At 42.3% G+C, this 144,179-nt stretch overlaps 1 protein-coding gene across 1 annotated transcript; it reads left to right on the top strand.

Moving 5' to 3' along the window:
• Nucleotides 1-36,465: 36,465 nt before the first annotated feature.
• On the top strand, nt 36,466-127,806 carry LOC126108643 (uncharacterized). The gene is made up of 5 exons (XM_049913952.1): nt 36,466-36,508; nt 50,984-51,153; nt 95,699-96,275; nt 111,545-111,694; nt 127,097-127,806. Exons 2-5 carry the CDS (start codon nt 51,066-51,068, stop codon nt 127,581-127,583), a joined length of 1,302 nt encoding a protein of 433 aa, XP_049769909.1. The 5' UTR covers nt 36,466-36,508; nt 50,984-51,065; the 3' UTR covers nt 127,584-127,806.
• Nucleotides 127,807-144,179: the final 16,373 nt, after the last annotated feature.

The raw sequence follows: 144,179 nt of genomic DNA, 5'->3' as shown, positions 1-144,179 counted from the left end.
ATAGTTGTAAGAAGATTTTAATTGTGTTTTAGAATATAAGTATGTTAGTATTAAGAAAGAAATTTGTGTGTAATGAAACTTGGAGGAAGTGGATTCAGAAAGTAGGTAATAGCTTACACAGGAAAGATTTTGCTTACAGACAATTAGAGCCATTTAAAATATTATATGCTCCTTAAGCAACGAACAATCTTCTTGTTGATAAGTGAGGATTAATTTCTTGAATCATTATACAAAGGATTAATTTCTTGAACCATTTTTTATGTGTAGTATGTAAGTGCAATTATTGATGCAATCTAATATAGTAAGGTAACTGTTGTAATTGTATTAGAATAAGGAACCCTGAGAGAGAGAGTCTTGACTAGCCAAACATGGACTTTGTAATATGCAACAATTATGTGATGTTTGCTGCCAGTAGTGATTTGAGAACGACACTGGAGCATAAGCTAATCAAAAAACAAGCCGGTTCCGTGGAAACTCCGCTTTGTATATAACAATGCTTCAATTGAAGCCTGTGTACTTGGTACACGCCCTTGAATATTCATTACGCGATACGCGAATTAAGTCAACCAATGTGGAACCTACACTGTAGTCATATAGGAAAAATCATTAAAAATAATGCTAGTGCTAAATGAAGTATTTATTGAGCAATATGCCCAAGTCAAGCTGTCATGCACATGGTAAAATCTGTTTGATAGATGGGTGATAACCAGGCAAGCTACACTGATAAGAAAATTAAAAAATTTTACAAAAGGGCTATATACGCCTAGTAACAATATGAAAAGTGTGTTGTGATAAGGTAAAAACAAATAGACGCCATGTAGATGAGAGTGAGTATACGAAGAACAGTTAAAAGGTACTAAAAAATAAACTGTGCGTATAAATAATGGAGGAAAGGACGCAATATTGTGTGTAGCAGGGACAGAAAATGACTGTTGTATCTGCACCAATATATACGTCGATAAGTCTAGTGTTGAGTGACAGACTGTCCTAGTGCAGTGCTCAACGAACAATAGACAGTATATAAAAACAGTAGTTATTGATCCGTTCGGAGTCGATTTAAACGAACATCGCTCGACGGGGACATTTAGTATGTGTGTTACGAAACATTTTCACGTGTTGAAAGACGCTCTGGCAGTGTACCAACCGTGGAGTGAGTGAAAATGTGTAGTACAATGTGCGTGTGACGAACCTTGAATACCAGTGTCACAATGCCACAAGAAACCTGTTATCACGCCAAACCATCCTGTGCATACCAGTGAAGCGACGGCTTACTGAACAATAAACGCTTTTAACCAGTTGCATCTTCTTCCACAGCTAGTAATCTGTGTTCTTAAAGATAGTACACTGTTGTGGAATGTTTGTTTCATGCGCTACGACGGGGAGCCATGCGGAGAAGCCGAGACGAGTGCCGTGTCGCCAGCCAGCCGGTCACGGTAAACCACTTCCACTCGCCGACATCGGCGAATGGTTCAGCGCGGTTCGTGACTGCTTGGGCACCACGTCAGCACGACGTCGCTGTTACTGAGAGCCGGTCGTCGAACCCAGCGGCCGTCGGCACGCGGCGTTCCAGACGACGCTACTCAACAATTGCTTCCCGCCGCCAGCTCCGTACAACATTGTTGTCATTCAAATGAACTATCAAATATGTGTTTAATGCACTAACATGAATAGGGTTTAGTGGACACTAAATGACGTGACAAACAGTTTTTTTTTTTGAGTTATTCAATACGGACTCAAAGTATTCATTGGTTCAGTGATATATAGATATAATATGTTTTCGTCATGTTAATGAAGTATACTCGCATGAATGCTAGACATTTTAAACTAATTGTCGCGAGCAAATGCAAGGACGATTCAGGATACTACTGTAAAAATGTGTAATAAGTGACTTTCATTACAATCCAAAACACAAATATTATATGGGTAACAAAGAGACTAAAAGTTTAACATGATTTCACAAATAGCCTTTGTTATATGTGAACATTGAAAGAATTTGAACTTTTTGTGATCAAACTGGGTATTAAAACAAACCAGGCGAGATGACCATGGCTCCGGCGCAGTTTTCCCAGGTTTTCTGATCGCACGTAGCCCGAATGGGGGAGCCAAATAAATGTAATGACCCTGGGACTAGGTTGATGGTCACCTCGCAAAGTGTAAGAACAGTATAAAAAGTGTAATTAAACCTACAGTGTAAAAGAACTAAGAAGTGTATGGTGAATGTTCCAACCAAGGTAACAGACAATAACCAAACAGACGTTAGTGGCAGCATATTGCCGAACATTTCCAACGTTAGTCAATTGCTGCCAGGGGGCATTGTAACGTCTAGAGAAACAAAAACAATATATTATGTAGTAATTAGAGAATTAGATGTATCATATTGTGTCATTGCATAAAATTATGTATTTTTTTTTATTATTTATTTTTGAAAACGTCTGCGTCGGCGAGTAATAAAACCGACATAGAAGATAAATGTTAAACAGAGATAAAAGAAATGAACTAGTATATAATACGTGATGTAGATTAATGTCTTTGTCTTCTTAATTTGGAAGTTGCGCGAGTAAGATCTCCTGTTGTTGTCGTAGAGAACGCGAATGTAGCACTCTTTTGTCGAAACTAAGCATTTGACGCCATTATGTCTGAATTCACAAAGGTCTGTAATCACTGAGATATTTAAAGGTTTTAATAGAGTTGTTTAAATGAAAACTTGTATCATTTATTGTTAAGCTTGCTTGCATATTATCCCATCCTGTTGAAACATTTTTCAGTTATATAAATATTATCTGTGGTGCTGAGCTGCGTGGAGAACGAAAAGCCGCTGCCGCGGCGTATTTAAACGACTTACGATATAGTCGAGCATACCGCAAGGAAGCGGTAAAATAATAGTAAAATAATATTATTTCTTTTAGCTCCCAGACTGGCATTGAAGATCAGCGGATTTTATGATGTGTTGCAGATTGACGCGGGCTGCTGATAGGATATAATTTACAGTGCAAATAATTTAATGTACCTTCAGAATCTGATAGGAATCTTGCTGTGCTCCGTTCTGATCTGGCAAACTTTAGAGTGACAACGTGTTTTTTAATGAGAGTCTCATGGTCTTGGGCTAGTCGTGGTGTGAAATAGCATTTTAACGAGAAATAAAATCCACTGCGAACTTGTGTTTTTGAACGATCATACGAACTGTAACATCCGTGTTCATAACAAAGTAATTTCAACTTTTACTCACTATGAAGTAGGGAAGATATATTGATTCCTAGCATGAGTTGCAGTTACTAAAAATCGTTCCTTAAATTGTAGGCCAGATCCAGAACAATCAATCTTCCATATATACATTTTATTCCGCTAATAGGTAATGATGATAATGAAAAGCAAAGCACAGCATTGATAAAAGTATTTCGCGTAACTCTTTCCGTAGATGTGTTGTTACAAAGAGAATAAATAAACCATAGAGCAACAATTTAACAATTCGAGAGAGAGAGAGAGAACTATTACGCGAAAAGCATCGACGCTAGTTACTTTCCACGTGCAGTCTATGTAACACGGACATGGGAACTGTTATACCAAAGAACATTGCTTATTTTGCATGCCGCCCTTTGCATGCCACACATCTGTGTAACATAAAGTTAGGTATTGTATTTTTTCCTTTTTTAATAAAACACAGTAATACCATTAGCTGTAATTGTTGTCTGGCGATACGAGAAAGCAGGTTTCTTAGACGACCAGGCAGGACTCAACTCTGTATGCTCGCTTCTGTACTTTTGTTAAATAGTTCAGTATATGTTATATAATCATTATCAAAAAATTTGAGTCTCTTGTCGCTTATATCCATGTAATCATCAGTTTCCAATCACGCTCATAATTCGTTTGTATGAAATTATACTTGTAGAAATTAAGATTTTCATAATTTTGCAGGAATTGTATATTTAGTAACATGAAAAGCTGAACATTCCAATACATGGAGAAAGTTCGAGAGACAATATGAAAAATCACTGTAATATACCACTTTTAAGTAATATGAATTTAATTTTTACGAAATGAATGGACTTAATACGAGGGCTACTCCACAAGAAATGCACACTATTTTTTTTTAAATCCATCTTTTATACTACATGTTTCAAAGTTTTACAGTGTGTAGATACATCCTTTGGGAACAATATTTTCATTTCTCCACATAATTTCCATCCCTCTCAACTGCCTTACGCCATCTTGGAACCAGCGCCTGTATACCCGCACGGTAAAATTCTGGACCAACCTGTTGCAGCCACTGTTTGGCAGCATGCACAAGGGAGTCATCATCTTCAAACCTTGTTCCACGAAGAGAGTCTTTGAGTTTCCCAAAAAAAATGATAATCACATGGGGCCAGGTCAAGACTGTAAAGCGGGTGTTTCAGTATTGTTCATCCGTGTTTTGTGATCGCTTCCATGGTTTTTTGACTGACACGTGGCCTTGCATTGTCGTGGAACAGCAAAACATCCTGCTTTTGCCGATGTGGTCGAACATGACTCAGTCGAGCTTGATGTTTCTTCAGTGTCGTCACATATACATCAGAATGTATGGTGGTTCCACTTGGCATGATGTGCACAAGCAAGAGTCCTTCGGAATCGATAAACACCGTAGCCGTAACTTTTTCAGCAGAAAGTGTCATTTTGATTTTTTTTTTCCTTGGGTGAATTTGCATGGTACCACTCCATTGATTTCCTCTTCGTCTCTGGTGAAAAATGATGGAGCCATGTTTCATCACCTGTCACAAGTCTTCCAAAAAATTCATCTCCACCATTCTCATACTGTTCCAAAAGTTCGCTGCATACGGTTTTCCTTGTTTCTTTGTGAGCCACTGTCAACATCCTGGGAAGCCACCTGGCACAAACCTTTTTTAACACCAACACTTTCAGTATTCTGCAAACACTTCCTTCCCCTATCCGAACGTAGCATGACAATTCGTTCACTGTGATTCGTCTGTCAGCAGTCACCAATTCGTTAACTCTCTGCACATTGTCTGGAGTGTGTGCAGTACGAGGCCTTCCGCTGTGAGGACAATTCTCAATAATGCCGTGCCCGCTTTCATCACGTAACCTGCTTGCTCACCGACTAACTGTACTGCGATCGACAGCAGCATCTCCATAGACCTTTTTCGACCTCTTGTGGATGTTTCCCACTGTCTCGTTTTCACAGCACAGGAATTCTATGACAGCACGTCACTTCTGACGAACGTCAAGTGTAGCAGCCATCTTGAAGACGTGCTGTGACGGTGCCACGCACTGGAACAGGTTGAACTAAGTTTGAAAACAAGCGGGAAGGATGTATCTACACACTGTAAAACATTCACACATGCAGAATGAAAACTGTATTTTTACAAAAATAGTGTGCATTTCTTTTGGAGTGACCTTTGTAGAATGAAAGAGGCGAGAATTGGTACCATTGTAATACTTATACAGGAGATGTGTTTTTTTTCACGATTTTCTCCTCGTTCAGAGCTTCTTTCCTTTCTAAGAAGAACGACGATCTAATCTCTCACCCACAGACGCAGGGTCTGTATCAAAACCATTCGCGAACTCCATTGGTGAGTGATTTACTTTCAGGAAAAAATTAAGGCGCTGATTTTCCGGGTCACGGATCGTGGACGCTGGGTCGCCAGTGATAAGGCGGGCTTTGGCTACGTTGAAGCGGCGTGTTTTGAAATACAGCATCGCGTGAAGTAATCGATGCATTTGAAAGGCAGTCTCAGCCAGCAGAAGTGCAACATAGCGAGCACAGCAGGAGGGTTTAACGACAGGTGATTGGCTTCCACGAGGCAGCTCTATTCGTCTGTGACTGATCTCCTTTCTTATTAAATTTTAGATGGTCTGTTTTCCTCAGCTGCGTGTAATATTATGTTGGTAATTTTCACATTACGGAACCAATTAAAACTGATTTTACCATGCCATTCTCAATTCGCTATTATTTTTTAAAACGCTCCGCCAGTGACAAGGTTTAGCAATGCTGCTACAGCTGTTTTGCTAATAGCCATTCGAATTTTCAGTAGCAAAGCACTGAGGATATGAGCATTCATTTGCTATGGCTATGTTTGCGAACGGGTTAACGCTCGTTTCACCACACTTTCCACAAACGTGACGTCATCTTGACGTCACATGCAATATCTACGACCGCATGATCGGCTATCGACTTTCGTTAGCTTTCGATACAGACCTCTGACAAGACTTAATGCGCACACACTGGATATTTACTAAACACGACGTTCTTGGAATGCTTTATTATATTTACTGCAATAATAAAATGTTACATAATGATTTATCGATGGTTAATGGCTTCATATAAGGGTGCTCTCTCAGTAGTGAGTTATTATCATCAATAATTTGCAAATTGAACATGAAACACGTTTGTTTTATAATTAGTAGTACGCCGTTTCAAGCCATCAGAGTACTGAAAATTTATTACAGAAATGTGATCATTATCGTTAAATGTCACTTAGTAACGCATCAACAATGCATAAGGGTTTGTTTGTCTTGTTGCCCAGGGTGATAATTAGACGAAATATTTGTCAGGATTTTTAACCAGTGGGTCCTTTAGGTGTGGCACTATGTGAACGCCGAGAAGTAAGTTTAAACAGTTTTATTGACAAAGGCTGATCATAAAACATGCATTCTACGTGCACCCATCATCACTGTGTCTGACATCATAATTATGGTCGTATCGAAAGGTTCCATGGTGAGCTAAGAAAAAGAGTCATATTTGCACGTGAGGCCACGCTGCGGATGGCGGCCATTGGCTTACTCTCTGCGTTGCACTGCGGCCGGATGCACGTCTACTGACCGAGCAGATTGTCAGCACCCCAGATAGGTCGGCTGGCGAGCGCGTGTTACGTACCGTATGGCTGCGTGCAACCGGTTGACCCATACTTCATTCTCCCCAGAGAAGAAGAGCAACCATAGCTGGCTCAAAACGACTTCCTGGGCGTTATGAATCTATTTCGCCATTTGCGGCATCAGAAGGCATTGCAACATGTATTTCATTTGCAGACACAGTTACGTTCGGTACTCAGAAGCGTGCCTTCAGGATGACAATTTAATACATGACAAATGCTGTTGACAAACGACAATTTAATAAAAGCAATAAAAACACACTACTGACAAGCAAGTATGCATTAACATTATTGAATGAATCGAAAGACTTGATTCTGTTTGCTGCTTCAATGAAGCTTAACTCATTATTGGAAGACATCAAATTTCCATGGATATCCTTAATTAAATCACTGCATTTGGAAAACCTTAATATGAAATGCTTTCCATATGTAAATATGTATGAATCATTGTAATAAACTGATAAATGGCAAATGCCCAGTTGCATGAAAAGTAGTAGGCAATATACTAGGCATATAAAATAGTTCACATGATAACTCACAATGTGTCGCATTCAAGATTAATCCACTGTTATTCAATTTGAGTGTAAAGAGTAGCTCAGTTGTATCATCAAGGGTGGAGTTAAATGAGACAATTACACCTTCCAAACATCATTTAAGAAATGGATGATAAAGATTCGTTAAAATTTAGGGCAATCATCTCTTGCTGATTGATTCATTAACACATCTTTCTCACAGCTATACACTCTACTATCTAAGAATACTGCTGATTCAGCGCAAATTAACTTATGACTACGTTTACACATATGCAAATCATTTTCATTTACTGACAAAATATCTTCGATCCATGCTGACCAGTAGATAATCATTCAGGGTTGTATCTACCTTTCTCTCAATTGATAGTAGAATCTGTAAAAATTGTTCTGGATGCCGTGGTACACTGTTCAAACAATCATTTCAACTACTTTCTAAGGCTGTTCTTAAGGGCATCAATTCTAGCATTTGTTAAACTATCAGTAATCCTTAACAAAAGTGTTTTTAAATCTAAGTGTGCAGTCACAGAATTTAATCCTTGGAATAGTTCTTGGATTTTTGCATTCATTTCATTAGGAATTACGTGGAAATGTGAGATAAATTGCTTTACAATCAGTTCAATGAAAACTGTGTAGTTAGTAATAGTTCTTTGCATATTCTTTAATATGGTAATTTCATGAGAGATGTTAGTTGAATTTGTACTGGACTGTTGTGCAATTGCTAATACTTTGCTTTTAGCTTCCAGTAGATCTCGACTAGTTAAAGTACCAATAATGGTACGAAGGATACTCCCTCCAAAATCAAACCAGGCACGTTTATATCTAATTAAAGTTTTGTATGGCAAAGGCTTTAAAGAACAGTAAAACTCTTGTTCATAATTAGTAAATGTAGACTCTACCTGCATTCTGGCTGTGACCCAGTTATTATACGAAGATGTACCCATTTCCAAAATTATATCATTACCCTTAACAGAATGAATTAGATCAATTTGATTCTTTACAGAACTAAACTGTTGCTGGATTTCACTCAGACTGTACTCGAGAACAAGTTTTGAATTACTTGTTGAAACTACCATGTTTGATAGTGCTTCAAACAAAACACCTGCGCTCTGTGGTACTATGACTACAGCATAAGTAGAATACGCTATCATAGGAAACATCAGAGTAAGGATTAACATAGTTAATTAAGTCTAAATACTAGAGTTAACAATGAACATAAATTAAATGAGTTTCTTGTGATAACCGGTGGAATAAAAGGTTTAGTTTCACTTGTGCACTCTTGTAATAGCTTCAGTACAAAATTTTCACAACATATTCACATAAGCACATGGCTGAAATAAACATATGCATTGCACTCTCACATCTACACACGTTTATGCAGATTGCAGAGGTGTCTGGAACAGGATCGCTTGGAACTAGGTGATGCCTCGGCCTCGAATTCTAGACAGTTACCTCACGATTCTCGTTTCCTGGGTTTAAGAAGAGCATATCTGCCTCTCTGTCGGTCCTCATCATCTTGGGATACTACAGGAAATCTACCCAGAAATTGCTTTACACGATTGACATGAACGACAATCGAACGAAAGGGCCGCTGGGCTTAAGAGTGACTAGCGACAACACCACCAAGATTGGATATGGTCCTTTCCTAAACTTCTTAACTTTTTTATTTTACTCTTCTTTAACACCGCATTGCTCAGATACACAAGATCTTCAACTCGATACTGTGGCACTGCTGCTTGGCGGTCGTTGTCTTGCTTGCTGAAGAAAAGATTGATGATTTCGCTGTTTCACTCCCCTCCATGCTTCTTTAGCTTGTGTGCTAGATCCCTTACATGTTCATTGCTGATTCTGGCAGTCTATCTCGCAAAGTCTAAGGGTGCATGCATTCTTCTTCCACAGACGATCTCACATGGACATGGGCCAGTTGAGATGTGCATTTTGCCATTGTAACAACTTATCAAGTAAGGTAAACCGACATCCCAGTTGTAGTGTTTGCTAATCACACAATGGCTAACCATTTTAATGATTGTTTTGTGGACTCACTCAACTCTTCCATTTCCTTTGGAGTGTGCTGGTGTAGTCCTTAACTCAGTTATTTGCATGAGCTTACAAATCTATTTATGTAATCCACTCATAAAACTCGTTCCTTGATCACTAGATTAACTTAATGGTGATCCAAACTTAAGAATCCATTTGCGTACAAAAACTGTAGCTATAGTCTCAGCGCTCTGATGAGGTATTGGTATGATGAGAAGGTATCTAGAGAAATAATCTAACATTGACAATAAGTATTTGTTTCCATCTTTAGTCATAGGAAACGGTCCTGTGACATCTAGTCCTACTCGTTCAAATGGTTCGCTTTTCTCTCGCACTTCTTGCAATGGTGCTCTAATTTTTCCTACATTATTCCGTCTGTTACCGGAATCACATTGTGAAACAAACTTTAAAAGTCAGCTTTTGCTACTCAACCACCAAAACATTTGATATATTTTAATGTTTGTTGCTTTTTTACCACAATGTCACAGTAATAAACAATCATATTGTTCTCTCGTGATTTGCTCTTTAATGCTTTCAGGAATATCTAGGTGGTTTCCTTGACTAGTGATTTTCTACAATAATCCATCTATTTCGACAAAATTCTTGAGCTGCCTTTAACTCTTCTTCTCGACTTATTGTAACACAAACATTGACTTTTCCACTCATTGCATCAGCATTCAAAGGTCGGCATATAACTTTAATTTGATACTCACTTAGTCTTAATGCTCATCTTGTTAATTTGGAACTTGGATCCTTTAAGCTCAATAACCATTTAAGTGCGGCATGATCTGCAATAACTGTAAATTCTCTTCCTGTTAAGAAACATCTGTTATGTGTTATACCAAAAAACAAAGCACAAGGCTCCTTCTCAGTAGTAGATAATTACATTCTGCTTTGTTGGATGTTCATGACCATCAGCTTCTTGAGACAAATTTGCACCTAGGGCAAAACTGAATGCATCAGTTATAAGAATATAAGGTTTACTGATATCTTGATAGGCTAACACTGGGGCTGTGGTTAGAACAGTTTTAAGTTCTTCCATTGCCTTTTTGCACTCCGATGACCAATTAAATGTGGCTCTTTTCTTCAGTAGCTGTGTCATTGGACGTGCTGTATTCGCATAACTGGCAATAAATTGTCTGTAGAAATTTGACAATCTCAAGAATGATTGTAGTTCTCTCAAATTCTGTGGTTCAGTAAAATTCTTTACATCTTCAATTAATTTTTCATCAGGTTGAACACTTTCACTGGTTGTAACATGACCAAGATAGTTAACTTTACTTTGTGCAAAATGACATTTATCTACTGATATAGACAGGTTTCCACTTCTTATAGGCTCAAAACAGCTTGTAGTCTCTCAGTACGCTGCTAATATTGTATATAAATGTAAATCAATGTACACATCATACGATAAATAAATAAGTACGCTGCTTCATGGTTCAAATGGCTCTGAGCACTATGGGACTTAACTTCTGAGGTCATCAGTCCCTTAGAACTTAGAACTACTTAAACCTAACTAACCTAAGGACATCACACACATCCATGCACGAGGGAGGATTCGAACCTGCGACCGTAGCAGTCACGCGGTTCCGGACTGAGCGCCTAGAACTCGCTTCTTCATGTTTTCGCCAAAAATTATTACATCATCACGGTAAACAAGTGCTTGTGTTGGGGTGAGCCCTTGTAAAATTGAATACATCAGGTGTTGAAATGTAGCTGGAGCATTACGAAGTCGAAATGTCATACGAAGATACTTGTATACTCTTATTGCTGTTACAAATGAAGTATTTGCGTGAATATCTGGATGCACTGTTAATTGGTGATAACCATTTGTCAAATCAAAGACTGAAATAATTGGACATCTGCCCAAGTAGTCCAAGCTTTCCATTAAATTTGGTAAGGGGTAAATGTCAGGCGTGGCACAGCTTTCAAAGATCGGTAATCAACACAAAAACGGAACTGTGGTTCTCCAGAAATTGATTTCTTGTTTACAATTACAACAGGCGAACCCCACAGTGGGTGATCTCGTGGATTTGTAATTCCAGCTTCTAATTGTTCTTTAACCATGTATTCTACCGACTCTCATTGACTGAATGGTATTCGGTAAGGTTTCTGTGTGATTGGGGCTGCATTCCCTGTATGAATACGATGCTGAACTAAATGAGTGACAGGTAAATTTGCACGTTCTCGGAATAAATCTGCATACTCCAACAAAACAGGCGCTAAAATATTCACTTTATCAGGTGTCAAATGTTCTATCTTATTCCAAATCTTGGGCTTCGGTTCATTATTAACTTTGCCTCCTTATTATAATTTTATGGTACTGCTACAAACATCTATGTTTATAACTGCAGCACTTGTTCCCTCATCTGGAATCTGTATTACGTCACTTTTCCTTACACTCGACACTTCAGCAACTTTTGTTCCTCGAGGAAAAACAACATCCTCATTGCTCATTTTCGTTATTGTAACCGGGACTTTTGCGACATCTCGTCTCACCATAGTACCGACACCTACACTTCTAGCAACACAACGATCTATTTTATCCAGTAACTCACTTTTCTCGGATCGCTCAATTAATTACTAGGTTCCTTCCTAGCATTGGGGTGGCTTACCTTCAACGTAGATTTGCTTTCCTGCTCCCTTGGGAATTAGCTGAGGCTGATCAATTTGAACATCGACTTGCACGTTGCATCGTTTGGGCGGTGCCTTACCAAAGCGTCAGTATAGCTGCTACTTTGAGTAAGATCTGAAGAACGATTTCCTAGATTCTAGTTGTTACCGCCTTGTCGGATCTTTCTTTCTGTGACCAATATCTCTGCCTCGTTAGCGGACAAAAAATCACCGTCGTAACGCGTTTCGTTATTTGAAACTACTTGCACCATTGTGTGTAATTATCTTTATCTTTATTTTCAGCTTCATCTTGGCCTTGACCTAGAATTAATTCTACGCCAACATCTCCATAGTTACGTAGTTTTCCTCTGTTTAACCCTCGCACTTTTAATAGCGGTGGTTTAAATTTATCCTTTTTATCTATGTCACACCACATTAATGAGGTCTGTGCTCCTGTGTCAATAAGTAGTTTGATGTTTCTCCCACGATATACAGCACCTATCACGAAGACATTTTCGGTCTGATTTTCGCTGGAACTAACAGGAATCACTGTCTCTAGCAGGGGGCCGACAGAGTGGTGGCCCCTACGTCCACATACTCGTTTAAAGATCTGGCCGATGGTCTGTTGTTCGCATTACGTTTCTTCTTTTTGCGACAATCTCTCGAAACATGATCCTGCATCCCGCAATGATAGCAGATTCGATTCTTTTTACAATCCTTACGCTTGTGACTCTGATGCTGGAACATTGTAATGTTGTGTTCAAAATTCTGCGTTCTTGTTTCTGCATCTCATTCGGTCGTCTTAGTGCTGCAACGAAACCCGAAACCAGCAGCTGATTCTACTGCTTCCTGAAACGTTTTACATCGTGCCAGTCTAACAGCTGTGCTTACTTCCTCTCTGTGCAACCCATGAACGAATGTGTCCATGGCTCTCTGGTCCACTTTGAACAATTGAATGCGATTTTCATTTTCATCTTCTACTAACTTGTACGTTTTAGCGTTGATGTTTCGAATTCTTTCGGCAAACTGCTCGATAGATTAGCCTCGTCCCATTCGCACACTGTAAAGCTGCTCTCTGTAAAATCTGATCGAGTTTTTACGTTTAAATTTCTGAATAACAATCGTTTTAAACTCATTGTAATCTTCTGTTTTCACGCAAGGAGGTTCTGCGCTAATGAAATCTTTGGCTTCTCCCTGAATTGTTAATTTGGCAACCACTAGCTCGTCGGAATCTGTCCATGATCCTAACAGGTCAGCCGGCACCTTCAAGTTTACGAAAAAACACCTTCACATCAACTTCGGGTTTCCCGCTAAAAACTGGTACTGATGGCAATAATCAAAAATTCTTTACTGTAGTTGTACTTGTACTGTATGAACTATTATTTGACAAGTCTCTCGGAATGTTACGCTCGCTTCTTTCTGCTTGTAACTGCCGAATCTCTTCTTGCAGTTCATTAACAACAGTTTGTTGATCGACGACGTTACTCTGACTGGATTGCGTCAGTTCGGCTAATTTAACGCCAATGAGTCACTCAAATATAAAATAAAAATCCATCACTGCCTTTCGTATTGTAGCCAAACTGGAGTAGACCAACTGAATTCCAGCGTTGGATGTCCCCGCATAGTCGGAAGATGTTCATGCTGCCACTGCTCGTAGTTCACGCTGTGCTGCACCTCTTCAGGACTGTAGATTTTCCATAATAATCCCGATTCTGACACCACTTCTATAAAGGGCTTGTTTGTGTTGTTGTTCCAGATGACAAGTAGACGAAATATTTGTCAAGGTTTGTGAGCAGTGGGTCCTTGAGTTGCTGCAATACGCGAACGCCGAGAAGTAAGTTTAAACAGTTTTATTAACAAAGGCTGATTATAAAACGCGCACTCTAGGCGCACCCATCATCACTGTGCCTGAAATCCTAATTACGGTCGTATCGAAAGGCTCCATGGTGAGCTAAGCAAAAGAGACATATTTACACCCGAGGCCACGACCGAGCAGATTGTCAGCATTCCGGATAGGTCGGCTGGCGAGCACGTGTTACGTAATGTACAGCTGCGGGCAACCCGTAGACCCTTACAGATGTATACATTCAAGAGAGAATATGAAGATCGGGGCACGAGACGAACTTCACATGATTAAGTGTTAGCATAATAGATAACGTTGGGGTTTGTCGAGTCGAAAGTTGTGGGTTTCCATCCCATCCCATGACACGCAAATAATTGTTTCATGTTATCGTTGCTAACACGTTCTGCGACCATCTTATCAATGTAATACAAGTACGTTGCGCAATAAACGATGTTATTTACATAGTGTCAGGTTTTTGAACGGAGGCTGGATTAAATAGCGATTTCCAAGTGCATGGTTAGGTCGGAAATTAAGAGGACAGCTTAAATTTCAGCGACTGAAGCAACTAACAATAAAATCCATATTCTTCCTTCTCGTAAATATTTGACTCTCTATTTTAGAATAAGTGCCGAGCTTCGAGTATTAGCCGAAGCTGGAATCTTTGTAGAAAGACTGCTTAAACTGCTGCTAGTGAATCTAGGTGCTATGACATTCATATCCTCCCTTGTCACCAAATCGATAGCCGTTCATGTAGCCGTTGCTATTGAGAGTAACGTCAAAATGACGTCACGATTGCGAGATTTACCCTTTCAAACATCCACATGCACCATCCTCAAATCTTGCCACCGATTATTCGTTTCAGAAAATAAAAGTTCATTTCTTCTAGTTTCAGTCAACTGTTACCTAACGCTCCATTTCAAAATTTCCACGACTAATGCCACCTAAAATTTATCAAACACCCATATGTGAAAATCCACACCTTCCTACAATTTCTTCAGTATTAGTAAGTGTTACCAACGATGAAACTATGCTCACAGGAAAAACCCACCAGGCTAGTCCATGTTCTCCTAATATTTTTCTTTCCTTTCCTCCAATTGAATTCCAGTCCTGCATGACAATTAAATTTTGGTCCCCATTAACCACTTGAATAATTTATCTCAACATACGCCGTCTAAGTCTCTTCACCAAGTGTTGAGACATCAGGCTTATGAAGTTGTTCTCTTTTGGTGAGTGTTACCTTATCCATAGTGATTAATTCGCTGTGCAGCTGGTAGCAGCTTACCCACATTCTAATTTTCTTATTTGTTATTGGATCTGTTCCTGAATTTCTTGTATTTCATATAGTGGTCGTAATCTTAGTTTGTTTCATATGTCCCATCCGAATCATTGTGCAAATGCACTTGTGGTTACAATGTATTAAAGTAATTTTAATGCGAACTATAGTCATCTCTTTCTGCGTTCTTTTATTGGGCTTTACCGATTAATCTTCCGGTATATGAAATTATATTCCGTTGCGTTTAAATATTTTGATGTTGTATGTGACCGTGCTTCAAATGTTTAAGCGCAACGAATCATAATTCCATTTACCAAAAGATTAATCCTTAGTGCCCAGTAAAATCACTGAAAAGAGAAAACCATGACTCGTAATGGAATTGATTTGCCATTGTTTTGTACGCGTATTGCTCAACGGAGTATCAGCTAACACAATGGTTTCAGCCTCCACTTGCACACTTCAAAGGTCCATGTCCAATGTTTTGCCACCTTTTTCACCTCTGATTTGGAGTAAAATTCCCTGCACATCGATATTAAACATTCCCCGACACTGCTTTGTATTCTCAGTGGAAAATCACCCCGTGTCAGCCACTATGTGTTGCCACATGACGGGTGTCGTCACCGTCTCCTGCTCTACTGAAGTCTCTAAGTGTCCAAAGCGCGTTCCGCCTGCAGCTCTGCTCCTGGCAGTACACGCTGTGCCGAGTCCCTCGCACTTGACGTCATTCAGTTTTCACCTGTTCGGCTGCCTAATCCTTCAAACTAAAATGTTTAAAGACAGTGCGACATTTTTACTGCTCATTTACAGAAGCCACTGATACAGTGTCATCTTCAGATTACAGTCATCAATGAACTGCCTGACACATCCAGTTCAAACTTCGTTACAACTACCACAAGAATCATGTTTACCATCTGAAAAATTCTACAGTATTTCAGAAAAATTAACCTCGCCTATTAAACGAACGCAGTAATTTTTCTACGAATGACTGTCGATGGCGTAAACTATGTATGACCCGTGCGTCGTTCGGCTTGTTCTTGGAGACTGGAGGATTTTGCTGCCCTGTACATTACGGGATTTCTGCTCTGCAGCCTGCCCACGGAATTAGATAGAGCTCACTCCTTAGCTCTAGGTTTTATCAGTATCTTGTTCCTGCTGCAGTATATTTTTATCCTAAATTCTTTTAATTGGAACACATGCTCGAGGCATAGGAGTAAGATACACCCCTACCTAACAAGGTTCGTCACATCTCAGGCGGCTGCTGCTATGGTAAATATTCTGCTGTCCACTAAAATGGAAACACCTCGAAGAACGGCAGTTACCAAAATATTACTTTTCGTCCGTATACAGTATGGCACGAAAAATAAATGATAAAATCTGTAGGTGATATGGACCGTCGAATTCCCAAGGTGGAATGTCTTGCCTGCATCTAGCATAGCTTTACTGTGCGTGGAACCACATTGTGGTGGTATATGTGAAGCGGCCAGACCAACATATGGCTTCTGACAAGCAGCGGAGAGCTTCTCAGCAGCTGCAGAGGCAACTGTCTGGACGATTGACTGGTCTTGTAACACCAGTCTGAATGACTGACTGGTGTGTCCTTGTAACATCAGCCAACATGGCCATGCTGTCTTGCTACTGCGAATGTCTCAAAACGAGAGGAAACTACAGCTGCTATTTTTTTCCAAGAAGATGTACCTCTGCTGCATCGTTAAATAGTGATGGTACAGTCTCAGACAAAACATTACGGACGTAAAATAATAGCCGAAACCGATCTCTAGGCTGCGACTACTCAAAAATGGCACGTAATCAGAAGAACGAAACTGGCATTCTACAGGTCGGAGTGTAAGGTGTTAGTGCCCTTAAGTAGGTAGATAGGTTAGAAAATTTAAAAAGAGAGGTGAATACGTTCAAGTTGGATGTAGTGTAGAAGTGAAAAGCGGTAACATGAAGATCAAGTGAGGTCAGTATGAGATTACCAGCAGTAAATGAAATAGAGCTAATCCAAGAACAGGTCTAATAATAAATGAGAAGATTTGAATGTGAGTAACCTACTACCAACAGCATAGCAAATGAATTATCGGGGACAAGGTATGTACGAATGAAACATACGCCTGCTAGCTCAGCAGTTGGTGGAGAGAGTGAGACAGTGTATGTTGAGATAAATTATTCAAGTGGTTAATGGCGACGAAAGCTTAGTTGCGATGCAGGAGTGGAATTCTATTAGAGGAAGAGAAAGAAAAACGGTAGGAGAACGTGGACTGGCCTGGTGGGTTTTTGCAGTGAGCATAATTTAATCGTTGGTAACATTTAGTAATACTGAAGAAATTCCGGGAAGGTGTGGATTTTCGCATATGGGTGTTTGATAAATTTTAAGTACCATTGGTCGTCGAGATTTCCAAATGGAGCATTAGGCAACGGTTGACAGAAACAAGAAGAAATGCACTTTGTGAGGCTATACACATTCCGCTTTTATTTTTTGAAAGGAATAATCGGTGGAAAGATTTGTGTGTGCTTCATGTGGATGTTTGAAAGGGTAAATCTCGTTTCATGAATTTCCCGCAAACGTGACCTCATTATGACGTCAGTCACAATATGGACGACCGCATGATCGGCTATCGATTTTGTGACAAGGGAGGATATGAATGTTATTGCACGTCGATTCACTCGCAGAAGTTTAAAGTTTGCTCTTAGGTTCCAGCCTAACCCCCTACTCGAACACGGCACTTATTCGGAAATAGAGGGTCAAATATTTACGAGAGAGAGGAATATGGGTGTTATGGTTACTTGTTTCACTCGCTGCAATTTAAGCTGTCCTCATAAGTTCCTGCATAGGCGCGCACTCGGAAATTTCTATTTATATATCCTCACACAAAATGTAAATAAGATCTTTTATTGCGCAAGTTACTTGTATTACATTGACAAGAGAGTCGCAGAATGTGCTACCAACGATAACATGACAAAATTATTTCCACAACATGGGATGGGAACCCACAATTTCCGACTCCAGAAACCCTGCCGTTATCTGTTACACTATCAGTTAACCTTGTGAAGTTTGTCTCATATTTTCTCCTGAATATATATCGTTGGTCCGTTCTTAAGTTGCATTATACGATAATGACAACGTGTTTGTAAAAAATTTTCAGTGCTCTGCGAGCTTAGAACGACATACTACAAATTATAAAACAAACGTGTTCCAAGCTTAATCTGGAAATTATTGACGATAATAAGTCACTTCTGAGAGAGCACTTTTATATGAAGACATTAACCATCGATAAATCATTATGTAACGTTTTATGATTGCAGTAATTATAATAAATCTATCCAAGAATGACGTGGCTTTGAAAATATTCAGTGCTTGGGCATTAACTCTTGTCAGTGGCCCGTATCGAAGGCTACCGAAAGTTGACAGCCGATGATGAGGTCGTCGATATTGCGTGTGACATCACGATGACTTCACGTTTGCGGAAAGTGTAGTGAAACGAGAGTTACCCTGTTTGGAAAGATAGCACGTAGTAAATGAGTGTTCATATTATCAGTCCTTTGCTTCTCAAAATTCTAATGGCACACAGCAAATCTGCCCTAAGCCCGGAACACAAGAATGGCAGCATCCATAAACCTCACCACTGACGAAGTGTTTTGAAAAATACAGGATGTTTCGAAAAGAATGTATGTATTACAAAGCATTATTTAGTCCAAACTATCGATCGCTGCGCCTTGGTTCATCTATTGGAGAAACGAATACATAGTCTTGTTCATATTAATAGCCAGTACATGTTTTCTTTGGTAAGCTTGATATGTTTAAAATGGCTACTCCACAGCTGAAATGATTTTGAGTTCTAGACTTTGCGAATTGCAGTTCCGTGATTACAGTGCAAAGACGTTTCAGGTTGAGGTAACAAATTGATCCAGATGGTATCGATGGTTTCTAGATACAGGATGTGTGTGTAAAGGAAAGAGTCCCGTCCACCCTAGTGTTCCTGAAGAAAATGTTGCACGAATTCAAACTGCTTTCAAACACGTCTCTCAAAATCAACTCGTCATGCCATTCGGGAGTTACAACTGCGTACAACAACAATTTGGCGTGTTTTGAGACGTCAGTTGGTTATGAAGCAGTACAAGTTACAGCTGTTACAAGCTCTGCGTCCTGTTGACTAACGCAAACGTGTGGCATTTTGTAACGAGATTCTCGACACTATTGACAATGATAACACTTTCGCACAACGCATCGTGTGCAGTGATTAAGCGACCTTCCATGTTAGTGGTCAGGTAAACAAAGAGAATGTTCGAAATCGCGGCCATAGAACGCGCATACAGCCACTGAACGAGATTCGCCCAAAGTCAATGTGTTTTGTGCGATATGCCGATCATCTGTTTACTGCCAGTTCTTCTGTGATGGAAACACGGTTAACGGTCAGTAGTGTGTCACTATGTTACAAAACTGGTTGTTTCTGAGACTGCAAGAAGACAACTTCACTTTTCAACAACACAGGGCACCCACTGGCTGGAGTCGCCAAGTACGTGAATATCTGAATGAAATTCTACCGAACCGTTGGATTGGACATCAAGGAGCTGGCGCGTTAGCATGTCCCAGCTAGGCTCCACAGTCACCGGGTCGGATTTGACACCCTCTGACTACTTCCTGTGGAGTTTCGTTAAAGACAACGTGTATGTACGACCACCCCAACAGAACATGGAAAAGTTGAAGAACCGGATCCGTACCGCTGTAACATCAGTGACGAAGGACATGCTAGCCCAAATATGGGAGGAATTTGAGTATCGATGTGCTACTGTTCGTGTCACTGATGGAGGACATATTGAACGTCTTTAATCTGAACTTGAGAGGTTTGTAAATATGAGTGTAAAGTTACATATTTGTATTTCGTAAAGTTTAATAAATATATGCAGTCGAAGTAAACATATTCTTTTTGAAATGAGAATGTCTTGGTAAAATTAGTTTTATTCGGTTCCGTAATGTGAAAATTGCCAACATAACATCACACGCCAATGAGAGAAACAGGCCATCTGAAATTAAAGAGAAAAGGAGATCAGTGCTGGACGCAGAGGGCCGCCTCGTGCAGGGCAGCCACCTGTCGCCAGACACACCTGCTGTGCTCGCGGGCTGCGACAGCCTTCCAGTTCCACCGCTTACGTCACGTGACACTGTATTTCAAAACACGCCGCTTCACTGCAGGCGAAGCCCGTCCTATCACTGGCGACCCAACGTCCCCGATCCGTGACCCGGAAAATCAGCATCTTTATTTTTTCCTCAGAGGAAGTCACTCACCAATGAAGTTAGCGAATTGCTTTGACTCAGACTCTGCATCTGCGGGTGAAAGATTTTCCTTCTTCTACGAAAAGCAAAGAATCCCTCAACAGGGAGAAAATCTTTAAGAAAATAACTTCTCCAGCATCTGTATTACAAGGCTAGCAATTCTCGCCGCTTTCATTTTATTAAGTCCATTCAATTTTTATTACTTAAATTTATATTACACAAATCTGTTATTTTATAGCGATTTTGAATATTTTCCCTGGAATTGTCTCCATGTTACAAAATACACACTTTTGTCCTGCAGACTTATGATGGGCTTAATTTCTACAAATATAATTTCATACAAACAAATTATAAGCTACAAGTTTAGCGTGATTGAAAACAACTCATTACACCAATATAAGTGACCACAAGTTCAATTTTTTTTAATAATCATTACTGTAAATCATCTCGTTACTTTCATTCCACCTGAACCTAAATCACATGGGCTCTACAGGAGAAAGCAAACAAACGACTGCCTCGAGCACGAGCCACGTCGTACAGTTCGGCATATCCTTTGGTGGAATCCTCACAAGGCAGTCAGTTGGTTTCACTTTTCAAGGACAGAATAGCAGCAGATGCGTGGGGCGAACAGCCCTGTACTTCTGCTCATGGATTTGAAATCAGGATTCAAGATACCAGTTTGCCTCGTTGCATGTACTTTCGCAGATATTTTCTCCCTCACTGAAAGCGCAACTGTGGCAGACTTGATCACACTGGCAAAAGTATAATAACAATTTGTGCGTTCCAAGATGTATTGAAAAGAAATGTGACAAGTGTGAACGAATGTGGGAGAGCGTGTTTCACGGCCAATGTGTGGACGAAGCAGCAACCAGACATTCTAGGCCTTATGCTGCCGTAAATCTAGAAGCAAAGCTTGCAAGAATCTATTGGTAATATCTGGACATAGTGATGGGACATATATCAGATTCTGTACTTGCGTTCTATTACTTGCGCAACTTTTAAATGCACATAATTTTGATCAATGTAAACAGTATTAATTGAAACTTGGACACAATCACTTTAAGGTTGATTTGGACGATTTTTCTGCACTTGCTTCTTTTTATCCTTTTTATCGTTCGCTGCTCAGCCGGTGGTTGCGCATATTTCCGGAGAAATGGTGGTGATTTCTTGGATTTTATCGTCAAATGGACTTCAGACAACTTTGCTCAGACGTGTTGTGCAGTGTCTGTCGTATCCCGATATATCGCGCCTCGTCGCACTTTCCAGTTCTGAGCACAAAACGAACACGTACTGATGGCTAAAACAACAGACACACGCTCCAAGTGAGAAGTGTGTGCTGTAATTTGATTTCATTATGCTGAGGGATTCAGCCTGATTTCATGCGGCCCATGAGAAACAGCCGTGACGTGTGATATCAAGGAGTGGCAGTCATGCGAGGTATTTGAAGCGGGATGTTCATGATGCAGGTAGTCAGGGAAAGAAGCGAATGTCAGCTGATGTTCTTGTTCACTGATTGGATAAGGCGATTCGAGAAAACTGACCGTAAGGGAGAGTTCGGAAGAAGCGAAGAGGAACACTGTCTTTAGGCAATGTTCCTTTTCATGAGAATGCTCATCAGCACACTACAGCTGCTATGAAGACGCTCGTGCAGAGTTTGAAATAGGAAGTCTTTGGTCTCCCACCGTAACAGCCTCGATTTGGCTTTTCCACTGACGGCAGTGTGGGGCTGTGTCGGATGCCTCCCTGAAGTCAAGGAAAACGTCACCAACCTGGCCACCGTTGTAAACACAGTCCTGGGCCTCACAGAAGAACACAGCGAGCTGAGTATTGCAGGATCTCTATACATGGAATCCATGTTGATTTTTATATAGCAGGTTTCTGTGAGCGTAATACATATTCCATAATTCTTGGTTGATGTCAACGATACAGGCGTATTATATTTACCTCGGTCTTATGATCCTTCTTCGAAAGGAAAATGCCCTACGCTTCTTTTCAGTCGCTAGCTACTCTTGGTTGCTCCATGCGACCTACGATAAACAGCTCGTCCTGGTTCCGGTTTCAGCGCTGTTCTTCAACTTCCTGCCATTGGAACTTTCAACAGCACGCCACTGACAGTATGAACACTCGTTTGCTCCGTGTTATCTTCGAAAGATAACATGAGGCAAGGGAACCTTCAGATAGTCATTTCTGATGTAACGAAAAAATTCGAATGTAAGGAAGGAGAAGAACATATCTAAATCCAGAACATGAAAAGATTAGGAACATCTTCCCCAAACCCTACCAACGACAACGCCGTTTCAAACAGGATAATGGCGTATGACCTGATAAAACTGGTTTATTCACTTGAATATGATCGATCTATCGTGAAAATTATCAACATAATGTTGCACGCAGTTTAAAACGGCGGGACGAGAAAGTTTCAGGCCTGTATCTAGGGGAGACCGCAATTCCACTGGGCGCCCAGCCATATTCTTGAAGAAAAAATTCATCCACCGCATGTTGTTTATCGATCATTCATATGATTTTGAAACACATACGAGTTGTTTCTTGAACATTTTTGAACAAATTCTGAGTTGATTTCTGAACGAATAATAAGTTTTTTCTAATGCATGCATACTTTACGTGATGTGTCTGCCAGGGACATCCCTTCGCGTGTAGAAATGAAAAAAGGGGATGGTGCTGTACGAGCTGAGCCGAATAAACCCGAACGGATGAATGCCGATCCCTGTTTGTTTACGTGGTTGATTGGGTGTGCGAATGATCAGCGTTGTTATTATTACCAGCGAAATTCATTAAGTCAGACTACCAGGTTGGAAAGATCACATATTATGTTCCGGGTGTATCCAAGAAAAGGAAATTTTGACAGAAAGTGTTTGTCAAATCGCTACATTACCAGTTGTTACTGCCCGGTTGGTAGCCGCATTAAGTTCTGTTCTCGGTGAAGTGCGGAAAACGCGCCATACGAACACGTAATGATGCCTAACTGGTGAATAAAAGCGGGATAACTGAACCTGCGCTGCTGGCAGGGTACTTAAATTAACCAGAGAATAAGTTTTGACAATGGGAGCAATAGTTGTGATGAAAAGATTGTGTCTTAGAACGAGGAAGGAGAAGAAACGGGGACACCACACAACTTATAAGGAAGAATTTGACGATTCCAAAACTGTATGAAAAATTCGGTACTACGACTTGTCGACCTCATGCTTGAGGAAGTGGAGCGTATGAACGAAATGTGAAACTATTTCTTAATATCAGACTTTTTGCCTGGAGTAGGCCATAATAGGCATTTTATATTAGTACTTCATGAGTTATCTTCTGCTGTGTTATTTATTTAAATGAAGTACACAGAAATGACCACTTATACAAAAACAGTGTCACTTATCTGGTGTGTGTTACTATTGCTGTAATATAAGGAAGGCCCATTTCCTTTTATTTAGCAGACTGTGGGGAAATAGACGTAATCAAATCGAGAAACCACACCGGTCTTGGGTAATATTTGTGTTAACACAGCTTTTTCAGTATCAGACAGCAATACTTTCATTTTTCATATAGGAAAACGTTTGACGGACCTTGATGTGGTAATGGATTGTTTCACAAATATGCAATCACGGACTGTAAGGCTGTAGCGAGATTAGTGACAATAAAAGTGACGGGACATTCGGATTGAAGATATTTGTACTGTCTTGATTTTCTCTTGTTTTTCTAGTTTTATGTTTCCTATATTTAAATTTGTGTCACATTAATCAGAAAGTTATTAACAAGTAGATTGTCTGCAGATGAATGCTCTCATTTACCGTCTTCTAAAGTCATCAGAGGACCAAAACGAATTGTAAAATGATTCAGATAAGATATCCGTATGGTACGAAAAGTGGCAGTTGACCCTGAGTAAACAAAAGAAAAGTGTGAAGTAACTCACATGAGTATTAAGAGAAATCGGTTAAATATCGGGGGTTATAAGTCACTCAAATCTGAAGGCTGTAAATTCAACTAAAAACCGAGGGATTACAATAACAAATAACCTAAATTGGAACGATGACGTAGATAATATTGTCGGTAGAGCAAACCAAAGACTGCGATTCATCGGCAGAACGCTTAGAAATGGTTCAAATGGCTCTAAGCACTATGGGACTTAACATCTGTGGTCATCAGTCCCCTAGATCGTAGAACTACTTAAACCTAACTAACCTAAGGACATCACACACATCCATTCCCGAGGCACACTACTCCTCTCAACCTCTCGCTTCAGACCTGCTAACAACTCGCTTCACATCTCACTTACTACTGACTTCCTATGAACGCTAAAGTGCGGTCTCTCCTGCCAACAATGCTTTCTGGTGCAGACAATCCCTGCTACCATTGCAAAAGGTATCAATGCGCGATCTTTCCCGCTCTTTTCTTAAAATGTATCCATACGCGGTTTCTCCCTCCCTTTTTAAAATTATATCAATAATACTTTGGTGCAGATATTCCCTGCTACCACAATTATTTCCAACATGACAAATATTAATTATTCCTACTTCATCCTATTAATAAAATATAAACATCTTTCATAAATTGTGATTTGGCAATACACAATAGAAATATACACGTCTTACAATGATTCAAAAATTGATTTTTTTTATTTTTTGCGTCGTATCGCAAACAGACGATGGGTTGGGGGGAGGATAGATGCCACTATCAAGTTTTTGCCCCAGTTGGGAAATATCGTCGACCTGGGGCTGGCAAACAAAAAGAAGAAACGAGTACAGTACAGGACGAATGAGCCGCTGCGTTCCTGCCGCGCTCGACACGCTGCGCCTCTGCGAACTGAAACAGCCTCTCCGGTCACGCATTATCGGTGTGACGTAGGAAGCCGTCGATTTAAGGAAGGCGAGTCGCCCCATATCTCTAGCGAACCACTGCCCCAGACCGCTAACAGTCGCTATCAAAATTTATTTATTTATTTTTTCGTGAGAAGTAATTACCCACCAGCACAGTTGAGCAACAAACAAACAGCGTAACTGCCGCCCAACGATTTGCTGACTGTTCTTCCGAGAACGGGTCTGTGGAGGAGGAAAAGGATGTAAAGAGGCCCTCTATTGCATATTTTATAATATGTTCAATACAAAGGTTCACGTAAAATTATTTCGCCGTTTTAATTATACAAGCTGTATCAGATAGATTAATCCGATTTCGTAAGTCTACATTTTTGATTACTGACCCTATGACTTACCTTAGAAGTTAGGTCAAGGACAGGCAAATCTAGATTTCTAGCATTTGTAGACTTAGAGAAAGCTTTTGACAGTGTTGCTGGAATTCTCTCCTTCAAATTTTGAAGGTGGCAGGGGCCAAATACTGGGAGCGAAAGGCTATTTTCAATTTTTACAGAAACCATATGGCAGTTATAAGAGTTAAGGGACATAAAAGGAAAGCTATAGTTTTGGAAGGGAGTGAGACAGGGCTGTAGCCTGTCCCTGATGTTATTCAATCTGTATATTGAGCAAGTAGTAAAGGAGAGAAAAGAAAAATTTGGAGTTGGAATTAAAATCCATGGAGCAGAGATAAAAACTTTGCGGTTTGCCAATGACATTGCAATCCTCTCAGAGACAGTAAAGGATATGGAAGAGTAGTTTAACGCAATGGACAGTGTCTTGAAAGGGGGAAAAGCATAACGACTATAATTGAATGTTGTCGAATTGAATCAGATGATGTTGAGGGAATTAGACTAGGAATGAGACACAAAGTACTAGATGTGTATTGCTTTTTGGGGAGTAAAATAACTCATGATGGTATAAGTCGGGAATATGTAAAATGTAGACTGCCTGTGGCAAGGAAAGCGTTTCTGAAGAAGAGAAATTTGTTAACATAGAGTACAGATTTAAGCGTCAGGAAGTCTTTTATGAAAGTGTTTGTGTGGAGTGGAGTCATATATGGTAGTGATGGCTCTGAGCACCATGGGACTCAACATCTGAGGTCATAAGTCCCCTAGAACTTAGAACTACTTAAACCTAAGTAACCTAAGGACATCACACATCCATGCCCGAGGCAGGATTCGAACCTGCGACCGTAGCGGTCACGGGTTTCCAAACTGAAGCGCCTAGAACCGCACGGCCACACCGGCCGGCTATGGTAGTGAAACATGGGCGATAATTAGTTTAGACAAGAAGAGAATAGAAGCTTTGGAAATGTGGTGCTACAGAAGAATGCTGAAGATTAGATGGGTAGATCACGTAACTAATGAGGAGGTACTGAACACAATTGGGAATTTGTGGCACAACTTGACTAGAAGAGATCGGTCGGTAGGACGTGTTCTGAGGCATCAAGGGATCACCAGTTTAGTGTTGGAGGGCAGCGTGGAGGGCAAAAACCATAGAGGATAACCAAGACATAAATACACTAAACAGGTTCATAAGGATGTATTTCGCAGTTGTTACTTGAAGAAGCTTGTGCAGTGTAGAGCAGAATGGAGGGTTGCATCCAACCAGTCTCTGAAGGCCACAACAAGAACAACATTTTTGAAACTAATATACATATACGAGGGTCGTTCAATGAGTAATGCCCCATGTCTCAGAACATATTTATTGTTTAGAGTCAGAGTTTGGTAACAATATACATCAACATGTCTTCTACATAGACTCCATCACGACCAATGCCCATGCGCCAGTGTTGTGGAAGAGCATGTATTCCCTGTAGGCGTAGCCATGTTTTCACTGCACCATTGACACTCTCGTCATCTTCAAAGTATCTTCCCCATAGAGAATCTTCAAGTGGCCCAAAGAGATGGAAGGCCGAGGATACCACGCCTAGAGTGTACTATGGATGATGCAATGGTGTCCAACCTATCTGAACATTTCTCGGCTGTACGACGGGGTAGCATCGTAATTTCTCCACAGTATTTCGGCAGACGTACACGCTGTCATCTTCATGTGGCTCCTGACGAATGCTGTGCTGTTACTCTCGGCGCCGAGATGAACAGCACAGCATTCATCAGGAACCACCCGAAGATGGCAGCGTGTACGTCTGCCGAAATATTGAGGAGAAATTACGACGCCACCCGGTCGGATACCCGAGAACTGTTCAAACTGGAAATACGCCGGGAAAACTTAAGATTGGATGTCCAACCTAATTCGGCCATGTGTTCCCGGGTTCTCTGCCTTTTGTGCTGGTGTGCATTGTTGCGTTGGTGCAAGGTTTCTCCTGGATTCTTGTCCTATCGAACACGTCTGAAACGGTTCTTGAGTTTATTCAGAGTCTTTACGTATGCCTCTGAGTTGATGGTTGACCCTCTAAGTATCACATCCCTGAGAATGACGCCATTACAATCGCAGAAGACTGTCACCATGACTTTTCTGGCAGAGGGCATTGCCCTGAATTTCTTCTTTTGTGGTGAACGAGGATGATGCCACTCCATGGACTGCCTTTTTGTATCTGGCGCAAAGTGGCGCACCCAGCCTTCGTCCGCAGTAACGATCCGTGACAGAATGGCCTCTCTGTGGGTCTCAAAACGCTCCAACAATTCAGATGAAGTGGCCTTTCTTTGAATCTTGTGGTCCGCTGTGAGCACTCGTGGAACCCATCGTGAGTGCCTCTTTCAATATCCCAGAGTCTCGATCACTGCAGACGCACTTCCAATGCTGACTGACAACTGTAGAGCCAATTGTCGAGTTGTGATGCGCCGGTCGGCACGAATAATGGCATCCTCACGATTCAGCTGTGGCAGGACGTCTCGAGCGTGGCTGACCATAGAGCTCTGTTTCTGCTTTTCCTGGGATTGTAACTTTATTTACCTATTGCCCATCAACTGCAGCATCGCCATACACTGCACACAAGCGTTTATGGATGTTCACAACGGTTTCTTTTTCTGCACACAATAATTCAATAAAAGCATGGCACTTGTAACGTGAATCGTATGTAGACACCATTTAGACGCTGTACTAAGGCTGTGACATCTTCTCAACTGCATTGGCACACAGAACAAAAATAAAATGTGGTGCAGCAACAAGGACGTTTGTTTATGTACATGAATGACTTTTTAAAAAAATGTGGGGCATCACTTATTGAACAACACTGGTACAATGAATATTCTTTTTTAATTAACGGGAAGCTCAGAAAGTCTTTTTTTCATACCTTTTCATAAGTGTTCATTTTACACCCTTTAGGTGAATGACATATGTCAATCTGGTATTCAAATTGTTCCACACTACAGCGAGCAAGTCATGAGTTTCAGCTTCCACAGCTGGTGTTATGCGATGTCTCAGCTCATTCATTGATGTTGATAACCGAGGCACATAGAGTCTTTTATAAACTCCCACAAGAAATATCACATACAATCAAGTTCGGTGACCATGTAGGGCCGTAATGTAGGGCTGAATCATACGGTCCATCGCGACCAATCCATAGTTCGGCGATTCCTTGATTTAAAAATCCCCGCACTTCAAGACGCCAGCGTGGCAGTGCCCATCCTGTTGGTAAATGAAGTCGTCTGAATGTGGGGCACGGAACAACCACATGAAGTTGTACAACATTACAGGAATTCTCCAAAATTTGATGTGTTTTGTGTAGTTTCACAGGAAAAGGTGTACAGTCCATTTTTCTTTGCCGAGAACACTGTTCACTCAAGCACATATCTCGATATGATTCAGAACTTCCTTTTCCCAGAGTTTGAGACTGTTGAGGATGAAGGGGAGGGATGTTAGAAGTCACTGTGGGAGTTTTTATTATTTCTTTTCATTGGTGGAAATCGGAGAGCCTATCAGAAGTAGATAACAGCCATGTCTGCAGGTATATAAGAAGCAATGTTTTCTGATTCAGCAGTAAGCAAAAATATCCTGAAGAAGGTGTGGCTTACAACAGGAAAGGAACCGTCGGTAGTTTTATATATATTGACAATGCGGTCGCAAACCGACAAAAATGTTGTTGAATGTGACCATGGCCGCGAAAACCTAAGTTTATAAATGTACCTGAGTACAGGCGTACGTGGAAGATGGAATTACGACTGCACTGAGTTTGTAATGGAGGTGGATTGAACACGTAGCTTGGTAAACAGATGGCGGATAAGCAAATTAATATAATGGGAAAAAAATCTTGAGGACACCATTACAGAAAGACTAGGAGAAGTAGGAGGAGGTTTGATAAGAGATACTATACTGGGATAGCAATTTCACAGATCTGTGCAAGTCCTAAACTCGAAACAATGAACGTAGCGTAGACCTACATTACTTCTGAATTATTGAGCCGCGTGGGACAGCCAGATATGACCAAATTATTCCATGTGGTGAGCAGGACAAGTGAGACAGACAAAATATCCTCAGACATCGGAAATAATGCAATAAATGCAATACTAAAAAAACAGGTGATGGTGTGAATACTATTGAACCATCAGCATGGCTGCAAGATATGACATGAATTATCTTCTGAAGAGAAGGCCACCTCGGGAAATATCAGTCTGGAGTCCTGAGAAATGCTGGAAAACGTAACTTCAGTAGAGGCAGCGAATCGATTTGAAAGTGCCGGCCGTTTTGTATTCAATGAGCACAACACGGTAGGTCGATGTCGGGACGTGATAAATTGGCAAAAAGATCCTATCGTTTTTGTACTTGCCTCTGTCCGTACGTTGTATGAATCTGGTTCATTTGTACATAGGTATCAAAGAGGAATGGTACGTTACACGCAGCCACGCTTTGCGGTGCAAGGACAGTGATCGTAACAAGATCCTAACTGACAGGGACCCAATAAGAGGGCCACACGTTGACAATGGCAGTCGGTTTCAAAGCCGACAGGGGTTGCTATTGTCAGTTAAGACTTCCGGCATAAGAAGTCAGCCTCATTCTGCCAACGGCCTTGTCAAAGAGGGCGGAGGAGCGGATAGAGGTTCAGGGCACTCTCTTGTCCTAGGGGTGGGAAATTGCCCCTAAAGGCGGAAGAATCAGCAATGATCAACGACATGAGGATGCAGAAGGCAATGGAAACCGCTGCATTAAAGACACGTAACCTGTATCCACAGGTCATGTGGCCTGTAATTGAAGAAGTGTCATGATGATCTCTCCATTCGCAAAAGATTCCGGAATAGTCCCCCATTCGGATCTCCGGGAGGGGACTGCCAAGGGGGAGGTTACCATGAGAAAAAGATTGAATAATCAACGAAAGGATAACGTTCTACGAGACGGGGCGTGGAATGTCAGAAGCTTGAACGTGGTAGGGAAACTAGAAAATCTGAAAAGGGAAATGCAAAGGCTCAATCTAGATATAGTAGGGTTCAGTGAAGTGAAGAGGAAGAAAGACAAGGATTTCTGGTCAGATGAGTATCGGGTAATATCAACAGCAGCAGCAAATGGTATAACAGGTGTAGGATTCGTTATGAATAGGAAGGTAGGGCAGAGGGAGTGTTACTGTGAACAGTCCAGTGACCGGGTTGTTCTAATCAGAATCGACAGCAGACCAACACCGACAACGATAGTTCAGGTATACATGCCGACGTCGCAAGCTGAAGATGAACACATAGAGAAAGTGTATGAGGATATTGAAAGGGTAATGCAGTATGTAAAGGGGGACGAAAATCTAATAGTCATGGGCAACTGGAATGCAGTTGTAGGGGAAGGAGTAGAAGAAAAGGTTACAGGAGAATATGGGCTTGGGACAAGGAATGAAAGAGGAGAAAGACTAATTGAGCTCTGTAACAAGTTTCAGCTAGTAATAGCGAATACCCTGTTCAAGAATTACAAGAGGAGGAGGTATACTTGGAAAAGGCCGGGAGATACAGGAAGATTTAAATTAGATTACATCATGGTCAGACAGAGATTCCGAAATCAGATACTGGATTGTAAGGCGTACCCAGGAGCAGATGTAGACTCAGATCACAATATCGTAGTGATGAAGAGTACGCTGAAGTTCAAGACATTAGTCAGTAAGAATCAATACGCAAAGAAGTGGGATACGGAAGTACTAAGGAATGACGAGATACGGTTGAAGTTCTCTAACGCTATAGATACAGCAGTAAGGAATAGCGCAGTAGGCAGTACAGTTGAAGAGGAATGGACATTTCTAAAAAGGGCCATCACAGAAGTTGGGAAGGAAAACATAGGTACAAAGAATGTAGCTGCGAAGAAACCATGGGTAACAGAAGAAATACTTCAGTTGATTGATGAAAGGAGGAAGTACAAACATGTTCCGGGAAAATCTGGAATACAGAAATACAAGTCGCTGAGGAATGAAATAAATAGGAAGTGCAGGGAAGCTAAGACGAAATGGCTGCAGGAAAAATGTGAAGACATCGAAAACGATATGATTGTCGGAAGGACAGACTCAGCATACAGGAAAGTCAAAACAACCTTTGGTGACATTAAAAGCAACGTTGGTAACATTAAGAGTGCAACGGGAATTCCACTGTTAAATGCAGAGGAGAGAGCACATAGGTGGAAAGAATACATTGAAAGCCTCTATTTGGGTGAAGATTTGTCTGATGTGATAGAAGAAGAAACAGGAGTCGATTTAGAAGAGATAGGGGATCCAGTATTAGAATCGGAATTTAAAAGAGCTTTGGAGGACTTACGGTCAAATAAGGCAGAAGGGATAGATAACATTGCATCAGAATTTCTAAAATCATTGGGGGAAGTGGCAACAAAACGACTATTCACGTTGGTGTGTAGAATATATGAGTCTGGCGATATACCATCTGACTTTCGAAAAAGCATCATCCACACAATTCCGAAGACGGCAAGAGCTGACAAGTGCGAGAATTATCGCACAATCAGCTTAACAGCTGATGCATCGAAGCTGCTTACAAGAATAATATACAGAAGAATGGAAAAGAAAATAGAGAACGCGCTAGGTGACGATCAGTTTGGCTTTAGGAAAAGTAAAGGGACGAGAGAGGCAATTCTGACGTTACGGCTAATAATGGAAGCAAGGCTAAAGAAAAATCAAGACACTTTCATAGGATTTGTCGACCTGGAAAAAGCTGTTCGAGATTCTGAAAAAAGTAGGGGTAACCTATAGGGAGAGACGGGTCATATACAATATGTACAACAACCAAGAGGGAATAATAAGAGTGGACGATCAAGAACGAAGTGCTCGTATTAAGAAGGGAGTAAGACAAGGCTGTAGCCTTTCGCCCCTACTCTTCAATCTGTACATCGAGGAAGCAATGACGTAAATAAAAGAAAGGTTCAGGAGTGGAATTAAAATACAAGGTGAAAGGATATCAATGATACGATTCGCTGATGACATTGCTATCCTGAGTGAAAGTGAAGAAGAATTAAATGATCTACTGAACGGAATGAACAGTCTAATGAGTACACAGTATGGTTTGAGAGTAAATCGGAGAAAGACGAAGGTAATGAGAAGTAGTAGAAATGAAAACAGCGTGAAACTTAACATCAGGATGGATGGTCAGGAAGTCGATGAAGTTAAGGAATTCTGCTACCTAGGCAGTAAAATAACCAATGACGGACGGAGCAAGGAGGACATCAAAAGCAGACTCGCTATGGCAAAAAAGGCATTTCTGGCCAAGAGAAGTCTACTAATATCAAATACCGGCCTTAATTTGAGGATGTATGTCTGGAGTACAGCATTGTATGGTAGTGAAACAAGGACTGTGGGAAAACCGGAACAGAAGAGAATCGAAGCATTTGAGATGTGGTGCTATTGACGAATGTTGAAAATTAGGTGGACCGATAAGGCAAGGAATGAGGAGGTCCTACGCAGAATCGGAGAGGAAAGGAATATGTGGAAAACACTGATAAGGAGAAGGGACAGGATGATAGGACATCTGCTAAGACATGAGGGAATGACTTCCATGGTATTAGAGGGAGCTGTAGAGGGCAAAAACTGTAGAGTAAGACAGAGATTGGAATACGTCAAGCAAATAATTGAGGACGTAGGTTGCAAGTGCTACTCTGAGATGAAGAGGTTAGCACAGGAAAGGAATTCGTGGCGGGCCGCATCAAACCAGTCAGTAGACTGATGACCAAAAAAAAAAAAACGTACCATTATCAAAAAGTTTCCCAGAGAACGTAGAGAAGGGGACTGCACAGAGAGCACACTTGGAATCTGACCCTTCACAGTGAAGACGTTTCCCCCAGCAGCACTCACGACTGGACTCCTCCTGTGGGCCAGCGACCACAGCGATCGGGCAGCAGCTGCCTGGGGCCGTGCAGTGTGCTCAGGCGTCTCGCCGTTTGGCCTCTTGTCAAACGATGCGTAATGTCCATCCAGTCAACCGACGGCGCAACGTGTGGAGGATGCAGAAGAGAGGGCAACACTGCGTTGGAATAAACACCGTGGTTTTTGTTCACATTAAAAAGCATTACTGGGTCCACGATATACACACATAAAAAAAATTGTGTCACCTCAGTTCCGAGAGTTCCGCAACGTGTACCGAAAATTGGAATATAGATCAACATACACATCATTTCTGCCCTTTTTATTGCTCGTTAAAACCACATATTGCGTGAGACCTTCAGGAGGTGGTGGTCAAGATTGCTGCACACACCAGTACTACTAATACCCAGTAGCACATCCTCTTGCGTTGATGCATGCCTGTATCCGTCTTGGCATACTATCCACAAGATCAAGGCACTGTTAGTCCAGATTGCTTCACTCCTCAACAGAGATTCGGCGTAGATCCCTCAGAGTAGTTAGTAGGTCATGTCGTCTATAAACAGTCCTTTTCAATCCATCCCAGGCATGTTCGATAGGGTTCAGGTCTGGAGAACGTGCTGACCACTCCAATCGAGAGAAGTCGTTATCCTGAAGGAAGTCATTTAGAAGATGTGCAGGATGGGTGCGCGAATTATCATCCATGAAGACGAATGCCTCGCCCGTATGTAGCCGATATGGTTGTGCTATCGGTCGGAGGATGGCATTCACGTATTGTACAGCCATTACGGCTCCTTCCATGAACACCAGCGGCGTACGTCAGCCGCACATAATGCCACCCCAAAGCAGTAGTGACCCTCCACCTTGCTGCACTCACTGGACAGTATATCTATCGCGTTCATTCTGACGGGGTTGCCTCCAAACGCATCTCTTACAGTTGTCTGGTTAATGGCATGTACGACACTCATCGGGGAAGAGAACGTGATGCCAGTCCAGAGCGGTCCATTCAGTTAGATGTTGGGCCCATCTGAAACGCGCTGCATGGCGTCGTTGTTACAAAGATGGACCTCGCCAAGGACATCAGGAGTCAAGGTGTCCATCATGCAGCCTAACGCGACGTCCTGTGGCTGCACGAAAAGCATATTCAACATGGTGGCGCTACTGTCAGGGTACCTCCGAGCCAAATTCCGAAAATAGCGGTAATCCACTGCAGTAGCAGGCCTTCGGCGGCCTGAGTGAGGCATGTCATCGACAGTTCCTATCTCTCTCTCTGTGTCTCCTCCCTGTCCGAACAACATCGCTTTGGTTCACTCCAAGATGTCTGGACACTTCTCTTGTTGAGATCCCTTGCTGGTACAAAGTATCAATCCACATGCGATCGTACCCTGGTATTGACCGTCTAGGCATGGTTTAACTACAGACAAAACGAGCTGTATACCTCCCTCCTGGAGGAATGACTGGAACTGATCGGCTGTCGGACGCCTCCATCTAAAATGGTTCAAATGGCTCTGAGCACTATGGTCATCAGTCCCCTAAAACTTAGAACCACTTAAACCTAACTATCCTAAGGACATCACGCAACACCCAGTCATCACGACGCCTCCATCTATTAGGCGCTGGTCATTCATGGTTGTTTACGTCTTTGGGCGGGTTTAGTGACAGCTCTGAACAGTCAAAGTGACTGTGTCTGTGATACAATATCCACAGTCAACGTCTGTTTTCAGGAGTTCTGGCAATCGGGCTAATGCGAAATTGTTTTTGATGTGTGGAGTAGGATGTAGAATCCCAAAGCACCACACAACAATCTCTAGCGTGAAATGCATCCTCCACAGACAGCAGACAGAACGCCCTCCTAATTGCGCCGTTTGAGCATTCAACACTAATAGCTGTGATGTTTTGAGTTAATATTTCATACCATTCCTAGATACCATTTCTTCGGGTTAATGGGGAAACCACATTAAGATGTTGTTTGACAGATATTTTGGGATTTGGTTTTGGGTGCAAGGAATTAATTACAATATAATCAAATTTTGACAATTTTCATTCATGTTTCGAATAGTTTCTGTGAATTTTTCGAATGATTTCAGCCAAAAATAACAGAGTTGTGCTGTGATGTCCACTGAAGGTTGTGAGTAGTGAATTTTGTGTAGCATAGCCATTCCAATTTTCATATGAAATCCAAAATGTTTTGATTTTACATTAATAAGTTATTTTCTAAGAATATGAACCTCAACGCAGGTGAAAATAATGAAAATTAAAATGTTTGCAGGGGTTGGAACAATTTACTTCGATTTTCACTATTTTTTCTCTAATTATGCAAAGAAAAATACCCTTCAAATATGATATCATCTCACGAATTGTTTCATATAATTTATGGTCGTAGTGTTGACGGCAAGTGCGAGGCGCCTCCTGAGAGGGAACAATTTTCTGTCCGGCTTGCGTATCTCGGAGAAGGAGACAAAGGCAACGGAAATGAACACCTCCTGCTGGCAAAGTACGTCGCAGTGAGAATGGAGCGGACTGAGCCTGGGAATGAGCAGCATCTGATGTGGCGCACAGGGCTTTTTACTAGTAAGCGATTCCAGGTTCCCTGTTCCGCGATCGCTTATCTCAGTCTGCAATTTCAGTGTTAATGCAGTGAAGGAGCGACCGTATTTCCGGTGAAACATTTTAGAAAGACAGAGTGCATCATCTTCCATTACGGTGCCAGTGTGGCCACTGGGCGACACGATACGTGACTCGAATTCACTCACTGGGTTTGCGTGAGAGCAAGATTTCTTAGTGCTTCGGCTAAGATCAGATGGCAGAAATACTTCGAACGTCAGACCTATGCAAGAGTTATCGTTGTCGGTGCGGAGGGGGGTGGGGGTAGGAGTGGGGGAGGGAGGGGGTCTCGAGGAAAACTGCGGACAGAGTGGGTGGGGGGCGGCAGCCCAGTCCACCACAGGAGGCGAGTCTCGCTGCCGACCACCACTGCACTGGCTGCCGCGCCGCCCGACGTGTCTGGTGAGTCTCCACGTACTCCCTCCATCAACGTACGGTAGGTATGTACTGTGCGTGTAACCTCCCTCAATTTGGCTGTCTCCTGTTCTCAGTGTTGTCCACACTGAAAAGTGCCGGCCATGAAAATGGGGAAAACTAAAGTGAGACCGAGATGTTTCTCTCTTTTCTAAATTACTTTCCGCGACCTGTAGCGCGACAGTTCTTATTAAGAACTCCCGTATTCGCTAACGTTAGCTTTGAAAGATACTTACTATTGCTTCTTACAGCACAATTTAGGTATTGGAGCTACTACCAGTGGTTCTTGGACGAAAGTTGCTTTTATGTAAACTTGTCGGATCCAAATGACAACTGAAGCAGGCGAGAGTTCCGGAATGAAACTCTCACTCTACAGCGCAGTGTGCGCTGATATGAAACTTCATGGGAGATCAAAACTGTCTGCTTAACCGAGAGTCGAACTCGGTACCTTTGCCTTTCGCGGGCAAGTAGGAAAGTAGGAGACGAGGTACTGACGGAAGTGAAGCTGTAAGGAGGGGTCGCGAGTCGTGTTTAGGTAGCTCAGTCGGTACAGCACTTGAAAGTCAAAGGTCCGAGTTCGAGTCTCGGTCCAGCACACAGTTTTAATCTGCAAGGACGTTCCAGAAGTAAACCTATTGCTGCTTTCTTGGATTTGTTACCACTTTGCATAAGTAACCAGCCTTGCTATGGCAGAGATTGACATGATAGTACGTCGATCACACATGTTAACCAGGTTTTTGTTTTCTCCACACATTCCCCACCCACAAAATTAGTAGAAATTGGCCCTTAGCTCTGGTACTGGGTACGATCTTGGTAACAGCAGTTATAGCTGCATGGTATGCTACTTAGCGACTACGATAGATCGACCATTATCGGTAGAAGGCAAGGAAGGACTGAAAACTGTACCTCTGAATGTTGATAAACTGAGGAACGAATGCTGTAATATGCCCACATGAGTGTGTTGCACTATGTCCAGAACATTCCTGATCACCCTACCATGCATGTGTTGAACAGGTATGTAAGAATACCTAGCATTTGTGTGTTGTTGTTGCAGTAATGACGTTAGTAGTAGTAGTAGTAGTAGTAGTAGTAGTAGTAGTAGTAATAGTAATAGTCTTTAATTAGTAGATCACTTTTTATAGGCATACTGGACACGTCTTGATATTACAATTTAGGAACGATAAATTACTGTAAGTCACATAAAGAGACATTTGCAGGCTTGTAGGTCTAGAATGGCAAGAGTGCGACAAATAGTTAGCTGTGGCCTTATAGTAGGAATAAACCTAGCATTTACTGGATATCATTTACGGATACCACGAAAATCTAAATTAGATGAGTAGGTGAAGAGTAGAGCATCCACCCTCCCGAATACAAGTCCAGTCTGTTTATGACAGTGTTACCTCATTCGGTTTATCTCTTGCGTACAATACTTCAAGTGGCAGGTAGCTAGGTTGGAGGGGTAAGGTGCTGGTGCCCAAATGAAACAGTCCATTACACAATACGAATTCATCAAACAAACTCGATAACTTGAAAGTTACAGAGGTCCGTGATTAATGAATTTTACATGTTGTATGAGCCACAGCCTATGAAACGTTAACAAAATTTAACTGTATTTTTACTCTAAGGCCGTCTAGCAACACTACTCACACTTCACAGATCAACAACAGTGGTTGCTTCGAACTTAACACCGAGTGACGCATTTAATTAAATTCAAACAGAATGAAATAATAGGTCAAAAAATGAAAGAATCAATAAGTGAAATTGAATGTATATCAGGCTTGTAGTCATATAAATTCTTAGTACACTATCCAATGGCAAAAGGTTTACTAGTTACATAGACAACAAAACCAAAATATCTTCATGAACAATATGGAGACGCTCTGTATAAGCAAAATCTGAAATAAGAGCTGCTTATACTCATTAGGTTTTCCAACACAATTGTTCAAGGAATCTGACATGATTTAAAATTTACAGTCCTCGCTCTGAGAGACAGTTTGAAGTTACAAATCAGTACCGAAAATCATGATAAGCCACTCAGTTCAAACCGGCGATCTATTGGCTCAATCTGTTATTTAACCCATCAAACGGGCACGCTAAAAGGCGCCTAGTCTCTACAGTAATTAATCTTGCACCCAGAACACAACGAAACAGTGTGCTAATGTAGGGATTAAGATAGTGGACCAATAATTACACCTGTTGTCACACGCGCCAGCACTGTGTGGAACAAATTTTTACGCTCTCTCGGATTCAGGAACTTAGGTGACCAAACATCCGCCCCAAGGTAATGGTCTAACTCGGTCCTTTTAAAACAACTTCGTCGTAACTGAAACGTGTTGTTGTTGTGGTCTTCAGTCCAGAGACTGGTTTGATGCAGCTCTCCATGCTACTCTATCCCGTGCTAGGTTCTTTATCTCCAAGTATCTATTGCATCTAACATCCTCCGAAACTGCTTAGTATATTCATCTCTTGGTCTCCCTCTAAGATTTTTACCCTCCACGCTGCACTCCAGTACTAAATTCATAATCCCTTGATGCCTCTGAAGATGTCCTACCATCGATCCCTTCTGCTAGTCTAGTTATGCCACAAATTCCTCTTCTCCCCAATTGTATTCAGTACTTCCTCATTAGTTACATGATGTACGCATCTAATCTTCAGCATTCTTCTGTAGGACCGCATTTAGAAAGCTTCTATTCTCTCTTTGTGTAAACTATTTATCGTCCATGTTTCGCTTCCATACATGGCTACACTTCATACAAATACTTTCAGAAAAGTCTTCCTGACACTTAAATTTATACTTGATGTTAACAGATTTCTCTTCTTCACAAAGGCTTTCCTTGCCATAGCCAGTCTACATTTTATATCCTCTCTACTTCGACCATCATCAGTTATTTTGCTCCTGAAATAGCAAAACTCCTTTACTACTTGAAGTGTCTCATTTCCTACTATAATTCCATCAGCATCACGTCATTTAATTCAACTACATTCCATTATCCTCGTTTTGCTTTTATTGATGTTCATCCTATATCATCCTTTGAGGACACTGTCCATTCAGTCCAACTGCTCTTGCAGGTCCTCTGCTGACTCACACAGAATTACAATGTTATCAGCAAACGTCAAAGTTTTTATTTCTTCCCCATGGTTTTTAATTCCTACTCCAAATTTATCTTTCGTTTTCTTTACTGCTTGCTCAATGGAACATTGGGGATAGGCTACAACCCTGTCTCACTTCTTTCCCAACCACTCCTTGCCTTTCATGCCCCTCAACTCTTATAACTGCTAACTGGTTTCTGCAAAAATTGTAAATAGGCTTTCGCTCCCAGTATTTGACAACTGCTACCATCTGAATTTGAAAGAGACTTCCATTCAACATTGTCAAACGCTTTCTCTAAGTCTACAAATGCTAGGAACGTAGGTTTGCCTTTCCTTAGTCTAAGATAAATCGTTGGGTCAGAATTGCCTCACGTGTTCCAGCATTTCTACGGAATCCTAACTGATTTTCCCCGAGGTCGACTTAACCAGTTTTTCCGTTCGTCTGTAAAGAGTTCGTGTCAGTATTTTGCAGCCGTGAAATATTAAACTGATAGTTCCGTTATTTTGACACGTGTCAATACCTGCTTTCTTTAGGATTGGAATGGAATTATTAAATTCCTTTTGAAGTCTGAGGGTTCTTCACGTGTCTCATACATCTTGCTCACCAGATGGTAGAGTTTTGTCAGGGCTGGCTCACCCAAGGCAGTCAGTAGTTCTAATGGCATGTTGTCTAGTCCAGGGGCCTTGATTCGGCGTAGGTTTTTCAGTGCTCTGTCAAGTTCTTCATGCAGTATCATATCTCCCATTTCATATTCATTCACGTCCTCTTCCATTTCCGTAATAATGCCCTCAAGTACATCGCCCTTGTGTAGACCCTCTACATAGTCTCGCCACCTCTCGACCTTGCCTTCTTTGCTTAGAATTGATTTCGATTTGAGTTCCTGATATTCATTCAGATTCACCTTTTCTCCAAAGGTCTCTTTAATTTTCCTGTAGGCGGTATCTATCTTACCCCTAGTAATGTATACCTCTAAATCCTCACATTTGTCCTGTATCCATCACTGCTTAGCCTTTTTTCACTTCCTGTTCTGGCGTTAGTAACTTGCTTATTCTGTATAAGAAATAGTAGTAAATAATAATAGTGATGCTGTCACTGTTAATTGGTAATATTTACTGGCAAAATAAAACCTAACACTAGATTGCGTACTTACAGCTATCCTGTGTGGCCGTTTCTCAGTACGACTTAATAAGAGAGAAGGATTATTAATTGATCACCGATGCGTCGGTTCTCGATTGTGTTCAGGAGACGTACTGATTGATTACGCCAAGGGGTTTTCTTAATTGACCTTTTCACCTGGATTGCCTTCACGCTGTCAGAATCTTCGATGAAAATACCTACGGGACCTATGTGAATATAAAAATAGAAATGAAAGCAAATTAGTCGAATTTCGTAAGAGAAAGATTAACAGATCGGAAGTTGAACACATTACTGGTCTCCCAAATACAATCGAGATACTGCGATAAAGAGCGAACCTGTACAAAGCAAATATACAATTTGAACATCATTTCTGGTTAGTGAAAGAAAAAAATAAGAAGAAAATTACTCCATCGTAAAATATTAATATATCTTGAACAAATTGGCCTTAAACTTCTAGACACTGACAAGTACAGAATAAGTACATGGGTTACAGCTGATATTTATTTTGTACATGGCGCAGTCCAATAATTGCTACTTTATAAGTCCGTTCCTTCTTCACCCGATTTACCGAGACGTTTCTTCGTTGTTTCACATAATTTCTACATAAAATAAAAATACAACTGGTAGCAATCCTATGCAGTACGTCTTAACATGTCAGCGACCAAATGTACCAGAGTAATGAAGTCTCTAGAATATTTCTTAACAAAAGACAGATTGTTCTTTCTTCTATTTCGCTGCTTCTTGTATCAAGCGCTGCGGCAGTAATTTTAAATATCTGCGCCCAGCGGGTCATAGTGTTTATTTAGAGTATTTAAACGCTGAACGCGCGTCTTGGTATAGGCGCACGTTACAAAAATATTTCGTCTCTTGACTCTCGCGCTGTGATGCTCAGCATCTTTATGACAAATACATCATTTGCAACGTATCTGAAATCCATTAATATTACATTGGTTTCCGAGAGAGGAGCGATGACTCAAAAAAAAAAAAAAAAAAAAAGTGGCTCAAATGCCTCTGAGCACTATGGAACTTAACTTCTGAGGTCACCAGTCCTCTAGAACTTAGAACTACTTAAACCTAACTAACCTAACGACATCACACACACTCATGCCCGGGGCAGGATTCGAACCTGCAACCGTAGTGGTGGCGCGGTTCCACACTGTAGCGCCTAGAACCGCTCGGCCACCCCGGGCCGGCGCGATGACTCCGTCAGGATCATCGCGACTCACGAGTAGTTGTAATATTATTGCTTTCATCAATCAAATTAGTATTACTTGCTAGAATTCTTTACAATAGATTTCATATATGACATTAGGCAAAGTGGTTGACATAAAGAATAACAGGTAAATATATTCGTACGACTGAAATTGATGGTAAATTGTTCATGGAGTAATTACATGACTGTTGAGCCGGACTCGTTCTAATGTATTATACAAGGATAACAGGTGTTCATTTCTCGGTAAGAGACAATGAAATTAGGCTAAAGATACACATACATAGATACATTATACGTGGCATAATAAATATTAAAAAATAACAAAGAAATAAATAATTTGACTTCGCAGGAAGTCTGGGAGCAGTGTGCACTCTTGGAAAACTATATTACAAAGAACTGACATTCTTGTTATACAGTGAAATTTACAGGGCCAGCCGGGGTGGCGGAGCGGTTCTAGGCGCAACAGTCTGAAACAGCGTGACCGCTACAGTGGCAGGTTCGAATCCTGCCTCGGGCATGGATGTGTGTGATGTCTTTAGGTTAGTTAGGTTTAAGTAGTTCTCAGTTCTAGGGGACTGATGACCTCAGAAGTTAAGTCCCATAGTGCTCAGAGCCATTTGAACCATTTATAGGAATATTTTTGTCGTGGTCTGGACGTAGATTTCTTGCGCTAAGCTCTTAGCACTTTACTGATTTATGGCTTTCATGACATGCAAAAAAAAAAAAAAAGAAATGTTTCACTGCGCTTTGGGTAAGTATGACTTGCACTGGGAGTGGTAGAACTTCAGGTATAAATGGCAGCACTACACTTGAGTGAGGGAAATTGATTGCACTTTCATAGTGGAGGAAACGTAGGGTATCAGTTTCACTGTGGAGGTTGAAGTGTTTGTCTGGATATGATGGTGCGTTGGAAATTTGTCGTGGATCAGGAACTGTAAGACTGGTTCTGCAACGTGTTGAGCCGTTTGGTGGCGGTCTCTATTTCACTTGATGCATGTTCGAGCTTCCAGTCTTGTTCTCGTACATGAAAAATACAGAGAAAATATGTATTAGAATGTCCTTATTTACTAATAAGTTAGTCTAAAAGAAAAGTTGATTAGGTAAGGATAACAATAATGTTTATGTACATAAGGTCTCATTCTCTTAGGAGTGCTTAGTTATCGTATTTATTTATCTTTCTGGTTTTATTTGGGTCGACAAGTTTTCGTCATTACTTGGCCTGGTCTATAAGTCCGGTAGCAATTGTCAAAGTCGAGTTTGAGACATTTCAGATTAGTGTCTTGGTGATTTTATAAGGTATATAAGTGCTTAACTCATGGTTTTATCAGATTTTATATTGTAAGTATTTCAAACACATTTGGAGTCCGCGATCGTTGTGCAAAGGAAACTGGATCGTTGAGCGCAGCGTACTCTGTGTCACAGGCTTGGCACAACGCTAGCAGCAGTGTTCCGAGAGAGGCAGAACGTTTGGTGCCTACTAGCCGTGTCGTGAGTTTTTTTACAGTTTTTCATCGACTCGGAATTACGGAAGCAGTCAGGTGCGGCCACTCCCGTAGCTGTGTCGAAGAATGTGCCTGTGGAAAGGCGTACAATACCGGTTGCGATAAGTACAACACTTGTTCACTTGCACAGTTCGGTTTTCTACATAGTGGTTTCGTGGTGCAAGTACTTATAACATTACTTCACACATGGAATTCTACACGTGTCCGTGGAGTTATCACCTTTTCAGTTCAGACGTTATTATTATTTCTTGTGTACATGTATTTGGTCGTCATGTGAAAGTCCACAGGCATAAGTTTTATACGTGTCCGTTTATTGCTTGTCTATAGTCGCTTCACACGCAGCAGCATATACGTGTCCATTAATTGATGACTGCATTATTACTACAAAGTGGAGTTGTAGTTGTTGTTGCTGTGGTCTTCAGTCCTGAGACTGTTTTGATGCAGTTCTCCATTCTACTCTGTCCTGTGCAAGATTCTTCATCTCCCAGTACCTACTGCAACCTACATACTTCTCAGTCTGCTTGGTGTATTCATCTCTTGGTCTCCCTCTACGATTTTTACCCTCCACGCTGCCCTCCAATACTAAATTGGTGATCCCTTGATACCTCAGAACATGTCCTACCAACCGATCCCTTCTTCTAGTCAAGTTGTGCCACAAACTTCTCTTCTCCCCAATCCTATTCAATACCTCCTCATTAGTTATGTTATCTACCTATCTAATCTTCAGCATTCTTCTGCAGCACCATGTTTCAAAAGCTTCTTCCTGTCCAAAATATTTATCGTCCATGTTTCACTTCCATACATGGCTACACTCCATACAAATACTTTCAGGAACGACTTCCTGACACTTAAATCTATACTCGGTGTTAACAAATTTCTCTTCTTTAGAAAGGCTTTCCTTGCCATTGCCTGTCTACATTTTATATCCTCTCTACTTCAGCCATCATCAGTTATTTTGCTCCCAAAATAGCAAAACTCCTTTACTACTTTAATTGTCTCATTTCCTACTATAATTCCCTCAGCATCCCCCGACTTCTGCTCTTCCAAGTCCTTTTCTGTCTCTGACAGAATTACAATGTCACCGGCGAACCTCAAAGTTTTTATTTCTTCTCCATGGATTTTAATTCCTACTCCGAATTTTTCTTTTGTTTCCTTTACTGCTTGCTCAATATACAGATTGAATAACATCGGGGAGAGGCTACAAACCTTTCTCACTCCCTTTCCAACCACTGCCTCCCTTTCATGTCCCTCGACTCATATAACTGCCGTCTGGTTTCTGTACGAATTGTAAATAGCCTTTTGCTCCCTGTATTTTACCCCTGCCACCTTCAGAATTTGAAAGAGAGTACTCCAGTCAACATTGTCAAAAGCTTTCACTAAGTCTACAAATCCTAGAAACGTAGGTTTGCCTTTCCTTAATCTAGCTTATAAGATAAGTCGTAGGGTCGGTATTGCCTCACGTGTTCCAATGTTTTTACGGAATCCAAACTCATCTTCCCCGAGGTCGGCTTCTACTAGTTTTTCCATTCGTCTGTAAAGAACTCGCGTTAGAATTTTGCAGCAGTGACTTATTAATATGATAGTTCGGTAATTTGCACATCTGTCAACACCTGCTTTCTCTGGGATTGGAATTATTACATTCTTCTTGAAGTCTGAGGGTATTTCATCTGTCTCATATATCTTGCTCACCAGATGGTAGAGTTTTGTCAGGACTGGCTCTCCCAAGGCTGTCAGTAGTTCTAAGGGAGTGTTGTCTACTCCTGGGGACTTGTTTCGACTCAGGTCTTTCGGTGCTCTGGCAAACTCTTCACGTAGAATCATATCTCCCATTTCATCTTCATCTACATCCTGTTCCATTTCCATAATATTGTCCTCAAGTACATTGCCCTTGTATAGACCGTCTATATACTCCTTCCACCTTTCTGCTTTCCCTTCTATCCTTAGAACTGGGTTTCCATCTGAGCTCTTGATATTCATACAAGGGGTTCTCTTTCCTCCAAAGGTCTCTTTACTTTTCCTGTAGGTAGTATCTATCTTACCCCCCCCCCCCCATCGAGAGATCAGCCTCTACATCCTTACAGTTGTCCTCTAGCCATGTCTGCTTAGCCATTTTGCACTTCCTGTCAATCTCATTTTCTGGACTTTTGTATTCCTTTTTGGCTGCTTCATTTATTGCATTTTTATATTTTCTCCTTTCATCAATTAAATTCAATATTTCTTCTGTTAGCCCAGGATTTTTACTATCCCTCTTCTTTTTACCTACTTGATCCTCTGCTGCCTTCACTACTTCATCCCTCAAAGCTACCCATTCTTCTTCTGCTGTATTTCTTTCCCCCATTCCTGTCAATTGTTGCCTTATGCTCTCCCTGAAACTCTGTACAACCTCTGGTTCTTTCAGTTTATCCAGGTCCCATCTCCTTAAAGTCCCACCTTTTTGCAGTTTCCTCAGTTTTAATGTACAGTTCGTGACTAATAGATTGTGGTCAGAGTCCACATCTGGCCCTGGAAATATCTTACAATTTGAAACCTGGTTCCTAAATCTCTGTCTTACGATTATATAATCTATCTGAAACCGATCAGTATCCCCAGGCTTCTTCCATGTATACAACCTTCTTTCATGATTCTTGAACCAAGTGTTAGCTATGATTAAGTTGTGCTCTGTGCAAAATTCTACCAGGCGGTTTCCTCTTTCATTTCTTACCCCCAATCCATAGTCACCTACTACCGAATTAACATTCGGTACACATATTATGTCTAAATATTATTTACAAAGGAAAAATAATCTCTATGACTACAAGGCCTGACGAAAGAAAGTGTCTCTTATTCATAGTTTGTGCTTCCAAAGTACTTAAGGTTTAGGGCATACACCTTGTTCGAAAACTTGTTACTCTTCTCTTTTTACAATAATTACCCTTTTCTCAAGTTCAGCTCTTATTTTTTCTCTGTTAATTACGTCGTTTGTTTGAAGACATAGTCACTATGGCTTCGCTTATGGGATGAACAGCTCATGTTCAAGTTTCCATTAGGGAAATTGGGAAGCTTAGTGTTCTCTTTCGTGCTGTTGCACATAACAAACCTCAATTGAATTCGCGGTTCGCGGAGAATATGCATATTCTGTCAACAACTAAAGTGTCTGTATGTATCAAGCTTGCTGTCAGTCTGTAAAATTCACTTCTCTACTAGATAAGGTAGGAAGATAAGGATACTGATTAGAGGAAAACACAATAGACTTTTATGGGGTGAAAAAATCTTAAGACAAACTTTTAATGACGTGTGAAGTGATGAGCGTAACATAAATTGTGCCTCATCACGCTAGTTTTCCATGATAAGTAGTTAGCGTAATTAAATCGATACAGTAGTCTCAGTTTCGTCCGATCCAGCTCTCTAAGCATTTCTCTATACATATCTAAAATTGCTTATACCATGCATTAGCAGTTAACAGTGTCTGTTAGCTATCTTCTGTTCTGGGTATCGTAAAATTGGGTCCCTCACAAAAATTTTTAAAAAAATATAAAAAAATACTTCTGGTACTAAATTATTTTACTTATAATTGATCTTTGCAAGTATTTCAGCTGCTCTCTGCCGTAAAATTCCAATGAGCGCATACGGTTTTCTCGGTACTGTAATAAGAGTAATTGAGTTGCACACTTCTTTCCTGCTACCTGGATCGTTATTGATTTATTTGACACATATATGCTAAGCTGCGGTCTGTATCAACTGCTTTTCACAGGTGGTCTCATAAAAATTGTTATCAAACACTCCTTATGCATAATAAAACTTTTCCCTCCTAAGAGTAAGCGACCTTAATCAACATTTATTTACGAGATGTCATTCTGGTCCGAATGATCATTTTAATTTATTTCACTCAAGAGGAGAGAGCTTTGGTATACTTAAAACTAGTGGTATCAGGTGGCACTTAGCACGTCCCTCCTATATTATTTGTTTTTCAGCTCTTTGGCTGTGGCTGCTCATGGCTCAATTAACTTAAAACTTACATCTAAGGCAAATCTTGCTCTCCTATAATAAATCTATTTTATAACTTCTCTTGTGGAGGGAGGTGGACAGGGTGTTAGTCCTGTGCAATATTCTTGTGTACACTTGTATATATATATATATATATATATATATATATATATATATATATATATATATATATATATATATATATAAAGTCTGCGTGATGAAACAATCCTTTTATTCATCAAGACACAGGGTCAGCTAATAGATAGCAACCAATGTGCGGCTTTCTTAGTATAATAAATGGTCCTTCATACAAGTACTGGAACTTGCGATTCTTATGATAAGTTAAAAATGGTTTGTAGTTGGTCTTTAAAAGCACTCGTTCATTTACATGATACGATAAGACTTTGGTAATGTTTTTGTCATGTGCCTTTTTTCTTAGGTTGGCATGAGTGATTGAAGATATGAGAGCTTGTCTTAACTTGTCGTCTAATGTTACTTCAGGGTGTTGTAATTTTGTTCCGCAGCTTCCCTGTGGAGGCATAAAGAAGCTGCTACTAGTTTTCCGACTTAGGTGGAGTTGAAATGTCAGTGAATTTTACTTGAGTAGTAGGCTCAAAAGTTGCGTTCGTATACCATACGAAATGTGCATCACTTAATTGCTTGTCATTTGACATTGCGTTTGATGCTTGGTTCGCCTGCATGTAAAAAATTGTCAGGTTTCCTCGGTTATTGTGACTGGCGGTGTTAAGAAAAGCATGCGACGGATTGTCCTGATTATTGTTCCTGAACTGTTGGTTGAGTTGGTGAGAAAGTGTCGCATTTTGAGGCTGCAAAGAATTCTTTTGATTTGAGAGAGTGAAGTGACTTGGCTGACTATACTGTTGTGGCCCGATATTATTGTTCCATTTATTTCCCTTGTGACGCTTTCCATTACATTTCCGGTAGTTCGGATGCTTGCAATTACAGTTGTGATTTATTGGTGAGTTACTGTATTGTCGCTGTGTGTTTTCATAAATCAGGTTGTATCTATTCTGATGTGGAAATTTGCTACACGGTTTTCCATTGCGGCGGTTGAAATTATTGTGACTGCTGTAACGCTGAGCGTTTGCTTGTCCCCTGTTATGCTGGTACGACATTCCGTTGACACAGTTTGCTACGTGCTGTTGCGAAGCGTGTGGTCCATTATTGTAATTATTCCGCGCAGTCGCACGCACGTCCTCATAGATCATATCCAAGTTGTCAATTTAAATGGAATTTTGCCTCGTCACTAAGCTCTAAGTGTGGAAGAGAACTGTCATCCTCCATGTTTCCAGGAACGAAATTACAGAACTCCACACATTGTCGTTCGTTACCATCACGAAAAGCTTGCCGTAGCAGAATTTTGTACGGTTTCGTATGTAAACGTCTACGCAACTAACGCCAGGACGGACATGGGGGACACGTTGAGCTGTCGAGCTGTGCGACCAGCGGATCGCTGCGGACTCCTCGTGGAACTGTGGCGGATGCGCTCGACATCTTCGTCAGACACTCGGGGACGGCCCGGCGATTTGCCTCTACACACACAACCTGTTTCTTGGAATTGTTCATCCCACTGTCTAACGATCTGTGCTATAGGATGTTCCACACGAAAATCGCGCTGAACGGTTATTACTGACCCGCAAAGCGCTTTCTGGTTTCCCGACACCATTTTTACTGGAACTGAAACGGGCGCACACTGCTGCTACCAGCTGAAACCGTGTAAAACTCGAGAGATTGCTCTTTGCAGAAGTAAGTTGTTCATACACAAATGTCAAATAACATAACAGTCACGATAGTTTTGACATCGGATGACACATTTTCTTAGAGCACAGTTCCCGCCAGCACCAGACTCGGAAGCACACGCTGGCGTGTCCCTAGCCGCCTGAGGATCGTTTAGCTGGCTAACGCCACTGCTGTAGGCGAGACACAGCCCCGTCCTCCTCTCCCTCTGCATACCAGATCACCACGTACAGACATACACTATGGCTTCATTTGAAAAAGCGAAGTTGATCCCCGTCTCCTGCAATTAATATGAGTATTAGAACGGACTATACGTCGCTCATACAGCAGTTTCTCGCAATTAATAGGGTGCAAACATTATAACGATCTCTTAAATTGTGTCGACAGTATTTGCCTTAAACAGTGCAGCTGATGAGCCAGTATACATGGTGGTACCTGAACATACTCAAATATTTTAATATGTTATCCTACAAGTAAAACTAAAGAAAAAGTTCATATAAACATCGGTCCGCAAATGTTTAGTTACCAAGTTACGGCTAATAAAGGATTTTGCCTGAAATTTAGCAACTTCACTAGTACGAAGCCATCGCAAAACTGTACGAGGTTAAGGTAAAGCATGATTTCCATTCACTTCGTCGTCATTGATATGATGAATCTAATAAAATATTTTCCCAGCACGTCTAACTGACGAGACATACTTACAATTCCTTCAAGAACAAAACCCCGCTTGCTCGAAGATGTTCCACTTGTTACGCGATTGCAAATGTGTTTTCAACAGGATGGCGCGCCTCCATTTTCGCCAACCCGTCACTACACATTTAAATGAACATTTTCGCCATAAATGGATTGGTCGAGATGCTACACGTCTGTGGCCACTCAGATCACCCGATTTAACACCAATGCATTTTTTTGTATGCAGATGGCTGAAAGACATAGTTTATGAGGACAAAGTCAATACACGTGAGGCATTACTTGCTCGCGTTGTGAATGCAATAGGCAAAATTAAGAACAACTCTGTGGAACTGAAACGAGCAACAAAATCAGTTCATACATGTGTAGCTAAATTCATTGAACCCGGTGGACACGTTTTTGAACATTTATTGTGAATGTATTGTGAAACTGTATGCCCACTGTACAACTTCCTTAACACTGAGCTTTGTTTTATCCGCTGCAACATGAATTCACGTGTGATGTGGTATTAATAAAAGCAGATTATCTGACAAATTCATACAGTTTCAGTTAAAGTTATTAGCATCTTAATTTCAAAATAAAATTCTCTACAACTTCTGCTGAAAACTTTGTGCAGTCGCCTCGAATTTAAGAAACAAATTGGGCCAAGTAATAAATTAAAAATTTTACGAAATTACTTCTTTGCTTCACTGGATATTCTGAAAAACTACTGCAGATACGCGCCTGGAGCATCTCTTATTAGTTTCACCAGATGAATAACAACAAAATAAATGGAAATCGTGCTTTACTGTAACCTCCTACAGTTTTGCGATGGCTTCATATTAACGAAGTTGGTAAATTTCAGGCAAAATCTCTCACTAGCCGTAACTCCGTAGATGAACATTTGCGGACCTGTGTTCACACGAACTTTTTTCTTTAGTTTTACTTGTAGAACAACAAATTAAAACATTTGCATACCTTCGTGAATCACTCTGTATATTCGGAACAACGGAGTGGCATCCATCTTGTGAAATGGTGTAATTAATATTAATTTACGTTTCTTTATTTACTATACAGGTAGCTGCAAAAAAAAGTGCGTTTTGTGATTACACTTTTTCGTAACATTTCAGGTTGTTCAGCAGACTGCAAGTTCGGTGAAGTTGTTTTGAGGGAAAAGTTTTTTACTTGGCGCGACACCTGCGACCTTCCGTGATGTTCCGCAGAAACGCTTGTTGGTTCATCCGCATTTTTGTGGCGGTGGTCATATGTAGTGGCTACAGTCGCCCAGATTCCGTTACAGGTAAAAATTATTTTTTTTCGATTCCTATGAGGATGGGTATGATAATGGACAGCAATTTTTTGGGAAGAAATGAAGTAAATGTTTAAGTTTTGCACTGAGATCTTTACGAATTTATTTTCCGGAATCGTATACAGAAGTCAGCGGACATAGTGTAACAGCCGACAACTCAGGTAAGTGTTTCATCCGTTACTCATGGTCCAAGTGGTCCTTTTGGTGCTAGTTTATTTAATCACGGTAGCCTTATTTCTGGTTTGAGACGTCCTCGCAGGGGCCGTGGGGAGGCGAGCGTGTGCGAGCTTCCCTCCAGCTGCCTGCGCCACCTGTTCCCTGCTTGTCTTATTCACACACACTAAAATAGTAGCCTACTTGAATATATCGAGGTTCTATTTTTAGAACAGCGAGAGAAGATATAAAATAAATATGCATCAATTGTTCAGAAATCTCTCTTGTCCAAGGGTCACACAAACTTGTATTCAGTACAGTTCGTTGCTCCTGCATGATAGGCAATACGTACGTGAGACGTTATTGCTACGCAAGTAACATAACTGGCAGAGATGGGCGTGACCCACCCGTGGTACACACAGGCGTGAACTTGTTGGGGTAACTGCTTTGGGTCACAGGGCCGTCATAGGAATACTGCGAGGGAACTGCGCAACATCGTTGGGTATCAGTGTATCATTGCCTTTGGTACTGTAGAAAGCTCCAGTTGGAATGCCATTTGGTCATCATGATGTGTATACAGGGTGTCTTTTACCACCGTGTACAAACTCTAGGGATTGATCGATGACAGCATGCGGAACAAGAAAGGTCTAACGAACTTACGTCCGGAAATGAATGATTTCCACGCTAGAGACCATTTATTCAATCATACACTGTTACGAAGACTGCAGTCTAATAGTCGCTGTACCACGCAGCGACGGTTACACTATGTACTGAAAATGCTTTCCATGTGCCTCAGTCCATGCGTGTACACGCGCCGTAGCGTGCTCTGCCTCCCACGCTCACACCGGCCAGGCTGCATACGAACAGCGTCGAAGGCGGGATGAATACGCTGCTCCAGTGTCTCCACATCTGGAATTGGCTACACGTGCACGACACTTCTTGAGCTCGCCCCGTAACCAGAAATCGCACGGGCTGAGATGCGGTGAACGAGCAGGCCATGCAACTGGACCAGCATCTCCAATCCATCAACCAGGGAAGACACCATTGAGATGCGTCTGGACGTTAACGGCAGAGTGTGGCAGCCACATGACCATTAGAATCATCAATAGCACTTCTTCCAGAAAGACGCCCGCAAGAAGTGCCGATAGTTCAGGCCTATTAGGCTATGTTGGAGGAAGACTGGTCCCAAAATACGGCCGCCAATTATCCCGGTCCACACATACTGGCTGCACCGATGCTGATGATTCGCTGTCACCATACCATGGGTGTTCTGCGTACCACCCCACCGATGCCTGTTATGAGAGTTGAAGATACCACTCCACTTAAAGGTGCCGTCATCTGTGAACAGGATGGATAACACAGATCCCGGAATCGTGGTTGCCTGGTGAACAAATCAGTGACAGAGCTGTTGCCTATGTGGAAAGTCTGTCGCTAGTACGCCCTGCACATACTGTAAGTGATAACGGTAGTAACAGTCGTCATGGAGAATGTCCCACACGGTCGTCTGGCTTACCCTGTGCAGGCCGGTCCACTGCCTGCTACTGAGATGGCGGTCGCCTTCCACACTGCTGACTACATTTTCTTCCAACTGTAGTGTCTGATCATTTCGGGTAAGTCCTTCACGACTTCCTGCATCCTAGCTCATGATGTGCGGTAAACAGTACCACCCTCTATGAGGATATCATGCATACTGTAACTGTAGCTGCATGGTATTACACTACAGCTTCTGTAACAAAGTATGATTGAATAAATGGTCTCTGGCATACGGATCATGTTTTTCTGGGCACCATCAGACATTTTTTGTTCCTTATCCTCTCACTGATCAATCACTAGAGTTTGTATATGGTTGAAAAAATCATCTTGTATATTCCATAGACCCTTACAGTGATAAAGGTTTACTTAGCTGTGTTATGTTCCACACCATAACTATTTTTTTTAGAGACATACTGATGTTCATCTTGGACACGCAAGTTTAAAATGTAACAACCGACTTCCTCTATTTCCTTCGTGTCCAAGTAAAATCAGATATGACAGATAAATTCTCCTCTAAGAGTCACGTCCTAAAACTTCACATCAATTTTAAACATTTTTCCTGTTAACTGTATTTAAATCCTGCTTGAGTTGTAATATATTCCGTTTTCGTACGCTATGTACCATCAGATACGTATTTTGTGCTGTAGCATCACCTGCGATCAACATTTATCCTCCATAAAAATATTCGGGGTAGCAGCCTCATTCAAAGAAACATTTATCCAATCTTTAATTGTGTATCAAAGTGAATAGACGTAATTTTTTTAGAATTTTCATAAGCTACCAGTGATGTGTAGTACGTGTGTCACATAAAATCAGTGTTTCTGTAGCGCTTGTTGTAAGTAACATGTATCCCATTGTCTGTATTTACTGTAAACTAACGATAATTCTCATTTGGTTTTCGACTACAACCTCTAAAAATTTCACGAGATTAGTAGCTTTTATAGAAGATGCTACTGCACTATAAAGGAAACATCGATTTGCGAACGGACTGCTTCAGATCTTAACGGTAACTAGCTGTACTTGGAGCTTAACTGGCCCAGAACATAAGAAAGGATCTGCAGGCTTACTTCAATGATACTTGTTTACTGTTCTGAAAAACATTACACCAGCCACACTGCAGCCCTACTGTGAGCACCGTCCCCGAACGTGGGAAGAGTTAGCTGAGGTTCATAAGTTAAGATCAGTCGCCTGGAAGCTGCTGTATATGGGTGTTTCTGGAGAGTTACCAGCAGTAATGTATCAGATATGCCACAGATACCTGAGTCACTACAATCTCCTGCTGTCGCTTCTACACGGAGGACATGATCTGTCCCCGCTGATCCACTTGGCTGTCATCAGCTTGTTAAGGAAGTACATGATCTATCACCGCTCAGTCACTTGGCTGTCAGCAGCTGCTACAGATAGTACATGATCTGTCACTGCTTATCCACTTGGCTGTCAGCAGTTTCTCCAGAAAGTACATGATCTGTCACCGCCCATCCACTTGGCTGTGAGTGGTCTGCCATTGGTAGGACTAGGCTGCATGGACAGTGGAGCAGGGACCAGGGAGGACTCAGCACGCTCTACCTATCACCCTAACCAACAAATAGGAGGTACAGACTTCCACTGAAATAGAAACTGAGTCAGTGTGACTAAACTTCAACTTTTGAGTAATATAGTATGTGCAGTGTCAAGAAGAGGCAAACACGAAAGGATAGCATCTCTTAACAGTATGAAGTTCAAATGTACGGCAAGTGAATGTATCCGTTAGGGAAATGCCAGAAACGATGTGAGGGAAGACTAAGTGGACTCACTGTCTATGGCTGGAAGCCTTATTCAGCCTGCTGAAGAGGCCATTCCCTCAACTGCTGAGGGAACGTGGTGCAACCGGCAGCTGACCACGCTCTTCGGGCACACTTGGATCATTCAACTGTCAGAGAAGGTTGATAATGGTGGTCTCACTCATCTAACTTCAGTGAGACAATTTGCTGCAGTGCAAAACTAGTCGTGCCCCCCACGTTCTGAATCGAATGTAACTACTGACTCAGAGTTCGAAGGTTCTGTGACAAAGCAGCCTGAAATGTCTTGGACTTGCATCAATGGGTTGAGTACTCTATGGACACCCTAAATGGGTCAGGTGTTTGGTACACATCAGTGACTGCTGCTCAGGTAGCTGTTTGGGTGCGGAGTGGACACAACGGTTTTCAGATTAGACTACTCTTCATCCAGTCCAGATAACGATAGGGACCTGAAAGTGTCAGTAATAGTTCCAAAGAAGAGTCACATACTGGCGAGAGAATTACAATTCAAGTGATCAACTTCTGAATCACCGATAACAACGTGCAAGGGTTTGAAGCAGGCCCAGTAGAGCTCACATAATACCTGGTACAGAAGGCTGGTGGAAACGCGGAACTGACAGCAGTGATATACTGATAATAATTTCCGCGTGTATCGAAAATATACATGGAGATAGTAGGCCATTTGTCCCAGGTCACAAACAAATTGTACCAACCAAAACAGAAACATAAACTGCGTGTGAGGCTGTCTGGGAAAGTCTCAGTATCATCGGTGGGCCTTAATTTGGAATCAGCTCCCTCTGTCCACTTCTAGATCTACTCCAGATGCAACAAAATATTATAGAGAAAGCCGAAGCACTGTTACATAAGTTTCCAAGTCACAGTCTAATTGTTGAAGTAGATGTTAATTGTGCAAGAATCGACTGAGAAAATGACAGTTCAGTAAGAGGTGGGGGAGACAAGACGTCTGGTGAAACACCTCTAAATGAGTTGTCTGAGAATTACCTAAAACAGACTGTTTGGGAGCCCACTAGTGACATTGCATCTGATAGTTTCAAAATGACCATAACTCTTTGAGAAAGCTCACACAGAAACTAGTATCAATGACCATGAAGCAACAATGATTTACAACGTACAAATGGCAACTAAAACAAGTAGCAGAATACATATATGTTCAGCAAACCAGATATAGAAGCAGTTGTGACCTATTTGAATACAAAACTCGAAATATTTACCTCTGGAGAAAAACATGTAGAAAAATAGTGGTTCGAGTTTATAAGAACAGTCAGCTGTGCATTTTGTACATATGTAGAGCAGTTCATGATAAGAGGGACACTCCACAGTCTGCAGTCATTTTAAAGAAACATCTAAAGAAAAAGAGACAACTGGTCAATAAATGCTAGGCAAAACGTGGGGCTACATGTAGGAAGATGTAAATGAGATGTATTTGGCTGATGAAAGAGAATTTCGTCTAAGCTACTAAGATTACCAAGTCGCAGATAGGCTCAACAAAAGGACTCATAATTAAAGCTTTCGGTCATTAAGGCTGCAGTCAACAATAGACAACAAGCACACACACACACACACACACACACACACACACACACACATACTGGCGGAAACGAAACTCACACACACGACTGTACTCTCAGGGAATTGAAACCACACTGCGAGCAGCAGCACCACTGCATGATGGGAGTGGCGACAGGGTGGGGGTTGAAGAGGAGGTTGGGGTGGGGAGGGGTAGGGGTAGTATGTGTGGGCGGCGGACAGTGAAGTGCTGCATGTTAGATGGTGGGAATGGGAATGGTGGGGAGGGGGAGGGAAGTAGCAGAAAAGGAGGGAAATAGGAAGACTGTCTTTGGTGGTGGAATGACAGTTATGTTGTGATGGAATGGGAATAGGGTAGGAGCTGGATGGGTGAGGACAGTGACTGACAAAGGTTTCCACAACCCGCCTGGCGTCCTCCTTTGTTAGTCACTGTCCTCACGCATCCAGTAAGGTGCCCTGTTCCCATCCCAGCACTACACAGCCGTCATTCCACGACCACCCCCAGTCCTTTTATTTCTCTGCGTTTCTGCTACTTCCCCTCCCTCCCTAACCTCTCCGCTGCCCTCTGTCTAACCTGTAGCACTTCACTGTCCACCACCCCACCATACCGTCGCTCCCCTGCCTGCCACAGCGTCCTCCTCTCCCCACACCCAGTCGCCACTCCCATCATGCACTCGTGCTGCTGCTCACAATGTGGTTTCAGTTGCCTGAGACTTCAGTCATGTGTGTCAGTTGCGTGTGTGTGTGTGTGTGTGTGTGTGTGTGTGTGTGTGTGTGTGTGTGTGCATGTCTACTGTTGAAAAAGGCGTCATTGACCAAAAGCTTTAACTCTGAGACTTTTTTGTTGTGCCTATCTGCAACTCAGCATTTCGTCTCAGTGGTGAGTTGCAACTTTCCTTTTCGTAATATTGTCACATTCCATCCTGGATTTTTCATAATTTCCCTCCTACTAAGACTACTGTAACAGAATAGGAAGGATCTCTCACAAAACCAAGGAAATGCCAGTATTGTGTAAAGCTGGTACCAAATTTAGTGTTCAGACACTCGCAGACCAGGTAATGACAGCAATTAAGAATAGCAAAGCAAAATCAGAAACTCTGAATTAGTATCCCGAAATGTTTCTTTAGAGGTGGTATTGTGGGGTATTGCTCTAATTTGTGACGATGACAGATATAGATGTACCATTAGTGTCATTAGTGTTGAGAAACAGCTGAGATTTAACAAGGCTCCAAGCCCGATGGAATCTCTATCAGACCCTACACCGAATTTGCGTCTCATTTAGCCTCTCTCTTAACCAAAATCTATTGTAAATCTCCAGTACAAATAACAGTGCCCCGTAGTTGGAAGACGTTCGAGGAGACACCCATCTAGTAGAAGAGTAGCAGGAGTCATTCACAAAACTACCGTGCAATATCCTTGCCATCCATTTCTTCTAGGATTCTTCAACATATTCTCAGCTCAAACGTAATGAGGTTCCTTGAATAGAAGGACCTCATTGTCAATCAGTATGGATTTAGAAAACGGTCACATGTCACATTTCCTTCATGACATCCTTAAAGCTGTAATCAAGGCAGTAAGGTAAATGCAGTAATTTCCATTTTCGATAAAATCATTTGACTCACTGCCATAACCACACTTATTACCAAAAGTAAGATTATATGGGGTATGATGCGAAATTTGTGACTTAACTGAGGATTTATTTGTTAGGGAGGACTCAGCGTGTTGCTTTAATGCAGAGAAATTAGTGTGTACAATGTAAGTGTATTGCTACTCGAATTTGATGTAATTCTAAAATTAATATTCTGTAAAAGAATTGAAACGTTAGAGCTTCAGTTGAACCACTGGTTCATGAAAGTGGGACGTAGGTGTGAAATCGTCTGAAACTTGAAAGAAAGGCTCCTTTGCACGTACAGTAAATTGGTGGCTAGCACGCAAAGTGTTCACACCTTGTGAACTGAACGACGCAAGAAGAGTGGCAAAATTATTTTATGTAGCCTCGGGTGTCGCAAAATGTAGGCTCATTTTTCAAGGTATTTACTGGTTAGCACTGAAATACCGTACCAAGAAGAGAATATACAGCAAGAGCCATGGATATTTTTGGCACATTTTTTGAATAGCCACATGAGATCGACACTGCAAAGTGTTTATGATGTCATGTATACGTAGTTAATAGTGTATCTCATATCGTGTTATGACTAAAATGTGCAGCCTTCATCCGAGTCTACTGATGGACTAGTGTCAGGGTCCTCATGCTAACAGCTGAAGCTAGTTTAAGTTTCATGTAACAATTACAGCACTAGTGATGCGCAGGTGCAAGTTTTCTAATATTTGTGTGCTATAATAAGCAAGTGTCTCCCACTATTGAAACTATATTACATCCAGGCACCACATATCCCATTTGTGATAAATAGTATAAAGAAGCAAATGCTATTTGAAAACTGAAATAATAGTAAGGTTGTTGTTATTATGGTCTTCAGTACAAAGACTGATTTCACGCAGCTCTCCACGATACTCTATGCTGTGCGGGCCTCTTCGTCTCCAAGTAACTGCTGCAACCTACATCCTTCTCAACCTGTTTACTGTATTCATTACTTGGTCTCCCTGTATGACTCTAACCCCTCCCCCACCCGCCCCCTTACTGCGCTTCCCTCCAGTACTAAATTCGTGATGTCCAGATGTCTCAGTGTGTCCTATCAACAGATCCCTTCTTCTAACTAGGTTGTGCCACCAGTTTCTTTTCTCTCCAGTTCTATTCGTACTTCCTCATTGGTTATGTGTTGTGGAACAGTGAGGCTTCGTGCGAGCGATGTTCAGTAGGAGAAGTAAAGTTTGCTAAGAAAGTCCCGGACGTCACTCGCACTGAAAATGTACCTAACGGCCAGTCTGAAACTGAGTTTGAGGAATATTACAATGGTGGAATATAAGTAGTACGTCAACGTCGCCCTCGACTGTTCTGTCCGCGCAATGACACGTCGGACACGGTTGGCTCTGTAAAAAGAAAACTTGACACATAGAAAGTAAATGATTAAGCAAACACAAATTTAGGGTAATTGACACTATAATTACGAACTTGGACTTAACGTACATATAACATGTTAACACTTACGTGAATAACAATGACAGAAATTGAGTGGTTTGAAAAGTTTACAAATCACGTAGAAATGTCCATTCATTAACCACTCTGCGTTTTTCACACATGCTAGTCCAACACCCAACAAAATGACAGTATTTAGCTGTAGGGTTTAACAAATGACAATTCTAATAACGACCCCTATGTAACGGTGCGTCCGTATTATACAGGAGATAAAAAGAGACTGATATCGTCCGGCAATGGACGATGGGTGCGCGCTTGTTTTGTTTTTTTGTATTCAACTGTTTTCAGAGTCTGTCTTTGATATCGATGTTTTTAGATGCGCGCTGAATTTGTCTATAGTTTCTTAGGCGCGTCAGTGGTGCTGGATTCATTGCTCCTTGTATATCGTCAAAATACAACATTACAATGCGTAGTTATATATTATACATTGGCAAATAAATGGCTCTTGGCCTCTTTCACTACTCAAATCAGTGTTTTGTGTGACGAGATGTGGCAGTGTGAAAATACATCTCATCGCCTCCCGTGTGGAGAATGTACGTAATTCCAGTGATGTTGTAGTTGCACACAGTACATGCATTCATCTAAATTGTCAAAATCACACTCTTAAATTAATTAACATAACATATATATCATAATATCCACAATATTTATCAAATAAGTCCATAGAAGTGTTTATGCTTTGAACTTAAAGTCCATTGTTTTGGCACTATTATGCTTCAGTTCATTGTGGTCAGTGCCAAGGTTATTTGTGTGCCTCTGTCTATGCACAGGCGGTGACCTTCACTCTGGAAAAGTAACTGTACAACACTTTGATCTAGCTTCCATATTATTTGATAAAATCAGTCCTGCTGAAAACAGAGAAACATATAATCTAACATCAAAATCAAAGGTAGATTGCTTATACACTAATTATTGTCTGTACATTTGTACGATGTTTTAGTTAGTTCAGGGGTTTTGTCTCTTTTATAGGTTTTTTTTGTGTGAATTGCGCCGTATTTACCTATCGCTTAAATTTACACTAATAAATTTGCATGTTGCACACGAACACAAAACACTTTGACGTTCAACGCCGTGGGTTGACGATGGTAGTTTGTGGTCTTGTCTCACCGCATCTTGACATGGTTATGTAGTGGTTAATACAAAAGAAGAAAAAGAAGAGAAGAAAAGAAAAGAAAAGGTTTAAAATCGAAAAATCGTGTATGCCTTGCGGGAAACGGAACAGGGCATCGGCTACGACGATTGATTTTCCTTTAATGTAAATACACTCCTGGAAATTGAAATAAGAACACCGTGAATTCATTGTCCCAGGAAGGGGAAACTTTATTGACACATTCCTGGGGTCAGATACATCACATGATCACACTGACAGAACCACAGGCACATAGACACAGGCAACAGAGCATGCACAATGTCGGCACTAGTACAGTGTATATCCACCTTTCGAAGCAATGCAGGCTGCTATTCTCCCATGGAGACGATCGTAGAGATGCTGGATGTAGTCCTGTGGAACGGCTTGCCATGCCATTTCCACCTGGCGCCTCAGTTGGACCAGCGTTCGTGCTGGACGTGCAGACCGCGTGAGACGACGCTTCATCCAGTCCCAAACATGCTCAATGGGGGACAGATCCGGAGATCTTGCTGGCCAGGGTAGTTGACTTACACCTTCTAGAGCACGTTGGGTGGCACGGGATACATGCAGACGTGCATTGTCCTGTTGGAACAGCAAGTTCCCTTGCCGGTCTAGGAATGGTAGAACGATGGGTTCGATGACGGTTTGGATGTACCGTGCACTATTCAGTGTCCCCTCGACGATCACCAGTGGTGTACGGCCAGTGTAGGAGATCGCTCCCCACACCATGATGCCGGGTGTTGGCCCTGTGTGCCTCGGTCGTATGCAGTCCTGATTGTGGCGCTCACCTGCACGGCGCCAAACACGCATACGACCATCATTGGCACCAAGGCAGAAGCGACTCTCATCGCTGAAGACGACACGTCTCCATTCGTCCCTCCATTCACGCCTGTCGCGACACCACTGGAGGCGGGCTGCACGATGTTGGGGCGTGAGCGGAAGACGGCCTAACGGTGTGCGGGACCGTAGCCCAGCTTCATGGAGACGGTTGCGAATGGTCCTCGCCGATACCCCAGGAGCAACAGTGTCCCTAATTTGCTGGGAAGTGGCGGTGCGGTCCCCTACGGCACTGCGTAGGATCCTACGGTCTTGGCGTGCATCCGTGCGTCGCTGCGGTCCGGTCCCAGGTCGACACGCACGTGCACCTTCCGCCGACCACTGGCGACAACATCGATGTACTGTGGAGACCTCACGCCCCACGTGTTGAGCAATTCGGCGGTACGTCCACCCGGCCTCCCGCATGCCCACTATACGCCCTCGCTCAAAGTCCGTCAACTGCACATACGGTTCACGTCCACGCTGTCGCGGCATGCTACCAGTGTTAAAGACTGCGATGGAGCTCCGTATGCCACGGCAAACTGGCTGACACTGACGGCGGCGGTGCACAAATGCTGCGCAGCTAGCGCCATTCGACGGCCAACACCGCGGTTCCTGGTGTGTCCGCTGTGCCGTGCGTGTGATCATTGCTTGTACAGCCCTCTCGCAGTGTCCGGAGCAAGTATGGTGGGTCTGACACACCGGTGTCAATGTGTTCTTTTTTCCATTTCCAGGAGTGTAATTTCGAAGCTATATTCTTGGAGTGAAAGGCACCACCGGGTGAGTCGTGAATGAAGCAATTTGCATGATAGCGAGAAAGAAAGGGCTTGACGGTCTGTGTATATGCGAGTATGTTTACCCCAAAGAAAGTAGCGAAACTTACGGAATGGCCAAGTAATGGCAAGAGCCTCCCGCTTCGTCACAGAGTACGACCTCTCGCACTCCGTGAGCGTGCGGCTCGCAAAACTTATCGGTTTGACGATTGTCTGGCGTTACCAGGCAATCTGTCCTGTCACGGTCGCCAGTTGTAGTGGTTAACGCAAAAGAAGAAAAAGAAGAGAAGAAAAGAAAATGTTGAAAATGTGGGAAGAAATGGTGAATGAAAAGGGGGTTTTAAAGTCGTAAATGACCGTGAAAAAGGGAAAGAAATAATGCAAATCGGACTTCGTATTAGAGAAAAAGCTATCGGACTTCGTGTTTCGGAAAAGCTATTGTTGGGTTGGTCCATGTGGCGTTTTTGAGCAAGCGTTCAACCAATTTTCACTACAAAAATTATTGCAAAGGAACAGAGAATAACAAAATGTAACTGACAGGGGGAAATGGCGTAGATAAGAGTTCATCCTTTACCATGTTAACATGTCTTCTTTCGTGCGGCTTCCAGGTCTTCAAAAATCTCCTACTTTATTTCTGCGTGAAAAGTCTGCCCCGAAATCTTGCAATCGTCCAGGAATCACTAATTTACGCCAATTAAAATCATCTTGATACTGAATGCAATTTAATTTACTTTGCTACTTCCATCCTCCGAATTTCATAACTGCCTCAATATGTCTACACATTAAAATCAGATCAAGACTAGCTAATAAGTTTTTTACGTCTGCATTAAGCTTCTGCGCTCGAGAGACAATAGACGGATAGAAAACAAAAAAAGAGTTACAATTTTAGTATTTTCTCTGCCGGCGAGCGCTCATACCGCTGCGACGGTATAATTTATGTCTGAGGGAACGAGTGTAGCGCGGAGAAATTCAAAGTCCCGCTACAGTTACGTGGGCAAGACAGGGACATTAAGAAGCTGGAGTCTCATTATGTTAAATGTTCATCCATGTGGATAAATGTCCGTGACTTCTGTTCCTTTTGGTGCCTATTTTCTACCACGAAACAATAAAAAAATTGTGCTTTAGGTAATGCTTAACACTAAGTTTACACCGCTAATAGGGCAAGGGGTAGGGATGTGAACATCAGATTTACAAACTTAGCGTCAGTACTCGCTCACTTCATTTATACATTGTTCAGTAATATCTTATTTCCGCTCCGAAATCACTATACCAGCCGACCGTTGTGGCAGAGCGGTTCTAGGCGCTTCAGAGCGAAGCAGCCCGAATTCTGCCTCCGGCATGGATGAGGTTAGTTAGGTTTAAATGGTTCTAAGTCTAGGGGACTGATAACCCCATATGTTAAGTCCCATAATACTGAGAGCCATTTTTTTGACTTTACCACTGTCACGAAATAAATCTCGGGTGCATCAGCGCATCTGATGATGGCAACGTGGTCGATTGCCGAAATATTGTGTCCTATGCACACTCATACGAGGCTGTTCACCAGAGATTTGTTTCGTCATAAAATACGAGTGCAGAAATTGTAGAACCATATACCACTGTTCGTGTTTAGTGTACACTTGGTACTTGACATAAGTCTTTATTTCGGATGCATTTATTGTTATATAGGTCTCTATATTCGGGGAAATGTCCGTGTACATATTTTGAATTGCCACTGTTAAAGTCAATGAACAAGCATTCTCAGAGGGGTATATCTTTAAATGTGGAAACTTTCATTTTGAATAGGCGTGGTCGCATTATCCCGTCTTCCTGCGCTCTGTAGTATTCGCTTCGCGCGGTGATCCGCAAATACACTCCTGGAAATTGAAATAAGAACACCGTGAATTCATTGTCCCAGGAAGGTGAAACTTTATTGAGACATTCCTGGGGTCAGATACATCACATGATCACACTGACAGAACCACAGGCACATAGACACAGGCAACAGAGCATGCACAATGTCGGCACTAGTACAGTGTATATCCACCTTTAGCAGCAATGCAGGCTGCTATTCTCCCATGGAGACGATCGTAGAGATGCTGGATGTAGTCCTGTGGAACGGCTTGCCATGCCATTTCCACCTGGCGCCTCAGTTGGACCAGCGTTCGTGCTGGACGTGCAGACCACGTGAGACGACGCTTCATCCAGTCCCAAACATGCTCAATGGGGGACGGATCCGGAGATCTTGCTGGCCAGGGTAGTTGACTTACACCTTCTAGAGCACGTTGGGTGGCACGGGATACATGCGGACGTGCTTTGTCCTGTTGGAACAGCAAGTTCCCTTGCCGGTCTAGGAATGGTAGAACGATGGGTTCGATGACGGTTTGGATGTACCGTGCACTATTCAGTGTCCCCTCGACGATCACCAGTGGTGTACGTCCAGTGTAGGAGATCGCTCCCCACACCGTGATTCCGGGTGTTGGCCCTGTGTACCTCGGTCGTATGCAGTCCTGATTGTGGCGCTCACCTGCACGGCGCCAAACACGCATACGACCATCATTGGCACCAAGGCAGAAGCGACTCTCATCGCTGAAGACGACACGTCTCCATTCGTCCCTCCATTCACGCCTGTCGCGACACCACTGGAGGCGGGCTGCACGATGTTGCGGCGTGAGCGCAAGACGGCCTAACGGTGTGCGGGACCGTAGCCCAGCTTCATGGAGACGGTTGCGAATGGTCCTCGCCGATACCCCAGGAGCAACAGTGTCCCTAATTTGCTGGGAAGTGGCGGTGCGGTCCCCTACGGCACTGCGTAGGATCCTACGGTCTTGGCGTGCATCCGTGCGTCGCTGCGGTCCGGTCCCAGGTCGACGGGCACGTTCACCTTCCGCCGACCACTGGCGACAACATCGATGTACTGTGGAGACCTCACGCCCCACGTGTTGAGCAATTCGGCGGTACGTCCACCCGGCCTCCCGCATGCCCACTATACGCCCTCGCTCAAAGTCCGTCAACTGCACATACGGTTCACGTCCACGCTGTCGCGGCATGCTACTCTTATCTTGTCACGCAAAAGTTGAACCGTAATTGCTGTCTCGTTGAGTGTCAGCTTGCATGTACCGTTATAGGCTGCCTCTGAGCACTATGGGACTTAACATCTATGTTCATCAGTCCCCTAGAACTTAGAACTACTTAAACCTAAATAACCTAAGGACAGCACACAACACCCAGTCATCACGAGGCAGAGAAAATCCCTGACCCCGCCGGGAATCGAACCCGGGTACCCGTGTACCGATATAAATACCAAGTACTGCTCTTGTCTTGCGGAGAAACTCCACACCGAGTATGCAAGGAATGGATAGATTTTTCACGACTAAGCACACACATGCAATTGTCACTGATTCTGTCCGGACTAGTTTACTCCTTGAATCATGGAACCGACAGCACTGGTAACTGTACAGCCTTGAACCGGTAAAGTGGGTACTTTGATTATGGCAGATACTTTTCTGAAAACACACAACGACATTGCATTCACGTTTGTACCTGTATTTACAATTGTTATGATTGGTAAATGAGCGATATATAGATCTGCGCAGAAGCTTGTACTCGGTCTTGCCATACGCCTTCTGTTGGTTTAGTCACCTTTTCTCCTATTAATTGTTCACGTATATCTGAGTTCTGCGTATGAGACTTATTAACTCCGACATGAAGTCGCCCCCTGCGCATTCAGCAGCCAACCCACGGAGGCCTGGACCAGCTGCTTCCGGTTTTCCGCTTCCCTTTGTGCTGAGCTGCTACCGTTTGATGTAGCGCTCGTGCTATTGTCTTCTGTTATCGTCACGGTAGAGCTTGAATACCATGCTACCGTTGGTACGAATCCCGGCTGGTTGCAAAAATTGTAGTTCGGCGGCGGCCTGACTTAGGTGTACAATATGGTCGGACTGGATGCTCCACGCGGCTTCTGATTTTGTTTAAACTGCTGCTGATATTTTGCATTCGTTGCTCGCTGTGGTGGTGCATTTTGTTGGTATTGCATGACTTGATTCTGCTGCTGAAAACCGTTCTGATTTCGCGACCCATTTTGGTAGCCTTCATTGTTTTGTTTCCCTGTAGTTGTTACGTTGGTAACCGTTGCCGTATCAACTTCGTTTATAGCCATTGCCATGGTTTTTCGGATTGTCATTATAAATGGGATCGTACATTACGGAGGGACATTCCCGTAAATTTGAAAAAACGTATCAATTATTATCTGAGAAATGCAGGTGATCAAAATATTGCTGCATCAACAAATTCATAAATTTCACTGTGATTTTAATAAACATTGAAACGTTTCACACACACAATGCTAAAAAAAACCTTATAAATTAACTCCTTACGCCTTAGTCAGTTCAGATTCCATATAAAGAGGAAAATTACCTGTCGGATCAAACTACAATTACAATGTTAACAGCAACTATTTGAATGAAGCACGATATTCAGGTCCTCCACTGGACAACGTCGTCCTAGCTGTCGCTGATCGTTAAATGCCCCAGCTGGAAAGATATGGAATACATTTGTATATAGCTTAAATTATTTATTTAGCCTGTATGTCGTCAGGAATTATGTAGACTACATCATAAATTACATTTGAAACTGTAGTGGAATTTGGATGTGCTCATAGCGGAATTAACTTATTTTTGGCTGGCAACATTGAACGGAATCAATCCAGTGTGTTCTGTAGCTTCCCCTTGGGAAGTCACAATTAGAGTGACAAAGTTTCGGGCGTAGTGTGTTAAGCCAGCTTAAACAGTGCGTGCGTGTGTTTAGTTGTTAAAAGAGTCGCGTTGAAAAAAAAAAACCAATGAAACGGACAAGACAGAAATCCCTTCTGTTTTTTTTTCTAAAAAAGAGACACAGAATTCTGATGCACTTGTTTCGAAAGATAGTGGAATGTCACCACGTGATGCGGAATCTCAGCATGAAGAAACGGGACCATCCAGGAAAACTGAGGAAGAAACAAAGAAGGGTGAGTCTCCTATTTACCATTATAAAAAGGGTTATATGATTTTGAGCCACAGTTTTGCAAAAATTAAGAATAACCTTCTAGTTTAACATTTCATTACAAGTGAACAAATGGACCTATCGCAAAATACGTTATACCAATTTTTTCTAGTTTAATTCTGCGTTAGGCTATTATATGAGAGAATTTGGTTATAATGTTTAATAACTATTTTCTACTTATATTTATAGTAACAATTGCCTGGACTATAGGCGTTTTCCCTAGGAACTACTCACTTCAAAACTCTTGAAACGTGTTAGTCTCATCCGAATGAAATTTCATGTGGTTACAGGCACATGTATTGGCAGAGTAAATCTCAACTTAAGGAATTATTCAATCACTTATTGAAAGTTACTTATAATTTTTCTAAAATAAGTTTTCCATGGACAATATAAACATAGAAAGCGTGTGATTGTTTTGGAGCTCTCTTTTTGTGGTACCTAATCTTGAAACTATGATCACTGAGACTGTATAGTGTGATATAACTTTATGAAGTTTAATAATCAATAATAGTTGCAACTTTGTCCATGTTGAAGTAGCTTTTTTGCCAGCAAAAATGGTGGACTGTTCATTGGCTGAAAAGTAAATGTGACAAACAGTGGCGAATAAAAAAATTTTGCAACCCTGGTGGTGCAACTAGATTCTGAAGAAGTTAGTAGCAAGATGTAAAAGGTTAAATATAATACTTTAAATTAAAGTAATTAATGTTTATTTTTAAATTAACTTACGACCTGAAGTGTCTCAATTTAAATACAAAGACTAATATAATAACATTATTGCTTAATATAAATGATTAATAACGATATTCAGAATATATAATTACCTCCAATGTTAGCTTAGAATTAGTTGCTTTTTCATAAATAAATACCTCAACAGCTACAGTACATATGTTTTATTTAAAGACGCTTGCATCAATTAATGTTTCTCTACAGTTATACCCGCATGTAATATAGATGCTAACGTATTTGTGGGTTTTTAAATTTCTACTTGATTGACTATTGGCGTTAACAGCAAAATCTTTTTATGTGGTGGGGCGAAGACAGGTTTAGCTTCTTAAATGATAGTAGTCTTACACCCCCCCCCCCTCCATGCAAAAGCTGTAGGTACGTTCCTGTCTCAGTACATTGTGAGGTGCATCAGGGGCGGGGAGCTCGCTACTTGAAATTTACTGAAAGTCCAATGTGACTCACAATTCCAGATAAGGGCTTCTTTTAGTCAGTGTATATTGAATTATTTTGTGGGTTTCAGGCACTTAATTCCCAGAATACAGCACAGTATCACTGAAGAAGAAATCTGTGAACTGTTATTAGACGAAAATTATTCAGATACAGAATCTTTAAGCGATTTTGAACCTTGCGATTAAGAGAACATAAGTGATGACGACATAAGTGACGATGAAAATACACAACAAGAAATTTGTTCTGATTCAAGTAATCCATCGTCTGGTGGTTTAGTAGAGAGAGTTAGTTGGCTCTCAAGTAGTTCATATTTTTGACGTAAAAATCGATTAAAGTGGTCTACTCATCCACCAGCTAGGTCCAGACTCAGAAGCCACACCATCATCACTCACTTGCCTCGTCTCATCGATACAGTTCGTCAAAAACGGAGCATGTCACCAATTCAGTCATGGCATTTGCTGATATCAGATGAAATAATCGCACATATTTGCACTCACACTAATCATAAAATAACAGAATATTCAGAAAAGTATTAAAATAATGCTACTTACACTAACCATGTGAGTATTACGGAAATGAAAGCATCCTTTGGTTTGTTACTATTATCAAGTGTATTGAAATCTGGCCATGAAGACATACAGAGTTTATGGGCAACTGATGTAACAAGCCAAGATATATTCAGAATAACGATGTCAGTAAAGAGATTTATGTTCCTGTTATCTGCTTTGAGAGTTCAATATGTGAACTTCTGGGAAGAAAGAAGAGCTAATGAACGCACTACTCTCACTCAGAAATATTTGGAGATTTCATTCTGAACTGTCAAATAAAAAAAAAATAATAGCTGCTCAGAATATTTGACAGTTGATGAACTGCTTCGCCCTTTTAGAGGGAAATGTTTTTTCAAGCTTTATATGAACTCGAAGTCTGCTAAATATGGCAGCAAGATTAAGTGCCTTTGCGACGCTAAAACACACTGTCTATACAATGCTTTTATATATACAGGCAAAGCAATTACTTATAAAACAAGCCAACTTTCCTTTCCAATACAGAATGTACTGCAGCTTGCAGAACCTTTATTTGCAACAAATAGAAATATAACTGCCGTCAATGGGTTTTCTCCTGTGGAGCTTGTTGACAAACTGATTGCAAATGGTTTGACCTTCATTGGAACGATGAACAAAATTAAAAGGGAAATACCACCAGAATTTTTATCCAATAAACAACGGGTAGTAGGATCTACGTTATTTGGTTTCATGAAGGATAAAACGTTGACATCTTATGTCCAGAAAAAGGATCGAAGCGCAGTGGTGATCTCATCAATGCACCATGACAATTCAGTCGAATAGTGGAAAACCTGAGATAATTGAATTTTACAAGAGAATGAAAGGTATTGTTGATACACGAGATCAGAAATTCGCCAATTATTCAGTCCTAGAAGAACATTGAATATTGCGATTGCAAGTGGATTCGTATTATGGAAGGCATGAAATAGTGTAAAGTGTATGAAAAGTAATCATTACATAAAAGAAATTGGACTAAATTTGATGAGGCCCTTTATCACAGAAAGAAAGATTATTCATGTTCAGTAGATTTGAGAGCAGGATAGATAATTTTCTAGGGGCAGCTGATGAGCCACAAAATGACCAATGACCAGAAAATTCACCTTGTAATCAATGTGGATCACGAAAAAGAGGAGAACGTTATTTATGTGGTCCTAAAACTGACAGCAAACAATCACAAAAATGCGACACTTGTTTTAAATTCATCTGTAAACGGCATGCAGGAAAAGCAATGTTGTGTACCAAGGGCTGTTCTTCGTTCAGGTACTGATATTGATAACATTTGGACACCTCCATGTTTCGTTTTCATTATTTTTGTTTATGACTGGTGGCATGTAGAGTCGTTATTTATGTTAAGCGGAGGTTATGAGAACCCCATAGTATATCTAGGTTTCTTGATGTAAGCAATCATGTAGCAATCCAAAGTAATATACTAAAATTTCTTGTAAAATATGAAACATAGGACTTAAAGTTAAACAAATAACACAATGTAAAATTTTTACTCAATAAAAGTTGATTTATGTTTGAAATAAAACTTATTTTAATACAATCATTATGCATTTACATATGAATTAGATCTTTTATGGGGATTGTGTTGAATTTTTATTCAAGGGTCCATCTGGACCAGCCATTATAGTTATGTTCGTTAAACTACCGCTTCGTTAAACTACCGCTTCCGAACATTCGATTCACGCCAAACCTCTACAATGAGGTGCTGGTTTTGATGTACGACATACGCTTATCAGTCCCTAACAAACTATTGAGAATGGCTGCCCTGAATCAAGCCTCAAACAACGTTTTCGTTCACAATAAGCAATGGGAAATACTCTATGACGTTGACTAATTGGGCACATCTGTTCAAACGAATCTTCTGGGATTGGTTCCAGAATAACATATAGGCTATAACATAACCATGCGTACAATTACAAGTGAATGCCGTTGATAGTATATCCTACATGCCCCAGGAGGCAAAATCAGAACGTTGTCCGTTTCATTTATTTAGAAAACATATGGTGGGAATAAAGTAGTACCCTTGCAGCTGCATCATCTGGAACTACAGCTACATGATGCATTTGCTGAACGTTATGCAACACAATTGTTCTATATTTGGAATGGAAGATTGACAACCAATAAATCAACACAAAGCATCACATTGGCAACGAACTTCCGTAAAGACGCAGTTAGTAATTCACTGACGCACATCTTTTCACAGGTGTGTATGAATATCTGTTCAGGGGATAGATTCTGTAAAACGGAGGAAAGGAAGGTATGTCGCTGTTCCTGGCATGTATGATCCATTTGCGAAGGTGGTTACAGAAAGCACCCTTGAGAATGTTTGATAAATATTGTTGGTTCTTAGAATTCTTGACAACTGCTCAATGACAGTCATTAAGGTACTGCCACAAATCTAGGGACCACCACCAAACAGGTGGTAGGCAGCGTGTCCGCTAATCCAAGCTCCTGATTGAGTCTTAGTCCACAGGAAACAGTTCATGCCTGGAAAGAGAAGCTTTGGGACTGTGTGAGATGAATGCCTACATCTGCTCGACCAAAGGCCAAACATCATTCACCTCGTCTTCACAGATATCGTTGTAGGCCACATGTGGTATGTAATGGCGATGCTGTGAGGTGTATCCTGCATAGAAGTGACTTTAATATCTGCTTTCCATTAACCATCGTGTATCAGGTGGATTGGACATCTGATGCAATAGTCAGGGCCTGCACTTCCCTCCATACAGCATTCCACGAGAAAAGGGGCTGTTTTTCCTCAATCACATTCAGCAGAAGCTGCAATTGCAGTGAGGCATACACTACCTTGGCCGTCGGTAGGCGTGGATGGAGAAGCGGGGTCCAGATGTTGTATTTATGAAAGAAATAGTTCCAGCAGGAAAAGGACGTTGGGACCTTTGTCAGCGGCGCTGGGGCAACGACAGAGACTAGTCAATAGGCTAATCAGACAAGTCGAAATACGTTGCCACATCTTGACATCCAAGAATTTAAAGAGGGCAGTTGTTTGATGTTGGAGATGACAAAATCTGAGGCCTCCTTTGCGCTTCACGAGTGCGGGGAACTCATAGCGGACCTTAAACAACATGCCAGCTCGGCTAACAGGTGTCTATCTATTGACGGCGGGATGTGAAAAGTTTGGGCCATGCGCAGGATTTGCGATGCAAGACAAACGTTTGCATACTGCGCCCTTTATACACTCCTGGAAATGGAAAAAAGAACACATTGACACCGGTGTGTCAGACCCACCATACTTGCTCCGGACACTGCGAGAGGGCTGTACAAGCAATGATCACACGCACGGCACAGCGGACACACCAGGAACCGCGATGTTGGCCGTCGAATGGCGCTAGCTGCACAGCATTTGTGCACCGCCGCCGTCAGTGTCAGCCAGTTTGCCGTGGCATACGGAGCTCCATCGCAGTCTTTAACACTGGTAGCATGCCGCGACAGCGTGGACGTGAACCGTATGTGCAGTTGACGGACTTTGAGCGAGGGCGTATAGTGGGCATGCGGGAGGCCGGGTGGACGTACCGCCGAATTGCTCAACACGTGGGGAATGAGGTCTCCACAGTACATCGATGTTGAGGCCAGTGGTCGGGGGAAGGTGCACGTGTTCGTCGACCTGGGACCGGACCGCAGCGACGCACGGATGCACGCCAAGACCGTAGGATCCTACGCAGTGCCGTAGGGGACCGCACCGCCTCTTCCCAGCAAATTAGGGACACTGTTGCTCCTGGGGTATCGGCGAGGACCATTCGCAACCGTCTCCATGAAGCTGGGCTACGGTCCCGCACACCGTTAGGCCGTCTTCCGCTCACGCCCCAACATCGTGCAGCCCGCCTCCAGTGGTGTCACGACAGGCGTGAATGGAGGGACGAATGGGGACGTGTCGTCTTCAGCGATGAGAGTCGCTTCTGCCTTGGTGCCAATGATGGTCGTATGCGTGTTTGGCGCCGTGCAGGTGAGCGCCACAATCAGGACTGCATACGACCGAGGCACACAGGGCCAACACCCGGCATCATGGTGTGGGGAGCGATCTCCTACACTGGCCGTACACCACTGGTGATCGTCGAGGGGACACTGAATAGTGCACGGTACATCCAAACCGTCATCGAACCCATCGTTCTACCATTCCTAGACCGGCAAGGGAACTTGCTGTTCCAACAGGACAATGCACGTCTGCATGTATCCCGTGCCACCCAACGTGCTCTAGAAGGTGTAAGTCAACTACCCTGGCCAGCAAGATCTCCGGATCTGTCCCCCATTGAGCATGTTTGGGACTGGATGAAGCGTCGTCTCACGCGGTCTGCACGTCCAGCACGAACGCTGGTCCAACTGAGGCGCCAGGTGGAAATGGCATGGCAAGCCGTTCCACAGGACTACATCCAGCATCTCTACGATCGTCTCCATGGGAGAATAGCAGCCTGCATTGCTGCGGAAGGTGGATATACACTGTACTAGTGCCGACATTGTGCATGCTCTGTTGCCTGTGTCTATGTGCCTGTGGTTCTGTCAGTGTGATCATGTGATGTATCTGACCCCAGGAATGTGTCAATAAAGTTTCCCCTTCCTGGGACAATGAATTCACGGTGTTCTTATTTCAATTTCCAGGAGTGTAGATGTGCAGGGTTCAGAGTCAATGGTAAAGGAGCTCTGCCTGGATCCAGCATAATAAGCGCCTATTATTAAGGGCGACAAATCGCTCCAAGTTGGCAGTAAAAATCAATGCCTAGACGTGTTATCACGTAACGGACCTGCAGCAGAGTAATGCATTCAGCAGACAGCCCACGTCCTATAGGCAACGCGCGAGATTTGCAAATGTTAATGACACTGACTGAAGCAATTCCCTAGTACTCCACCCACTTCAGTGCTGCTTGAGCGTCGTTTCTGTTGCGCAGGACAAGGACCAAGTCGCCCACAGACTCACTGAGGAGTTGATGGAGGCCGCAAAATAACAGTTCCAGGGCGAGAACGCACAGGACTTTGGAAAGAACATCTACCACACCAATCCTTACACCAGGATGGACAGCGTAAGTCGACCATCATATAGGATCCCAGATGTGAACCTCAGCTGTCTGGGAATTCCATATTTGGCTTCACTGCTGCCAGATAAGCGCGATGAACCCTTTCCAAGGCCTAGCTGAAATCAAGGGAAGCGAAGACTCCCATCAGACACAGTGTCTGCCTAAGCACAGTATGTTACAGTACTGACATAAGGCAGTGCAGATGTTGTGACAGCCTCCTAAAGACGCCTGATTGTGGGAGACTACAAAGCAGGTAACCCTTCTCAGGTGTGGTGTAAAAAGTCAAGTGAACATCTTCATGTCAGAATTCTGGAGCATCAGGGATCAATAGACACTGATGCTTCCACTCTTCAAGGAAGCAGAGAGGGTGCCGGATTTCCATATTGCCTCCATGAGCTGTCGGCATTCAGGCAAATGGAGAGATGCGTTCAGTTTCCAGGGGTATCGTGAGGTGAAAGTGCCTATCTACGCTGCATGGTCTGAAAAACCAATGGACCATATTTCAGCTGCTCATATTCCCGAAACAATTGGGCTTGAGAGAGAGATGACGTGTATATGGATGGGAATTGCTGGTATGGTGTGTGAAACCCATCCTGTCACCATGTACTTATTTCCGCGTGTCAATCGAAAGTTCGCCCCCGGTAGCTGAGTGGTCAGCGCGACAGAGTGTCAGTACTAAGGACCTGGGTTCGATTCCCAGCTGGGTCGGAGATTTTCTCCTCTCAGGGACTGGGTGCTGTGTTGTCCTCATCATCATCATTTCATCCCTATCGACCCGCAAGTTGAAAAAGTGGCGTCAAATCGAAAGACTTGCACCTGGCGAATGGTCTACCTGAGGGAGGCACTAGTCACACTACATTTACATTTTAATGAATCGTGGAGAGGGCTTCATATGGTGTGTATTTGGCAGATGGTGTAGATGTTTACAGTTCTGATGCCATGGAGAGTGAGCGCCATGCCGCTTCTGTCTAGGAGAAAAGTGAAATCTTTGGCAATCAAGCCTTCACAGAGAAGGACGTCATGCCACAGCCAATGGCAGATGCATGGAAATCATGAGTGGTGTATCTGAAAGAGCTGACGAAATACGTGACATAGATCTCCTGGAGGAGGGCTATGTCTGCACCTGCTGTGTTCTGTGAGCCTTGTAACATCGTCAATTTATGGCGCGCATTGATGTTACTGACATTGAGCATGGCCTGTATTATTCAGTCCCGATGCTCACCTGGAATGTTACGGGCACTCTGTCAGTGGCTGTGCATGGTATATCAGCTGGGCATCTGTAGCACTGTCAGTCACTGTGTTGTAGCTCTACACCATAGCACCATCTGGACACTCCATTCGGTAGCGCAAGGCAGTAGTGTGGTGTCATCCTCTACCTCATATTCCCAGAAGCTCATTACTATAGATGTTGTGTCACCTGCTGTGCATACAAGTGGAGTCGGTACCAAAAGAGTTATGCCACCTGTGATGCACGCAAAAAGGGTTGGCACGACTGTGTCACTATGACATTAAGCAATCATGAGACAAGGTGTTAGAGGAAATGGCGTCATCAGACATTTGGTCATAATCGGGCACCATTTGTTAAAGGTAGTCATCCAATGGTCACAGTCCCATTACTGGCGCTTCAATTGCAAACATGCTTTTCAGAGTTGTGGCAGCAATTTTCCATTGGCTCAATGACTGACAGAAGGAAGGCAGAAGTCGGTACAATACTAGCAGCCATTTCTGTGTTGTTGTCATCGGTGCTAGGCAGGAGAGTATCTCCTCCCGTTAACAGCTGCGGTTCCAGTGACGTGATAAGTGCCAGACCAGTCTCTGCGATGGCAGTCATCGTTTGTAATGGATCACGTGAGTAGTGCTGAAGATCTGCAGTTCGTGCAGTGACCACAGCATCGATGACAGGATGGACAGTGGACGTCGCAATGTGGGCAGCGTCGTTGAGCGGTGTCTCTCCAAGCCAGAGCCAGGGGTTGTTTTTGCGGAATGTCCTTCATAGTTGCAACAAGCACAGGTATGGGGCTGCATGTCATATGTGACGATGGCCCTGCATTCTCCTATAACCAGGTATATTTATTTATTTTACTTATGCATTTATTTTAGCTGGCAAGAAAGGGGCCTTCAGGCCCTCTCTCACACCTAACCCGGTGCACTCAGATTGAACCAATTTCAGTTTGTACAGAACATCATGGACATACCACGTGTTATACAGTATTAATGTTAAAGAAAAAATAGAGATTATAACAGTAGTTCAAGGATAATTATAACAATCAAAAAATTAATTATAACAATCAAGAATAATAATAATAGTAATGCCTATGTATATGAAAGTAAACATATTTTTCTTTTATGAATGTCAGTCCTATCCCTAGTTGGGAATTTTCTCGTTATTTTCTTGCAGCTTGGAGTTATTCACATCGAGCAAAGACATAAGACGATAGAATGGGGCGAAAGAGATATAGAAGAGGTAGCTAGGTTAGAGGAAGAGAAATAAAATGGTAAACTTCGAAGCTACGATGGAGAGGAGAAAGAAAGAGATGAGAGGGGCACAACAATGGTGGCTATACCGTCCCTAATATGTAAGTTTTGAGTTCCCTTCTGAATGTTGAATGGTTCTGGATAAGATGCAGATCACAGGGGAGCGCGTTCCATAGTCGTATGGCTGAGATGGAGCATCGCACAGAGAAAGATTTTGTGTTATGTAAGGATACAGCCAAAATGCTAGACGTATCCGATCTGGTATTGCGGTTGTGGAATGGCGATAGGTGTTTAATGTGAGTAGATAAGTATTGGGGGCACCAGTGTCTAAGAAATCGGTGAAGTAAGCACATCGTGCAGAGATCGCGTACCTTATGTGGGCGTCTCCAATCTAGCTGGGAGTATGAAGGACTGATATGATCATACAACCGTATATTGCATACTCACCTAACGCAAGCATTCATCACTAGCTCGAGGCATCTCGAATTTTCACTATTTGTGCCGTGTTGAACTACTTCACAGTAGTATAGATTAGGCGCGATTAGTGTTTGGACTAATTTTTGTTTAACGTGGGTTGGAAATATTTTTCTACATTTTTGGATTGCTTGTAGGGAGGAGAGCGATTCCCGGCAAGCTGAGACAGTTTGTTCTTCCCAGTTTAGGTGTTCATCCAAGATTGTTCCAAGGTCTTTTACTGATTTTTGATAGGGTAGCTGGGTAACATTGAGGAGTATTTGAGGAACTGTTTCGTGAAAGTACCAGCTGATTATCTTTTAATGAGATATAAGAATGACCTGGGATTTCTTGGGGTTTAGTTTCAGACCTCGATTCTGTGCCCATCGAGAAAATGACCAAATATCTGCGTTCGTACTCGCTACTGCCTCAGCAATGTTCTTGGGGCTTGCACTTGTGTACAGTTGGATGTCGTCGGCATATAGATGGTAGTTGCAGGAGTAAATCACGGAAGCAATATCATTAATGTACAGGGAGATGAGTAGTGGACCAAGGACGGAGCCTTGGGGAAGTCCAGAGCGCACGTTTTTCCATGATGACTCCTCCGACCCATTGACTTATGTTTTTGAGGTAGCTGTCGAACCAGTGCATTGCGCTGTTTGAGAAATGCAGCTGTTTCATTTTAATTAGTAATATATCAAAGTCAACAGTATCAAAAGCCTTGCTAAAGTCAAGCAGTGTTAGGATGGTAGCTTCACATCTGTCCATAGCATGCTTAATGTGATTAGTTACTTTGATTAATGCAGTTACTGTACTATGATGCTTTCGGAATAATGGCACATGCTTCACTAATTCAAATGTCGGTTGACGGACACTGTTGAGAACAGGATAGGTATCAAGGTTTTTCCATCTGTCGGCCTGGTGACTGTGTACATTGCCATATGGCTTGGAAGACGACATGACGATATGTGGTGGGACCTCAATTGGGAGCTCAGAGACCCTAATTGAATGGAGCCCCCTCCATGTCCGTCAGGGTCCTTAAACTTGACGTTTGGCACGTGGTGGATCTCAGTGTCGGTACACAATTCTTCGGTGCGCATATTGACACCTTCAACGTTACCAGTAATAGAAAAGTGAATTGGTAGTTACAACCTGTGGGTCAAGGCGAAGATCATCCCGTACAACTCATTTTCGAAAGGTCGTAGTCGTGCATATTCAACTTGAAATCTGATCCTGGTCGCCATCCGGCGTTCAGTGTGCACCAGGGCTCGCTCGTAACAGGGAGCAGTGCACGGAGCCGCGGTGAGGAGTAAACAGAGAAACCGCGCGCGCGCTCTCCACGACGGGCGGGACGCGAGCAGCCATCCGCGTGCCATGGCTATGCGAGCCGAACTATCACTCAGTCATGGAGGTGGACTATGAAACTGAATGACCTTTAAAAACAAATCAGACAGCATATTTCTATGATTCTTTTACGTGCAGTCTTTTTGGCACAATGGACTGTGCGTTTTCAGTTATACCTAGATATTTAGTTAGGAACGCAGCAAGTGGGAAGAACTAACAATAAATTATTCTCCTTCTCGCCAAAGCCATTATCTGCAATCTCATTTTCTATCTGACAAAATCTAGAAATAGGAAAACTCGCTCTTATTAAGTATTTCGCAGAAATTAATTCTTAACATGAGAAGGAAATATCTAGATACAGGCACTGTAGACTGAGGTGAACTATGCCTAGAAGTGGAATGGCTTCTCTCTTCTACCCGACGCAGTTGGCACAGTTCGGAACTGCAGCCTGAACTTAAGTAAGAGGACATGTGACGGGACATCCTCCTCTAGCAATACTTTTCCATAACAGTACTTGTCGATACCAGTATTAATTTCGGAATCTTGGACCAGTCAATATTATCTCAGCTACCTTTCTGAAAACTTTCATATAATTTCAGACGTAGCATGTAATGGCTCTGAGCACTATGGGACTTAACTTCTTAGGTCATCAGTCCCCTAGAACTTAGAACTACTTAAACCTAACTAACCTAAGGACATCACACACATCCATGCCCGAGGCGGGATTCGAACCTGCGACCGTAGCGGCCGCACGGTTCCAGACTGTAGCCCCTTTAACCTCTTGGCCACCACGGCCGGCGAAGCATGTAATATTTCGAACAAAAATTTATGAAATGGAATTACTTTATAAAATATTTTAGTTTAGATACCATAATCGATAACTACTACTTCTGAATGTATAGTTAAAATCATTTTTTTTACAAACATTTGAAATTACGAGTTATTGTCACCCTTAAAATTTCTGTAATTAATTACGCAATCCTGTACCGTTTTCTTTGTTGATTTCTGGATTAATTTATGAAACAATAATCGAAATTAATTATGTAAATAAATCTAGTAAGAATTCATTTGTTAACCAAAATTGTAAACCCTTTGGAATATTGCTATTCCCGCAGAGTGAGAGAGTCGTAAGCATGTCTGTGATCGGACGTATTTTTGTGCGAACAGTTTAATTTCGGCTCTGTTAATGCGAAATATCAAAATTCTGTATGGTATACTGCAATGTGAGAAAATATATTTGTGTAAAAAACTTGCTGCAACCACAATCTTCAAATGTATTTGGTTTAAACCAAGTGCGAGGAGCTGATGTGACATTTATATCTTCAAAGAATCAGACCTCCAGAAAAGAAGAACTGCAGAAAACTGAAAATGACAAGCTAATTAATCTAGAAAGTTAACAGTAATCTTCGCTCCTCTCAAATCAATACAGAAACTTTTGCCTTATGTTGACAACAGATGGAAGGAGGAAGGCGGAATGAGACTACAAACTGACAGAACGGTTTCAGTCTTCTAATCAGATGCAGTCCGCACATTCCACCATTAGGAGGTCAGAACGAAGGACATTTACTTCCTGGGAATCGGCTGTACTCACTCTCAAGGGAGGAGAAATTCGTTCACACGGATTCTAACTTCCAATATATAGGGGAAACCAGAAGTAAACGAACTACAGTTTACTTAGAGAAAGGCCCCTTCAAACGGTTCCTTTCTCAGAACAGTTCATTTCAAGTAGTTCGTTGGTGAACTACACATTCTTGAACATAGCTATTCATATGCACGTAAACCAAAAGTATCGGGCGAAGCGACAGTACATCTATACACTGGTACTGCAAGAAATCAGAATGAAGTTCTTAAAAATTCAACTAAATTCCTAAATTCACTTCATTTGTCAGGCCTTCCGCTGGAAATTTGCTTGGCTGTTATTCTTCTTCGAATCATAAAGCCGCCACGATTTTCCAATTGCATCACTTTTTTTGCAAAAAAAGATGATAATATTATTGAAACCACAATGTTAAATGCGGACATTTCAAGATAAGATATACTAATGCATCAAAATCCAATGATTGCAGCAGATATGCCATTCGAGTTGGAACGTTTGTTGTTTCCAGTTGCGGCTCACATTTTCAGAAACAGCGGCAAAGCACAGGAACTTTTGCTGCAAGTGTGATTACTAAATTAGGCTAATACATGCTTCCCACATGCCACATGTGTGGCCTGATGACGAAAAATATTTCACTACAGAGAACTTACATACAAACACTTCGTTTATTTGAATGACAATGCAACGCATGCACAGTACTCGGCACAATTTGAATATCGAACCTTAAGTAATTAACATGGCTGAAATAAAAGTAGTGCATTTGTCTGCTTATATCCAACACTAATTTCGAAAGGAAGACAATTGACTGTGAACAGTGCTTTTCAAGAAGTATGTATGCGTTCACGGGAAGACATACGGCAAGAAAATTCACTATTAAACCTGGTAAGTTATGTCTGGATATATGTACAAACATACATAACCACGGAAATATTTCCCGTGTTGTTACAAATGTAACAGGAAAAGTCATACAGGTAATACGCAAAGAACATGTATGTCTATGTATACAGTGAGATTTATGACGAGTCATCTACACTGTAGTGCCAAAGAAACTGGTATAGGCCTGTGTATTCAAATGCGGAGATATCTAAACAGGCAGAACATGGGGCTGCGGTCGGTAACGCCGGTATAAGACAACAAGTGTCTGGGGTAGTTGTTAGATCGGTTATGCTGCTACAATGGCAGGTTATCAAGACGTAAGTGGGTTTCAACGTGGTGTTATAGTCGGCGCAGTTGTGATGGGACACAGCATCTCCGAGGCAGCGATGAAGTGGAGAATTTCCTGCACAACCATTTCGTTCAACGTAACACACGTGCAACCCTTCCGCAAATTGCTGTAGATTTTAATTCTGGGCCATCAACAAGAGTCAGGCTGCAAACCAGTCAAGAAAAAATCATTGATAACGGATTTCGGAGCCGAAGGCCTACTCGCGTACCCTTGACGACAGCATGACAAACGTTTTCGTGCCTCGCCTCGGCTGTAGATGATTCTAAACGTATTGCCTCGTTGGGCGAGTCTAGTTTCAAACTGTATCGAGTGGATGGAGGTATGGAGACAACCTCCGGAATCCATGGACCCTGTATGTCAGCATGAGATTGTTCAACTTGGTCGATGCGCTGTAATGGTGTGGCGCGTGTGCTGTCGGAGTGATATGGCACCCCTAATACGTCTGGACACGGCTCTGACAGGTGACACGTACATAAGTTTCCTGTCTGGTCACCTGCATCCATTCGTGTCCATTGTACATTCCGACGGATTTTGGCAATTCCAGAACGATACTACGACACCCCACACGTCCAGAACTGCTACAGACTGGCTCCAGTAACACTCTTCTGAGTTTAGACACTTCCACTGGTCACCATACTCCCCAGACATGAACATTGTTGAGCATAAGTGAGATTCCTTGTAACGTGCTGCTCAGAAGAAATCTCCACCCCTTCGTACTCCTACGGATTTAGGGACAGCCGGACAGCCCTGCAGGATTCATAGTGTCAGTTCCCTCGGCACTACTTCAGACATGAGACGAGTCCATGCCACGTCGTGTTGCGGCACTTCTGCGTGCTCGCGGGGCCCGACACGAAATTTCTTTGGTTCTTCAGTGTGTTGTAATGTTGATGCATTAATTTGTTCTGAAAGCGGTGCTGATATTCAAGACAATAAAAGCGGGTTAAAAGCTGTGAGCTATATGGGGAAGTTAACCTTGCATTACTGAGCCACTGTCTCAACAGTTGTCCAGTCTAGCTTACCAAATTCCCAACCATACTAACATTAATTATAATATTTTAGTAGTCATCTTACGATAACCAGCGATATATATATAGAAAGACAATTTAAATAAAAAGAAATACATCAGTTTATATTTGAACATTTATTCTAACATTGATCATTGTTCCGTTAAAATTTTAGCATATTAAACTTGATTCATAACTAAACTGGTGCATTATTTAGGATTGTGTAAATGAGAGTTTGTAATCTTACGGAACACATCAAACATGGAGCCAAGATTGGGAGACTGCATACAACACTGCATTCATAAAATAACACCTGAAGAATAGCTGAGGGCTACTTTGATAATTACACTACATGCTTCACGTGGTCAGCTTGGTTTACACAAAGAGTGTAACTCCCCAATAATTTTGATAATTAAAATAAATTACCTCGAAACACAAATTACAAAAGAAAAACCTCGAACTGGTTACTATCGTCTAACTATTAACCTGATGGGTCAAACAATTTTATAAGCACGTGGTACTGGTCTCGCAAAGTACACCACACGTGGGTTGAACATAAAGAACAGTCGCTATATTGAAAAATATTGTCAAGACGAGACGTTATAATCTCACGCACATTCGCATTTCAGATTGATGATCTTAGAGTTACGGATCATCCATACGTGGTTCCACTTTACTCACAAAGTAGTGACAAAGCAACTACTGGAAGATAGTCTGAACTTCACACTCGAATTACACTGCATTGCAATTTAACACTACATTAGATATTTTGGATCTGAACCTGAAATAAAGGTGATTAAATTTTCAGTTAGGCTGAACTTAAAACATCCATTGTCCTACGGACTTAGCAGGGACGCGCTTAGCCGGAGATCTCACCACTTCAGACGCTCACCGTGGACAAACTGCACTGGGCCCCTACCAAGGGTACTTCTAGGTACAAAACGGAAGTGACCAAAGAGGCAGCTTCCTATACCAAAATGACAAGGGATGGACAGGACCACACTAAGAATAGAAACCTCTTTGCTTTTAGAAAGCGTAGCTACTTGTTCTGACATCGGCCCTACTGTTCTCTAGCAGACAGGCTTGTCGGCTACCATCAAGCATGCAACTAGAAATACATTTGCTCATTCATCCTTTCACACAGAAGGAAAGGGGGATGACAGTATCTTATCATATACAGTATACAAAAGAAAGCGGATATAGGTTCCGTATGAGACTGTGTGACATGAATTACATATGAACTGTGTTTGAAAGTGTAGTAGTGTGACAGATCGTTCTTGATTATGTGTAAAAGTAACACATTCCACTGCTCAGTCTGCTCCCAGATAGAGTCAGAAACACCACAGTAAATTTTGAAGTGGAATGTATGCTGTAAATGACAACAGATTTAAGAAACTAACATGAAAGGAGTCCAACAGAGACCTTTCAGCGTATAACATTCAAATGCTTAGTGTGTGTAGTTAGTTATACGTACAGATCGGACACCTTCCTGCATGTAGACATGCATGGTGTAGTGGGTATAAGTGCAAATATTTCTATTGGTGAGTGAGAACAGAGTACTAAATAATATTATATCAGTACTTGCGTCATTTGCAGACTAATAATTATGGCTGTTAGTGGTCGTACGTTTTAGATCGGTTATTATTTGCAAGTACATACGGAAAAAGCAAGAAATTGAAAATGTTCCTTTCTATGGGCACCAGATAAAGTATTGAAGGGTGGATGCGTAGAAGCAGAATGAAAGTCTAGTCACAGGCGTACTCAATTTATACGTACAATTACGACGGTGAAGGACACAAAATACACTCCTGGAAATGGAAAAAAGAACACATTGACACCAGTGTGTCAGACCCACCATACTTGCTCCGGACACTGCGAGAGGGCTGTACAAGCAATGATCACACACACGGCACAGCGGACACACCAGGAACCGCGGTGTTGGCCGTCGAATGGCGCTAGCTGCGCAGCATTTGTGCACCGCCGCCGTCAGTGTCAGCCAGTTTGCCGTGGCATACGGAGCTCCGTCGCAGTCTTTAACACTGGTAGCATGCCGCGACAGCGTGGACGTGAACCGTATGTGCAGTTGACGGACTTTGAGCGAGGGCGTATAGTGGGCATGCGGGAGGCCGGTTGGACGTACCGCCGAATTGCTCAACACGTAGGGCGTGAGGTCTCCACAGTACATCGATGTTGTCGCCAGTGGTCGGCGGAAGGTGCACGTGCCCGTCGACCTGGGACCGGACCGCAGCGACGCACGGATGCACGCCAAGACCGTAGGATCCTACGCAGTGCCGTAGGGGACCGCACCGCCACTTCCCAGCAAATTAGGGACACTGTTGCTCCTGGGGTATCGGCGAGGACCATTCGCAACCGTCTCCATGAAGCTGGGCTACGGTCCCGCACACCGTTAGGCCGTCTTCCGCTCACGCCCAAACATCGTGCAGCCCGCCTTCAGTGGTGTCGCGACAGGCGTGAATGGAGGGACGAATGGAGACGTGTCGTCTTCAGCGCTGAGAGTCGCTTCTGCCTTGGTGCCAATGCTGGTCGTATGCGTGTTTGGCGCCGTGCAGGTGAGCGCCACAATCAGGACTGCATACGACCGAGGCACACAGGGCCAACACCCGGCATCATGGTGTGGGGAGCGATCTCCTACACTGCCGTACACCACTGGTGATCGTCGAGGGGACACTGAATAGTGCACGGTACATCCAAACCGTCATCGAACCCATCGTTCTATCATTCCTAGACCGGCAAGAGAACTTGCTGTTCCAACAGGACAATGCACGTCTGCATGTATCCCGTGCCACCCAACGAGTTCTAGAAGGTGTAAGTCAAATACCCTGGACAGCAAGATCTCCGGATCTGTCCCCCATTGAGCATGTTTGGGACTGGATGAAGCGTCGTCTCACGCGGTCTGCACGTCCAGCACGAACGCTGGTCCAACTGAGGCGCCAGGTGGAAATGGCATGGCAAGCCGTTCCAGAGGACTACATCCAGCATCTCTACGATCGTCTCCATGGGAAAATAGCAGCCTGCATTGCTGCGAAAGGTGGATATACACTGTACTAGTGCCGACATTTTGCATGCTCTGTTGCCTGTGTCTATGTGCCTGTGGTTCTGTCAGTGTGATCATGTGATGTATCTGACCCCAGGAATGTGTCAATAAAGTTTCCCCTTCCTGGGACAATGAATTCACGGTGTTCTTATTTCAATTTCCAGGAGTGTATATAAAAGCTGAAAAAAGTATATGTGGTTGCTAAATACTTAAGTGCCTATACAATTTTAGTTAATCATATTAATCTTTAATTTGTGTCTCAGAAATCTTTAATTTTTGTGTCAGAAAAATCTGGTAACAAACAGATGTGAAATGCATACAGGAGAGACGTCTTTCGTTATTCTGAAGTGAGACCAGACATTATAGATAAATCCTAGTGAATTAACAAAATACACACAACAGTATAATGTTCACTGACGAAAGAAAGATACTGAAGCAATGTCCTGTTCTCTGTTGACCACACAGGGGCAGATACGAAAGTAAGAGAAGAATTGTGAAAACATCACCGAGTTTTTGAGCATCGAGGAACAGGGTGTGTAGTCTCCAGACGGACTTGCATTTAGAGCAAAACATCTTTTAAATCCTGATTCCTTGGCCACCAAGTTGTCTTGGCGTGCAATTCGACGACCACGGTGAGGTACAGCTCTCCTGTAGGCGTGGCGGCCACAGGGAGACATACGACAACAACATTTAATGAGTAAGCACTGAAAGTCGTGTGTGGATGTACGCACAAAGTGACATAACTACCGAAATGTTTGACAGAACACCAAATATAAACGTTTTCTGTGTGGTTACAAATGTGTGAAAGGGAAAGCCAACAGGCAATGCACGAAAGATATGTATATGTGTATGCAGTGATTCTGTATACCTGTTTCAAAATGGTTCAAATGGCTCTGAGCACTATGGGACTTGACATCTGTGGTCATCAGTCCCCTAGAACTTATAACTACTTAAACCTAACTAACCTAAAGACATCACACACATCCATGCCCGAGGCAGGATTCGAACCTGCGACTGTAGCTATACCAGTTTCAATACTGCCTATATGTGTAAGGCAAGTTCATGGTGTCAGCTGTTCTGAATCAGCAGCTTAAATGTCCAAACGCCGCTTTAGCGAGAGGTAGACGAGAGTGAATTTTTTGTCCAAGCAACCCCTTTCCATTGTCTTAAGACTTGGCGCACCGCTCACCTCCAGAGACAGGTGTTCCTCCTGCAGCAGTGCGACTCTGGGGCCAATCACTGGCACTGAGGACAGTTGACAGTGAAAATGGACAGTGACAGATCATACGTAAAGCACACCTGTGCCAAGACGCAATCAATAACTCCACTGTCCGATAACGGTGAACTCATTGATGACAGTGCCACCACAACAGAATTATTAAACACGTTTTCCGAAACTAATTCACCGAAGAAGACAAAGTAAATATTCCTGAATTCCAATTAAGAACAACTGCCAAGATGAGAAACATAGAAGTAGACATCCACGGTGTAGCAAGCAGGTTAAACCACTTAATAAAGGTGAGGCCTCCAGTCCAGATTGTGTCCCACTCTTGAGCCCTTCCGATTATGCTGATGCTATAGCTCCATGTTTAGGAATTATAAACAACCACCCGCCCACAGAAAGTTCTGTACCTAAAGACTGGAAAATTGCTCAAGTCACACCAGTACCAAAAAATGGAAGTAGGAGTAATCCGCTAAATTACAGACCCACGTCACTAACGTCGACTTGTAGTAAGGTTTTGGAACATATACTGTGTTCAAACATTATCAATTGCCTCGAAGGAAACGATTTATTGACACATAGTCATCACGGATGCAGAAAACACCGTTGTGGCGAAACACAACTACTCAAGAAGTATTGAGTGCTATCTACAGGGGATGTCCAATTGATTCCATGTCTTTAGATTTCCAGAAGACTTTCGACACCGTTCCTCACAAGCGTCTTCTAACCAAACTGCATGATTATGGAAAATAGCCTCAATTGTGCTGCTGCGTTCGTTGTTTCCTCTCAGTAAGATCACAGTCTGTAGTACTAAACGGAAAGTCATCGATTAAAAGAGAAGCAATATCCAGCGTTCCCCAAGGAAGTGTTATAGGCCACCTGTTGTTCCCGAGCCGGGTAGCCGCGCGGTTTGGGCCGCCTTGTCACGCTCCGCGCGGCTCCCTCGTCGGAGGTTCGAGTCCTTCCTCGGGCATTGGTCTGTGTGTCACCCTTAGCGTAAGTTAGTTTATGTTAGATTGAATAGCGAGTAAGCTTAGGGACGGATGACCTCAGCAGTTTGGTCCCATAAGACCTTACCACAAACTTCCAAATTTTTCCCTCCGTTTTTCCTGAAGAATATTAACGACATAGGAGACAATCTGAGTAGCTCTCTCAGATTGTTTGCAAATGATGCTCTCGTTTACCGTCTTGTTAAGTCATCAGATGACCAAAACGAACAGCAAAATGATTTAGATAACATATGTTTGCTGCGAAAAGTGGCAATTGACCCTAAATATAGCAAAGTGTGAAGTTATTCACATCTGTACTAAAAGAAATCCACTAAATTTCGATTACGCGATAAGTCACTCAAATCTGATGACTGTAAATTCAACTAAATACTTGGGGATTACAATTACAAATAACTTAAATTGGAAGGATCACATAGATAACGTTTTGGGTAGAGCAAACCAAAGACTGCATTTCACTGGCAGAACACTTAGAAGGTGCAACAGTTTTACTAAAGAGACTGCTTACACCAGGCTTGTCCGTCCTATTCTGGAGTATTGCTGTGTGATGTGCGATCCCCATTGGGAGGGACTGACGGACAACATAACAGTACTGCGCTTGTTTTTCATTCATCATTGACTCTTGCCTTCCAAAGCTGAAAAAAATGTATTTGTCTAAGGTGAAAGATGTAAGGGCAATACACTGGCGTATGTTTACGGTTATTTGGTTTATTAAGGAAAGGCATTCCTACGTTTCTATCATTTGTAGACTTACAGAAAGCTTGTGACAATATTGAGTGGAATACTCTATTTCAAATTCTGAAGGTGGTAGGGGTTAAATACAGCGAGTGAAAGGCTATTTACAATGTGTGCAGAAACCAGATGGCAGTTGAAACAGCCGAGGGGCATGAAAGGGAAACAGTGGTTAAGAATGGAGTGAGACAGGGTTTTAGCCTATCCCCAATGTCATTCAATCTATATATTGAGCAAGCAGTAAATAAAACAAAAGAAAAGTTCAGAATAGGAATTTAAATCCGAAGAAAATATAAAAGCTATGAGGTTTGCCGATGAATTTGGAATTCTCTCAGAGACAGCAAAGGATCTGGAAGAGCAGTCGAGTAGAACAGACAGAAGGCGGACAAAAGATGAACATCAACAAAAGTGAAACTACGACAATGGGATGTAGTCGAATTAAATCAGTTGTGGGTGAGGGAATTAGATTAGCAAACGAGACACTTAAAGTAGTTGATGAGTTTTGCTATTTGGGGAGAAAAATAACTGGTGATGGTGGAAGTAGAGAGGATGTAAAATGTAGACTGGAAATGACAAGGAAAGCTTTTCAAAAGAAGAGAAATTTGTTAACGTCACGTATAGATTTAAGTGTCAGGAAGTCGTTTCTGAAAGTATTTGTATGGAATGTAGCCGTGTATGGAAGTGAAACATGGACGATAAGTAGTTTGGACAAGAAGAGAATAGAAGCTTTCAAAATGTGGTGCTGCAGAAGAATGCTGAAGATTATATGGGTATAACACGTAACTAATGAGGAGGTACTGAATAGAATTAGGGAGAAGAGAAATTTACTGCACAAATTGACTAGAAGAAGGCATCTGTTGGTAGGACATGTTTAGGGGCATCAAGGACTCACCAGTTCAGTTCTGGAGAGCACCTTGGAGGGATACTAAGATATGAATACATTAAGCAGACTCAGAATGATGTAGATTGCAGTCGGTACTTTGAGATGTAGGAACTTACACAGGATAGAGCAGTATCAAACCAGTCTCTGATCTGAAGACCGTTACAACAACAACAACATGGCTACGATCGAAATCAGGAAGGAAACTTATTCATACAGGGTGACACTTCGAGACTGAAATTTTCACTCTGCGCTGATATGAAACTTCCTGGCAGATTAAAGCTGTGTGCCGGACTCAGACAATAACTTGGGACCTTTGCCTTTTGCGGGCAAGTGCTCCAGCTACCCAAGCAGGTCTCACGTCCCGTCTTCTGGGCTTCTGCTAGTACCTGGTCTCCTATCTTCCAAACTTCACATAAGCTCTTCTGCGAATCTTGCAGGACTAGCAGCCCTGGAAGAAAGGATATTGCGGAGACGTAACTTAGTCACAGCTTGGGGCATGTTTCCCGACAGAAATTTTCACTCTGCAGTGGTGTGTGGGCTGATAGGAAATTTCCTGGCAGGATTGCTAGTGAAATGTGGAAGGTAGGAGACGAGGTAATGGCAGAACTGAAGCCCATAGGACGGGACGTGAGTCGTGATTGGGTAGCTCAGTCGACAGAGCACTTACCCGCGATAGGCAAAGGTCCCGATTTCGAGTCTCTGTCCGGCACACAGTTTTAATCTACCAGTAAGTTTGAGGGTGCAATTATTGACCTAAATGAAATGAAATCCTCATAGATTCTGAACGGTTTGCTTTATGACGTTCAAACTGCATGCTTGGCCGCGGGGGATGGTGGTAATTAGGATGTGCATGCGCGTGCGCCGAGTTGTTGTCGGCCATGTGCACAAGAAAACGTCACGGTACAATGTACCTGAACATATACCACTTGTGGAGGCCTGCTACGCTAGCAATAGCAGCCCAAATGCGGCTCAAAGGAAGTGGTGCGACCGAGATCAAGCTGAAGACAACCAGTACGTGTGTCCTAAAAATAAAGAATATGATTCGAAAGGTTGAGATAACGGGTAGCTCTCTTGCTGACAGTGTTCGCAATGTCGGTCGTCCAAAAAGGATGAAAACGACTGAAAACATGAACATAACAAGTCTTGTGTTTCAAACCAGCCCCAGGAAATCTATAAGACGAGCTGCACAACAGCTGGGAATCAACTGGGAGGCACTGCGCCATGTAGTTGTTGAAGACCTGCATCTTTTCCCATACAAAATTCAAGCTTCTCAACCTTTAAGCCCGAGGGCCACGGAACAGCAGTCGTGTTTCGCCTACACTGTTGTCTGCAGAATTGACGAACAGGACTTTTATGTGAATATGGTTTCGTTTCGCGGCTAAGCCCACATCCACTTGGATGTGTTCGTCAATAAGCGAAATTGACGCATTTGGTGGACTGAGACTGCGCATTCGGTGATCGAGAATTCTCTTCACCCTCAACGGAGCACTGTGTGGTGTGCAGTCTCCAGACACGGAATAATCAGTGCAATATTCCTTTGGTGACTACCGTACGGTACGTAAAGGTTTTGGAAGATGATATCATCACGATTATCCAAAGTTACGATCATTTCGATAAAATGTGATTCATACAACATAGTGCTCGACCTCTTCGAAGCTGGGAAGTGTCTGATGTTCTGGAGGAGCATTCTGGGGACCACATTCTGGCTCTGGTGTACCCAGGAGGCACTGGCATGGGCCTCGATTGGCCTCCATATTCTCTGGATCTGAATACATCGACTTCTTTCGGTGAGGCTATATTAAGGTCAAGGTGTACAGCAATAGCCCCGAGACTATTGCTGAGCTGAAAACAGACATTCAGGAGGTCATCGACAGCATCTATGTTCCGACACTTCAGCGGGTCACGCAGAATGTCGCTATTCGTCTGCGCCACGTCATTGCCTATGACGGCAGTCACACCGAAGATGTCATAACCTTAATCCGAATATATGTAGTGACGTTTACATTCTGAATAAAATGTGTACACGCCGAACTCCGTAACTAATTTATGTTTTTTCTTTCTTCTTCATATACAGCCCGCCAGAAAAATGTAGACACACCATAAGGAACGAAATGTATTACTTATGTGTTTATTTTACATTTAATAATCGATCACAGATGTTGCACAACCTTTAGCTCAGCATATGGTTACTTCAAGTGTTAAAAAGTTCATAGTCGACGGCTATACACATAGCAGAACGACGAGCGGTCGTCGCAACTCTCTAAGCACTATAGGACTTAACATGTAGTGACCTTAGTCCCCTAGAACTTAGAACTACTTAAACCTAACTAACCTAAGGACATCACACACTTCCATGCCAGAGGCAGGATTCTAACGTGCGAACGTAGCAGCAGCCGGGTTCCGGACTGAAGCGCCTAGAACCGCTCGGCCACAGCGACCGGCTCGTCGCAACTACTCTCCTGGAAATGGAAAAAAGAACACATTGACACCGGTGTGTCAGACCCACCATACTTGCTCCGGATACTGCGAGAGGGCTGTACAAGCAATGATCACACGCACGGCACAGCGGACACACCAGGAACCGCGGTGTTGGCCGTCGAATGGCGCTAGCTGCGCAGCATTTGTGCACCGCCGCCGTCAGTGTCAGCCAGTTTGCCGTGGCATACGGAGCTCCATCGCAGTCTAAAGACACTGGTGGCATGCCGCGACAGCGTGGACGTGAACCGTATGTGCAGTTGACGGACTTTGAGCGAGGGCGTATAGTGGGCATGCGGGAGGCCGGGTGGACGTACCGCCGAATTGCTCAACACGTGGGGCGTGAGGTCTCCACAGTACATCGATGTTGTCGCCAGTGGTCGGCGGAAGGTGCACGTGCCCGTCGACCTGGGACCGGACCGCAGCGACGCACGGATGCACGCCAAGATCGTAGGATCCTACGCAGTGCCGTAGGGAACCGCACCGCCACTTCCCAGCAAATTCGGGACACTGTTGCTCCTGAGGTATCGGCGAGGACCATTCGCAACCGTCTCCCTGAAGCTGGGCTACGGTCCCGCACACCGTTAGGCCGTCTTCGGCTCACGCCCCAACATCGTGCAGCCCGCCTCCAGTGCTGTCGCGACAGGCGTGAATGGAGGGACGAATGGAGACGTGTCGTCTTCAGCGATGAGAGTCGCTTCTGCCTTGGTGCCAATGCTGGTCGTATGCGTGTTTGGCGCCGTGCAGGTGAGCGCCACAATCAGGACTGCATACGACCGAGGCACACAGGGCCAACACCCGGCATCATGGTGTGGGGAGCGATCTCCTACACTGGCCGTACACCACTGGTGATCGTCGAGGGGACACTGAATAGTGCACGGTACATCCAAACCGTCATCGAACCCATCGTTCTACCATTTCTAGAGCGGCAAGGGAACTTGCTGTTCCAACAGGACAATGCACGTCCTCATGTATCCCGTGCACCCAACGTGCTCTAGAAGGTGTAAGTCAACTACCCTGGCCAGCAGGATCTCCGGATCTGTCCCCCATTGAGCATGTTTGGGACTGGATGAAGCGTCGTCTCACGCGGTCTGCACGTCCAGCACGAACGCTGGTCCAACTGAGGCGCCAGGTGGAAATGGCATGGCAAGCCGTTCCAGAGGACTACATCCAGCATCTCTACGATCGTCTCCATGGGAGAATAGCAGCCTGCATTGCTGCGAAAGGTGGATATACACTGTACTAGTGCCGACATTGTGCATGCTCTGTTGCCTGTATCTATGTGCCTGTGGTTCTGTCAGTGTGATCATGTGATGTATCTGACCCCAGGAATGTGTCAATAAAGTTTCCCCTTCCTGGGACAATGAATTCACGGTGCTCATATTTCAATTTCCAGGAGTGTATGTCAGTCACTATTACAGTTGAGATCGCTGCACATGTCGCTGTAATCTCCTCCAGCGTGCGTGGCTTACGTCGATAGACGTTATCTTTCACAGTTCCCCACAAGTAAAAGTCTGTAGCTGTTAGATCTGGCGACCATGGAGGGAACTCAATGGGTTTTCTTCATCCAGTCCAATGCCACAGGCGCGGGACACGATGGGAATTAGAATGCCCATCGAACACGCCAGGTTGTTGTCGGCCACTTTCATTTGGATGGATGCTTTAGCAAGTGAAATTGGCACAGTTGGGGGACTGAGAGTCAGCATTTGGCGATCGGGATGTCACTTCACACTCAACGGGAGACTGTGTGGTGTGCAGTTTCCACTCATGGAATAATCGGTGCGGTATTCCTTTGGTAACTACCGAACGGTATGTGAAGGTTATTGAAGATGATTTCAATCCCGTTATCCAAATTCATCCTGGAGGAGCACTTTTGGAACTGCATTCTGGTTCTGATGCAGCCAGAGGCCACTAGCATGGGCCTAGATTGGATTCACTTTCAGATAAAACAGCTGTGCCATGCATACCTGCTCTATTCTCCTGTATACTATATGTAACACTACTCTCCCTTCCTAAGTACGTGTTTGTTGAATAGATGAAAGATAATTGTTTATAGTGCACTACCTTGCCAGGATCATTCATGAATATGTGTAGAACGTGTGTAGAATGCACTCCAATAGAAGTCCTCTCCTTTTTTATACAGCTTCCACATATCACTCTCTATGCATATTCCTACTCTCTTCTGTACCTCAAACTTTATTTGGCCATTTTACATCATGAAACATTTCCTGTATACCTACAAAAGCTATTTATTTACGATTTAAAATTAAGTTTAAAGATATTACTCCTTCTTGGATTATTCGGTTTTTGTCCGAATCCAAACTGACTTTCTGATAATCGTGTGTCAATTGTTCGAAGACAGAGGAAGCTTTTATTTGATGTGGCATTCACGACTAAGCTAAGACTTCGGTAATTTTTGATTTTTTAGACAAGAATAACTATCGTATAATGTTTCTCTAGAGTCTGAGTGCAATTTCCCCTGTTCCTATATGTTACACAAGGGAGTATTTAACAGATTTCTAATTTCAATTCTTCCAGATTCGACAAATTCAGCTGGAATGATGTCTTTCCCAGGGCTTTCTTGTTTCTCAGATTTTCAGAGCTAGCTGATATAAAATAGCTGCAATAACTAATAATAATTTAAAACGTCATTTAAAGGATCAACCTGATCGTCTAATGTAGTAACTGGATCTGTGACTATTTTCAGCGCTAATTACAGCTTGTAATGAAGAACTTACAACAACAAAGGTCAGTTATCAGTACCATCTGCTACAATTTGGTAGGGTGACATCAATTACGAAATGATGGAAAGAATGTGTGTTGAAAAGATGGCATATTCTCTATGACTGGCTTTGACATATCCCCCTAAAGTAATGGCTCCCAACCTTTCTGAGAGCATTATCCCAGAGTGCAAACAGAAACTGGCTAGAGCTCCACTTCCCCCTTCCCCTCCCAGCCACCCAAACACCCAAACACACACACCAAGTCATCATCCTTAGCGATTAACTAAACTCCACTAAGAAGAATATTTCCTTTGAAAACATTTATTTTGAAAGTGATGAAAGATAAATGATACTTAGCTTTTGTAGAAGTTTTATTAAACCTCAGACTAATGTAACTATACAATTGGTACTTCTTATTTGTAATGATGTAGCCTTTCTCATTGCGTCTAAGACTACTCAGAAATGGAAGTTAACTAACTGTCTGCAGTGAAGTTATGCACTTGTTACAAAAGTTGTTTCCTCTACACCACTTCTATCTCTATTGACATTTGCGTCACCCTCACCCTGCACCTTTACTTAAAATCAATCAAGTGAAAATTCGTGCACTCTACTTATTGTTTCTGAATCACTTGATTGCTGGACTCCTTACCTCTGCAGTTTCAGAAATCGATCGATTTTAACTTGCCAACGCTTTGTGTCTGACTAGGTGCCAGAAATAATAATAAAAATAAAGTACTGTACACATCTTACACTACAATAGTAGCCATTACATAGTAAGTGTTGAGTTTAAGTTTAATATTTTTTCATCTATTATTATGAAGTGAGTGATGACTAAATTTCTGGTCATTTCCTAGAAATTTTATGAGATATTGAAGCATATGTGATCTATACGTCTCGATTTCTCCATCATGGTACAAAGTGAAAACTATTGTGTGCAGCAAGAGGATTATGTGTGGAAGATGAAGTTCATACATTCGTTTCACAAGCTGTAGCATGCACCACATTGTGTCATTCATTACTTCTATTATTTGAAAATAAAAATTTATTGATGATAAATTATGTAATAGCTACAAACTGTTGCGAAATAGTCATTATAAACATGATCTTTTAGAAATAATTTAGTATTGTGAGCGAAACGCAATTAGTCACAGTTATTTGTACTCCTCATAAAATTTAATTTTATCCATTGGGGTGTTATGCCACTACCCTACAAAATGTTGGGTGTTGTCATATTGGAATATGTCAGAAGTTGCCATCTAGCTATGCCCGCCACCTCTATGTCACGTTTCTAGAAAGTCACAGCAGTTATTTGATCCCCTGTATCAGTTCCTGGAGAGAAACATGCTGATATATCAGTTAAGGGCAGAGGGATACCGAATTCAGGCATGAAATATCATTGTTTTCTTAAATAACTGCAGATATCGGAACTGGGTGTTGAACAATGTATGCTCTTAGTTTTGTGCTAGATATTCATTTTGATACTTTGAGCAGGTAATTGTAGAAAGAGGCCTCTATTCCTTCTGTGACATTTTGTACAAGCAAATAGGGAAGTTTTAAGAGGAGATATAATAGATTTTCAAAAGTATTATTTCCTTCATCTACACATTATAATCTATGTTGGGCGTAAATTTTATCCTGATAGTAGCTTTAGAAATGCCTTTAAATTGTGGCATTGATTGGACTGACAGCCACTCCCACTTTTTCAAATATTTGGGAAACTGTGTTCCAGAATCGCTGACAGTGGGACTCGTTCAGGAGGCTGAGGAGGCCACGGCCATGGATCTCGGAGCCCTGATGGACGCCGGAGACGACGCTGTGGTGACTCTGCTGGCTGGGGACACGCGGCTTGTGGCTCATAGGGCTGTCTTGGCCGCCAGGAGTCCCGTGTTTGCGGACATGTTCCGTCGCGTCACCTTAGAGGCTAGCAGCAGCCAGCTCGTACTCTCGGACACAGAGGGTCCTGTGCTGCGCCAGGTGCTGGCATACCTCTACACCCTGCAGGTGCCCCAGCTGCCCAGCATGGCCCCAAAGCTGCTGGTCGCCGCCGACGTATACGGCCTGTCGGTACTGAAAGCGCACTGTGAGCAACAGGTGGTCGCCCAGCTGTCTGTCGAGACTGCGGCAGCTGCAGCTGTTATCGCGATTAGGCATTCCGCCAACAGGCTGAAGCAGGCCGCCGTCGCCTTCATAAAGGCCCACTTGCTCCGTGTGATGGCGACGCAGGGCTGGGCTGAGACTGTAGTCAACGACCCACAAACAGTTGTGGAGTTGGCTCGCCTGATTGCAGAGACACCGACAGACACCAGGTAAGCGTGAGATGAGTCAAAATTCCACGTTACACAACGATAAATGTGTGTACTTCCAGGCCTACAATGTCCACCACAAAGTTTAATTAGATGTGCATGCCCAGTAAAATACACTACTACTGATATCCATTTTCTTGTATACACTCTGTGATCAAATGTATCCAGACGCCTGGATGAATTTGACTTACAAATTCAATGAAGCCCTCCATCGGTAATGCTGGAATTCAGTGTTGGTCCACCCTTAGCCTTGATCTCAGCTTCCACTCTCGCAACCATTCGTTCAATCAGGTGCTGGATGGTTTGTTGGGGAATGGCAGCTCATTCTACACGGAGTGCTGCACTGAAGAGAGGTATCGGTGTTGGTCGGTGAGACCTGGCACGAAGCTGGCGTTCCAATATATCCCAGATGTGTACTGTAGCGTTGAGGTCAGGACCCTGTGTGGGCCAGTCCTTCACAAAGACGTTACAGTCATGCAACCACTCGGCCACAGCCCATGCATTACGAACAGGTGCTCGATCATGTTGAAAGATGTAATCGCCATCCCCCAACTGCTCTTGAACAGTTGGAAACAAGAAGGCACTTAAAAAATGAATGTAGGTCTGTGGTGTGATAATGCCACGCGAAACAACAAGGGGTGCTAGCATCCTCCGTGACAAATACGACCATATCATAAAACCACCGTCTCTGAATTTTACTGTTCTCACTACACACGCTGGCAGAGAGCGTTCACAGGGCATTCGCCATACCCACACCCTGCCATCCGATTGTCACATTGTGTACCATGATTGGTCACTCCACACAACGTTTTTCCACTGCTCAATCGTGCAATGCTTACGCTTCTTACACCAGGCATTTACCTTCGTGATGTGTGGCTTAAGAGCAGCCGTTAGACCATGAAATCCTAGTTTTTTCACCTCCCACCTAACTGTCATTGTACTTGTAGTGGATACAGTGACGAATCACGGTACAAAATGTTGCCATCCGATGGCAGGGAGTAGGTGTGGCGAATCCTTGGAATACGTCATTTGCCAGTGTGTGTAGTGCCAACAGTAAAATTCGGAGGCGGTTATGATGAACAGCAATTCGTGGACGGAGATTGCATCTTTCAACCTGATCAAGCACCTGATCATAACGCACGGCCTGTGCCGGAGTGGTTACACAGCATAAACATCCCTGTAATGGACTGGCCTGCACAGAGTCCTGACCTGAATCCTACACATCATCTTGTGATGTTTTGGAACACCAACTTCGTGCCAGGCCTTGCCGACTGACAACGATACCTCTCCTCAGTGCACCACTCCCTGAAATATGGGCTGCCATTCCCCAAGAAGCCTCCCAGCACCTGATTCAACGTATGCCTGCATGAGTAGGAGCTGTCATCAAGGCTAATGGTCGGCTGATCCCATATTATATTCTAGCATTACCTATAGAGTGCGCCACGAACTTGTAATTCAATTTCAGCCAGGTGTCTGGATACTTTTGATCACATAGTGTACTTTAGAATGCTGCAGCACAGTTCAAGGTGGGCAGCAACGTATTTTAAATTCCCCATTCGTGATTTCCTCATTCTGTAAATCTTGAAATATTCGTGGTAGTGGAGTAGTCAGCCACATTAGTCGCTACACCCATATCAGTACAACAGTTTTTTGTGTTGTGCATTTCCCTTTTACGTTCTAGATATATATGTGGGATTCGCTGACAAGTTCTGTAACAAAATTCATTAACTCTAACGAAGTATTCGAGGGGTATTAGAAATAAGATTTTTGAAGTTTACTATGCTCTAAGGAAAATGTTGTCATTCTCAATCGGGGCATATATGGAACATCTCTCTTAAAGAAGGTGATATAAAAACACAATTCTTAAACACCACATGACCACCTCACAAGGAGGGCGACAGGGTTTCACAACAGCTCTGCCGCTTCAGGCAGTTCTGCATAATGCTCTGTCTTCCTTCACATTTCCTTCCCACTTCCAGTCTGTTGTTTCTCGTGATGTTGCCATACTTCAGTGCACTAGCTTGTGCAACACACGAAGGAAGGCGCTTTTTGTGTGAAAACTCCGTTCTTGGCTCTTAGAGAAGGGTCTGTCAAATATCTACTGACCAGTCTTTGCTTAATTTTCCCTGTGGCTTTAGTAAAGATTAGTCCTGAAGTGTTTTCTTCTGCCAGAGCTTAGGGGTTTGCTTATCTGACCTGTTCCAGTTATTGGTTCATTCCTAACCACGTCAAAATGAAAGAGATCTTTAGATCCTTCTATTCTTTGTTATCAACATATCATATTATAAATACTCACTACAATGCTAGTGACAAGGAATTATCATAAATTACTTTTATTGTTAGATATGTCTGAATATTTATGCACTACTTACTGAGCTGCTTCAAAAACTGGAATTCATATCCTTCAGATAATAATCCGTACACTCAGTGATTCATTTCTCATTGATTTTTATTGTTACAGAAGTGTATCCCATAATTATAAACGAAAATTAATGTTGAATGAAACTGCTTATCGCCACAGCTATGTTTTAAGATGCCTATTATTTACACATTATCTTTAAATATGTAATTCTATCTGAATTATTTAGAAGCAAATTTGGCAAACGCACTTCTTAACTTAAATAGGGTGCATGTCACAAAACCTAACCAGTATCTTCTTCATTGCGTCAAGCTATGTACACTATTGCCTTGCTTACCATGATAACCACTTCACACAAGTATCCATCCAAGTTACATGCATATACATGAAGCCTCTCTTTTTATGTCAATGGTAAATTCATTGCCCAGTTTCTTCATGAGAATTCACAAACGTTAACCAACACACACACACACATACACACACACACACACACACACACACACACACACACACACACACACACACAGAACAAAACTACAACTGGCTAAACTAGAAACTGCCACATCTTCAGTAGTTCTCATTTGATACACGGATCTCCCAACAGTTACTGCCATTAAACACCATTGCTACATGTAGCATGGTTTGCACGGCTCTTGAAATACTTGTCTTTTTCTATCACAACACTTGCTTCATAAGCACCACTTGTAAATTCCACGTTGTCCAAACACCATCCACAACTTTTTCACAGGTTATCACACTGCATACAAACTTCCATCAACTGGCATATGTAGCATAGTTCCTTTGTCTGTGCATTGCACTTATATTTAAATTATTAAGCACTAATCTAACACACACACACACACACACACACACACACACACACACACACTAATCACAGTCTGATAAATATCATTACACTGAACACAGTAACAAAACAAAATTCTTGATTTCAGTGAGTTACAACCTGTGATCAGCACTTAGGCATAAATATATATTATATACTTAATGTGTCTGCTTATTTTACTGATCATACTCATAGACTCGTTCAGCCTCCCAGGCAGGTACTATTCAATGTTCACCTGTTTCGTGTGGGTGCTCATTGGCCAATGTGAATCAAATAAATCTATTGGCCGAAGTTTCAATTCTGTGATAAAGGTTTTAACGGAAGTTAAATTTTTACTGCAGTAGCTTCGTAATATGACAAATATTGTGCTCCATTTTTCTCTGAATTTCCTTCCCCGGTCATTTCAGAAGTATCTGTCATCATATTAACCATATGTTTCCCCTACCGCCCAGTCTATAGCATATGACCTACAAACACCATCTGATGGACATAGTAGCAAATTTAGTACATTTAAAAGTTTTGCCAATCTAACTTCTGAGTGACTGTAGCTTGGTATGTTAGACTGCTAGTATGAGGAACTCAGGAGAAGCAGCGTGTAAACTGATAGTCTCACTAGTAAGTCATTTATCTTAATGGGTTAGTGGACCAACTGTTGCCTTTGGCTGTATTGGTCTCATTATCTGTAGATGGACAGCTGCCCAGTGGTCTCTGTCTCACGACATGTATCGGAACAGTCTACCTCTGCACTGTGGGCCAGCCACTGGACACAGCAGGACCAACCCCCAATATACAGCCACACAGTGAGCACAGCGGCTGTGGCCGGACCCTCACCACAGCTGTGCAGACCACAGGTCCCCACTCAACCCCCGTCTGTGGCATGTCGTGAGTTCTGTCACTACATAAGCATATCTTGAAACAAATTGGAGGAGGATGGCGTTAGCAAAGTGTTATGGCGAAAAAATAGAATTTTAGTTTCTAAAAAGCGGAGATGGCAATGGTTAACAGTAAACTTATTGTTTTAATCGATGTCAACATCTTTCTTTGTATTATGTTCATTCAGTGTGGTAGTATGGGGATTGTTTCCTAAGCTAAAATTCTTTTCCAAAGTTTCTGTATATATTAATGTAGTGGATGGAGTTTCTAGTTTCATTGTTGGTTATATATCTCCCAAATTAATCTGGAAGGGAATGGATGTGGAAGTAGGTTGCTGGTGCATTGCTATATGAGTATTATACATGAACATAAATTTATGGACTTTATCAGCTGCAAAAGAGAAAGGTAGAGTCTGGAGAAAGTGAAGCATGTAAGACTGGAAAGATAACCTCCACGTAAGACTATGAACATCGCTTAATGTAGAGTTTATGTTTAAATATACATTGCATTAACAAGAACTGAAATATTCGGAAGGGCTGACGAAACGAAATGATGCTTCGCATGTTGATGCAGTATGTGACATTATGTCAGTCATTGAAAAAATCGAGTCAAACTTACACAGAACTTAGTGGTATGAACCCATTTATAGTTTGGCATTGCAACCACACTTACCTGGACACATGCATTGGTTCTGTTGGGAAGTAAATCTTCATTTTATCCTCTCCTGAGGGAAAGTGGGCATTAACCGTTGCAACTCGTCCTTGATATCACAGTTACTAGCACTGCGATGGATTGACACCCGACATGTTAGATCTGGATGTCTTTCGGGACATGGGGATATTTCAACATCACGCAGACAATTTATGGAGATACATCCCATGTGTGGGTGAGCATTTTCCTGTTGATTGTTGATGTCACATTATTGTTGCATGAGAGGTAGCAAACAGGGACATGGGATGGCAGTGGCATACCATTGTGCCGGTAGTGTCCTCAGTCACTATGAGTCTTGAGCTGAGGTCATACCCAGTGGATCCACATACCATGACACCAGAAGTAACACTGCTGCATGTCTCCAGAAAACAGAAAGAATGCGACCTCTACCAAGGTCGCCGCCATAGTGCCTGACGATGCTCATCTGGGCCAGTAAAAAATGTGATTCATTGCTGTAATGCGAGTAGTCTATGCATTATATTGACAGAATCACTCCAATAGAAGTCTTTTCTGTGTTGGTAGTAATGACAGCTACACGTGACTGAATAATTCCATAGCCCATCTGCTAGTGGCCTCTGACACCAATGCAGGGACGAGGAAGACATGCTCATGGTCTTAGGGACTGTGAACAAAACAATACATTACTACGATTGGCTTGTTCAATAACAAAAGTGTTAAGGGAGTAGGCCACGAGTCTATCTAAGAGGATTAGAAAAATGAGTGAAATACAAGTGATACCCTTTGATTGGTTGCAATGCTGTCTCGAGGCAGTAAGATATTGCCGGTCATGATAGCGTCGCCAATCTGGCTCCAAACCTAGAGAGACCTTAGATACTTCTGTTAGTACAGGGTGGAGCAAATGAAAGTGGCCTGGGAGAATGAATACGATTGCACGTGAATGTATGCATATAGCCACACCCTGTGACATGCACGCCATGTGATCCACCACGTGATCGACATCAGTTCAGATTGTAGTGCGGGCTGTGCCAGTGTGAGTGGAGCAGAGCAAAGGGGGCGGTGGTGCTCACAGTGGAGCAGCAGGCGCTCGTTGTGAAAAGTTATGTGAGAACGAAGTCATGGAAACGGTATGGTCAGTTATTTTCTGCGAAATTTAGTGGTGTTAAAGTGTGAGCAACGAGTACCATGCAACGCTTAATCCAAAATTGTTGTCAAACAGGATCTGTTTTGAACCAGTAAAAACAAAAAATGCCTAAACTCCCCTGCACATCACAAAACATGGCTGCAGTGCGCCAGAAAATGTTTCAGTGACCTACCAAATCAATCCAACACCTGTCACAAGAGACCTGGATGTCACACTGATTACGCAGACCTGCATATTCAGGGTGGTCCATTGATTGACTGGGCCAAATATCTCACGAAATAAACGTCAAATGAAAAAAACTTGTCTAGCTTGAAGGGGGAAACCAGATGGCGCTATGGTTGGTCCGCTAGATGGCTCTGCCATAGGTCAAACGGATATCAACTGCGTGTTTTTTAAATAGGAACCCCCATTTTTTATTACATATTCCAGTAGCATGTAAAGCAATATGAACGTTTTAGTTAGGCCACTTTTTTCACTTTGTGATAGATAGCGCTGTATTGGTCACAGACATATGGCTCACAAATTTAGCTGAAGAGTTCGCAACAGGTAGTTCTTTTAAATTAAAATACGGAACGTAAGTACGTTTAAACATTTTATTGCGGTTGCTCCAATGCGATACATGTACCTTTGTGAACTTATAATTTCTGAAAACGCATGCTGTTACAGCATGATTACCTGTAAATACCACATTAATGCAATAAATGCTCAAAATGATGTCCGTCAACCTCAATGCATTTGACAATACGTGTAACGACATTCCTCTCAACAGCGAGTAGCTCGCCTCCCGTAATGTTTGCACATGCATTGACAATGCGCTGACGCATGTTGTTAGGCGTTGTCGGTGGATCACGATGGCAAATATCCATCAACTTTCCCCTCAGAAAGAAATCCGGGGACGTCACATCCGGTGAACGTGCGGGCCATGGGATAGTGCTTCGACGATCAATCCACCTGTCATGAAGTATGCTATTCAATACCGCTTCAACCGTACGCGAGCTATGTGCCAGACATCCATAATGTTGGAAGTACATCGCCATTCTGTAATGCAGTGAAACATCTTGTAGTATCATCACGTAATTACTCTTGTGCCCAGTGGCAGAACTGTACAAGACGTTCAAAGTCGTCGCCATGCAATTCCTGGTGGACAGAAATATGGAACGGGTGCAATAGATGTTGATGTAGCATTCTCAACACCGACGTTTTAGAGATTCCCGATTCTCGCGCAACTGGTCTGCTACTGATTTGCTGATTAGCCGCTACAGCAGCTAAAACACCTACTTGAGCATCATCATTTGTTGCAGGTCGTGGTTGACGTTTCACATGTGGCTGAACACTTTCCTTAAATAACGTAGGCTAACTATCCGGCGAACGTTCCAGACACTTTGATAATTTCGTCCAGGATACCGAGCAGCATTCATAGCACACGCCCATTTGGCATTTTGATCACAATAGCAGTATATCAACAAGATATTGACCATTTCCGCAATTCGTAAACGGTCCATTTTAAGATGGGTACTGCATGATGAAGCAAATACCGTCCGCACTGGCGGAATGTTACGTGATACCACGTACTTGTACGTTTGTGACTATTACACCGCCATCTATCACAAAACGAAAAAAGTGGTCCACCTAAAACATTGATATTTCTTTATGTACTACACTAATATGTAATAAAAGTGTGGATTACTATTTAAAAATACGCAGTTGACATCCGTTTGACCTGTGGCAGCGCCATCTAACGGGCCAACCGTAGCGCCATCTGGTTTCCCCTGTTCAAGCTAGACGAGTATCTCTCTTTGTAGTGTTTCATGATTATTTCGTGAGATATTTAGCCTGAACACTATCAATGGACCACCCTGTATATCCCTATCGCATGTCTGTTGGTCATGCATTAAAACCAGCAGATGTTCCTAAGCACCTCCACATTTGTGAATGTCCATTCACTGAGATAACAATGAATGGCTTGGACATGGATTTTCTCTTTATGTCTGATGGAGACTAATTTCAGCTGAGTTGTTACGTCAACTAACAGAATCACAGGTCCTGGGTAGCAGAGAGTCAGCAGAACTTCAACGAAACACCTTTGCACGATCATAAGGTTGGATTTTGGTGTGCAATGTCTGCACGCAGCATTACTGGTTTCACCTTCTTCAATCAGCTGCTAACTTTGATCCATCACATTGCCAACATTTTGGAGCTATTGGTGGTAGTATTAATGGAGGAGGGAAAGGTGTTCAGTTACTTCCTACAAGATGGAGCAACTGGTCATACAGCAAGCCGAACCTTTGATCACAGATACACAATTTCATGATTCACAGTTGTTAGCAGAGGTCTGCCTGGTTGGGGCCCTACCTGGCCATCTTTGTCACCTGATCTCTGTCACCTGCACGAGAGCCCTGAAGAGCAGAGACAATCACAACAACCCTCACAGTCATCAAGAACAGCAGCAGAACACTCCAGACGAGACTGCAGCAGTTCAAGCATCCACTCTTCGATCCACCTTCAGCAATCTACCGACCAGGGCCCAAAAGCATCAAGAGATGAATGGTGGTCATTTTCAACAGCTGATATAGTCATCTTAGTGCTGCATTTACCTTCCTCTGTTGTATTGCTTTGTACTATAGAACTCTAATCTCTGCCTGCTTTTATTTGACCCCACCTTCTAATAAATATCGTGTGTATGTGGGTCCACCTTAGACTACTGTACATGGAAAGAGCAAAGCTATACAAGGCAGTAAGCTAGTAACCTTTCTCTCAGAGTCAAATGGCTGGCTCTGAGCACTATGGGACTCAACTGCTGAGGTCATTAGTCCCCTAGAACTTAGAACTAGTTAAACCTAACTAACCTAAGGACATCACAAACATCCATGCCCGAGGCAGGATTCGAACCTGCGACCGTAGCGGTCTCGCGGTTCCAGACTGCAGCGCCAGAACCGCGCGGCCACTTCGGCCGGCTTCTCTCAGAGTCAATAAATATAATGTTATCTTTTGTAACAGCAGTATAAGTATTTGTATTTGTGTTAATATTAGTAACAAATGCCAGTAATAACATAGTAGTAACAGTAGTAGTTGTAGCTTCTAGACAAAATTCATGGTGATGTAGTATTAATAGAGGCTTTCAATAGTTGTAAGAGTTATATTGTTTATTACTGCAATTACAGTATCAGCTCTCATTGTAGTGTTAATAGCAATATGTAAAATGAAATAGTAAAATTAGGCAAGATGATTTGAAATAACGAATGCCACTATGTAGAGCACCACATCGATATCCATTTAAATGTTGGAGCATACTAGTAGACAGAGATAAGGACAGTGAAAATCTTATATTTTAGACATACCACATTATAATGTTCAAAATAAGAAAGAAATAAGAGAAAAACAAGCTTGACATATTTGAGGTACCTAGTAGTTTCCCGAGAGCATGGCAGAGGATGTCCTGAGGAGGTACTGTGTACCAAAACCGGTAACCAGTAGACTAAATGAAAACACTCATTAGCCAGAACATTATAATCACCTATGTAATACCTGATATGTCCACCTTTGCAATGGATAGCAGCAGTGACGCATCATGGTCTGGAAGGGAATTGGTGCCACACTCCCCACACAAGGCACCTAATTCCCAATAATTCCTCACCAGAGGAATGAGCTCTTACGCCACGTCGAGGCACATCCCAGATGTGTTCGTTCACATTCCCATCTGGTGAGTTGTGGGACCAGCACATTAATTGAAACTCGCCACTCTGTTCCTCGAAATACTCCATCACTTCCATTCGTTGTGATATGGTGCATTACCTTGTTGAAAAACGCCACTGCCATCGTGAAACATGATCCTCATGAAGAGGAGTATGTGGTCTAAAACAAGTGTATATTACTTTTTGGCCATCATGGTGCCTTGAAAAATCTCTACTGGACCTATGAATGTCAAGGTGAATTTCCCCAGAGCACAGTGGAACCAGCGCCAGGTTCTCTCTGTCCCACAGCATAGGTGCCCAGGAGATGCTAATGTGCCCATTTCAGCCATAGTTGCTGATGTCATGGTGTTGACATTGGCGAATGTATAGGTTGTCCGCTGCAGAGGCACACTGTTCGGAGTCTTGAGGGCACTGTGTGTTCAGACACACTTGTAGCCTGCACCATCTGTCGCGGTCTACCAGTCTGCCCGGCCTACAACATTCGAGACTGTAATGAGGGCTGGCCACCCAACCCCATGACGTCTGGACATAGTTTCACCTTAGTTTCGCCACATGTCGAAGGCACTCACCACAGCGCTCCTCGAACACTCAACAAATCGTGCATTCCGAAATGCTCGTGATGAGCGTTCAGGTCATCATAAAATTCCCTCCTTCAAACTGAGACGTATAGCATACCTTCCCCTTCTACAGATGGACAGCGCATTTGCTGATCCTACATCGACTGTGCATGCGTCTGACTAGCAGTCATTCCTCGTGAAGTGACTCTGCTATTGCCAGTACACGTTTAATCGATGATAGGCAGGTGATCATAATGTTCTGGCTAATGAGTCTGTCATTTATAAATTGCAATGATCGCTGTTCCACCCGAGAGGGTATTGAGAAAATGACATAAATAAATAAATAAAATAATAAATGAATCTCTGAACCAAAGTGCAGGATAACACATTGCTGATAAAAAACCGTTATTTGGTTTCAGATGGTAGGCATAGTTGTAAAGGGGTCACTGTGAGCCCAGTATGAAATATGGCATTCTTCCCTTGTCTTGACCAGACGTGATAGACTGTAACCTTGACAACGATAATGCCTGCCCTCGTGGTCATGTGCAACTCAACACTGCTACATTGTAACATCTAAATGCCCCAAAATCTTATTGCTGCACAATTAGACCAGCCACGCAACTGCAGATCAAGAGTGGAGCAGCTTCCAAATCATGTCAGTTGCAGATAACGCATGCATAGAAAGTGTCTCTGTATCCTTCACAAGTATCACACAACATCTGACACTGTTCGTGGGCATTATTTAAACGTGCTGTGGTGTCCAGTCTACCTGTCATGGAGATTTGAAACCCTAATCAGTTACACTGCAGCTGATGGCGTGTTTGTGTAAGAAGCCAGAACGACATCTCACCGCTTTTTAGGTATGCTTCAATTTATCTGTCACGCATCACATTATTAATTCTGAAACTGTTACTTGTAACAGTAAACTTGTTTTAATCGGTCTCTTCACTCTTCTTTGGATTCACAGACTGAATAGTGTTTAGCTTTGAATTTGAATGTGACACCTTTTATTTGACAGATAAGAGAGACATCTGCCACTACCGACCTGTTTCACTGCTTCTGTCATTTACCTAAATTTTTGAGAAGGTGATGTATTGTAGAAGATTATCACACCTTGGCAACCATAATATTGTCACCAAATCACAGTTTGCCTTTCAGAAGGGGTGCTCTACTGATAATGCCATTTAAATGTTCACACACCAGATAGTACAAGCATTAAATAACAAAACAGCACTGGTGGGAGTTTTCTGTGACCTATCCAAGGCATTTGATGGTGAAAATAATAATATACTGCTAGATAAATTTTATAGGGTAGATGGTGTAGTCAACCAATACATCTTATCACATGTAACCAAAAGGTTGCAAAAAGCTGTATTTAGTAGTAACTCAACCAACAGAATTCAGGGACATAATTATGACAGGGTGGAAATCACATATGGGGTTTCCCAAGGTTCAATCTTAGGTCTACTACTGTTTCTCATATATGTTAATAATCTACCATCTAATGTACAGCAAGCAGAATTAGTTCTTTTTGTAGATGACAACAGTATTGTTATCACTCTCAGTATTAATACAAAACTGGAAGAAATGGTAAACAAAATTCTCAAAAGAATCATTGTTTGGTTTTCTGCAAATTGTCTTACCCTGAATTTCACAAAGACACATTATATACAGCTCTGCACCTCTGGGGGTACTGCATCAGTGATAAGTGTAACACATGGTGGTGAAATAATACATAAGGTGTAAACTTTTAAAATTCTTAGGTGTCCATATTGATGAGAATTTTAATTGGAAAAACATAAATTTGGGAACTCGTAAAAAATTTAGTTTCGCTGCATTTGCACTTAGAATCATAGCAAATTTTGAAAAGAGATAAATCAGTAAGTTGACATATTTTGCTTCTTTTCATTCAGCAATGTCATATGGAATAATGTTCTGGGGTACTTCATCTTTAAAAAAGAAGGTCTTCATTGCCCAAAAACGAGTTGTAACAATAATATATTGCGCTCACGCGCGATCGTCTTGAAGCCATCTGATTAAGGAGTTGGGCCTACTGACTACCGCTTCACAGTATATTTATTCCCTCATGAAGCTTGTTGTAAACAATCTACTACAGTGCAAAAGGAACCATGAGGTTCATGATTACAATAATAGAAGAAAAAATTACATTCCTTACTGAACATTAAGGTTTTCTTTAGGTTGCCATTAAGGTTTGAACAAAAACATTTGACTACTTACCCTGTGATATAAAATGCCTAACAGACAGTATGGTAAAATTTGGAAATAAATTGAAAAAGTTTCTGCTTGAGAACTCCTTGTACTCTGTAGAAGACTTTCTATGTATGTAGTGTGAAACAGGTATGGGTGGGAACTGATGACTCAATCTGTGTTTCTTGTTACCATTTTGGGGAAAAAGAATAGTAATTGTATGGTGATGTTTAGAGTACAAATAGACGTATAAATTAACTGGCAATTTGCATCTCAAATGACTCATTCGACCACATGACGATCTATCGTGCAATTTTATGCAAGGAACATGAAAGTAAGCAACAAGCGTTTCTTTCTACTCCCCATGAGTGGGCGATATTCACTTAAACATCTGAAAATTCGGTAACTGTCTTCTATCGTACCTCATTCGTTTCATATTATGCAACATTTATCAACGACATTATGCCTTGTAGACATACTGTATTTGGCTATTTTGTCACCTCCTTGTGAGGCATTAAAATACCAACATACAGAAAAAACTCGCAGAGCAGCTGTTACTCGGCAATGGCGCACGAGCACTCTGCCTAAGACTCGTGGAAGTCTAACAACTTGATGGAACTGTAAAGTGATAAGAATTAACCCCTACATGTTATATGTCTACTTCTAGTATTCATAGATCAACTATTTCATTTTACCATAAATACCTTACGCCTCAGTTGTCTTTGATAGCCAGTAGCGAGCGGCGAGACGGAAATGACGTCCCTTGTGACGGTAGTCTGCTTGGCAAAGGAGTAGTTCGGCGCTGTCGAGTTTCTCTCGCTGTACAGACCCCAGAGGTCGACCCCAGTTTTCGGCGCGGCATTCGCCTCACCCAGTGGTGACCCCCGATGCAGCCGCCAGGCTGTCTGCCGTTCACCCAGGGGGCGACGCGACTCCTGGGGCGGCTGACGAAGGCTGTCGTCGTCGTGGCCCCAGGGCGGAACTGGAGCCATTCCCCATGTGCTATCGCGTCACGAGAGCGTTGCGGTCCCTGTGTTGTTTTGGGGCCATCAATAATGTTCGGAAGCGACATCCCACAAACTAACAACCTTGCACAACATCATATCACTGGCATAATTCATCCCCTTCTTGATTTATATCCCATTTCTTCGTGTTCTGGGTTTATTTTCGCATCATTCTGACAGACAACAGCGACGAGAGAACCCAAAGAGATTTTTTTTTCTCCAATTTCTTCCCCCTATAGTCGGATTCCTGTCTCCTAAGCGGGTAGGAAGTCAAAAATTTTAAAAAAAATCGACTTTTCGAAAATATGTCTGTTTTGTAGAGTACATCTTTCTGAAAAGTTTGATGTATAAAACATATATATTTCAGTGATTATAAGCCACTCTATTTGGTCCTGCGTGTACCAAGATTAAGCGCTACACCCCTTACCACAGAAGTCTGCTGTCATACATACGTGTATTTCGCTGTGTAGAATTCGAATGTTTATATTAGCGCCAGAGATGGTCATACGTGTATTAAGGGACTATTGACATAGAAGAAATTTCTTGATGGCGGCACCCAAACCCCAATGAAAGCTTTAATGAATGTGCATGGAAAAGATTGCCAAAAACCAATTTTTGTGTGGAAGAGATGTACTTGCTGTTGGTGTTTATGATGCAGTTACATGTTTTAATGATAGTGTGTAAAACTGGATATGTATTTTAGAGAAAATGGGAATCAAGGGCAAAGTGAACTGCATCAAAGCTTTATATGCAATAAACAGAGAGCGTGTAGTGAAAGCACATGAATCACTTTTGGAAGTGATAAATTCGGAAATAGTGAATCATAGGAATGTGGAAAAGACGAAAACAGATTTATAAAATGGAAAAAAACCTATTTGTGGTGCTGGATAGTTCTAAAAGATGCCAAATGCAGCCAGAAACTTAAATGGCCATTTTCTGCAAAACACAAATTTCTGTTCTCAGATACATGTAACACCCAAAATAAATATGCCATTCCTTTTCCAACTTGGTATCCTTATTAAACACAACTCCATAATGCAAAACTCTAGAATTTTCCATCTGTATTAAAAACTGTGGTAAACAGAATGAGATTTTCACTCTGCAGCGCAGTGGTAAAGTTTGAGATAATTAACTATAAAATTTAGTTTTTTCTAAACATGAAGTTTAAAATGTAACAGGTCATTCATTTTCTTGAAAATTAAATAAATTCTATAATTTCATACACCCTTATGTATGGATTGTATGCTGTGCAAAATTCATCGAAGAATCTCTCTTACTTATGAAGAAAAGTGTACCTATAGAAAAGAATGCAGCCAATAGTAAGTGAAAAAGTTATAAAATTTCACATGTAAAAATAATTTATTTCGTTATGTTTTTGAACTTCCACTGCTATGATTGTGAATCCTGGTCATGCTGACAAAAATTCTATGAATTTATTTGTAAAAATATAGACAGTAGAATTTAGTGTCTTGTGGTGCCTCTTCTGCTCCAAGTCGGTCCGTTTGACGTCCAACCCCCTTAACATACGAGCTACAAACACCATCTCATGTCGGTAGTACCACATTAAGTGCATTTAAGGGTTACTGTCATTCAAATTTCTTTGTGATTTATGCTGTTGTCTATTGAAGTTATGTTGACCAATGGGTGTTGTAAGCATATTTGTTGAGCTTTGTACACATCTTATATTTATTTTGTACCAGATATTGTGTAATATGCTAGGCTACAGGTATGAGAAAATGAGGAGAAGGAAGATGTATGATTACCTGAATGCTGTCATTCGTCTTACGTGGGCCACTACTGTCGTTGGCAGTGTGCGTTCTATTATCTGTGTGTGGACAGTACCTCAGCTGTACAGTCTGTGGTAATCTGACCACTGGACTCGATGTGAAATCACTTTTGGAAGCAGTGTTCCTTCTGTGCAGCACGCCAAGCGCCGGAGAGAGCAGGACCGGCGCCTCCTCGCAGCCGCACAGTGGCCACAGCGACGACGGCCGGAGCCCAGCCACAGCTGCGCCCCCCACCTCTCCCCAGGCCACTCCACAGCCTGATGACGCCGCCGTCTCTCGCCTGCGGTGAGTTCAGTCACTTTACGTGTAGACTGACCACAATCACAGGGCGACATGTTGGGCAGTTAGCCAAGTGATAAAGTCAAGAAATCGAATGTCGCTATTTTACGTTTTTGACGAAGCAGAAGTTGTAGGTCTAGTATAAAGTTTTTCTTTTCATTAATTGTGACGTTCGACGAGGAAAGGATATAAGGGGATCTATACACCCTTCTACAGGTTTGTTGCATGACTCGTTTTCAGTTCCTAACACAGCTGACTTGTGCAAGATAACACTAAATATTTCCCCAAAAATAACGACTTTGCTGGTGTATTGGGAGCAGTTTCAGTTTTCAGCGAAATCTCTGCCTAGTAATCTCTCAGAAAGCCCTAAGATATTCTGGTAGTTCATTAAGCACACTAGTGGAAAGGAGCAGTCAATAACCTTCACTGTGTGATAACAATGGTGAAGTCACTGGTGACAGTGCCACTAAAGCAGAGTTATTATACATAGTTTTCCGAAACGTCTTGACCAAATAAGAAGAAATAAATATTCCTGAATTCCTATCAAGAATAACTTCAAAGTGAGACACATAGAAGCAGATATCCTCGGTGTAGCAAAGTAGCTTAAATCACTTAATAAAGGCAGGGCCTCCTATCCAAATTGTATATCTGTCAGATTCCTATCAGAATATGCTGTCACAAAAGTACCATATTTAGCAAGAACATACATCAGCTCGCTCACAGAAAGATCCGCACCTAAAGACTGGAAAATGGTTCTTGTCACACCAATACCCAAAAAGGGAAATACGAGTAATCCGCTGAATTACTGGTTCATATCACTAACGTCGATTTGCAGTATGGTTTTGGAACATATTCTGTGTCTGAACATTGTGAATTACCTCGAAGAAAATGATTTATTGACACATTATCATCAAGGGCTTGAAAAATATCGTTCGTGTGGAACATAACTAGGTCTTTATACTTGTGAAGTCATGAGTGCTATCGACAGGGGATGTCAAAATGATTCCATATTTTTTGATTTACATTTCCTCAAAAGCGTCTCCTAGCTAAACTGCGTGCCTATTGAATATTGCCTCATTTGCGCGACTGGATTCGTGATTTACTGTCAGAAAGACATCGAGTAAAACAGATGTAATATCCGGCGTTCCCCAGGGAATTCTCACAGGCCCTCTATCGTTCCTGGTCTATATTAGTGGCAATTGACCCTGAACAAAGCAAAGTATGAAGTTATTCACACGAGCACTAAAAGAAATCCACAAAATTTCGATTACGCGATAAGTGTCACGAACCTGACGGCTGTAAATTCAATTAAATACTTAGGGATTACAATTACAAATGACCTACACTGTACCGATCACGTAGATATTGTTGTGGGTAGAGCAAACGAAAGACTGCAAATCATTGGCAGAACACTTCAAAGGTGGAACAGGTCTGCTAAAGAGGCTGCTTACACCACTCTTGTCCATCCTATTTTGGAGTACTGCTGTGCGGTATGGGATCCGTATCAGGTGGGACTGACGGATGACATCGAAAAAGTTTAAAGAAGCGCAGCTCATTTTTTATTACCGCGAAGTAGTGGAGATAGTGCCACAGACATGATACGTGAATTGGATTGACAATCATTAAAACAAACTCAGATATTATCATTAAATTCAACTACCAGTTTCCTTCCTCCGATTGCGAAAACATTCTGTTGCACCCACCTAAATAGGGAGAAACGATCTTCACGATAAAATAAGAGATCTGGCACAAAAAAATTTAAGTATTCATTGTTCCCGCGCGCCGTTTAAGAGCGGAACGGTAGAGACACAGCTTGATGGTGGTTCATTGAACCCTCCGCCAGGCGCTTTATTGTGAATAGCAGAGTAATCTCGTAGACGTAGACGTACATGGTTTTCTATCTCATGAATTACCCATGTAGGGAAGAACCCTTCACTTTAATTTCCACGATTATTCTTCCAACGGCATAATGAGAAATTCTCTTACAGGGTGTGTTGTAACACCGTAGCTGGGGGAGTTAAATGAGCTGAGATCCGTGGCTTATCCTACTACGAGAGACGTATGTGACAACGTCTATTGGCAGTTTTTGGAAATCATTCATGGCAACATGGGCTTCTACGAAAGTGGAAGTCGGACCTGTCGGTGGCCAAGTGATAAAGGTTGCCATTTTGGATGAATAAAAATCAGGTCAATCCTATTGTGTGGGCATGATTGAGTGGAGATGGACACAGTAGCCGTATATCGACAGCTGTAAAATCTTCTGTAGCTCAGGGAGTTTTACAGGCGAAGTGACAGGAGTTTTTCTTTTTATTCATCGCAGACCAGTTTCAGCGTAAATTCGTCATAACTTCACTTTTCTTCTTTGAAATCATTGATCTATAGTGGTAGTCACCGATGTTTTACTGTCGCTTTGTGAAATAGAAACCCTATCTGATAGTGAACTGATATTGTTGCAAGACACAGTTCAGTTGATGCCTGAATTCAACAGGCCCAAAAGTGGCAATTCAGAGTATTCAATGTGCCTTTACAGTTAATCAGAGCAGAATCCAACAAGTTTTTGGGCAATAACGGAGTCTGTACCTATTCAAGAGAAAACATGGAACCCTACCAGGTATTTTAACAATGACAATGGGATCAGTAATGTTTCAGTCGACTTAAGAAAACTTATTCTCTCCCAGTGATTCAAGGATTTCCGGCTATAATTACCTATTATGGTTGGCCACAGACGTACGATGTCTGGCGATCCAAGTGGTCAAATCATTTACTCGAGTGGTCCACAAATTGAGAATACTTTTCCCAGTCTAAAAGCTTTATGCACACAGGCTGTCAAAAAAACTTCATCCACGGGTCTGATAATATAGAAAGCTACAGAGAATGTACGCTGAAATTTTATAAGATAGAGAGCCTGATAGGTATTTACCCAATTTGTCGTATACAAATAGCATCAGCCATTTGACATAAGAAGACAACCCACGCGAAGTAAGTGTAACAGGAAAGACTAAAGATAGAGAGCACAACGAGGAATACTTTGTAGATAAACCAGAAACTCATCAATGTAAGATGATGCAGCATAATCAAAAATAATTAATGTATTTGATCTCAGGTAAAGTCTGTAAATTATGTTACACGTGCTAGATATAAAATTAGCAGAATCTCAGTTGAAAAGGAGCTGAAAAAAATTAGAAAATAAATTATTGTTGTTGAATAAGAGACAAGACATGGAAAGGGAAAAATATTTCTGCATAAAGAGACTAATACAAAAAGAGGAGAAAGCTGGCTAAAAAGCGACAGAGAAACATCAGCATGAGGAAATAAACTATTAAGAGCAGGAAATGAAACATATTAAGACAATACTCGATAATGGAGTGAAAAGTTTGTTGAGAGTGAGTTAAGAACACCAGCCTGGAGAGCATGGTAGTAATGTGAATAACAATGTACAGGGCGAAAGAGAGCCAACGCTTCCTTTTTTCTTCGGCATCAGACGTCTGTGGTGACTAGTAAGAGGTCCTACATCAATATAGGCTTTGGAAGACTAAAAGCGAGAACAGCTTTAAACAAAAATAGTTTACAGTCATAAATATACGGATTTAAAGGAATCACAAAACCAAAAATTTGTTAATATAGAACCGTGAAACGTCGGGAATAGATTTGCCAGGGTTACATATTTAACTGATTAACATTGCAGGATCGCAAGTTAATGTAAGTGCGAGATAAGCCACTGGACACGTGAAATGCTGGAGCACTGCCAAAAGGTCGAATGCAGGCATACAAACATGTATGGATTGTGTTGCTCAAGTATCAGATATCAGTATTTAAAATGGAGTTCGATGCCTGATGCATCTGGTTGGTCAGTACAGGGACGGTTAATGCTGTTGGTGCATGATGCTGGAGTTACTGTATGATGATGTCCCATATCTGCTTGACTGGAAACAGACCTGATGATTGAGAATGCCAAGAGCCTTGTCAACACTCTATAGAACATGTTGGTTACAAGAGCGGTAAGTGTGCGAGCGTTATCCTGTTGAAGATCTACCCCTGGAATCCTGTTCGTTAATGGCGTTAATGGCAGCAGAACGGGTCGAATCACCAGATTGAAACAGACAAGGTTTGTGGGATAACCATGAGAATGTTCCTGCTGTCATACGAAATCGCACCACAGACCATAACTCCAGGTGTAGGTCCAGTGTGTTAACACACAGAAAGGCTGGTTGTAGGCCCCCAACTGGCCTAATCAAAACATGGCCATTACTGGCACCGAGGCTGGTGGTTTGGGATCAGTGAAACGCATGCTACAGGCCATCTGGTTCGGAGCTTACTTGGTGATAACTGCTGCTCAAACTGCTGCCAGAGTAATACGCCGAACAGGATGGTCTTCCCTCTCAGTAGTGCCACGTGGCCGTCTGGAACCCAGTCTTCTTGCGACCGGATATTCTTCTAATCACCGCTGCCAACAGGCATGTATAGTGGGTACATTACTGTGAAATATTTCTACATCACGAATGGAACAACCAGAATCTCGTAGCCCTAGTACAGACTTCGCTTAGTCTCTATGAGATGTTATTAACAGCGTCTTTGTCGTCTCAAAGGCATTTTTGCCCTACATCAACTCACTGCGTCAAAACTCAAAGGTAACTAACGCTCAAGCCCGTTACAGCGTGTTTTTAAAGCAAGCCTGATTGGATTCCTCGTAGTGATGCTACTATCGCCACTCTTGAGCAACTGCATTGAAATTTGAAAATACATAATATTCCAGATTTAGAAACACACCTACGAACTTTCGTTTATGTCGCACTGCTTGTTCTTGGTACTGTATTATTTCGAAAGTAAAAGACGTTGTTAACATTGTTACCAAAATCTCAAAAAGTTCTTGAACGACATACTTCATATTTTTATATGTTAGTCTTATAAACGTTGGGACAGTGTCTGCTTTCATATACCAATGGCTTAGGAGTGCGCCATTGACTAGTGGTCAAAATTTTCTGCGTCCCAGGTTCCAGCACAGGAACTGCTTAACCTCTGAACGAAAATTAACAGCAGTGTCAGCAAAGACGTCCAGCATAAGAAGTCGCCATTTTCCTGACAAAGGCCTTGTCAAATAGGGTGGAGTAACGACAGAGCTTCATGGCACTCCCTTTCCCTTGGGGTGGGAAACTGCCCTTAAAAGGGAGAAGAGTCAGTACTGATCAATGACGCGAGGAATCCAATAAATTAAAACCACATAACGTGTATCCATAGGACATACGTCGTTAACAGGGATACTGTCTTGATGCAATATGCATTGAGAAAAGATTCTGGACCAGTTACCCTTTTGGATCTCTGGGAGTGGACTACCAAGGTCGAAGTGACAATGGAAAAGAGACCGAATGATTTAGGAAGGGCTAACCTTCGGCGACTTGGAGCTTTGAATTCAGAAGTTTGATCGTAATTAGAAAGCTAGGGAGTCTAAAAACGGAAGTGCAAAGGCCCCAGTCTAGATACGGTGGGGGTCATTGAAGTGAAACAGAAGAAGGCTAAGGATTTGTCATAATACACATTGGGGTAAAATCAACAGCAGCAGAAAATGCTGTAATTGGAGTAGGATTCATTATGTATAGGAAGGAGGAGAGAGAATGGGCTACTGTGAACAGCTCTATGGCAGAGTTTTTCTCACCAGATTCGAAATCAAACGAACGCCAACAACGATAGGTCAGGTACACATGGTAACGACACAAGCAAAATGAGAAAAGAGAGGAAGTATGCAATTGAAATGCAGTTGCAGGGGAAAGAAAATAAGAAAGGGTCATGGGGTGTATGGGATTGGCATAGGGATGAGAGGGGTGAAAGTCTAATTGATTTCTGCATTGAAATTGAGATGGTAATAACAAATACTCTGTTCATCAATCATGTGAGGAAAAAATAAGCTTGGAAAAGACCCAGAGACACTGGAAGATTCCAGCTGGATTACATGATAGTGAGACAGAGATTCCGAAATCAGATATTGGAATGTACGGTGTACCCAGATATAAACATAGATTTAGTAATTATGAAAAGTAGAGTGAGGTTTAAGAGAGTCGACCAGAAGAATCAGTGTAGAAGGATGTAGCATATTGCAGTACTGAGAAATGAAACTTAAAGTTTACCAACGATACGGATATTGCGGTAAGGAATATGACAGTGGACTGTTCAGTTCAAGAGGAGAGGACATCTCTAGAACGTAAAACCACAGACGGTGGACAGACGAACACAGATAAAGGGAAGCCAACTTCAAAGAAACTTTAGGTAACAAAAAAAAAAAAAGTACAACTGACCGATGAAAGAAGAAAGTATAAAAGTGTTCAGCGAAAGACAGGAAGACAGCTACATTCACTGAGATGGCCAGAGTCGTGGGATACCTGCTGATATAATGTCAGACCTCCTTGTGCCCAACCTAGAGCACGAACGCGAGGTGGTGGGGACCCAAGAAGTTGTTGGAAGTCCCCTGTACAAATAATATGCCATGCTGCCCCTATAGCTACCCGCAACTGCTAAAGTGTTGTTGGTGCAGGATTTTGTGCACGAACTGACCTCTCGATTGTGTCCCATAAATGTTCCATGGGATTCATGTTGCGCGATCTGGGTGGTCAAATCATTTATTCGAGTGGTCCACAATGTTCGCCAAACGACTCATGAACAGTTCTCGCCCACTGACATGATATCGTTATTTGAGAACGTGAAGTCCACAAATGTCTGAAAATGGTCTCCAAGTAGCTAAAGATAACTGTCTGCATTCAATGATAGGCTCAGTTGGACCAGAGGACCCTGCCCATTCCGTGTAAACAAAACCCACGCCGTTATCGAGCCATCACCATTTAGCACAGCGCCTTGTTGGCAGTTCGGGTCTGTAGCTTCTTGCGGTCAACACCACACTCGAACACTATCATCAGCTCTCACTAACTCAATCCGAGATTTATCTGACCTGGTCACCATTTTCCAGTCGTCTAGGATTCAACCAATATGGTTATGAGACCAGGAGCTGCAGGTGATAGCCGGTCGGAGTGGCAGTGCGGTTCTAGGCGCTACAGTCTGGAACCGAGCGACCGCTACGGTCGCAGGTTCGAATCCTGCCTCGGGCATGTACGTGTGTGATGTCCTTAGGTTAGTTAGGTTTAATTAGTTCTGAGTTCTAGGCCACTGGTCACCTCAGAAGTTAAGTCGCATAGTGCTCAGAGCCCTTTTGCTGGTGATAACATACTGTTAGTAAATGCACTTGCACTGGTCGTCTTTTGCCGCAGCCCATTGACGCAAAATTTCGCCGCAATTCCGAACAGATACGTCGATAGTACATTCTGCATTTATTTCTGCGGTTGTTTCACGCAGTTTGGCTTCTGTCTTAGCACTGACCCATTTATGCAGGCGCCACTACTTTAAGTCGTTATGTGAAGGCCGTCAGCCACAGCACTGACCGTGGAGAAAGGTAATGCCTCAAATTTTGTATTCTCGGCACACTCTTGCCACTGTGGCTCTTGGAATATTGAATTCCTTAACGATTTCCGAAATGTAATGTCTCATGCTTCTAGCTCAAACTACAGTTCGGTGTGAAAAGTGTTAATTCTCGCTGTGTGTCGGAAACTTTTCACATGAATCACCTGATTACATATGATAGCTCCACCAATGCACTGCCCTTTTATATCTTGTGTACACATTACTACCGCCATCTGTGTATGTGCACATCACTTTTGCACAACTTGTCACCTCGATGTGAATCATTTAGGAATGACATATGTACGATGTTCTAGGTAGCCAAGGCTAAATAACTGTAGAAAACTTAAGACAACACTGTAAACAAACAGTCGTAGGAAGGACTGACACAGAATATAGAAAAGCGAAAACAATAATTACCATGGGAATTCCATTCCCAACGCCAGAAGAGAGAGCAAATAAATGGAAAGATTACATTGACAGCCTCTATGATGGAGGAACTTTTCTGATGACATGGTAGAGGAAGCAATCTGTGTTGGCGTGGAAGATATAGAAGATGTACTATTAGAGGCAATATTTAAAAGAGCTCTGGTCTATTTTATACCAAATAAAGCTAAAAGGATACATAAAATTTCATCATGACTACTGAGTTCATAGGGGAAAGTGGCACCCCAACGACTATCCAAGTTCGAGTGTAGAATCTATGAGACTGGCAATGTACTGTCACACTTTCAGAAAAAATATCATCCACATATTTCCAAAGGTAGCAAGGGCAGATAACTGTGGAAATAACAGCACAATCATCTTTGGAACTCATACATCCGAGCTGCTGATGAGAATGATGTAAATAAGAATGGAACAGAAAATTGAACAACTGTCAGATGACGGTCAGTTTGGCTTTAGGAGAGGTAAAGGCGCTAGAGAGGCAGTTCGTAAGTTGTACTTGATAATGGATCAAATCGGACGAAAAGTCAAAATACGGTCAAAAGTTTTTTACCTAGAAAAAGCGTTCGACAGTATAAAATTCTGCAGGAGCTTCGAAAGTCTTACTTAAATATAAGTAAGTTACAGGGAAAGACAGGTGGGTTACAACATGTACAAGAACCAAGATTGAAGAATAAGACTCGAAAATAAAGATAAAGTACTCAGATTAAAAGTGTGTAAGACAGGGTGCAGTCTTTTGCCCTTAGTATTAATCTATTCATCGAAGAAGCTATGATGGAAATGTAATATAGATTCAAGGATGGGATTCAAATTCACGGTGAAAGAATGCCAATGAAAATTTTGTTGATGACATTGCTGTCCTCAGAGAAAGTGCAGAATAATGGGATCTGTTGAATTGAATGGATAGTCTGATGAATAAGGAATAATGAGAAGCAGCAGATATCGGAATTTTTTACATTTAAATTGGTGGTCATGAAGTAGACAATATTAAGGAAATCTGTAAGCAAAATAACCCATGATATACATAACAAGAAGGACATAAAAAGCATACTAGCAAAGGCAAAATTGGTACAACTAGCCAACATAATTCTACTGCTATGAAACATAGGTCATAATTTGAGGAAGAAATTTATGAGAATCTATGTTTGGAGAACTACTTTGTAGGATACTGAATCGTAGACATTGGCAAAACACCGTGACTGAGGAGACTACGAGCGTCTGAGATGTGGTGCTAGAGAAAAGCGTTGAAAATTAGGTGGACTTGTTGGATATGGAATGAGGGGGGTACTCTGCAGAATCTGTGACATGGGGAAATACTGACAAGGCGAAGGAGATGTAGAGTGTAAAGACTGAAGAGTGTCTTTCTCTTCAGTCGGAAGACAGTTGGAATACGTCGAGGAGTTAATTGAGGATGTAGTGTGTAAGTGCTATTTGAGATGAAGGTTGGTGCAAGAAAGGAATTCGTGCCAGGCCGCATCAAACCAATTAGAAAACTACTGGTTAAAATAATCTCATTTGACAGATTAATAGAATATATTTGTACTTAATTGCCTTTAGTTCACAAAGAAAGTTTTACATATTATTCCCGAGGCTGCAACACACAGTTTGTAACATCAAAATGTAGGTGTTGCTGTCACATGCAAATAACATGGCCCATTTCTCAGTAGACATTCAGTTACATCGACAGTTTCTGGACACTCATTAGTGAACATTAATAAGGGATGTGTCAAAGTTTCATCTCTATGAAGGCTTTGACTCTGCTGAGGAAACTTTCAGTAATGCGTCTGAACTTCAGTGGAGAAATGAGAACCCATTCTTCCTCAACGTTGGACTCTTTAATCTGCAGCGAAGTAAGCTTCTAACTCATCCCAAAGCAGTTACATTGGATTCAGCTCTGAATTCAGGGCAGAATAGTACAGTCATGGAATGTTGTTGTCCACAAACTCTTGCGTAACAGATAATGATTTATTACAAGGAGCAATGTCTTCCTAATACAAACAATGTTACTGTATTGTATGCAGTACATAAAGCTGGAAAGCGTGATTTACATGCTATCGGATTTAGTGTTAAGCTCAATAGGGGAATGACAACATGACCATGGATATATCCCCATAATGTAACGCCATCTCCTCAGTCCTTCACTTCTGGCATTACACAAAATGGCAGGTAACAGTCATCAACCAAAAACAGAACCTTCCGTCGGTGATTCACATGTCCGGACCATTCGTTTCCACTCATCCATGGTCGAAATAATACTGGTACATTTGTTACTCAGGTGCCATCCAGTGTCTAGTGCACATTCGAAATTACTGAACCTCCCTGATGAACCCATTCTGCTATTTCTGGTTCTCTGCTGACAACACATGCGTCTCTGCCTCCTTTTATACTGGCGGATCGTCCTTTCATTACATTTGTTGGTCAGCCACACATTATATAAAGGTGTCTAGATAGTTTTGATCCGATTGTGTAGCTTGTCCCCAATGTTATTCAATCCGTACATTGAGCAAGCGGTAAAGGAAACAAAAGAAATATTTGCAGTAGGAATTAAAAGAAATAAAAAGATTGACGTTGTCTGATGACATTGTAATTTTGTCAGGGACAGAAAAGGACCTAGAAGAGCAGCTGAACAAAATGGGCAGTGTCTTGCAAGAAGGATATAAGATGAACATCAACAAAAGCAAAACGAGGATAATGGAATAGAGCCAAGTTAAATTAGTTCATGCTGAGGGAATTACATTACGAAATGAAACGCTTAAAGTAGTAAATGAATTTTGCTATTTGGACAGCAAAATAACTGATGATGTAGGAAACAGAGATGATATAAACTGTAGAATGGCAATCACGAGGAAAGAGTTTCTGAAGAAGAGAAATTTGGTAACGGCGAGTACAGATTTAAGTGTTAGGGGGTCGTTCCTGAAAGTGTTTGTATGCAGTGTAGCCATGAATGGAAGTGAAACTTAGACGATAAATAGTCTACACAAGAAGGGAATAGAAGCTTTCGAAATGTGGTACTACAGAACACTGCAGAGGATTAGGTGGGTAGATAATATAACTGATGTGAAAGTACCGAACAGAATTGGGGAGAAGAGGAATTTATGACACAACTTGACGCAGGGATCGGTTGCTAGGACATGTTCTGAGGAATCAATGGATAACAAATATAGTACTGGATTGCAGTGTGGAGGCTAAAAATCGTAGTCAGAGACCATGAAATGAATACACAGAACAGATTCAGAAGGATGTAGTTTGCAGTGGTTACTTGGAGACGAGAAATTTGCACACAGTAGAGTAGCATGGAGAGTTGCATCAGAGCTGTCTCTGGACTGAACACCGTAAGAACCTCAACAGTGTATATAAATGCTGTCAGGTCTTTAGTGTGTTCACGAAGCCAAGATCCAGATTGCCTAGATATTTGAATGGTACGAAAAGCGCATGAAATTCGATGTACACTGGTGTCCAAAATTAAAGCAACAAACGGAAATTTTGAGATGTTGCGTTTATTTTGCCATAAAAAAGTACAAACAGGTGATAGTGAAGTAGGAAAAATGTTAAGAACAAAGAACATAAACAACTACAGTATGCATAAAGATAGAAAAAAATGTTCTTCGTTTTTTCCAAGTTAACAGATTTGCACAAACAATCCGACAACTGGATAATGTGCTCAGCATAGGCTGTGACCACCTCTGGCTCATACAACCCTGACATCGACAAGGCAAGCTGTGAATGATGTCATCAATCTCTTGTGGAGGCAATAACACCATTACTCCTGCAGAGCTACTCGCAAGTCTTATGGAATTGTTGGTGGATGCTTGAGTGATGCAACCCATCTCACAACTACATATATTTCGTATGCATACTATAAACAATTTACAATAAATCCACACATTATACAATAAGTTTTCCTCTATAAAATGTACAATATTGCAATGCTAATTTATAAAATAAAATTCATGGAAACCTATATACAGTATAATAAAATTTTATACAGTCTTTGTTTCACATGTCATTGTACCAGAAGTCCACATATGCCCTCGCTACTTCGGTGCACGCCATCAGGTCTTGGGCTGTGCACGCTCTTGGGTGGTTTATTAACGGAAATCGTCTGGATGCTCCCACACGGACACAAAGCAATTTCACTAATTCCCCACTTGTGCAGATTTCTGTTACATCTGTCCATTCCTGAACGTAGCCTGTTCACAGTTTTCCATCTCTCCCACTCAAGTTCCGCATCTCATGGCAGCACTTCCTCAGAATCGTGTGCATATTCTTGTTGTTCCTGCCACAGTCTTTTTCTACAAGTTTTTGGTGGCCCTATGAGTGGTTGGCTTGAGTGGAGAAAATTACTTCTTGACGTAAGGCATTTAGGTAACATTTGGTACCCATGGTCCGGATGACGTTGATTTTGAACCTGTTTTGTTCGTTCAGTTGTGCTCTGTATTGAACGTCGGACATTTGGCAGAGCAATGCCTGACAAGGAATGTAGGTGTTCTACTCTTGTTGTCTTAAGACATCCAGTAATATGTCTAGACATCTGGTTCAGGACAGTTGTCCTGCTTGTTTGTGTGGCATCATTGCTCCCAAACAGGATTTGCAAACTCAGCAGCGGAGTAACAGAGTGCCATTGCGGTGGTGCGTATAACTTTTGAATTAGCTCGACATTTTGATGGTGTTAGCTTGCCAAGTAAGTTATTCTGTGATTGGATTTCTGCCTTGCTCTTCTCAATGTGCCTCTTGAATGACAGTGTCCTATCAAGAGTAACTCCCAAGTACACTGGGAGAGGACAGTGTTTTAATCTTGTGTCATTCCACCAAACATTCAGTTCTTGCTTCGTCTCTCTGTTGTTAAGATGGAATAGGCAAGTTTGGGTTCTTCTTAGATTGGGTTTCAACTGGTTTTCTTTGTAATAGTTGAGATTTTCCAGGTTGTCAGCTAGTATTTCCTCAATATTCTTGTAGTTTTATGCCTGAGCTGCTATTGCCCTATCATCAGCATAAATAAAAGATCTTGACCAGGGACTAATAGGCTGGTCATTTGTATAAATATTGAATAACCTGGGGGCAAGAACACTGCCCTGGAGAAGCCCATCTTTTTGTAGTCACCATCTGCTCTTGTTACCTTGGAAGTCAACAAAATACCTTCTGTTAAATAGAACTGATTTGAGTACAGAAGTGAATTGAGGGCTTTTTGTTGTTTTTTGCACTTTTGCAATGAGATTTCTGAGACTGATGGTATCATATGCTTCCATAAAATCTATAAACACCATTCCTGTAGTTCGTCTTTTCTCAAACCCATCTCCAGTATAGTGGGTTAGCCTGAGAGCTTGACTGGTACAAGATTTGCCAGGCCAAAATCCTGCTTGCTCTTTTATTAGGGTGCCCTCAATCAGCTCTTTGAATCTGTTTAGTATCAAACAGTTTGTATGTTGTGCACAACAGAGAGATTGGCCGATAACACTTAGGATCTTCTGGGTCCTTACTAGGCTTAAGAATTGCAGCTATTTTTGCCTGTATGCAGATTTCAGGAATTCATCCAGTTGCCCAAGAGCAGTTCATGAACTCCAACAGCCACAATTTAGAGCCGACACCAAGACGTATCATCTGTTCGTTTTTAATATCATCTAGGCCTGCGGCCTTCCCAGTCTTTAAACTTTTGACTGCTTCTTTCAGTTCTGATATTGTAAATGTATGATCGAGTGTATCATTATTTTCTTCATGGGAAGCTTCTAGTCTACCCGCATGCCGTTTCTTCAGACTGTGTTTCGCTTTACCGTTTTTCAGCTACTGGAAGGCTATTTGGTTTGCTGTACTGCCAACAAAGCCTGGTGTACCTGTAGGTATACCATCAAATTTTTGAGCAGTCTCCACACTTTTCGACTACTGTGAGTTATGTTAATGCTTTCTAGAGTGTGTTACCACTTCTATTTTCAATCATTGTTATTATGACTTCTTCTCCATTGTCCATGGGGAGAATGGGTTGGCGTCATAGAGACCACAATACGTTTCGTATTTCTCTTTCGTCTCTTCGCTGTAGCCTTCAATGTACGATTTTCTACATCCTCTCGTATACTCTGCTGTGCAGAGTGAAAACAAACTCACTGAAGTTTTCTGGTAGAGGTGTGTATCCGCGACATGCTTTATGGGATTGAAATTTGGAGGTCGAGCATACCATCCCAGGTGTGCAATATCTTCAATTTCCAAGAAACCTTCAATCAGCTGATCTGTATGAGGCGTACATTTATCGTCCATCAATACGAAGTGTAGGCCACAGCACCTCGCAACGACGGCATATGAGGTTCCAAGATCTCGTCACGATACCTTACAGGAGTTAAGCCTTGCCAATTCACCAATACAATGTCATGAAGAGGTGTTCAGGTAGTCCACGTAATCGCTGAGCACACCATTAAAGAACCTCCGCCGGCCGAAGTGGCCGTGCAGTTAAAGGCGCTGCAGTCTGGAACCGCAAGACCGCTACGGTCGCAGGTTCGAATCCTGCCTCGGTCATGGATGTTTGTGATGTCCTTAGGTTAGTTAGGTTTAACTAGTTCTAAGTTCTAGGGGACTAATGACCTCAGCAGTTTAGTCCCATGGTGCTCAGAGCCATTTGAACCATTTTTGGAACCTCACTGATATCAGTCCCTTTTGCACGATATTTGGGTCATGAAATCCTGTTCCACGATCCCTCCATATGAAAATCCGTCGAGAAACACTCTCCAGATCATTTTGGGACTCACGTGAGAAGATAACATTGGCACATTGTTCGGCCATTCGGTGGGATGTTGATGACTTCACTCTACACATTTATTTCTGTGAAGTCTCAGAGGTACATAAACAACGGACCCCTGACAATAAGTGGCACTCTGGTGAGATCTTCTGTATAACGATTGCCTAGATACAACACCAGTGCATCCTGCAGGGTGAGGTGCCAGTTGCCGTGCAGTAGTAAGGCAGTACCGTGATGCCCTTTTAAGCAAATAATGGTCCTCCCTTTCTCGTATCACACGTGGTCTGCCCTCGTCTTCGAGATACAGTTTCCATCTCTACAAACAGTCGCCACTTCTGATAAACAACAGTGCGATTCACATTAACCCATCGGGCCACATCAGGTTGTGACTGTCCTCCTCCCATTCTTCCAATGGCCCTCCACTGCAGAGAGCCTGATATGCGTCTTCTCTGTACTATACTGCACCATCTGTGACTGTGTCTACAGCGATTGCGAATGTGGAAGTACCCAGTAAACACTATCCCATTGCTAGCTGCACTGACATCGTCGTGGGCGTGGTTGTCCGTTGACTGGAATGCTAACTTCCGTGTAGAACCCGGTTGTGCAGACATCAGTTGACAGTTTGCATGATTACATCGCGAATTAGGACGGGAAATCGCTGTTAGCTGCTTTAATTTTGGACACCAGTGCATTGCGGTAACCTTCTCGACTTTTAGGGACTCATCACAGTTCTGCTCCTGCCATAGTGTTCCGTCCTCAGACGTGCGTGTTTGGAGATATTTGTAAGTATTCTCCTTTTGTTCCAGGTATCTTTCTGGAGAAGAGAAGGGCAAGGTTCTGGTTGCGGCAGCTAAGGAGGGGTCAGTGAGCAAGGTGCGAACGTTACTGGCAGTGGGGGCGGACGTGGAGGCGATGGACGAGAACCAGCAGAACGCACTGCACTGGGCAGCAGCCGGAGGACACGCGGAGGTGGTGAGGCGTCTGCTGGAGGAAGGAGCTGACGTCAACGCCAGGGACCGATGGCGGAACACGCCTCTGCATCAGGCTGCATGGAATGACAATGCGACTGTGGTGCGGCTGCTGGCGGCATTCTCTGCCGACTGCAACGCCAGGGATCACACTGGGAACACCCCACTGCATGATGCGGCACAGCGTGGCTACCCAGACGTGGCGACTGCGCTACTGGAGGCAGGGGCCGACAGGGAAGTCAGGAATGACAATGGGGACACACCGCTGGATCTAGCCGAGAGGAACAACCACCAGTGTCTCATAGATATCCTAGGATCAAGCTAAATATAGTGCAAACGACTCTGGAGTAAAATAAAAAAAGCCTTCTATGGGATCTTTGTTACTTATAAAATAAAGAATACAGAAAAGTTTATCCTCCAGTCTTGGTTTGCACCCTAATTTACATAGTACATACAACGACGCAAGTACCATAACACCAAGAGTGTTTATGGACTACCATAAGTTCAAAGAGGGACTCTCCTTTTGCTGAAAATTCAAAACAAACTGAATAATTCTCTATTACTAATGAACACCAGTTTTCTACAATATTTTGTTACTGAAAAATACTTTTTAGACGCATGTTTGGTGCTATGTGGAACGTATATAAAACTCTGATGAATTTCCTTGTATCTAGATTGCCGACACATAACCTCTGTACTTAAAATACATCTTTATTTGAGATCTTTCACTGAATTTACTTCTGTACCTAATGTGCTAACAGTCGAGCAACTTGTGTCTGCAGTTAAAAATTGGTATTATTACCAGTACTTACGACACATTAGTTCCGATTGCAGACTGAATTTTGTTGCACACTGTAAAGCCGTCGAATACCGGCGGCCTAGGAAACCTCTTTCTCGGATCACTAGACAATACTTCTAGCAAATCGTAATAAAGAGTTTTATTACGAAATGAATCAATGACATTACTTAACTCTGACAACAACAAAGAAGTGCTGCAAACAAAGGGCGACATGCAAGAAAGAAATCCCTTCAGTATACACAATTCCTAAGTCACTGGTGTTGATGTGACTAATCTCTGATGTAGAAGTGGCCGCGACAAGCTGGGAGTGTGCGCATGTTCTCTTCCCCTGAAGGCCGCAGCTGTCGCGTTGTCGTCCTAGACAGAGGTCGGTCAGCGTGATATTGGGTGACGTCTTCTTCGCAGCCCTGTCTGCTCTATCGTTCCCGACTGGTTGTCGGCGCTCGACTTTACGCCATAACATTCCTCCCCCCATAACGACGGACCGTCGTCGTATAAGGAGCGCGACAACGGGAGGGAAGGCAGGAGTGTGGAGGCAGCGGTGGACTGGAAACTGTGGCTGCAGCGGACGTCACGCTTCCAGTTGTAGCCCGCCATCTGGCCTGCGCTCAGGTGCAAACGTCCCCCGGAAAACGCACAGAAGGGCACGCACCCTACTCCTGAGACCCGTAACCAGATGCAGAAGCCGCAAGCTGCTGCGGCGTTTGCGGGTCCAGCTCCATGGGTAGGACGAGAGGAGGAGGCGACGCCTCCATCTCCACGGGGTCGTCCTGTGGTGTCGTGACGACACCCTTTGACAGCTGTTGTGGCCACACTGTCCTTGGGATCTATAAATCTGGGGGAAGAGGTACACAACGATCACTATGCACATTACAGTGGCGAATTTGATCCTGATGTCGGCGCTGCAATTCGTCTGGGCCTGGAATGAGATACACGCAAGCACCAAGTCGACGAACGATCTCGCCTCGCGTCCACCGTCTGCGTCCATACTTCGACGCCGGATATTGAGGATGGCGGAGCTGGTGGAGCAGTGTCCGCCAGCGATGGTCCATCTTGTGGATGCGAACGATAGGAGGTGAGAAACCGTTGCTATAAGCGTATACCACAAGCAACCAAAATGATCCCACAAAATCTATGTGCACACGTTGCCATGGTGATTGCGACTTAGGCCAAGAAGAGAATTTTTATGGTAGAGCGGACCGAATTTCCCCAAATGCGTGATGCTGTTCTATTTGGCTGTCCATACCCTCTCGAGTACAGTCTCGACTCGCTGTTTCGTAATTATCCTCCAGTGTCAGTCCACTATCATTTTGAACAAGAATCACCCCTCGCTTTATAGCGAGGCTATGCCGACGTGCAAAGTATTGGCGCGCTACGGAGTTCTTAATGCTATACTATGAGTGAGGCAAAATTGTGCGAATGTAGTTTAGCAGAATCTCCAAATCTGAATAAGCTTCCGTGGCCTGTGCAATTTTCCTGCTGTTCAGAGGCAAAGGTTGAAGCAATTCAGAATCCTGACCATCGATGTGACAACAAAATGCTGCAGAAGCGTCAACGTCTGTATCAAGGTCAATCGTAGGACATGAAAGTACGTCCGCATTGCCATGTTGATCTGTCATAAGATTTACAATCTCGTACTGATATTGAGACAACAAGAAAGCCCATCATTGCAATTTTTGGCCAGTAGGTAAAACGACTGCAAAGGCTTGTGATACGTAACTAAGTAGAATTTCATGCCATACAAATAGTGGTGCAATTTGGTGACACCATGCACAATAGCCGGTGCCCCTCTCTGTATTCGTGAATAATTACAATGAGCTTTGGAAAACACTTTTGATGCGAATGCAACAGGCCTGTCTTTATCACCAAATCTATGTGAAAGAACTGCACCGAGTCCATAAGAGGAAGCGTCAACTGGCAAAACAGTTGATTTGTCAGGATCAAAGTCAACTAAGCATCGATCACGGAGCAACGCATCTTAAAGTTCTCGAATAGTTACTTGGCACTTATCTGTTCAAACAAAGGGGACAATCTTGCGACGCAAGCGGTCGAATAGAGCACCAATTTCTGCAGCATTCGGTATTAACCGAGAATAATAGTTCATTTTCCCCAAAACTGACTGCAATTCTGTGACATTGCCAGGAACTGCTACTGAAGAGGATGTAAACCTTGACTGTTTATGACATGACCAACATACTGTAACTCATGTTTAAAAAATAATCACACTTGTCCAGTCTACACTTTAGTCCTGCATCAGGTAACACACAAAGCACGCAAATCTGCAGTGTGTTCTTCAGGTGTACGACCTGCTACAACAATATCGTCTAAATAGTTTGAACAGTTTGGTACTTGAGCAGTCAGCTGTTCCTAATAGCATTGGAAAACATCATGTATGGAAGCACTGCCATTAGGCAAACGCAAATAGTTAAACAAGCCCAAATGAGTATTCACTATACACGCTTTTCGAGATTCTTCATCGAGCATTATTTGAAGACGTGCATCACACAAATCAATTTTTGAATAGTAGCGACCAGCGCCTAATCTATCAAAGAGATCCTCTGAGCGAGGTAATGAGTAGGTATGAATCACAGTGCACTTGAAGTCGAAGCAGAGGCGAAAGCGACCTGAAAGTTTGGAAGAAAAACCAATGGGAAGAATAGCTCCGCTAGCTTGCAATTCTTTATTTTCAGCGGCTACTTCGTCCAGTAATGCAATAGGAAGAGTTCTAGCCTGGTACAATTTCGGTTGACCATAGAAATTCATAGTAGACCAATATGTGGAACAAAACTGTTAGCCTTGCCTAAACGTTCAAAACAGAGTTAAGGGAATTCTTTTAGCAAACTAGCTACACTGTCTTTAGCATTGAATGCATTGACTGCCAACACATTGTACTGAATTTGAAAGCCAAACAAATCAAATGAATCAAGGCCAAATAAGTTCTTACAATCGCATGATTGTAGCACACCGAAAGTTAAAGTTCACGAATGTGAGCGATACATGGCAGGCAAAGTACATTTTCTGAGAACGGGAATGTCTTGTCTGTTATAAGCCATCAGGTACATGCTAGGTTTATACAGGCGTGTGGATCCTAAAAGTTACGATTCAGCGATGTTACTGAGACACTTGTGTACAACTGAAATTTCACATGTTTTCCACTAATGTGGAAATGAACGATATGTTTTCCCACAAACTTTTTGTGCCCACTGAAGAAACTGCACTGAAGAAACTGTTCGCTTGCTAGTTATGCTGATGCCTCCAGCAGGCTTTGACTAGACTGCATTGATTACATGGGCCTTGTGACTACAATTTCGTTTATGTTTGTTCTGTTGCATACATACGGATTGTACATGACCTTTCTTTCCCAAGCATAACACTGTGCTTGTCTAGACAGGCAGTCTTGGCGTGTGTGAGTAGCACCAAGGGCATGACTTTACTCTGTTTGCCTGTGTAGAGAGCTGGTTAGGCTGCATAGAGAACTGTTAACATGGCGTGGCGCTCGCAAGTGTATGCCGCCTAATGTGCCTGTCGGGAGCAAGGGCTCAACCTGACAGATTGGCGGCTGCATACATTTGTCAGCCGACATGCCACCCGAATTGTGCTGATCTAGTATTTGCACTACTTGTTGAAATGATGGATCAGACAGTTTCAAAGTCTGTTCTCTAAGTGAGACATCAGTTACATTGCACACGATCGCATCACGTGACATAACATCTGAATATAAAGCACCACAAGCACTTTTGAATTAGCATTTCCTCGTCACACCATGCAAATCTGTTACCCACTCACAGTAAGCTTGTTCTGACCGTCTCTTGCGACGAAAGAATTGATATCTAGCTGCTACCACATTTACTTGTTGGTCTTAATTAGTGAATCTACAACCTTATCATAGGAAAGTTCACCCAGAGTTGCGATAGGGAATAATCTCTGAATGAGACAAAACACAGCACTTCCTACTGTTGATAAGATATAATGAAGTTCCACAGAACCTGGTATGTTGTGACCAATTATGTGGGCATCAAACTGTTGCAACCCATCTAGCCATTCGTCTTGTTGTTAATTAAACTGGCAAAAAGGCAGTATGGCACTCGGAGCTAGAGGTGTGGTATTTTGCGTTTCATTAGTGGCTTGAGCGGTGAGTAGCTGCTGTACTGTACTCAGTAGAATTGCGATTTGCTGACTCTGAAACTGAAACATCTGTCTCAGCTGCGTTTCATATATCGCTAGCAGCTGTGCCACTGGACCAAAGGGTGGGAGAAGTGGGTTGTTCGATTTGGAAGAGAGAACTGCAGTAAACAGGCAAGGCAGCGAATAAAAATAAGTACAGAAGCAAAGAAAATCTCCGCAACGCCCACCTGGAAACACTGATTAGCGAAAACAATATGAGAGAAACTATTAACCCTGTGGTGCGTGAATTTCACTGCAGTGGACAACTTATAATGGTCAATTTTCTGGAATTTTCAATCAGTCATGCGGTTGCAAATGCATGCAGGACACAACACCAGTACGGACTGCCGACTGCACTGAACAGCGTGCATTGGCAGCCTCAGGACTGACTGAAAATGCCGGAGAAGCGACCACTAACAGCAGTCCACTGTAGTGGACGCTATGCGCCACAGGGTTCAAGCAAGTAAACACACCCTTGCAAAGAAAAGCCAACGCAGAATTAAAGCGCCAGTAAAATAGAAAACGAAATCCGTGGTCGTCAGGGACTCAGTTCCTCTTAATACTCATCGCCAATACTGAATCATGCCTGGATGCCCAATATATTGTGCCTGGGGAACCTCCTTGTCAGATCGCTAGACAGCAATTCAAGCAAATAGTATTAAAGTGTTTTATTGCTGAATGAACCAATGGAAATACTTAACTTTGACAATAATACAGAAGTATTGCAAGGAAAGGGCGACACACAAACAAAAAAATCTCTTCAGTATATACAGTTCCTAAGTCGGTGGTCTTGAAGTGCCTAATCTTGACGCTGTGGCCGCGACCCGTCGGGACCTACCCTTATGTTCTCTTCGCCCAGATGCCGCTGCTGTCGCATTGTCGTCTTAGAGAGGTGTCAGTCAGCGTGCTATTTGCAGACGTCTTCTTCACAGCCCTCTCTGCTCTAACGTTCCCGACTGGCGAGCCGGCACTTGACTTTACACTGGAACTAATTGACACATGTATGTGTGTAACTCAGTGATTAATCTGTATAACTGCAGCGTGCCATCTGTAGCAATAATCAAACGAAGTTATGTGCTAATCATTTGAAAAGTTAGCAGTTTATCTTAAAGAAGAAAGAATTGTAGAATGACATATAATCACAAATACAGCACACAGCTGTGACACTCCACTTACAAGACTTATTACCATGTATCATGTAACATTGACCTGCACTATCACATTACAGAAAGTTACAGAAATGTTTCCCTTGTTCCCACACTTTGCTTCTGCCCATCTTCAGTGCATTTTCCTCTGTCAGGCATCACGTCTACAACGCGTCTGCAGGGGCCGCCCTGCTACCAGCTGCACAGCAGCCCTGGCCAGACAGCTGCCCCTGCCGACAGCGCCTCCATTGCCTCAGGCATCAGTCTGCCCAACTACTGCTTGCGGGAAGTGTTCAACTGAATGCGGAATTGGTAGAGGGAATTCTGTCAGAAAATTCAACATGTCAGATAGTGTGTGAATGCCACTCCACTCTCAAGGGGTAAAACCCGAAACCGCTCGTAATATTTAAAAAAAGGCTGCAAAGATAAAGAGGTATTTGTTTACCTTCTGCCAAATCAGACAGTAGAAGATTACAGTCAACAGACTCAGGTCTCAAACAGAGGACTGCCAGTGACTGCCAGGTAATATCTAACAATCTCCGATACAATGGCAATGTAAAATAATACCCTTTGAGACTATCGGAAACCACGTTATATTCAATAACATATGAACAACACATCATTTTGGTTTAGAGTAAAGAAAGATGAAGGAGTGACCAGATGCACTAATACACGTTTTGTATATATATTGTGCTGTTGGAATGTCACTAGGGCTGCTAATATAGATTTTTCTTGGTTTAATGTAATAATCGACTGAGTATCTCCAAACATCTGACGTCATCCATGCCAATCTGTACAAACCTTGAAAACACTGATCATACAAATTCGAACTTACAGTTTCCTCGCAAGTACAGTTGTCCAAGATAGGGGCGATTACATCATCCAGGATGGTGGCGAAGACGTCATCCAAGATGGCGGTTTTTGGCGTGAAGTTTGAATTTTGGCGCGAAAGTGCCAAGCCCCCCTCCCCCAGAAAAATGGAGGGAACTTCAAATTCCAAAATGGAGTTGTCGCCTTCCCACCTACGGGCACCTTGCGACAAAATAGCGCAATTGGGCCAGAGGCTAAGCAGAGTGTATGACCGGAAATCGTGTGACTGGAAGTGCAATCATCTCGGATTTGTAGAGTATAAAAGGATGCATGACATCCGCATCTAATCAGTCTTCTGTGGTAGTTGAAAGTGTCAACATGGATTCCTCCAAAGTGCTTAACATGCCTCAACTAAGGAGGACGAGACCAACTGACGAACGCTTTGGTTTATGGTTACTACCGGGCAACCTCGACAATCTGGTTTCTGACATTGGTAACATAAATTACACCGAAAATGGTACGCTCCTTAGCAAGAAGAACTTAAATGTGCTTACTCCTATTACAGAACCCTTTTGCGATAACATGTGGTACTTAAAATCTGTGATCAAGAGGACTGTCAGCAGCAGAAGGGACGATCTGTAACGTTAAAATAGGAGATGTGTGGCTCATTTAACTGTTATCTACGTAGTAAATTCTCCAAGTTCGTCACGGCAAGACAATGTGTGAAGGCGAAGCTACCATTTCTCCTACATGTAAGCGAGAGTGTGATAGCTAGAGGAATTTTTGACAAAATCGGCAAGGAAGCACTGGAGACGATTTAGAACAAATATAAAAATCTTGGGGCTATACCATATAAAGTGGAATTAGCGGACGTTAAATTGGATGTTCTAATGGAGGAGTTGCCCAGAATATTGTAGCAGCTACTTGTGGACGATTATTACCTTTTGGATTTAGACATAACGCTAGACTTTGCCGGAATTTTTAATGACATGGAGATGTGCGAGTACCTAATATCAACCCACGACTTCTGCATGGAAAGAGACAATCAGGGATGCAGCAATGTGATTGTGGACAACGATATAACAGCTGGAAGAGACTGTTCAACGTGGATGAGGTCCAATTGTAGGGTAAAAGTATATAACAAATTTATATGTCAAATCACAAGTCCAGGAGTAAATAAAGTTATAAGTGACCATCTTATAGATGTTACAGTGTCCAGACACACGACGTCAGGAAAATTTTACGTCTTCTTTGGCTAAGGAGCATGGCATTACCAGGCTGGAGGCCACAATATACAACTACAGGGTGGATCGTGTGTTCGACCCAGTGCTAAGTTGTTTAAATGTATTGGACACCAACAAGCAGTATTTATGATGTACTCCACTTTATTCTATGCCAATTGCATCCATGTGGTGTCAGCTAACTAATAATTTACAGAACAGCTGCTGTGTGATGTTTAACAACGTTCTACAATTTGTCTACTGGGGTAATAAGAACACCCGAAAATTGACGGGTGTGCAAGTAAGTCTGCCGGACCCTCAAGGCCGAGAAAAGCTTATAAATTATGCTCTGTCTGCATACAGTTTTAATTATCTACCTGTAAACTACGTGGAGATTTTTAACTTTGACTCCAACAAAGACAATATAAGACAACTGCTATAAAGCAAGAGTATAAGCTGCAATTGGAAAAGGAAGAAGCTATTGCCGATGTGCAGGCCACGTTTATGTATGGATTTAAACATTCTGTATGAAAAAATCTGACTGCGAAAGGGAATACAAAACATTGGCATTTATAGTAAACAGCCATAGAAACTGGTCACGTGTTGGAGTACTGGCCGAAATCGGTGGAATAGAGAACGTTTACTATATTAAGGGATACACGAAAAATGTGTTTATTAATCTCTATTCCCATTTGGATCAACTGAAAAAGAATGGTTATATTCCAAGTGTGGCGAGCTGGATGTTGTCCACCAAGCAACAGAACAGCCATTTTCCAAGTTTAAAACTGATGGAATAACTACAGTTAATGGCCACTCGTTTGCAAAAGTAGTAAACTTAAAGTTCTATACAGAAATCCCGCGAAAATGTGGAGCAGAAGAGTTGCCGACATACACACAGGAGGACGTGGAACGATTTAACAGCTGCGTCATGGAGGATATACGAGGAAAAATTAAAATCCTCGATGCTCTCGCCTAGAAGAACTGCAGGAAGGAACAGAGCTAGTAGTTAAATCCGTAAAACAAGTATTTCACAGGAAGAAAATTAGATATGTATTAGAATTCGAGAATACATCTTCTCTGTATTTGTCAAGTTAGTGGTTGGAGAAAGAAATAGATGATTCAGATGTGGATTCAAGCTATAAGTTAAAAATTAAATTGGACATTATTAAAGCTACACCTAACAAAAATAATGAAAGAGATCTTTTCTGTGTGTAAATGTATATGCAAAAGTTAATAAAAATTTTGTAAGAGGATATTTACGTGTCTTACTCGCTAACCTATCAAAAAAATCATATCACATTTCCTACATACATCGATCAATGTGCCAGTATTTCGGATGTGGAAGCGAGTGGTAGAATGACCTTGAAAAGTAGTTGAAAGCATATTGAACCCTTTTTCTTGCCTATATGAATATTTCGGCAGTTTGTGCATGCACATGAGCATGTGCTGGGTATGATATGCATCCTGGCTCCATCCCTCTGCATTGCAGAAATCTGCTGAACAGAATTCTTGTACTTATTCCTCCTATACTCCTCCATTATCATACTCTTCCATACGTGATGTAGTGAACTGAGGTTACAGGCCTCCCTCGAATGTCTGCATGGAATGCAGCTATTGAAAGGTGCTCTATCATTCACATTCATCTCGGTGATCGAACACAGGACAATGGTTTGACAACGACAGCTCAGCAAAGACTGAATGTGCACCACCAATTCCAGTCATCTTAGTAGAGAAAAAAAATTGTCGCCATCTTGGATAACAGTACTCGCGTCATCAGCTGACGTCAAGACAGCGTCCTCTGTGTACCAAGCCACGTGGTGGATACACTGGGTGCAGCCATATTGAATAACGGTACTTGCGTCATGATCTGACATGACAGTGGTGTACTCTGGTGGCGACAATATGAACTAAGTCAGTTGGAGTCCAGACCTAGTGGCGAACACACATGCTTGAAATTGGTTAGATAATAAAGACAACTCCATTTTTCCCGCCATGCATTATCATGTTGGAATTTGAACTTCCAATCATTTTTCTGGGCAGGAGGGTTGTGGCACATTTCTGTAAAATTCAAACTTCCGCCAAAATCCGTCTTCTTGAATGACGTCATCGCCACCATTTGAATTACGTCATCGCCCCAATCTCGGATAACGGTACTTTGTCCCAGTACCACTGTTGTTCCAATACTCACCGGTGTTGATGTACAAATGTTGAGCTTCCCAGCAGAGCAATGTATGGTAAATGGTAGACTGGTGTAACGTTATCAGACACGAACGACCTAGATTTGCTAGCTAATTTAAGCAAAAGGCTTCAAAAATAGGTATGTGTAAGTTTTAAATATAGTGACAAGTACTGTCACCAAGTTATTACTGAACTATAGGCACTCATTTCTAAAGCCGCTGCTGGGACTCCCTGCTCCGCCGATCTCTCGTCTGCTGCTGCTCTTTCTCGCTGCATTTTAATTTCATCTGCTTGTAAACTATTAAGGCTATAGTGGTGACAAATATGAAAGAAATTGTTCAGAACCTTTTGTAAAAATCCTTAACAGTGCTTCGAGGTTTTCTTAAACTTTCTTTGTAAATCTCATCGCACACGAAAAAAAAACCATAAGCTTTAGGTTATAGTTTGATAGTTGTTGGTATTGTTACCATTTGCTTGAAAGTAATCCATAACTGCCTTTTTAGCTTTCCATATGGTAAAACGGCAAACAGGCAGAAGACGTCGATTTTAAGGCAAATTTAAATATGTTAGTTCAAGGTATGAATCTCCCAGAGTTTCTTTCGATAAGGCTTCTCAAAGCTGGCCGTTACTAAAATTTTGGTTCTTCAATGCAAACAGACTTCTATATCTTACGTGCTGACTTTTGGAATAGGAAACGCAGATATTTAGGAACACAAAGCTGGTACTGACATTTACTCAGACATTTGCATGTTAAAATATCGGCAACTAATCTAACATCTCTGAAAATTTTTCTTATGTTTCTGAAACATGAACAGCTGTTCATTTTTCCTCCTGTCCTGATACACTGCTCTAGGTTGTTCCCTTAGACTGCAGTGTGGCGAGCATGTTACACAATAGCCCGTTCTGCACAACAAATTCTCTCAGAGACATTACGCTCAATCTTGCTACTAAAGTAGGAAGCATATTTCCTCACTCTTCTCAACAACGCAAAAGTAATGTCCGCAGCTCGTGGTCTAGTGGCTAACATTGCTGCCTCTGCATCATGGGGTCCCAGGTTCGATTCCCAGCCCAGTTGGAGACTTGCTCTGCACAGGGATGGGTGTTTGTGATGTCCTCATCATTTAATCATCATCATCATCATCGTCGTCGTTGTCGTCGTCCTCGTCGTCATCATTCGTGACATTGGCTAGATTGGACTGCGAAAAAAAAACTGTACTGTGTAAAAATTGGGATTTTGTATGGGCGCTGATGACCATGCACTTGAGCGCCCCAAAACCAAACATCATCATCAACACCAAAAATAATTTTGGCAGCAGTCAGAGAACATCAAATCAGGCAAACTTCACGCTCTAGCAGGTCCAGCTGTGAGGCCATTACAGTGCTGGGCTGGGTGGGCACCAGCTCGTTGGTCTCCCCTCACCAGACGGCCTCTGGCCGTGGACCACTCCCTGATGCTGCTGTGGGCTTCAGTCCCAGCTCTAGTCTGATTCTGTCCTCCACACTACTCTACCCTCTGTAGGTCCCTCCATTTATGCATAGCTCTGAAACCTTCATCGATTCGAGCCTGTTTCCTGTAGCCAAGCCCTGGTCTCGCACTGCAGTATCCATCACATCCCCCAGACCATCACAACTTTCCTCCATTACCAAATTGATGGTTCGTGATCCTTATCCAATTTAGTACTTCCTCACTAGTTACCCAGTCTAGACACTATAATAGTACTACAGTAATTGTTTATATGTCTGGAACAGTTTTAAGGATTACTAACTCAGTCATTTTGTCGGGTATTCTACATCTATAGACTTTATTTTTCCTACATGGATTCTTTACTGGTCCCATTTTCTATGACTTTTCATAAATATTTCTTAGGTAGGCGTATGAAAGAAATTACCCATTGGGACAATTCTGAAAAGTGTCCCTAAGAATAGCTTTCGGACATGTCCAAAACTATTGTTTTTTATCGCCCTAATATGATTATTGTGTTCTCCAGATCCATTGTCGATGAGCAACGAAACTTTGTTGCTCAAGTGGCGCAGTCTGTATGTGTGACATTTCAGTTGTTTCGTAATGGCGGTTCAAAGAGACGGTTTGTCTGATGAACAAATTTTAAAATATTTGATTTCAATGTCAGATGGGGAATACGAAGGGGAAGATCCTCATTATATTAGTGAGGCTGGTGAATTACGAGATGATGACGCTGTAAGCGCTGTTGATGATGAGGAATATAACCTTCCCATCATTGAAATCAGTGACTCTTGAGACAGCGATGTTGCAACTACCGGACAAGAGCAAGCCGAGAAGTTGCAAACCAGTGTTGCTTTACCTACAGCAGGTACCTTTATATAGCCGTTGTACTATAATTTCATATTTTATCGCAACTGATATTTCAGCAAGCGTTATAAATGTGTTCTATTTTTCTGTATTACAATTTGAAATTTATGGTTTTTGTAGTGACCGAATTATTCTATTATATACTGTATGTTTAGGTACATCAAATAACACTGCGCGCTTACCTCCAGCTAACAGCACTAGACGCGTCCGTGGCAGAGTGAAAGAGAAATTCAGATGGAAGGAAATCCTTCTATTGGGAGTAGTGGGACAGCTAATGAAGCAACAACATGGACTGTTACACATATGAAAGCTGTTCCTGGAAGACGTCTACAGTAGAACAACTTGAAGGTAGCAGCGGGACCTACGGGCTATGCGAAGAAGATTGTCAGGAAGACTGTGTATTGTAGTGCATGGAGACTGCTAATTGATGACAGGGTGCTACAAAATATAAAGAAATGTACAGATAATAGAGCACACAAAGAGCTACATGATGATGATCAGACCATTAGCATCGATTCAATAGAAGCCGCAATATCACTTACGTACTTACGAGGCATATATATAGAAAAAAACTTTCCTTTGAAGCTGTTATGGTCGAATACATAGGGGCCAGCATTTTTTCGGAACACAAAGAGCATAAATAAGTTCACCGAAATATTTCGGTTTATGCGATTTGAAGAAAAGAGCACACGTCACATAGACTGAAGACAGATCGTTTTACACCTGCTGCCCCTGTGTGGAATCCTTTCATTGCCAATTACTTGCTGTGTTATATTTCACGTGAAAATGGCGCTGTGGATGTGCAACTGTTTCTGTACAAGTCTAGATGCTCTTTCATTCAATACTTGACCAATAAATGAAACAAATTTGGAATAAAGTTTTCTCTTCCAGTTGATATGAATTCTAAGTATCTGGTGAATGAGTTTCCTTACCTAGGCAGAGATGGGCAGCGTCCCACAGGTATTCCCCTTGCAGAGCGTGTAGTAACGTGTCTTACGCAGCTTCTTGTTTCTGCGGGAAGAAACATAACCTGCGACAATTTTTTCACAACGAAATGCCTTGCAGAAATTTAGAAACGTAAGAGCATTATAGCCGCAGTGAAGAAATCTAAATACCTCGATCAGCAAAATCTGCTGTGGCACCTTTGCACACAACTATTCTTTGTAAGTCAGGTGATATGACTCTAACATGCTATCAGTGGAAAAAGAACAAAAATGTGCTTATTGGGAGTTCAATGCAGACACAGTAACTATCGATGAACGACATCTTAAAAAGCTACCAGAGTCAGTGGTCTAATGCAGTAACATTAAGTATGGCGTTGACGTAATCGATCAGATGGCTCGGCTTTACACTGTGAAGTATGGATGCTGCAGATGGCCCATGCGCGTTTTTTCCTATGCCTTGGACTTAGCAGCTATAAATGCTTGGGTTCTCTGTAAAGAAGTAACAGGAGAAAAATTAAGCAGACGTTAGTTTATATACAAATTTGCAGAAGTGTTGGCTTCAGCATATAAGTCCACATGGGTACAAAATACTCTTCTTCATAATCACAACCTCACAGCATTCGGAGGACTGGTGAAATTGGAGGGTGTAGAGGCAACAGTAGAAGCAAGCATTTATGTATAATGTGTAACAAGTATGTTTGTGGCAAGCCGCGGTGGCCAAGCGGTTCTAGGCACTTCAGTGCGGAACCGCGCGACTGCTATGGTCGCTGGTTCGAATCCTGCCTCGGGCATGGATGTGTGTGATATCCTTAGGTTAGTTAGGTTTAAGTAGTTCTAAGTTCTAGGGGACTGATCTCAGCTGTTATATCCCATAGCGCTCAGAGCCAAGTATGTTTGTGGACCATGTTTAGACAATGCTGAATACACCTGTGTGAGGTGTCACGACGCAGCAGGTGGTTTTGAATGAGTGAAAGCAGAGTTATAAATGTTTCCTCCTGAATATATTGTGCTTTTCAGATATTTCTGATAAAACACATGGTTTTCTTTTCAACAGAAAGTTATCCATTCCACATTTTGTTACATAATATTTTGATCAATTTTTAGGTTAAAAATGTTCATTGTACCATTTGATTCTACAGAAAAATGTAAAATTAAATCGTGGTAAACTGTGTATGTTGTCTGAAATAAATTGTCTTCTTTTGGTGTAAAGGTTTATTACATTTACTGGTTGCGACAGAGTTCAATATCGTCTCACATTGATAGGTTGGTGGCTGTAGTAACTGTCATTCAACTAATTAGTATTTATTAATAAATGAAACATCATGACTGAACTTTCTAGAGGCTCTATTAGTTTACACCACGAGCTGCCAGACATCATAAGGACACATAAATATTTACATGATAGGATTCAAGATAAGCATCAGTTATCAAGTGAGATGAACAATAAAGATTAATTTTGGGTTAGCTCACTATGTAGTATGACGACTAGTTATTAATCTCTTGTTGTAATCAGTGAGACAGTTGTGAATTGCACATTGTCGAAATGGTGTAACTCATGCTTCTAATTTAACTACACGGCCTTATATCATGACCTACAAGATTCGCATTTTAGATCAAAGTATTCATACAATACTCGTTTCTAGTTGTGATCCCGGACAACTGAGCAGAGTCAGTGATAACCATTGACAGCGAGTGCTTAATACTGTGCCTCCAGTTCGGTAACTATACTCGGGAATGCATAAAGCATTTCACATTATTTATAATATTCGGTATGGCATCAGAAATCTTAAGAAGTCTTAAATTCAATGTACCTGCTGCCACTCAGCGTCAGAAAGAATTTGGCTGAAGGCTATAAGATATGTCGTTGTTATTATTAAGATACATGTGACATTACAATCTTTAACTGGAGTGGATATATGCTTTTAAGATTTACGATATTCTACTAGTGACAATCGCAGTTTTCAAGTTTGGATTTCACTTATTCCCTGGATTTACTGGAAATGTGCTCCCCATTTAGGCCAGTTTTAAGGAAACATCAAAGGACAAAAACCCCAAGCAAATTGGTACATCTCACCAAGTGTCATAACGAGATATTGCTGTGATAATGACTTCCCATTGGATATTAGAACTTAAAGATGGACACTACCAATTGTATACTTCATTTCATTGTTCTTGAGTTTTGCGATGACTGCATCAGTTGTACTTTCATTAGAATGTAGGCAAAGCAGTAGACCATTCCTTCAGTTAACCATTCATCTTCTCCTCTGGGGATGGAAATACTTGACTCTTCATATCACTGTGTCATCGGCGATATTGTTGGTTGTGTAATGTTTTAGATCGTTTGTTGAACATTCAGAAGAGCCATACTGGATTCTCAACTATGGGTGTACGCCATTTTGTGACAGCAACACTCTCAGGGATGGACAACACAACTCTAAAAGATGCCATGCCTGACATGATGCTATATTGCATCAAAATTTGAAGATGAGTACCAGCAAAAACTCATGTTAGTGCCCATTGAAAAGGAATCGGTTAATACATCGCAGTGGTGTTTCCTCTAACAATTTAACTTTGAAATGCTGTCTCCACAGGATTTACGATAAGAGTAGTTATTTACATGAATTGATAGTTTCAGAATACTCATCATAAAACTGTCCGATTTCAGGCATCATGCCGGCCGCTGTGGCCGAGCGGTTATAGGCGCTTCACTTCGGAACTACACTGCTGTTGAGGTCGCAGGTTCGAATCCTGCCTCGGGCATGGATGTTTGTGATGTCCTTCGGTTAGTTAGGTTTAAGTAATTCTAAGTCTAGGGGACTGATGACTTCACATGTTAAGTCCCATAGTGCTTAGAGCCATTTGAACTATTTCAGGCATCATGTTGAGATTGCCACACCAGTTACTTTCCTTCTGGACTATTTTTCGACCGTGACTGTCCGAAGAAATATGTAAAAGTTTTTTTTTTTGAATTAGCGCTACCAGTCACAAAGATTGCCAACTTATTACTTATTTATTTAGCGACATGTTTCGAGGGTTAAACCTCATCTTCAGGCTAAATGGCACTACAAAAACAACTTTACAATAAGATCATACTGATATTACATAGTCTTTTCGTAAATGCTGTGGTCACCCTGTGGAATAAGAGAAAACTTAGAGGCGATGTCACTTTGGAAGCTGGACTGATGTTTGCACGAAAATGTTGTGTGACGGTGACTCACTTTCTTCTTCTCGCGTGGCAGTCTCATTGTGATATGTAGTGGTGTATTCATTTCCGTGAATATTTTGGTCACTATTCACAAATTTTCAGTAGTAAATAATAAAAAAACCATTAC

This window comes from Schistocerca cancellata, chromosome 11, assembly GCF_023864275.1.
Source record: "Schistocerca cancellata isolate TAMUIC-IGC-003103 chromosome 11, iqSchCanc2.1, whole genome shotgun sequence".
Taxonomy (NCBI): Eukaryota; Metazoa; Arthropoda; class Insecta; order Orthoptera; family Acrididae; genus Schistocerca; species Schistocerca cancellata.
This window is presented reverse-complemented; position numbering and strand designations above follow the sequence as displayed.

Bases quoted from the DNA above. Each gene is read 5' to 3' on its own strand.
- LOC126108643 (XM_049913952.1), top strand. From the start codon at position 51,066: ATGTTCCGCAGAAACGCTTGTTGGTTCATCCGCATTTTTGTGGCGGTG. The intron at 96,276-111,544 runs GTAAGCGTGAGA...CCTTCTGTGCAG, and splicing joins GAGACACCGACAGACACCAG to CACGCCAAGCGCCGGAGAGA. The intron at 111,695-127,096 runs GTGAGTTCAGTC...CTTTTGTTCCAG, and splicing joins GCCGCCGTCTCTCGCCTGCG to GTATCTTTCTGGAGAAGAGA.